This window comes from Pteropus alecto, unplaced genomic scaffold (genome assembly GCF_000325575.1).
Source record: "Pteropus alecto unplaced genomic scaffold, ASM32557v1 scaffold88, whole genome shotgun sequence".
NCBI lineage: Eukaryota > Metazoa > Chordata > Mammalia > Chiroptera > Pteropodidae > Pteropus > Pteropus alecto.
In genome coordinates this window covers 10,765,113-10,875,849 of record NW_006494611.1, presented here as the reverse complement: position 1 = coordinate 10,875,849, position 110,737 = coordinate 10,765,113, and the positions used below count along the sequence as shown (strand labels likewise).

Below are 110,737 nucleotides of genomic sequence, written 5' to 3'. Positions count from 1 at the left end.
TCACGCACCTTAGCCCACGCCCGTAGCTCAAGGCTCTTCCCAGAATGGCCCCAAATGATCCTCCAGCCCTCTGCCAGGCTGCAGGCAAGCAGCACTCCTCACTACTATTCTCCAAATCCACACTGCCCTCGCATGCCTCCCCGCTTTTGTCCAATGCTATTGCTCTGCCTGTAACGCCTTTCTCCCTCTTCTCTGCCAGGTGATCTGCTTAATGGCCCAGCTCAAATGTACCCTCCTCTGGGAAGCCCTCCCTGACCTCTCCAGGCAGAACTAATTATTTCCTCCTCCAGCCTCCCAGAGCAGGCATGCTACTGTTTTAACAATTACCGCACTATATTCCAGTTGATCGTAATCCCTTGTTTTTATCTGTCTCTCCTCATTACAGGGAGTTCTAGCAAGAAGGGAAGGAGGGTTGTATCTTGCTCCTCTTTGTATTTTCCACAGAAATAGGCAGAGTTCTTAATAAAAATGCCAACTAGCATGTACTGATGGCTCAGTCAACATTCAGAAGCTCCTTTCTATACATTATTTCCTATAATCTTCCAGGTTATTAAGCCAGTTTCATAGATAAGGAAACTGAGCTTTGGAGAAGAGAAGTGACCTGTCCAAGGACACATGGCTAGTATATGGCAGAGGAGGGATTAGAAACCAGGGTTGTCTGAACTCAATAAAGGTTTGTTGACTGACTGAATGAACCCCATCCACGCTGTTTCTGGTGCCAGCAGCCCCGTAGGTAGACTTGCAGAGGAGCCTGTGGAGTCGTCTAGCTTCTGAGCCAGGTCCCATTGGTCTATCTCCTTCCCCGTCTCTACGAGCTCAGGATTTCTCTGCCTCCAGGGCATCACACCACCTGCTCTGAAGTCCTTCGTCCATTTTCTCCGTGACAAGGTAAGGACCTAGAGAAAGGTCACTGTAACCTTCCCAGAACTAGCCCCTATCACTCAGCCACTCTCATTCTTCCCAAGTCAGCAGCCCCTTTGGGCATCCCCTCCCCAATCCCTTCTCTAATACCCTCCTAGTCCCCATCTTCAGCCCCTGCTATGCAGTCAGCATTTCAGCTTCTCTCTCCCAGCATCCCACTTCTGAGTGCTCTTCAGGCCTCTGGCTAAGCCCTGGAAAACCTACACGGCACAGTGTCCTTGTTTCTGCCTCCAGGTTTCAAATAAACTCTGGAGGAGGATAGAGCCCTGGGCAATTGTCACAGCTTCTTCCTTCACTGGGGAAATTCATGGGGTAGCTCCTCCTTCCCAAGCCCAGTTTTCAAGACCAATTTTGATTATACAGAAAGTAAGCTTTCTGAGAACAGTAGCTGAGTTGTTTTCATCTCTACAGGCCCCACAGTTCCTAGTCTAGACTGTGCCCCTAGGTGATGCCCAGTAAGTGGTGAATGAATGACTTCGTGAAAAACACAAAGAACATTTCATGAATACACCACGCTTCATCTTAGTATCAGCATATCCTATCCCTGCATCAATCTTCTTGTTGTTTCCTCTAGGTCTAAAAGGGATGGTATCTCTTCTCTCTAAACCTGACTGCTCCATTGCTGCTGTGCCCATGCCCGCAGGCAGCAACTCACCAGCTGCTAGAAGGCAGGCCAACAGCTCAGATGCCCTCCCTTCCATGTGCTTCTGGAGCTCTAGCGTACTAAATGAACCCTGCTTTAAAAGACAAACAGAATTAATCTCATTTCTATGTTCATTTAACAACAGTAACTGAACATCAACCATAAGCTAGGACCTTTGATAGGAAATGTGGTTCAGGGCCACTAGGGGGGTACAGTCCCTGGCCGGGCCAACCACATTGTTTTGTTCACTGTTGGTTTCCTAGTGCCTAGAACAATGCCTGGTACACAGTAGGCACTCGGTATTTGTTGAGTGAATAAGTGAATGAATGGCCATTGTGCTTACTGTACTTTCTATTCATTCCAGATATGTTTATGATATATCACTATCCTTCAACCTCTTTTATTCCTGGGACTTCTCTCCACTCTCCCCCTCAAGCAGCACTCATCTTATCATCACACAATGGCCCCAGTTCTGTAACACCCTCTGAGCACCAACGCTCCCGCTCATTCATTTCCCTTAACACAGCCCTTCATCTCCCTCCTGCACTTCCACCTGGCCTTCAGTTACTCCCCTCCTCCCAGTTTCCTTAGTCCCCTCATCTGTTCTGTCTTTGCTCACCTCCCTGCAAAGCCTGCGCCATCACGAGCCACTGCAGCAAAGAAGTTGGTCATCTCTTGGTGACCCCTGTCTCCTGACCCACCACCTTTGGCTCTGAATGTGCCTGGTTCTTATTTTTTTTTCTCTCTCTGCAAAGAGAGATTGCCCAGGAGCCCTGTAGATCAGCGTCATTACAAATGCATGCTGAGTTGCTTCAGCTGCTTGGCAACTCTTTAAAAAATGTGTATTTAAACCATTTTCTAAAGGAGGAAAAATTCTCTCTGCCTCCTCATACCAACTGTTTACGTAATTTAGTGACCTTTTATGAACCCTATCATTGTAAAAGCATCATTTTTCAGAGTAGAAATCAACTTATTCATCCTATTTCATACTCCACCTTGTTCACCTAACATTTTTCTGTATATACTTTTTCATGTATTGACAGAAAACTCATATTTATCATTTGAAATGGTTATATAATATTCCATCACATAAATGTTCCATAGTGTGCTTAACCATTCCCCAATTGTGGAGCATTTGGGTGGTTTCCAGGAATTTCCTATTATGAACAGGGCAGCAATAAACATCTTTTTATAAATAGCTTATATTTCCTTTTCAGTTATTTTCATGGTATGTATTTCCAGAAGAGAGATTATTGGGTCAAAGGCCAGAAACACTTTTATGGCTTTTGTTGCAAGGTGCCAGCCTGCTCTCCGGAAAGACTGTACTAAATTGTAGTTTGTAATTTCTATTCATGTTCTGTAGCTTCGTGATGAATTCCTCCAGAGGTTGTTGCAACTCTTCTGGGCCCACTTGGGCACCCACCTACCCTCACCCTCCAGAGGTTATTTTACTGAGAAAGTTACATACACGTGTCCCTGAGTTTCCTCAACTTCCTTCCACATTAACATGTCTATTTTCAGTCTGGCTCCCCTCCTAGGCGGCTCTCTGAGGAAGAGGCATCCAAGTCCCTTTACAAACAAGACTCTGCCTACGTTGTTGACTTCATTCTCTCCTGTCTTTTCGAACCCGAGCTGCATTAGTTAGTCCACTCTTCTCACATCATCCATCTCCCTCCGTTTCCCCTGCTCTTCCTCCACAGCCTGCAAATATCCTCGAGCCTTCCTTTTCCTAAAAGCAGTAGGCAATTTCCCCTTCTTCCTCTGAACTATTCTCTTCTTCCATCACATCTTTCTGAAAGAATAGTCTAAACATCACCCTCTCACCTTCAAGTTCCTTCTCGGTCTTTTGTTCTCTCATTGATAAAGCAGCCATCTCGAGGCCGCCAATAATTTTCTTAATCACCCCAACAAATGACATGTGTCAGTCATCATCTCCATCACCTCGTTGACTACTGTGTCCTCACTGAAACAGTCTCCCATCTGGGGTTCCGTGACAGTAAAATTCCCTTAGAGCTCCGTTCCTACCAATGGTGTCCCTCTCAAAGAATCTGTTCTTGGTCCTTGTAGTGAACTTTAAATGATCTCTACTCCTTGTCCTCACTGAAACAGTCTCCCATCTGGGGTTCCGCGACAGTAAAATTCCCTTAGAGCTCCGATCCTACCAATGGTGTACCTCTCAAAAATCTGTTCTTGGGCCTTGTAGTGAACTTTAAATGATCTTTACTCCCATTGTATAACAGACAGGAGAGTTAGGTGGGATCGTTCCTACCCCTAGTTCTAGTGTTAAGCTGTCACTGACCTAAGCCCATTAGTATGAACCTATTCCTCCTATCACAGTGATGGCTCAGGTAAAAGCAGACCAGAGCAATCAGCATGTGACATTTACATGTGACCTATGGTGATGCAATTAGAGCAAAACTCAAGACTTTTCGTAGTCGAGTGAAGCCAGTTCTTTCTCTCCTCTTGGGTATACATGGTAAAGCATATAAATCTTATTGCTCTTGGTCACCATCTTATAACCTTGAGGGAATCTAACATAAAGATGATGACAAAACACAGAATTTGGAGCAGTTTAGAGGACTGAGGCATAATGATCCAGATCCCTGACAGAACCATCCTGAAACCCACACCGTTGCATTTTTCAGTTATATGAATAATAGTAATAAAAAATCTTATATTATTTAAACCATAATGTGTAGGGCTTTCTATTGTTTGTAATTGAAACATTTAATCATTATAGCCCTCTTCATTGTTATCCCTTCATACTCTATATCTTATTGCTCTCACTCATTCCAGTAGCTTCCATGATCACATCTATGTAGATGATTCCTCTCAATGCCTAACACCTGTCTCCTCACCTCCAATTCCAGCACTGCTAGCTCTTTGTTGAGTGGCTGTATGTGGTCTATGAAGCTTTGATCTTAGCATTTAACACCAGAATTTTCACCGCCACCAAATCAACCTTACTTCCCTATTTCCCCATATGCGATTATTCAGTTGTCCAAGTTTGAAACTTGAGAGTCATCCACATACTTCTCTCTTTTACATCCTGCAGCCAGTCAGCCACCATGACTTCACACTTTTGCCTCTGGCTGCATTCTGACCTTCATTACTTCTCTCTCAAGTTGATTAGCTTCCCAGTTGGTCTTTCTTCCTCCTGGATATCCCAGCTTCTGTCCATCCTAAATGACACCTTTATCAGAAACATCTTTCTAAAACACCTAAGCAATCAAACATTACAATGATTTCTCAATACGTTTCAGATTTAATCCAAACATTTCATCTTAAATCTAAGTCCTCTGCTACATGATCTTTTCATTATCTTTCTAGTCTTATAATCTAATTACTCTCTCATTGTGCCCGAGCTACAACCAAACAGGGTTATTTACAATTTCTTCCACACCTTGCTGCCAATGGGTTCCACATGGACCACCTTCCCTTCATATTTCATCTATTGAAATTTTGCTCATCCTTTAAGACTCATCTCAAAAGACGTCTCAATAAAATATACTGACTCTGATTTTCCTGAATAGATAAGTATTTCCTTTTTTTGAACCCATTCAATGTGCCACTCTTGTGTCACTCATCGGAGTAGAAAAGCTGACTTTTATTTTTATGTCCGTTAAGTACAGAGCACAGGGCCTTGAAAATAGTAAGTGTTCAATAAATACTCATTAAATTATTCTGAATCAAGGGCAATCTTATGGGGACAAGGTGATACAAGAAAATGTCTAAGAGTCGTATCCTTTTACCTAAAGATTCACTAGAACCACTAGAACCTCTTTTCCCTTGTTTTTTTTTTTTTTTAATATTCCAGCTAGGGATTTACCAGGTTGACAAATATTTATTTAGTGTGAATTATGTGCAAGTTAAAACTGGAATTTGGAAGAAGCTAGCTTTGAAATCTTGTACCCTGGGATGACTCAGAGCTGTGGTTCTCAGAGTATGGTCCATATGGATATTCCTGGAAGCTGAGGGATGAACTACTTTCCTACAATATCATTATTTAGGGCAAACTCTGAGCTGTATAGTTATTAAGGCTAGTGAAGGAAAAGCAATGGGCTTAGAGTCCATAGACCCAAGTTCTGGGCCTGGATCTTTTACTAACTAGCTGTGAACTTGAACAAGTCTTTTAACCTCACTGAGACTCCATTGCTTCTTTACCTGTGAAACAATACAGTTAGACTGCAGTGTTTCTCAAAATGTGGTCCTCAGAATGCTTGCATCAGATTCACCTGAATTACTTTAAAAAATAAATGCAAATTCCTTGGACTCAAACTACTGCTATTGGAAATGAATCTTTGGGGATAAGACTAAGGGGCCTGCATTTGAGCAAGCTCCCCAGGTGATTCATATTCCCATTCAAGTTTAAAACCTTTAGAATTTAAATTACAAGGTTCCTTCTGTTCTAAGATATGGGGGTTACTGGATTATGTAACAATTTGAATTATTTTGCAGTGACAAGCAGGATGGATGAGTGAGTGATCCAGATGGCATCTTGCCCTAACAAAGTGTCCGTGGAGAGAGATGTTAGAGAACCCCTATTCCATGGCCTGCTACTGAGGCCACAGCCCAGGGCTACGCTTCAGTTGCTCACCTGTCTACTTACCTTCCTTCTTTTCCCTCCCTCCCGCTCTTTCTTTCTTTTCTCCTCTCCTTTTCTTTTCAGTCTTCCCATCCCTTTTTTCCTTTTCCACCTCCTATTTTCCTCCCTCCCTCATTTCTTTCTTCCTCCTTTTCTTTTCCATTCTTTCCAAAATCCCATTGGCACCTGGGTAAACACATCATTAGCAGTATATTCATTTGTACTTATCTAATATGTATATATTTTAAAATAAAGTCTTTCCGGCTCCCCCCATCAGATGTGAACATTTCCTGCTCTCACAGCACTTTGAACCTCTCGTGCCATTAATCATACTTTGCCATGTAATATTTCTAAGTCTACTCTATTGTATACCCCCGAGGAAAAGGCTATTTTATTCATTTTTATTTCCTCCCGTCTATAGTGCCTAGCATGACGCTTTGCTCATATTGATAATATTTTAAATTTATGTAGTATATACTGGTTTAATAAGTATTTTCACAGGCATTGGTAAATAGTAGACACTGAATAAGTATATGCTGAATGGATCAATGAATGAATGCCTCTATTTTTCTTATCTCATTCTTGAGCTTATCTTATCTTCTGTTCAAGAGGCAGGATGATACAGTGGCAAGGCCACTGACCTCTGAGTCTGAAACTTTATTCTACCTCTTAATAGCTGAGTAGTCTTGGGCAAACTGTTTAACCTCTCTGAACCGTTACTTTATGTATAAAGACATACATTAATACCTTATTTTCAGGATTGGTGCTGATTAACTGTAATTATTTGTGAAAACATCTGGCACATACCAGACAATTTAAAAATACTAGTTAAATGATATTCTTCCCTTCCCCCAACCCTTTACGTCCATTAGAATGTCTTTTAGGACAAACACTGGCTTTTCACATTCTTTCTCTCCAGATTTGCATGCTGTGTCTTGGTGCAGTGCATACAAAGGCATGCAGAATACATTTTGTGGACTCTTAAAAATAGTCAATGTCATAAGGTGAAACACATATGGAAAACACTCAAACTGAAATGAACGGACTGTATTTATCAGGATTCTTGGTTGTAAGGTCTGTAAACCCAATTCAAAAAAGCTTAAGGTGAGTGGGGAGAATTTGTTGATTCCTATAATTGGGACGTTCTAGAACGGGTCTGGCTTTAAGCACAGCTACATCCAGGGTTAAAATACTGACGTCGAGATGCTGTTATCTTTTTCTCTAGCTCTGGGTCCTGTCTCTATGGTTTCATTCTCAGGCAGGATCTCTCCAGTTAGTGGGAATGGTGGCTAATGGCTTGCAAGCCGAAAAGGAAGAGGCCCTTTTTATCTTTGAATGTGCATGCAAATCTCACAGCAGGATTTTCATGGACCTGGCTTGGGTCTTACGCCCAGATCTGGACATGTCAGCGCATCCAAAGGATGTAGTACTATGCCTGGGCCAGCCTGGGTCACATGCCCACCCCTGTAGCCCACAGGGAAGGAAGGACACAGTGGTTGACAGCCCTTCAGACCATAGGAATGAGGGAGAGGTAGCTCCTTCAAATGAAGGGGTGTTGGCAGAAAAAACCAACTTGTTCAGCGCACAAGTAGAAAGTACACCATTTCCCTAAAGATGCTTTACACTTAAAATTGCCTACTTTGTATTACTTAAAGTGCTCAGCTTCATTTACTCATTAATTTATTCATTCCCTGTTATAGGGAAAACAAAACCATTTAGGGTGTGTCCTAAGCCCCAGGCCGAGTGCCAAAGGTTGAGGTAAAGCAGTGACAAGGACGAACATGGGCTTCCTCTCATTGGGCTTCTAGTCCAACAAAAGCTCAAAATCTTCTCACGGCATGGACTGCTGCAGTTTCTAAATGGTCTCCGCTAAATATGACCCTTGGCTTCCAGGAAAGATTTCCAGAAGATTTCAGTTATGGTGTATTAACTGGGAGGGATATCATTTTATCCCATTATCACCCATTTAACACAACTTATTGGCTGAACTGGCCTCTCCTGGCAAAGATGAGAAGGTGAGATGGAAAGACATATAAGGCCAGCTCCCTTCAGAGGCTTGTGCTTGGTTCTCGAGGATGGCACAAGGAGATCAGGGAATTTTTTCATTTTTGTTTTTGAATTTGTAATTAAAATTTTTTTTTAATTGTGGTAAAATACACAAAACATAAAATTTACCATGTTAGCCATTTTTAAGTATATAGTTCAGTAGTGTTAAGTGCATTCACATTACATAACCAATCTGTGGAACTTTTTCATCTTGCAAAACTGGAACTATGTACCCATCAAACAATGCTCCATTCTCCCCTCCCCCTGCCGCTGGCAACCACCATTCTACTTTCTATGTCTATGAATTTGACTATTCTAGGTACCTCATACAATTGGACCTTTTGTGATTGGCTTATTTCACTTAACATAATGTTCTCTAGGTTTATCTACATTGTAGCATGTGTGTCAGAATGTCCTTCCTTTTTAAGGCTTATAATATTCCATTGTTTGTATATAACACATTTTATTCATCCATTTCTCTATCAGTGGACACTTGGGTTGCTTCCACTTTTTGGCTATTGTGAATAATGTTCCTACAAACATGGTGGAGGTCAGTTTTGCAAACAGAAGCCTGAGTGTTCTGAAACGGCAGAATTCACACAAGGTAGGGCCTAGTGGAACCCCGGACAAACCCTATGATGGAAAGGGCAGCATAAGAGCTCAGGGCGCGCTCTTCTGGAGTAGGCTGGGGTTAGAGGACTGGACAGTGTCTTAGGCCTGAGGAAGTGTGTCCACATTTCAGGAAAAGGATCTAGAAGGTAGGAAAACGCCAAACTCAACCTTCCTCACAATTTGTCCAGCTTTGGTCCTGATTTCACACTTTGTTGACCAATCTTTGGAATACTTGTCAGGTCATTAGAGGTGACTTATAAACTATAGCATTTACTAATTATGTTAGGAGAGATCTTTACTCAGTCTTCAAGACCTACCTTCCTCCCCTGCTAAACCCTCCATCAAAGCACTCCCAGCAGCTGCTGGCAACCCCAGCCCACTCCTCAGCAGTGTTTCTTTGCCATTACTCAGCCCCAATTTCACTTTTCTTTGCCGGAATTGCCTATATCAGAGTTGGTAATTTATCTGTTTATCTGTTGTCTACACCAGACTGAGGTTTGGAGTCAGCCTTATGCTGAGAGCCCTGCGCTATTCCTGGCACTGAAGTGGTAAATGTTCAATGCGGCTCTTTTTGAAGGTGGAAAAGGAAGGTTAGTTACACTGATTAAATGGGGGCTGCTCAGTGGTGCTCAGCATCAGTAGCCTGTTACCTAGAGGCTGAGCCAAATAGAAGTAGAGTGTCCAGGGGACTTTGAAATGGTTGCCGAAGACAAGAGAATTGCTTGTTGGAACTAGCAACCCAGGAGCAGGTTTCATGGTGCAGTGGATCAATATGGTTCCTTCTAAGGAAACAAACAGAATCAATGCCAGCTGCTCCAGGTCTCTAAGCAGATCTGAAGGCCACGGGGTCCATGGATGGACTTTCTATGCTGATTTTGCAGAATGGAGCAATGCCTCCCATTTGGGAGACTGGAAGAAACTTTATTGAATTGCATACCTGAAATTGTACCTGGGCCCCTGAAGGCCTGATAGACAAGCATATGGCAACAGAGGACCAAGCAATTGAAGGGTTGAAAGAGTCCTGAGATATTAAGGCAGGCATTCTTGCTGCCATTCCCTAGTCCTCTAGCCACAGCAGACATTGTCCATTGATATTCACACGCTTGCTTGCTGAGCAGAGCTGCAGCCTCAGAATGTTCTCACCAGTGTTTCAGGCAGCCACTGCCAAACATTTATGGCTGGGACTTAAAGTGAAAGCATTTGCCTCTCCTGTGCTAATACAATCTACCTTATTCCAGTAGGACTCCTTTCTATGGTTTTCTGGAGGGCAGCTCTAGAGGCTTTGTGAGCCTATGTCATTGTTGTATAGCTTGAATCATTAAACCTCCAGTTCAATTAAAACACTTTGTATTCCTACTGCAGAAAAGGCCAGGGCTAGGTGTTGAGAAGGCACTTCCTTAAGCAGGTCAGAAATCTGCCTCCTTGTTAATTTTTTCCCATTGGTCCTACACCTGCCTCTGGACAGTGCATGGTAAGATTCTCCCTGTGACCTATAACAGCCTTTTCACTGCCAGAAAATGCTGTTGTGCTTTCCATACCCCAGCCTCCCACCACAGTCTTCCTTTTTTCCAGAGGATTTCTTCTTAGTGTTTCCAGCCATTTCTTAATAGTATTTAGTTTTCAGACCCCTCAGCTCTCTGGTTAGCCTCCCGTGGTCATGCTCCAATCCGTCTATGTCCTCTTAAATTGTGGTTCCCAGTATGTACGCAGTACTTTATTTGCAATCTTACTAATTCAGAGTACAAGCCAACACAAAGGGACATTTAGGTGAGTCTTGGGAGGTTAAAAGGAGTTCAACAAGTTGGCAGGGTGCATCGAGGCATCTCTAGTCAGGGAGAACCTCTGTGAAAGTGTGACCATGACTTTTTGGGGTGGATAAAGCAAACTCTTATACAGACCAAGTTCTATTATTTTTTTATGACTTAACAATTATTCTTAGAATTATAAAAACTCAGAGTTCCAAAGATTCTTAAAAGGCACAAGCACCCATCTGATGATTAAATTGCCAGGCTACACCATTCCTTATAAAAGATTGGAGGTCTTGAGTATTTTTTCTAATGGGGAACTTTTTTTTTGAAGGCAGACCATTCAATTTTTGTACTCCTCTGTTCAATAGTTCCTCCTTTTCAGCTGAAATCTCCCTCATTGTGATGTTATTCATTTTTCAGAGTTATTGAGTGTTTCATTTGCTCAGCACTGTTCTAAGCATTGTGTGCGCATGGGTATGTGTGTGTCAGTGGACATGAGTGCACCACAGGGGCAATCAAGGTAGAGGGACAAGGACAAATACACTCAGATTTTTGTCTCCAAGGCAACGACACTCTAGTAGTGGTGGTGGGAGGGGGAGGACATAAAAAAGAGTAAAACGAATGCTATAATAAAGAATGGGCTAAATATTGTGGAATTACAGAGGGAAAGGTAGTTACTTACAATGAAGAAAACAGAGACGACTTGTTCTTGTATCTACACAGCAGCCAGAATTATCTCTCTAAAAACAAAATCTGATTACACAGCTTTCCTGCTTTAAACCCTACAAGACTTCTCATCACACTCAGAAGTGAATCCAAGATCCTTACAATGACCTATAGGACCCAATATGTCCTGGCACCTGGCCACCTCTCATTGCCTACATGAACTCTTGCATTTTTTTTGCTCTGGTCACCCAGACCTCCTTGCTGTTTTGAGCCTGCCAAGTTCCTATCTTAGGGCTTTTACACTGTGTGTATTCCCTCAGGTCTCCCCATGGCTCGCTTGCTTATTTCATTCAGTCTCTTCTCAATTGTCAGATGTACAGAGAGACCTAAAACCTACTCTTTCTCCTTCTCAATTTGTCACCTGCTGTCCTCTTACCCTGCCTTATTTAATAACATTTATCACTACCTGCAATTATCTTTATATGCATTTTTTAATTGACAGTCTCCCAGTAGAATGTAGAATGCTATATCCCCAGTGCCAAGAATATTGTGTGCTCCTGGCACACAATAAGTACCAAATAACTATTTGTGGAGTAAATAAACAAGATAATTTTTTGATAGCCTACTATAAAAATTGAACAGCAGTTGATGTTAACATCTAGTATACTTGACTATAGTGTCTAGAAACAAGTCCGATCCCTTTGAAAATGAGTCCAAATAGTTTCTCATTTGAAATCCTGTATCATTTCCTACTTTTCATTTCTCAGAGATTTCGACTATGGCTCTGAGATCTGCAAATTCTCTCAGCTGTCTGGGAGATTTTCCATCTAGGCCTAGGGACCTAGACAAATTGCATGCACAGAGGATTCATTCACATCTAGCATGAGGGTTACATTTTCCAGACAGCATAAAGTAACATCAAGCTAAAAGTGACATCTCATTGAAATTTTCCTCGATAGCCTTAACATGGCAACAAATCACTGATTCTTAGTTGCGTGCCCAAGGAATTGGTTTGTTTGTATCAGGAGCCCACAGTATGAAAAATATGGATCTCTGAACACCCAAATCACTCGTAGCTGGTTAGATGTTTTTCCTATAGGAGACATTTGGGAACTGAGTCTAGTGAGTACTAGAGCCAGACTGACTAATTTTGAATCTTGGCTCCACCACTTTTTTCTTGCTATCTGACTACAGGCAATTACTCAAACTGTATGCATCAGTTTTTTCGTCTGTAAAATCGGATAATAATAGTACCTGTCTCATAAGGTTATAATCGAAGACTAAATTCATTAATTCATGGAGGTCTAAGCTTAGACTAATTCCTGGCACATAATAAGTATTTCAATTACTATTAGCATTTATTTTTATCTCCCATCTCACGTTCACACTGGAGCATATACTCAGTGGGTGGAAAAGAAGGCAGAATGTTCTAGATTATTTAATTGTAATTGCTTGCTCGTTCTCTCTTGCTGTTTTTGTCTCTGTTTCTCTTTCCCCAAGTGCCAGTAGTTGAATGCGTATGATGTGACCTCGCTGCAAATCGCTTAGGCGCTTCCCTTCTGCTGGAATCCTATACCTTCTTATATTGGTTATCATACAGTTTCTAGTTTGAACACCTTGTAAAGACTGGAGTAGGTGAGAAAAAACAAATGTGGAAAGTGTGACCTCGTCTCTGTTACACACACACTGCCACACTTTCCGCAGAAAAGGGTTTAGCTTTTTCTTGATGTTCCCCTCCAAACATTGCAATCGAGTTCTTTTGGTTGCTTTTAGCTTTTCTGGGAACACTGGCCCCTTCTCTAGCTTCAGCTTTTTTGGACACTATTTTTATAGATTCATGCTTTTCCCTTTCTTTTAACATTGAGGAAGAAGAAAAGTCAGGAAGAAAGGCAACACTGCAGAAAATTCATGAAATATAGCCGGCCAGTCTTTTTAATTTTTTTTTTTTTTTTAATGTGAAGAACAGAAAAGAGAGAAGAGGCCTGAGGAAAAGGAGCATTTGCTGTTATATATGGCAGAAGAATCCTGTCCGAGGTGATGAATTTCCTGAGGCCAGAGCTGGAGGAGACATGCAGGGCTCTCTGGAGCTGTCTGCCTAGGATGCTAGCTAACTGTCGGGGCGGGTAAGCAAGTTTTGACCACATCTGGGAAGTTCAGTTATTACAGGTATTTGTTTTTCTTCCAAGCTCTGGAACAGAATTCCTTGGTTCTAGGCTGATGCTGAGAAAAGTGAGGGAAACCAAATAGAAAAGCTCAGGAAGTACTAGATATTATTATCAATATCATCCTTTGGCCCCATACTCGACATCCATTCATTAAACAAATATTTACTAAGCGCTTATGTTCCAGGCATGACACAAAACATTGAGGATAAAAAGATGAAGTAGACACAGTCTCTTCCTTTAAGTCACTTATGTCTAGTGAGAATGAGAGGCACAAACAGATAACTCTCATAAAGCAGGGTAAGTGTAGTGTCTTGGGTTAGGTGCCTTCGAAGTAGTCCCCAGGCAGTGATCCCAGGAAGTGCCAGGAGAGGAGTGAGAGGCTGAGACAGAGAAGGAAAAGAAGCCCAAGCAGAATGTGTTAATAAGCAGGTTACTGCTATGAGCAACTGGGTCTCAGTCCCACTGGGGATTTCTCAGAGCTAGTATAGAAGCTGTCTTGGTGCTGTCCCATCTGAGGGTAACAATCTGAAAGTTGCCCATTAACTCTCATCTTCTGGCCTACCCTGACTGCTGGTTGAGCACATGTGCGGTCATAAGCAATAGAAAGCCATGGGTATATAGGAAATGATTGTGCCAAGAGCATGCGAGCAGGGCACTGACAGTGTCTGTTACATGCCCTTATAGGAACAAACCCAGAGCATTACAGAAGCCTCAAAGAAGAGCTCTCATCTCAACGTGGCTGGGTCCAAGAAGTCTTCCTGGAAGAGGTGACAGTCGAGCAGTGTCCTAAGGGATGCCTTACCTCAGGGCTGTTCAGCGTCAGCACAGGGAGAGTCCCTAATGTCTGGCCACACTAAAGATTTTGAATTGAGAGTTCTGACTAGAGTTGAAAAATTTCTACTTAGTACCCTATGCAGGTGGTTTGAGAGGTTGAGAGCAGGATAAGAACTCAGATGGCTGATATTCTCACAGTGCTGTCTTCTGCAGAATTCAGGAATGAGAGAGAGAACAGCAAGCAATGAACTTGTATTTGCTCTTTCTAAAGGAAGTTCCATGACTTTTCTGGGTTCACCCGAAACCTACCTCAGGTTTCTGTCTATTTGTGGATTAGGGGCTTCCTCAAAGCATTCTTCCTCCCAGGGCTGTCATCCGCAGCCCTGCCCAGCCCCCAGATGATCGACACATTCACTCCTCCTTCATCAGCACCATCTCCCAATTAGACAAAGGATGTGGCAATCAGGCTGCCCAGAATTGCTCTCCCCACCTTCAGCTTGCCCTGAGCAGAGTTCAGATTGCACATTTCCCGACACTCAGAGAGACCCATTAATATTTAGCATGTTACATTTCCAAAGCACTTTGCTAACACGAATTGATCTTTCCGGCACCCCCTTGTGAGACAGCTCAGTACTGCTGGCCCTACCGGGGACATCAGGCTTTGGGAAAATAAGCTATTTAGGCAAGGACCACAGCTGTTGAGCTATGGATCCCGATTAGAACCAAAGGTCGATGACACCAGTTGTCTGAGCCACCAGACAGAACTCCAAAGTGGCCCCATCACCCCCTCCCTGCTAAGGATGTCCTGGAACAAACCCAGCCTTCTGAAGATTTAAAAAGAATGGATTTGTCATCTTTAAGATCGTACTACTTACAAACCAGCTACCATTATGGAATGCTTATTGTTTGCTTGGAGCTGGGCACTTTATATAAAATGTATCATTTAGTTCTCACAACCCTTGCCCACCTCTGTGATGTCGCTACTGTTATTATTTTATGCATCAGAAAACTGAGGCACAAAAAGATAAAGTAACTTCTTTAAAGTTGTACAGTTAGTTATTAGTAGAGCTAGGATTTAAACTCAAGCTATTCAGCTTCAGATCTTTAATTGTTATGAACCAACCGAAGGGTGGGTAGAGAGACCATTCAAGTGGAATTACTCTTTGTGAAGTTCTGGTAACACCCTGGTAATTCATCATAAGCTTTGCAAGATTATTTCTGCAGGTAAAGGAAGTGGCGGGTAGGGGGAACTGTCTGCAAATGTGTTCTTGAGGAATAAGCATGTAAACTAAAGTTATTGGCTATTTGATTTCCTCTGATCTTACACTCGGCCCCCCATCCTGGCCTCCCCTAAAAGGACAGAGAGAAGACTAGTTCATCAATAAATAAGTGTGGGTCCTGTGTACCATGCATTGTGCCTCATTACAGCACTCACTCTGGTAGAGTGCAGACACACATAACTATTGATGATTTGGTGGGAGCCCTATAACCAAGGATGATGAGAGCTCATTGAGAGGAGGAGGCAGAGATGACCTGTTAGTCTAGGAAAGTTAGGGGCGTTTTGTGGAGGTGGCATAAGTTGGATCCTGATGGAGGTGGAGGAAGGAGAAAAAGGACGTTCCAGGCAGAGAGGACAACATGTACGAAGGAATTAAGGTGTGAAATAACATGGCAGTTCAGAGGGAAATAAGTTCGGTCTGCCTTGAGCTGGGCTTTGTGAATTTCTTCAAATTAGTTGGGCTGATTTAGGGGCCCCTCTGCACTAGATAAGGAACTGGGTTATAAATTCGAGGGTGTCCTTGAAAATGGAATCTTTGTGACATGTCTAGCCAAATTCTTGATGTTCTATTGTTTGGTAGAGGAGACAATTGTTTAACAAACATTTTTCGATTTTCTACTATATGCAAGGCACTCTGCTAGGTGCTGTGGATAAGGGATCATGACTTTTTGAGTGCTACAGGGATGTGAGACAGAGTCTGGGACTCAGGGATTATGTACTGGGAAGGAAACTTTGAAGAAGGGTCACTGCCTCTACCACTCTCCTAAGGGAAAAAAGAATAAGCCTTGCGATTAAAAAAAAAAAAAAGTCTATTTGTTCTCTATTCATCTTTGTCCCTTATGAGCACAACTTTGTGCAATGCATATGCCCCTTTTCTGTGTTATCCCTTTACAATTTACCAAATTACATCTCATCCTTTAAATGACTTAATCCTCATGACTACCCAGTGAGGTAGGTGGCCTTGGTGGGTCTCCATTTTACAGATAAGGAATCCAAGGTTTAGTGGAGCATCCAAGGTTTTATGCTTTATAATAGTAGAAATTTTCTGGGTTCTGGTCTCGAGTTTGCTCTCTTGCATTTACCATCTTGCCTTCTAGGTTGGCACTCAGCACACAGCCAGAGGCCTCTGATGGCACCTTGGGGCGAGAGGTGTGGCTTTCTACACATCCTGAGGCAGGTGTTGAGGATGTTAAAATCAAGGGATAGATGATGCCATGTTGGAACACAAAAGCCCAGCTCTAAATATTTGGCTCAGTCGGAGCTGAGCTGTGAGATTATAAGTGGCAGAAGTTACTAGACTATTTCTCAGTTACCGCTCTGAGGAGTCAAGTTGTCCTCAGATCATGATGACTGTGAGCATATCACCAAGCCCTTCCCTTTAAGCAGGCATTGTGGCGTTGAATAGTTTAGCCGTACAAGCCTTGAGGTCATAGAGTAGCCTTGGTGTAGGAAAGCTAATTAAGGAGAGTATGTGTGTGCAGGTGGGGGTGTTGGCACAGCTCATAGCTGAAGAAGAGCATCATGTGCTGTGACCTCACAGCCCAGAGAGTCAACCAAAACAATAGTTGTGGCCATGCCCTCTTTAAGATAGCTTTAATTAGAGTTAGGAGAGTTTTCTGGGCCTCTAACTGAAGCTTGGGGGTCTGGAGTCATTGCCGCTTGTCAGAATTCTCTGTCCTGCTTTTCCTCGGGAGCTGTCTGTCCATTGATACCTTGCCCTCCTATTGTCTTAAAAATCTTATGTTTCCTCCAGTTAATGCCTAAGACATCTACAATTCTAGGCGGTAGCACTTTATGAAGTAAGAATCCAAGCACCTTAAAGTTCAATAAAATTCGTATCCTTCTGCGCTTGTTGGCTAAAAGTCACAAAGGAAAAGAAATCTCAAGTTAGAAGGGATTAATCAGGCCCCACATCTCCAAGAGGCAGGCTTGTTTAGTCCCTCCTTCTCGATAACATTTTTTTCTCCATATTCCATGCCATCCAGGTAACTATGGTATTATATCAAGAGGATATTAAAACTCTGAGGAAATTGTGAAATGTCCCCCAGCAGGGTTTTTCTCTTATATATGCCTTGTTCAAATGGTTTGGTTTGAAGCTAGGCTAGAGATGACCATGGCCCAATCACTGAGCAGACAGGTGACATGCAATCCCTAAGAGTCTAAGAACCAAATATCCTCTGTTAATTATCCTAGGACTCCAAAAGGTCACACTATTAAAACAGAGGACCTGGCATCAGGAATATCAAATGAGAGGCGGTATAACTTAGTGGCTGAGAGCTCAGATTCTGTAGAGCTAGACTGTCTTGGTTCAAATCTCAGGTTTGTCACTTATTAGCTGCATAGCCTTGGGCCTCAGCTTCCTCCAGTGTAAAATGATAGTAATGATAGATAGTACCTTGTAGAATTGTGCAAGGATTGACTCAGATAGGGCATGTAAAGGGCTTAGTGCAGCTCCTGGCACACAGTAAGCTCTTGTTAAATGTTAAATGCTATTGTTTATTAAAGGGAGACTCCTTTTCCACCTCTAGAGTGTTTCTTTCTCTTCTTTCTGTCCTTGACCCCCAACCTTGACCCTCTCCCTAGTTTACATTTCTGAAGCAAGCGGCTCCAATATCCCCCTCTCTTCTGGTAGGGGATGTGAAGGAAAAACAGCTTGCACAGGAGCATTCTTTTATTTTCCATATTGCTTATTGCATCACCTTAAACCAATATACCACAGTTCATTTTTTATCTAAGAGCTAAGGGCCCTTTAAACCAGCCATTCCTTATTTATACTGTTAAAAAAAAAAAAGAGAGAGAGAGAGAAGATCCTTTAGTTTCATGTTCCTTTATTGTATTTTGTAAGGGACTGAGCACATATTGGATACTGTGTAAATGTGAAACACTCTAACAATAGTAACTGAGACAGATGAGAAACTTAAGGAAGCAAAGTCACCATTTTGAATTTAGCTTTTTATTGACTGGCTGAGTGATTTGGGAGAGACAATGTGGCTCCACGGCTAAAGAGCCCACAGGGATTCAGAGGACAAAAGTTTGAATCTCAGTCACAGCAGCAGCTCCAGTGACCCCAGGCAGGCAGCTTCCTTTCCCTGGACCTCAAAATTTCCCCACACATACTAGGTTTAATGCCACAAAACCATCTCCCAGGGATGTTTAAGCCAGGCTGCTGTATGTATTTATACAGATTGTGCAATGCACGAGTGTGTCAGCTGAGAGGGTGAATGGGGGCTGAAACGTAGCCCATGTTCGTTCATCAATCTGCGCGCCCTGGTGATGGGCCATGTCCATCTGCAGGAAGAGGTACTTTTTCCTAATTTTCACAAAGGTACTACATGGGCTAGTGGAGGCCCTGTATGAATGAAGCAAGGTGACAGTGATAGGGCACAGAGCTTAGCACACAGAGTTTAGTGAATGGATACATTCACTAAATACAGTTATTGAACATCAGCTATGTGCCAGGCCCTATTCTAGGGGCTGAAGATATGGAGATGAATATAAACAATTTCTGCCCTTGCATCCTCTTTCCTTCACCAGACCATTCTCCCCTATATTCAATCATTAGCAAGTCCTGTTGACATAATCTGCGAAATATCTGTCAAATCTACCCACTTTGTTTCAGTGCTAACACTATGTTTCGTTATTTCTTACCTATACTGCTGCAACAAATGGGCTCCCACTTCTACTCTGGTCTTCCAAACAAAAGCAAGAGTGACTGGATGAAAAAGTGAATCAGATAACACCAACCCCTTGGTGGCTATAATTTAACCCAGGGTCCTCACCATGATGTTAAGGCTGTGTCCACCTGGCCTTAGTTACCTCATCATTCATCTGGATCACTTGGTTCACACTCTTGCCATCTGTATTAGGAGTCTCCAGAGAAACAGACCCATAGGATATATATATATATAATCTCCTACGTATGTGTGTGTGCATCCTACATATTTAAATCTAAACAGGATATATATTCTACGTATGTATATATGTTGGATATATTCTATATATGTGTATATACAAGATGTACATTCTATGTACGTATGTATGTATGTATGTATGTATGTATGTATTTTATGTATATATAAAAGGAGATTATTGTGAAGAATCTGTTCATGCAATTATGGAGGCTGAGAAGTCCCACAGTCTGCTATCTGCAAGCTAGAAGCCCAGGAAAGTCTGGTGTATTTCCAGTCTGAGTTTGAAGGCCTGAGAACCAGGTGAGCCAATGGAGTAAGTCCCAGTCCAAGGGCAAGAGATGAACAGACCAATGTCCCAGCTCATACAGACAAAAAAGAAGGGACTGACTCCTCCCTTCCCCTGATTTTTATTCTTCTCAGGCCCACAGAGAATTGAATGATGCCCACCTACAGCAGAGTGGGGAGCAATCTACAGTTGACCGTTGAACAACATGGGTTTGAACTGTGCGGGTCCATTTACGCATGATTTTTAAAAAATAAATATAGTCTGCCATCCTTATTTCTGGCTTTTGTGTCTGCAGATTCAAGCAACTACAGATCAAAATCAGCATTTTCAATCAGTGGTTGGGAATCTGCTTGGGGCTGACTATATGCACTGTTTATATAAGTGGCTTGAGCATGCATGGGTTTTGGTATCTGCAGGAGGTCCTGGAACCAATCCTTTGTGGATTCCAAGGGAGATGACTGTAGTTAAGTTTTTGGGAGGGCGTCAAAAGTTATATGTGGATTTTCCATTGCACGGGGGTGGGGGATTGGTGCCCCTAACCTCTGCATTGTTCAAGGGTAAACAGTAGTTTATTGAATCCACCAATCCAAATGTTAATCTCATCTGGAAACATCTTCAAAGACACCCCCAGAAATAATGTTTAATCTGGGCACTTGTGGCCTAGTTGAGCTGATACATAAAATTAATAATCATACCATCCTACCAAAACTGGCCATTCTGCCCTTCAAACGGCTTAGCTCTTTCTTTGTATAGTCTGATCCCTTTGGCTGGAATACTTTTTCCCTGGTTCTTCTCTTGAGTATCTCTCATCCTTTTGTGCTCAGTGGGAAGGTCACCTGGACCACCCTTTAAAGGGGTGTCCATCACCATCCATTGCCAGGTTGTTCTATCACAAAGCAGCCACATTCATTTTGTAAGTACAGAGTCTTTGTTTATTTTCTGTTGTATCTGTTAGATTGTAAGCTCCATAACAGTAGGGACAATGCTTTTTTGTATCTACTCTCTACACCTTCAGTATCATGCTAGTCTCTGGTGCATAGTAATAAATATCAATAAATATTTGCTAAATCAAGTCATTACAAGGAATTCATCTAATAGAAGCGTAATACCACAATGTGATGTAGAGATTGTAGTATGACAAAAGCAGTGGTACCCTGGTAAACTTACTCTCAAAAATAAAAAAATAAAATAAAATAAAAAAAAAATAAAATAAAATAAAAAAGGCCCTGATTTGTCATTTGCTGATTTCCATAGAGGTGTAAATATTCTCATCACAGTCGATTTTAAGCTACCAGTGGTTTAAGAACTGACTTGCAAAATTCCTGAGTGTTTAACAGTTGGTTCTTTAAAACTGGTATGGCTGGCTCTAGCATATCACTGGAAGAAAGGTCAGCATGGGTGCAGTGAGTACTCAGAAGAGAGGCAGTAGTTCATCTTGAGCAAAGGCTTCTTGGAGAAGGTGATACTTGATCTATTTTTAGAGGATGTGTATGTTGGCTCAGGTTCTATAGTGCTAAATTGGTTGACATAGCCCTGTTCTCAGTAGCCCACATTCAACTGTTCTTGGCTCCCCTACTCAGTTCATCTTTGCTTGGCTGGGAGTTATCACTTGACTCAGTGCAATCCTCAGAAAATCTTTCCAGGTGGCTGGTGTTTTACTAGGTTTGCTTTGAATCCAACAGAAGAGAATAACATAGGGTAGAAAGTTAGTCAAGGGAAAAAGGAGTTTTCCAGAGAGACAATGTGTTGTGTGCAAAAGTGAGAGAGTGAATGCAACACAAGAATTTGTTAAATCTATATGTATAAGGGAGGAAGTACAAGGAGATTAGCTCCTGACAGGCTGTATTTGATAGACTGAGAAGCATAAACTGGGCTGGGGCAGGTGGCAGAGGGGAAAGGAAAGAGACTGATTACTTTTCCTCTCTCATTCTTATCACGGCTGGTAACTGTGGGGGTTTTGTTGTTGTTTCTTGGTATGGAATCATTTGATTAATATGTCTCTTCCAAGAGACTGTAAACTCCACAAGGGCAAGGATTGTCTTGTTTACTATTATTTTCTCGGTTTCCAGCACAATGCCTGATACATGAAGTAGGCAACAAAATACAGCCTTGTTGAATGACAAATCACCTAGGGAACTTTAAAAAAAATGCCCATGCCCACATACCCCACAACAAGATCTGCTATAAATCTTTCTCTTAACCTCTCAACCATAATATGAGAGGTGGGAGGGGGATAATATTGGAGCTGGCTTCCAAATCTTGCAAAAGCCACCCAAAGGATTCATCTTCATTCCTCTTCCCAAACTCAGTCAAGTGGATCTTTTAAAGGATTTTACCAAAAGTGTGACATTTAATATTCCCTTTGCATAAATGGGCCTGTTGGTAGTATAGAGGATTCCATAGAGGTGCTAAGGTGCTGAGACCAGTAAGAAAGCCCATACTGTAATCAGGTAAGAAATGATGCAGGTCTGAGTAAAATCACTGGCAATGGATGTGAAGAGGGAACAGATTCAAGAGATACTTGGAAGATAGATTCTACAAGATTTGTTGATTATTTGGGCATGGGTGAAAGAGCAAATGAGAGAGAGGGAGGAATTTAGGTTGAAGATTGGAGTGATCATTAGTGAATACGAAGGAGGTAGTTCACTTTTCAAGTTGCTATATTTGAGGTGCCTATGGGACATGGGTGAGGAGGGGTTAGTCAATGAAGTTGGGAATACAAGGAGCTCAAGAGAGAAGGGGCGGGGGCTCCCCTCTCCCTATTCTAATCAAGAGCTCTAGAGAACATTAATATTAGAAAAATAATTCTTGAAAGAGACTGAGAAGAACGACCTGAGAGGAAGGAAAACCGGACTAGTGTCAGAAAATAAGTGATAAAGACTGTCCAATAGTGTAAAATGGTGCCTAAAGCTTAAGTTAGAGGACCTGAAAATATCTCCCAAGAGTTTGGCAACAAGGACACTGATGACAACAAGGATATTTTCCGTGGCGGCATAAGCAGCAGCACAGAGGACGAAAGAGGAAGTGGAGACAGCGAATGTAGACTACCTTTTCAAGAAACTTGGCTGTGAATCAGAGGGATGTTAAGATTGAATGGGACATGAAGAGATCAGAGTACGTTTCTAACTGAGCGTAAGAACGAAGGGTGGAGCAGACCTGAGCGTCACTTTACCAGCCCCCATCCTCCACGTGACCAGCAGACAACCCACACGGCCCTGGTATCGCGGAGACTACAGCCCCCAGAAGGCCCCGCGGCGCTGGGGGGCGGAGTCGAGGCCTGGCGCGCGCCCCAGCGGCGCGAGCGGAAGAGCAAGACCTTCGAGGACGCGGCGGAAACGGAGAGCGACGGCGCCCCCGGTAACTAGCATCCCCGCGTCCCTGCGCCTCCTTCGTTCCTTCCCTCTGTATCCCAAGTTTAGGGCCTGTCAAGTCCGCTTACCCCCTCACACTTGGGACAAGACTTAACTCTTTTGTTACTGGTATTTTTTTCTTTACGTGACGCGCAGGGCGGGCCCCCGCCTGAGGCTGAGGGTACTGGGAAGCTCCCGCCCTTCGACCCCCGCGGGCTCCGGGTTGCTGAGGACACTCCCGCGGCACCCTTGTTTTCCCAGGGGCTGTGTGCCCACTGTGGGCCCTCGCTCCAAATAATCCCTGCGGTGGGAACATCCCTTTCCCGGGTTTCAACAGGTACTGAGCGGATCCGTGATGACCTAGGGGTATGGGGCTGTGGGCCGCAGCGGCCGCCCCGAGACGACCACGGGGCTGTGGGCGATGTCCGGGCCGCGAGCCTCTCGAATGAGTCCGCTCCACTGCCCAGGATCCCGGGACTGGGCTGGTTGTGAGCAGTCTGTCCGGGAGGGTGGACTTCCTGGTTTTCTTGGGACGCCCTCGGAAAACCCCAACTCCGATTATTAAAGTTTTTCTTATCAATAAAGCCGCCTCTCAGAGTTGAATAAAGAAAGAATCTTAGGCTTTTAAGTCTGATGTCCTGTGGGGAAGTGTCTCGGGGCTTCCACTTGCTCAACCTGTGATCTTTTGTAGCCCGTGTACCGCAGCCTGGGGCTTCCCTTTATGAAAAATGGGGATAATAGCCTTTGGCCTGTCTTCCTTCCAATGTTGTGGTAATCAACTTCTTCCTTCAGTAGAAGTGATATATGTGAGAAAGCATGTTTCACATATAACCTGACTATTCTGTCTTAAGTCCAGGTCAGTTGAATTTTAAAACCACGTTTATGTCTTTGTAGACTTGATCATAAGCATGGTCATGATCTTTATGAGGATGGAATGAGTTGATAGACAGGAGGAAAGTGTCTTTGGAAACGAATATGGGCCATGCAGATGTTCTTATGCCATGTTCCTGATGAAGAGGCTGTATCAGGGCCCTGTCACCTGTGGAGTCAATATTAAACTTCATCTGGATTTTAAAGTGCACCAGAATTTGTACACTTCCCTTCTCCTGACACAGACACACCTGTCTTACCCTTGTTGCTTTGTTATAACCTTCTTTCTGCGCTCGCTACACAGGTACAAGTATCTCAGATGTGGTGCTAAACTAATGCTTGTCTCCAGTAGGTCTTGTGTCTTTTCTCCCCTTTCAGATACTACTGCTAAACCTAGCTCTGCTTCTAACACAATCCCATTAACGTAGTGTGCGTATTAGCTGAAATATTGTGGTTATTTTCACCTACCCTAGGTATATGCAAGGAGTCTGTTTTTCCTCAGAGTTAGAATTCAGAATATAAATAGCCAGTATTCAGTTTTCTTTTATGGCAATTAAGCTCTGAGACTCTAAGCAGGTGGCTTTTTGTCTTATTTTTCTTCCCCTTGTAGAGAATGGGGATTTTACAATCAATTTTTTTTATGGTTTGGAGGAGTAATAAATAGGTAATCAACTTGTATTTATTCTGAAATCATTGGTTGAAAGATACTTGAATGTGGTTAAGAAAACAAGATGGCAGTACAGTTGTTCAGATCCTGGTGATGTGACTTCTAGTTTATGACTTGGCTAAGTAGTTGATCTTTCTAAGACCTGTGCTAATTTCTAGAATGGAGATAATAGCATTTACCTCACAAAGTGTCTATAGAGATGAAATGAGATGTGACTATAAAGAGCTTAGTAGTGCCTGGAGTAAGTGCTCATTATTCTGTTGCTATTGTAATTGATGACTACGATAATGATAAAAAGATGATAATTTTAGGTAAAGTATTTTCTTGATATTACTTTTTTGTTTGTTTATAAAATGAAGGTAGTTATCCTTAACCCATAAACTTCAAATTTTATAAACAGAAGTTCTCAGATTTCAGGGTTTTTGTTATTTTTTAAGCTGTTGCATTTTATGTAAAGATTATATTATGCTGTTTTTCATTTTTAGAGATTTCTAAAATGCTTTTGTGAAGATTGTTGGGATGTGATGTTGGACTGGTGCTTCATTTAAAACCTGTAGTAAGAATGCAGTTTTCTGTCTGCACATTGTATCTCGTAGCAGAACAATTATCTGTGTTTATGATTTATATATTGATTAAATATTGTGGTTATTTTCACCTGTCCTAGGTATATGCAAGGAGTCTGTTTTTCCTCAGAGTTAGAATTCAGAATATAAATAGCCAGTATTCAGTTTTCTTTTATGGCAGTTAAGCTCTGAGACTCTAAGCAGGTGGCTTTTTGTCTTATTTTTCTACTGACAGAATTTTATAGAGTAGGGGTCCCCAACCCCCAGGCTGCTGACCAGTACCCATCTGTAGCCTGTTAGGAACAGGGCTGCACAGCAAGAGGTGAGCTGTGGGCGAGCAAAGGAAGCTTCATCTGTATTTGGAAGCTTCATCTGTATTTGCAGCCGCTCCCCAGTGCTAGCATCACTGCCTCAGCTCCATCTCAGATCATCAGGCATTAGATTCTCATTGAAGCACTGGTCCCTGATGCCAAAAAGGTTGGGGACTGCTGTTATAGAGCATTTTTTGTCCTTCTCTCCTACTCCCACCATTTTTTTTTTTTTACAGCCAGACTTTTCGACTCAAAGTTTAGTGCAAGGTCCAGAAGACTTGGTAAGTGCATATTTTGAAGGTAGAAACTCTTAGTGATTGGTGCTGATGGTGGGTGGCATTGGTATGTGTGTATCTATAGGGAGTGAGAGTTTAGAGAAATCAAGGACGAAAGCCTAATAGAGAAAACTGATTTGTTGATCAAAGCAGAGTTTTAAGGTTAAGAAATGAAATGTTTATTTTTGATTTCTTTAAATACCCTATTGACTACAAGATATTAGATTCAGATATTTTTTGATATTTCTGATATAGCTCTACTTTGTCAGTTTTAATTTTACCTTTAGTCATGAATCAGCAAGATAAATATTTTTTCACTACAGATTTGTTTATGAAATTATAACAATAGAGTCAGTTCCATTAAAATCTACTTTCTGTGCGATAATGTTATTTTTTCCTTTATGTTTTAAATACTTTTGTTCCTTGACTTTTTTTTTTTACTTAAAAGAAGTTTCTGGAAGGTAGACTCATTCTCATCTATAACATCTAAGTGTGCATAGTGAATGCTGTTAGTGATGACTGTGCTGCATAGTTCTGAATAAGAACATTTTGTTGATTGTCCTTTGTCCCTAAGGCATGCTCTGGAGAAACAGTATGGTATTGTGTAAATAACCTAAGCTTTGGAGTTAAGACAGCCCCAGGTTTGAACCCAGGCTTTGCTACTTACTAGTTTTGTGACTTTGGTTCATACAGTCATTCTGAGTTCACTTTTTCATCATCTGTAAAACAGGGATGATAATACCAACCCTCTGTGACTGAAAAGATTAGAGATTATTTGAACTAGATGCATACTAGCCAGGCTTAGTAAGAAAGATGTTGTTATTTTATTTTTTATTATATTTTTCTGATAGTCATGGATTTTGGTGCTACATCTATATTCATTCCCCCGGTGCTTCACATGATCAGTGTACTTTTCGTTAGCCAAGGTTAAGGTTGTTGATTTTGACCATGGAACCCTGAAACACAGCAAAGCTAATTGGCCAACATGTTTGAATCTTTGACCCTGTCCTTATTAGCTCCATAAGCTAACTATTCACAAAATATCTCATCAGAATAAATGATAAGAATGGTATGTTGTTGATTCAGCATTCGTGCATTCATTAGACATCACAGAAGTAAATGAACTAGTGCTGAATTAAAAGTATAGATTTTAAATTATGAAACTATAAATATAATATTGGCACTCACGCTTTGTTTAAAACTGGTGACCTGCAAGGTGATCTTTGACAAACACTAACCTGAACAGTAATTTAGACATTTATTTTAGTTGTTAAATTATATTTATTGCAGACTTATCACCCATAGGAGAAGTGAGAAGAAATGGAACTAGGCTAGTCATGTCTTCAAAGAGAACCCTACTTCTTTGCCACCCATCACAAAATGTGCTCTTAGCGGGTGGGGTGGGGAAGAGTTCTCCATTAGTGAGCCCAGCAGGATGGATGAAGCTTGTGAAACTCCAAAGAACTTACTGAATTGCAGCTTGAGATAGACAAGAAGTTATAGGATGCTGCTTAGCAGCAGTAAAAGCTGCATTTGGAGCTTCTCTCAATGCTCCCAGTTCGTGGTGTGTATTTTTCACTCTTACGCAAGCTTTTTGTATAGTTTTCTATTCTTTAAATTCAGTCTTCAGTTTATAAATATTTGTTGTCCCTCTTTTTTTTTTTTTTTTTTTTAAATGTCAAACATGGCTGGTTTTGGACTAGGAATAAAAATAGAGAAGCACTGTCAGAAACAGCAGGTTCTGGTGTCTGGTAAGGTTCCCAAATAGCATGGCTTAACCTGTGAATATGGTGGTATGGATTTCTGGAATAGTCAAGTGGTTGACAGTTCATAACCACTTAACTTGGTGCAGAGGCAAAAATATGGGCAAAAAGTATATGGCACTTAATATGGGATTTGCCTTTTAGAAAGGAATATCTGTGGTGTTAATATTGACTTGCAGTTGGACTGTTTCCAAGTTCTTTGCCATGGTATACCAGAAGGGTTTTAAAGAAAGAAAGAAAGCACTTAGATTTAAATCCTGACCGCTCAAATTTATACCAGTAGTCCTGTTTGTATTTGTTTTCATATCTGTAAAATAGAAATAACAGTACCAACCCTGCTTGTTTATAAAGATTAGAGAGAAAAGTTAACAAGAATGTCTCGGAAATGGGATGGGTTACTGGGGGAAAGAAAGAAGAACTCACATAAACAATAAGTAGAGAGTGAAGGTTAATCAAAGACAGAGGAGAAGTCTGACACTGAGAGGGACAAGTCAGACAAAGGCAGTTAAAAAGGTTTCAAAGGCAGTTAAAAAGGCTTAATCAGAGATGTAGAGGAAGGGCCGACTTAGAAATGACATAGACAGATGCAGAAGGGGAGACAGAAAGAACGTGAGAGAACAACCGGGGCATGACCAAGAGATGGAGAGCTTATTGAATTAATTTTTGTTTATTTGAAGAGAACTTGTAAATATTTGTAATTAGCTAGGAAAGGGAAGAAAAGCAAATATTAGTAGTAAATCAAGTAATATGTTTATGTGGTTTTTATTACACTATGATTTTTCCTTAAATACTAAATTTATTTTGCATATTCATCATGCATACACGAAGCCAGCTTTTGTGTTGCAGACCTGTTTACTACTTACTTGATCCCTTTCATAGTGTAAACATATTTTTAAAAAAATTAAATTATTTCTTTGGAATTTTTTTCTTAAAAATCTAATAAACGCTTACTATAGAAAACTTGAAAAATATAGGAAATTTTTGTAAGAATGACAAAACAACAAAAAACACTCATAATTTCACAATCTAAACAAGGCCTACAGTTTTCATGTTTTTTTTTGTTCTTTTTCCTAGGCATTTACTAACGCTCTTCTACTTTTCTAAAGGAATCAGAAAGCTGTTTATATGTCCAAAATGATTTTATAAATTAACTATTTGTGGTAGAGTTAATTTTACATTCCTATTTTGGCACTTAGTACTTCCACAAACTGTATACCTATTTTTATTCTTCTCTAGATTAGATTAATAGCTACAGACTATGTTATTCATCTTTGTGTCTTAGACATCTAGTAAAGTGTTTTACATGTAGGTACTCAGAATATATTTGAGATGAGTTCTTAAGTTCTCTAAGTAGAAACTGCCTTAATTTAAACAAGTCTGCCTAATTTCTTAGTGGTAGTTTGAACTTTTCCTTAAAGTTGAGAAAAGCTTGATTTTAGGGCGTGTGTGCATGTATGAGTTTAACATGAAGCTACTGAACTAAGAAAGGGTGCTTCTGTTTAGCTTTGTCTTGTAGCAGGCTACTCTGAAATTTAGTGATGTAAACTGTTTATTATGCAGGGGATTCTGTCTTAATTCAGATTGGGCAGTGTGGAGATGGTTTGTCTGAGCCTTAGCTGGAAAGACTTGAAAGCTGGTGCTGACTTGCATGCTGAGAGCAACAATCTGGAGGCTTCTTTACTCACATTGTCTCATGGTTGATGTTGGCCATCTCCCAGAACACTTACGTACCTAAGCTAATTTGAGCTTCTTCCTAGCATGGTGGGTGGCTAGTTTCTAAGAGTAAGCATCCCAAGAGAACCACGTAGAAGCTATGTTGCCTTTTGTGAACTAGCCTGGGAAGTCACTGACACAAGCTTGTCAAATTCAAGGAGAGCAGCAATTACACCGAACCCACTTCTCACAGGAGTGTCAGAGTCACACTGTAAGAAAAATGGGGTAGGGAATAGGTGCCATCTTTGGGAAAGACAGTCTGTTGCAAGCAGTTTCTGAACTGAGAAATAGTAAGTTAAAAAACAAGTTAATAAAACTATCACTTTTTGAATCCTGTTGAATATTAGTAATGCTAATGGTGTTTTTATTAATTTAGTTTAACAACTTACGCTAAATTTGTAAAAACTTTTAAACTCAAAACTATTTTAAATTATTTTCTTGGCTTTTAGGCTCTGAACAAGATGTTATTTCTCTCTCTTTTTTTTTTTTTTTTTTAACTAGGTTTGCAAGTTGGCCAGTTTCTATATTTGGCTTTATCCCACCCCTATTTATTTATTTATTTATTTAGCGAGGCAACCCTTGGTTGACCTCACCGAGTGCAAGGACTTTGTCAGCTTACAATCCCTTATTTTTTAATTTTTTACACCTGCTGCATCTGGTCTTCTTAGATGGTCTCCCATCCAAGTACTAACCAGTCCCGACCCTGCTTAGCTTCTGAGATCAGACAGGATCGGGCTTGTGCAGGGTAACATGGCCATCATAGACTATCCCACCCCCTTTTAAAATTCATCAGTCTTGTTTTGTAAATAATCTGATACATGTAAATAATATACTGCATAAAATTTTAAAAATCAAGAAAGAAATAAAATCCACCTATATATAATTTCACCTCTTAGGGGTAACCAATTTGAAGTCCATAACCATACTTCCTAAATTCAAAGTGTGAAAATTGGAAGTTTTAAAGAAGTTTGTGCCAACTTGGTTGGCAGCAAAAGTCAATATAAGGCTATTTGTAGTCTATCATACGTAGCATAATGATTAATACTTTTTCCCACAGAAATATTAATGTGTTTAATTATAGAACATTGCCCCAGACCTTGGTTGGAATATTTTGTACTATATAAGGTATGTACCATATTAACCTTTCTAAAATATGAAAAAAAAAAAAAATCTGAACTCTGCAGCCTGCCTGACCCCAGGACTTTTGGGTAAGAGATTATAGACCGGAATTAAAAACGCTAGTTCTAGGAAAAGATAAATTTATTAGCCTATCTTAGTGGTTCTAAACTTTTTTTTATCATATGACTCTTCCCAGAACTTTTGTGCTTTCATTTTACTTTTTCATTTTAGGAAAAGATTCAGAAGGAAAGGCAGTAGTCTTGATTGTTTATGTGATGGGTAATTCTCTTCAACCATCCCAAATAACTGTTTAAAATTCAGTGTGACTACCTTTCAGTACATTCAGAATTTCTAGTGATCTTTTAGACTTCTTGGCTCTTCCAGTGTTAGAACCAATGATTTATTAAGTACTGGAGTTGATAAGCCCCAGAAGATATGTAGCTCTTGGTTTTTGCCATCAGTGTGTTTAATGTGATATTGCTCCTTTTCCTTTTTGCCATAGTTTCTTTTCTGTATTGTGCTTCTCGTTTGTTTCCTTGAGTAGACTGAAACTTTTCTTTGCCTCTGATTCTTGACTTCAAGGTTGAGGAATTTATCTTTGATTTCATAATGTCACGTTTTAATTTCTGAAGTTTCTTATTTTTACTGTTACCATAAATTCAATATATGATTATTCTAGAGAATTTAGAAAATATAGCCAATTTTAACCACCTGAAAACTAGGGCAAGTTATAGGATATTTCTGGGCCTCCATTGTGTTAGCTGTCAAATCAACTTTCTAAGGTATTTGACACAACAGTCTGATGGAAGTGAACCCTCTCCTTAGAAAATCACTCTTAGACAAAAAAAGTCCTAGACTGGTCAGTCTTTGAGATTCTTTTAGTTCTGCTACTGGATTATCTCTTTTGAGATAATTAGCAATATCTATATGAGGTTACTTAGGCCTCATGGAAGAGGAGGATCTTGAAGTAAGTGATATAATGATAATTTGGAGAGAATAGAAGAAAATTCCACATAGAGTGATGAGAAGTTGGAAGCAAAAATGAGTACAGTATGTAAACTGAGTGAGACAAAAAGAGAATGTTAACAATATTGCACAAATGGAAGGTATGATTTTTACCGATGATTAGTCATTTGTTAGGTTTATGGGTGTGGGGATAATGAAAAAATTAGTAGAAGGCTTTGAAGGCTAGGTTGAAGAACTTAGGTTTGATTCTGTAGGTAATGGTACTTTTGAAAGTTATGTGAAAGTTTTAGGTGTTAGATAATTGAGTGGTAGTTTAAAATATCTGGTGCTTTAAAAATAAAGAATAGTGTAAATGAATGCTCTGCTTTTTTAAGTAATCCATTTACGAGACCATGCATTTATTCTAGCGAATAATCTTTGGAATTTGTCTTTTGGAACTGCTTTCAGAACCAGTAGAGCCATATAAGAAAACTAATCTCATTACTTGATGGTCATATCCTTAGTCCCCCAAAGAGTATTATCTTGCTTAATCACTCATCTTATTTACCATACTTGTTTATAAGTGATATTTAACAGTTTCTAAAAATTAATCTTCAGAGGCATAAAATTTATTACCATGGTAGATATTTAATGACTATCATGATTGCTGAGGACAATCTTAAAATTAAGTCTTTAGATGTGGTACATCCTCAGAATAAGGTCTGATTAAGAGAGAGTGGGTTCTAGAAAGCCTGGGTTTGAATGCTCTTTTTAGTACATTAGTTATGTGTCTTGAGAAAGTTATTTAACTTGTCTGGTTCTCAAGTTTTCCTCATTTTTAAAGTGGAGGTAGTGATAATACTCCCTACATAAACGATTGTCGTGAGGATTAGCTCATAGACTTAGGACAATGCCTGGCAAATATTAAGAGCTCAATAAATATTAGCTATTAATTACATCACAACAACTACTATTATTGCTACTATTACCACTTTGTCTATTTTGTTTGTTTTAAAAATCACTTGTTCCTGTTTAATAATATCTCATACAAGTGAAATGATAGGCAGTTGGAGATAAAATTAGAGCTCAAATAAAAGATCAAACATACAGAGATGTGGTTTTTTAGAGTGTTTGACCTAGAACTTAGTTAGAGGAGAGCAGAAAAGACCAACGATGGAATATTGGGGAACTACTAGAAAAGGAGCTGGCAAAAGAACTAGGGATAATTTAGAGAAAGAAAGAAAACCAGGAATGTATATTAGTATAGAGATTATAATAGGTTTAGATTTGATTGCAACAAAATAATAGACTTAAACATGATAGAAGTTTATTTTTCTAGATGTCAGGAATTCCAGTAGTAGTCTAGGATTGATATGGTTTATTATGGTGTCATGTTGTTGCTTCACTGTGCATTGGTTCTATATTTTTTGAAAATCTCCTTGTGGTCTAAGATAGCTATTGGAGTTCCAGCCATTTCATCCACATTCCAATCAGCAGAGAGGAGGAAGAGAAATATCTCTGTTTCTTTAAGCATCCTTCCTGAAAAATATATACTGTATCACTTTTTGCTCATATTCCTTTGGTGAAACGTAGTCATATAGCCAGCCACACTTTCCTGCTGGAGAGGTTGGGACATGTAAACTATTTTAAATGATTAATGTCTGGGAATAAAGAACAGGAATAATGAGGATAATTCAAAGATAGCTAGATGAAGAACATAGAGTAGATAACTGAGTTGTCTTCAGGACAGTTTAATTCATTATTGGTAATCCTTGATAGTTTCTATACTCATGAAACTATGAGTATAAAACTACTCTTGACAAATTACGTCAACAGTACTTCGTTTTTAGGATGTAATCCCTTGATGAATCCTTACTTAATTAGTATTATCAATCTCATAAAGAAAACAAGTTGTGTGTGTGTATGTGTGTGTGTGTGTGTGTGTGTGTGTCTCCTCATTTAACATATGTTGGCCAAAATTCATATGCCAACATAGTGTGGTGAAATTAATGGTAAATAAGCCTCCAATATCTCTATTTTGTTGTTTTAAGCCTATAATTTTACCTAGCCTTCCATTCACTCTCCAATTTGGTTGTTTTGGGCCAATGTTTTTAATTCATCTCTGTTCTTTTATATTACTACTTTTTCTCACTGCTGTTAATCATAGTTCCCAAAATAAATAAGCAAATTTAATTAAATGTGTTATTTGTACTCTCCTGGTCATTAATGAATTTGTAAGTAAGGTCAGACCTTACTTACTTACAATCTTCGTGGTATTACAATTACTGAATTCTCTCCACATCCTTGGTAGTTATTTGCTTAACATTTTTTTAAAATTATTTTGAAAGCTTCTGTTTTTTTATGTTTATGTTCTTTCAGTATCAGAAATATAAAGGTCTTTTAACAATTGAAATGTTTTATTTTTGTAGTTTTGAATGATGAATAATATATTTAAGATCGTATGTTGCTACTTATATTTTATCAACAAATGTAGTTTAATATAGACACAGTTTAAAAATTCAAATAGGAAAAAAAGTTTATAATGAAATATAGTTCTCCATTCACTTCTCTCTTGTGTTGAATATCCTGTTTTCCATGTCCCATGTCTTTTGATTTATTTTCTCATTTGGTGTCAAGGATGATGAGGCCATCACTCACTATCCAGAATATCTGACCAGGCACAATCTCCCTGAACAAAGCAGATTGTTAATTTTACACAGCGTTTTGGGGGAACATGGAGTTCAGGGATTAGAAGATTTTAAGGAACAGAAGTGTATTAACATCTGTAGATGCATGATTGCTCTGTTGACATTGTTGTTGACTGGTTGGCACTCAGGAGTGTATTTATTGGAATGAATCAGTCAGTGATTGGTTGGCTCGTAAAGAGTGCCTGCTGAGGTAAGTCGTCCTTATCAACTGCATTTAAATCTGGTTCTCCTAGCAACTTTTTACTGTGGCTACAGTCTTCTTCAATCCTCTAGTAATTTTCTAAGGAAGAGTATGTGGGAGGTAATTTTTTGAGCCTTTTCATATAGAAATGTCTTTTTTTTCTGTCCTCACATTTGGTTACTATAGTTTGGGTGAGTGTAAATTCTAGATTGGAAGTATTTTTCTTCAGAATATTGAGGCATAGTTTTTTTTTTTTCTCCTTGTCCTCTGTTGCTATTTAGAAGTCCCAGGCCAATATGAATCTTCTTTTGTTTGGACCTTCTCACTGGAAACTTGTTGGATATCTGCTTTGTCCCCAGGTATCCAAAATTTCACAGCGATGTGCCTTAGTGTGGGTCTATGTCTGTTATAATGCTGTGCCAAGTATTTGTAGGTACTGGGAGCTGGCGTGTGGAAATGGAGGTGAGGCAGTAGATCTCAGTGTTGAGTGTGCTCACATAACCACCTAGTTTGAAAGGCCTGTCGCTTCAGACCCCAGAGATCTTCTATTTTACATTCTACAGAGATAACCTCAAGTCTCCTCTCACGGATGAGGAGGGAATCTAAGGACCGAACTACTTCTCAAACAGCTTTCATCCATACGCCTTCCCCACTTCACTTCCAATTCCAGAGTTGGTGCCAGCAGGGCAGTTCTTGACCGTTGTGTGGATTTCTGGTGTAAACTGAAATTGAGCCTCAGTTTTCTCTACTGCTAGTTAGGGATTTGGCTCTCCAGGATCTGCTATACAGTTAGCGTTCATTTGTATATGTTCTAATTTCCAAAGTTTTGTTACTTTTTTCCATCCTCGTTGATTTATGCCTTAAAAAAAAACTTTACTATTATTTTAGTAGGATTTTGGCAAGAAGCAAAATTATTTGTATATGTCCATTCTATTCTCTTAACCCACAAGACTGGAATGATTTGATAAGAATAACTGGAATATTTTTATGTGAAATTACAATCTGTGAAAGGCAAAGTAATAGAATATGGTACTCAAATACAGTAACTAAATATAGGTCTGCTAAGAGGGCACTGTTATGGAAAAGGAAGGATATCTTTGAAAAAATACTTGAGACTTTATAAATACTGTTACTCCTTGAAGTTTTTTTCATTAATTTTAGTGTCCATTGGTAATTTCTTCCTGAATCATTTTCATGATGATTCCTAAGTGATGATTTTCCAATTCCATCATTCCTTCTATAATTATTTATAATAATACGTTATTTCCTTATCTTGATGCTGTCCCTGATTTGGTCAGTGGGAGCCCCTTTGAGTTGATTTCTGTCTCCTTTTGGCTTGCCCTTGTCATTCTTTGAGCACTTTTTCACTTTTTATCACAACAAGATGTTCTAGCTCATCTCGTACAGCCCAAACCCTGGAATGAGTTCTTTCTCCAAGAGCTCTGGTTCCTTTTAGTAGAGAATGGCTTTATAAGCCATGATCTGGACTCAACAAGTCCTCATTGCTGCTGCTGGGTGTCATTGCTTCTAGGCCCTCTCAGGAGGCATCTAGAAAATAGATACATGTGACATATGTGTGTTTCCACACACACTCATACACATTTTTGTCTACTGAAAGCAGTGAGTTTAAATTGTTACACTGATTGCAATCCAACACTAGAGGATTTATTCTATTCTTCATTCTCTATTTATAACCCCCTCTTCTAACAGTGAGAAACCTAGTCCTAGTGTTCACATTTTTACTTACTGACTCAATCCTAGAATATTAGAAAATAGTTTAAAAATTGCTAACTTATATCACTATTTAAAAGACATCAAGTAACAGAGTTCAATATTTGTTGATAGTTTTTTCCTTTAGCTTATGGGCATATAGTCTAAATTTCCACTGTCTACTAGGATAGCCAATAACTACATGAATTGAGATGTGTTGTAAGTATAAAATATATACTGAGTTTTGAAAACTTAGTATAAAATAAGGAACGTGAGATATCTCAATATTTTAATAATGTTTTTATGTTGATATGTTGAAATATTTTAGATATATTAGGCAAAATAAAATATATCAAAATTTTTACCTATTTTTATTTTAATGCAGCTACTAGAAAATATTAAATTACATATGTGGCTTTTATTATGTTTCTGTTGGACAGTGCTGATTTAATAACTATGTTCAAAAGTTACTTGAATTATTTTTCTCTCCCCAACATTCTTCCCCGTCCCTGCTGTGTAGTTATGTTAGTCATTTGAAATACAGTTCAATTCTATTCGTATTCTAAGTTTTCCTCTTCATCCTAATTGATCTGATTTATTTTTAGTACGTGAAACATTAACATGGTTCCAAAAGTTAGAATTGTGGTAAAAATATAGACTCAGAGCAGTGTTACCTATTTGTTTTATTTTTTCCTTTCCACCCTGTTTCCACCCACCTCTACAGGTAACCAATCTCATCATTCTCAGAATTACCCTTCCTGTATGGTTTTTCCCCAGGAATGAGAAGATACAGGTATATTTTCTTATTTCCTCTTCTTTCTTAAACAAAAGGTAGCATACTATAGATAGATACTCTTTTGTACTTTGCTTTTTTCACAGTCTATTTTGGAATACATTCCACAGTAATTTATAGAGCTTGCCTCCCTCCCTCCCTCTGTCTTATTTTCCTTCCTATAGTTGCATAGTACCCTATTATGAAGATGTTAACCTATTTCTTATGCTATTTCTAATATTTTGTGTTTACAAACAGTGCTGCAGTGACTAACCTTGTCCATATATATTTTCTATGTTGAAAGTATATGTTTGGGTGAATTCCTAAAATGAGATGGTTAGGTCAAAAGTTTAAAAGCATATATGGTTTTCTTAAATATTGCTAAATCCGTTTGGTGGGGATGGGTTTGTACAAGTTTGAATTTTTACCAGCAGTGTGTGAGGGAGTTAGTTTCTCTACAACCTCACCATCAGAGTATGTTGTTAATACTTTTTAATTTTTGCTGACCTTATAGGTAAGAAATAGTGTCTATATATAGTTTTGATATTCATTTTTCTTAGTAGTGAGGTTGAATATATGTCATTTTAATATCATGCGTGAGTTGTATTAATTTTTCTATCAGGTTTTTTGGTGTTTTCCTCTCAATTTTAATAATTTAAGAGTTTTTAAAAATATATTAGGGATATTAGCTCTTTATAAGTGATGTATGTTACAATTTGCTTGTTCTTTGATGTGTGTGTGTGTGTTTAGGCTTTTATATAGTCCAATTTTTTAGTCTTTTTTTGCATCTGAATTTTGAGTTATGATTAGAAAACCTTTCCCTTTACCCAGGGTAAAGAGGAATTTACACATTTTTTTCTCTAGCACTTGTATGATTTTAGTTGTTATGTTTGGATCCCTGATCAATTTGGATTTTTTTTTTTTTAGTGAAGATTATATGAGCTTAATAACCTTTTTTTCAAATGCTAATTAGTTATCCCAGTATATATTTTTTTAAAAAATACAGTTTGCTCTAGTGTTTTGAGATGCCACCTTTATCATATATTAAGTTTCCATCCAGTTTATTTCTGTACTTTCTGTTCTTTTGCGCCAGTCTGTCTATTCCTGTACCATTATCACAGTTTTAACTATATCAAAGACTACCTTTAAAAATTTTTACTGTTTTATTGGCTATTCTTACATGTTTATTTTTCTTTTGAACTTTAGTATCAGCTGTCAGTCTCCATAAAAAACTGCTGCTTGTACTGAAATATTTATTAAATTAATTTGTTAAATTAATTTAGGGAGAACTGACATCTCGATGATGTTGATTTGTTTTGAGTTTCCTATCCAAGAACAGGGAATATCTTTCCATTTGTTCAAATCTACTTTTGTATCCAGGAATTTTTTGAAGTTTTCTTTTTATTGGCTTTGTACACTTCTTGTTAAATTCTCCATTTTTAAAAAACTTATTAATATGTTTTCCAGATTTTTATATCAATATTTATAGAGCTATATCATTCTTTTTAATGTCTGTATTGTTTTCCATAATATAGATGTACCATAATTTATTTAATCTGGCCCATAAAAATGGACATTAAAGTTGTTTATAATGTTTCACCATTATAAATAAAGTATCCTTGTAGAAATACAGTTATTTCCTTATGATAAATTCTTTGAAAGAGATATATGTAAAAGATTAGAAGTATTTTTAAAATGCTTTTTATATTAATAAAATGTGTATCTCCACCAATGATGCGTGAGCATATTCAGTCTCTGTTTACCAAAAGAGGACCTTATTGCTCTTTTTTTAAATCTTTGCCAGTTTGTTGGGCAAATATATATATTTATTTTGTATTTCTTTGCTAACTGAAGTGATTTATTTTTTCTTTGGTAACTAATGAGGCTTATTTTTTTTATCATCCATCCAGCTATCTATTCAGCATACTCTTATTGAGCATCCACTCTGTGCCATCCTATAGTCATGACTAGAAGTTGAATATCTTTTTGTATTTTTGATCATTTGTATTTTGTTCCTATCTTTTTTCCCGATGGCAGTTAATAAGTGTTTCTTTCCCCAAAAACTAGTTTTAAGAAGACTGAAAATGAGAGGAGATGACATTTCTTTATTCTGTTTTGTTGATGAGCTTCTTTAAAGTATTTTTTATGTGTGTGTTTTCATTGTACAGTCTATGATAAGTCACTACGCAGTAACGAAATGAAATAATGAAAGTTAAGTTCACAGATAGTTGTCAAAGAAATGATAACTACATATTTTTATTAAAATAACTTTTATTATTATTATTTTCCAGATGAGGCTGCTGTGTCTATCAGAAGGGAACTTTTGTACCATTTGCCTTCAGACTGAGTCTATGTGTGTTCTAGTGTTTTAGTATTCAAAATAAATGTCGCTTACTTGGTAAGTCAGTTAACTATATTTTATAGAAATACTGTTCATTTACTCTAAATATTTGTTTGCTTGTATTTTGTTTCTTCACTGTCATTTTATTTTGTAACTCATGTAAGACAAGTTTGAAAGTGGCTATTCCTAAGAGACTGGCTGTTTTGAAAATTTTCTTGATTCTGTTCATTGTCTTTCTAAATTTTAGTGTTGTAAAGCAAAATGGGGCTGGTTAAATATTGGAGTTAGTTCTCAATTACTAGCTTTGCTTTCTTCAGTCTCTTTTCACTGTGAGAACTGAGAATTAACATCCTTCCTGTTAAGTTCTAGCTTCTTTATAGTTCATATAAAGATCAGCAAAGATGCATGTTATTGTGAGGCTTAAAGAATAGATCGTCAATTAAATCCTTAGTAAAACATAATAAAGTAGAATGAATAATACTATCAAAGAACTTGGAAATGAAAAATAGGTGTCAGTGAAACTGATTTCAGTTTTTAAAATATTACTCTATAAGTATTTATTTTCAATTAAAAATTTTTTTCAAGATAACTTAGTTGTTATGACCTGTTTTTTGTAAGAGATTTTTCTAACCCACATCCTCTGATGATCTTTTCAGTCTATTTCAGCTTTTAACTTTTCATATGCATCCAGAGGCAACTGGAAAACTGTTGTGTAGGGTGAAGGTTTAGTGGAAATGAGAGTCAGTCACAGCAGTTGTCAGAAGATAATTGAACTTGTGTGCTGCTGAAGCATGTGGCAAAAAGTTGGATGGAAACTAATGAATTGATACTGGTGATTTGCAGAATTTTCTTCTAAATGGTTTTGCAGAGCAAGTAAGAAGTAATTGTTGATGTTGAGAGCTGAGCTTAAAATATTCTCAAATAGAATCGAAGGATGAGGAGCTATAGTACAGAAAAAAGGTGAAAGAAGCTTCCCTTTTGATATGTTTTTTGGTAGTCTCTGCTTTTGTTAGTAGCATCAGAAAGCGGACTTCATATGTCCTGAATGTTGAGTAGAAGCATGGTATTTCATTGTGCATGACTCTGAAATGACCCAGATCTTAGAGCAAACTAAAGTGAGTTTTAATCTTGGTTATTTAAAATCTCCTTGTACCTGTCTTATTAGGAGTATTATTTTTTTAAGAGGAAACTAATTTGCAACTGGCTATTAAGAGTGACATTGTGTCTTGGAAAATGCTGTACTAACGCACTGTACTGTCCCACAAGAGTACTTCTCAAGTCCCCAAACACAGTGCTGACAATCTGTGACAGCCTGTGAATTGTTGGGCAGCAGTTGGGGGAAGATGGACGCAGAGTGAGCTGGTTGTTTGTAAGTTATAGAGGAGATGGGGGGAAGGGGAGAAATGAGAAGAGCAGAACAGCTCAGGTTCTGTGGGTAATTTGAATGGAAGCTGTTCATCTTAGTTCCAGTGTGTGTGTGTTTTGGTGGGGTAGAAATAGTGTTTCATTTTTCCTTTCAAGATGTTATTGTTTCATTTTGTCATCATAACTGTAAGATTAGGTGTTCTTTTGATGAGAATATGGATTGGGTAGATTTAAAAAATTTTTTTCTTATCCTCCCAATTAGGTAGAGACAACTTAAAGGGGAGGCTACATTATTCATGTTCAAACCATGTTATTACTTGTAGTCCTACTTTATAATGTCCACTGCCCCTAACATATCGCAGTACAGTAGGTACACTTAATATTGTTTGACTGCCAGAAATGCCGTTACCTATTGTTGTTAGCTTTTACCAGTCTTTAACATTTATCTTTATTTTTGTATCATAAGAATGATGGATTAAAATGCTGTTTAAGTACCCAAGCCATGTTTGTTCTGTTGATTATTATTCTTTGAAAGCCATCTGTAGTACTCTGTACAGATGTTCTGATCCTTAAAAGGAACATTGCTCTGAAGATATTGTATTGTAAGGTAATTATTCGTTATTCTTGAAACTCTAATAAGTAAACTTTTAATCTACATATAAGAGAAGCTCTTATTTATTATCTAATATTTTCTTTGCCTGCTTTAAAGTGAAACTTGCTTTAAAGTCTTTTGGTTTCTCAGTTTCTTACCAGCCACATTTGGCCTTCACACTTGGCTAGCATAGCTGCAAGGAGGAAGGAGATAGATATAGAGTTGAAACTATATCTCTAACATATAGAACTCCACCTTCTTTATAGTTATTCTCTTTTTTTGCTATTGCACTTTTGTGTTCTTTGTTTTTAACCTATTTTCTGTTGTGCTTTGTTTTACTCCATTTTTTAAAAGGCACGTGTCCTAGTCTACTATAGTGGTTAACTATAGGGATTTTGAAATCCTAACAAACACTAAAGCTGTAACTTAAGTTTCAGATCTCTTATCTGTAAAATTGAGATAATAATATCTTCCTCTTAGTATTTAGTTGGGATCAAATGAGTTTATGTATGTCAAGTTTGAGTCACAGCCCCCAAAGCCTTATCTATTTCAACTCTTTTATTGTCACTGTAGGATATCAGTGTAACCCAAGGTAGATCCAGGAGAGGAACTAATTTCAAATAAGTCTAGAAACACAAAGCAACCTCTAGATGTATAGTGAAGGAAAGAAGTTTTGGGGAGTTTTTTCTTCTCTTCCTGCCCCTCCCCCCAGGTATATATACAGAATAGGAAGTAGACTTTTCTACTTTTCTATTACATATTATATATTGCCATTGTTCAGTTATATTAAAGCTTTGATTTGATTGCCTTTTGAGATGGTCTGCTGTAGGTGCAGACATTAAACTTGGTGAACCATGGGGTTACCATGTCAATGGAGTGTGAAAGAGACTGAGCTTTGGAGTGTTTCCCAGCCTATAAAGCATGAAATCAGTTGGTGCTGATGCATGACGACCATGGCCAGTGAAGTATAAAATAAGTTGGGGACATGAATTGTGTTATGTTAGAAAAACCTTTTCATGCCATGGTTTATGTGTTTTGGGGTTCCCAAGATCCTACTGGAATCATGTATCTTGTCTTTCATTGTTTTGATTCTCAGATTTTTCATGAACTATTTCTTCTAGTTACATAAGCTATATTCTTTCTCCAGCTGCATGCAGAGGCAAAGGCTATAATGTCCAAGGCAGACTATATTAAAATACTATATTATATTTTGCTTAAGATTACGTCTGAAAAAACTATCTGCAGTAGGTATTTGATGCACAAGTTTTTTTCTGTTTTTATATTCAGATTTGAAAGTGCACTCTATATTCTGCTTTGAAGCTTCCTCCAGTCTAAGCACTGTTACTAATTTCACTGGTCATTGTTCCCATGTTCACATGCGCCTCTGGATAAAAGGAAGTATGTAGAGAAGGATAATGTTTTCAGATGGTTGGGGGAGTTAGTAGGAAGAAGTATAGAGATTATTCTTGTGGGGAATAAGGAGAGAGGGAGTTCCTTTCCTGACACCTGGTGAGTTTCTTCACCATATGGCTTTGAGGGTGAGGCAAGGTGAATGAGGAAGTTTCAGAGACAATAGTGAATTGTTATTGTCAGCACTTTTAATTCTAGAAGGTTACTGAGAATAAGCATACCATGAAAGCATTAAACTTCTTTCATTCTTATCCTAGTTGGTTTTCTTGTTTTACTGCAGCAGTCTTTGAACTCTCTTTGATTGCTTTGCGTTTATGCAGATTCTAAGCAAATTGTGAATATTTATGAAATTACTATATTATTGTGAGAGATCATCCTATCAGGCAGTCTTGTGTAGTAGTTAAGTGGAGGGACTTTGAAATCCTAACCAATACTTAGAAGCTGTGTGATCTTAAGTTACTTAAGCTTTAGATTTCTCATTGGTAAAATTTAGATAATAATAATGACCTCCTAGTTGTATAAAGGAATTAAATGAGATAATATATGTTAAACATTTAGCCCAGTCCCTGTCACATCGTAAGCAGCTATTAAATGGTAGCTTGTTATTTTTTTCTCTTTCTCTCCATCTGTTATTGCTATTGGTACTACTCTACCACTAATTCACTTTTGCTTGTATGGCCTAAACTTTAATGAAACAGAAAACATAATTAGACATGGTTCACAGCAGCAGATTTTGAAAAATATGTCATTGTTCTTTTAGGCATTGCTAAATAGATCTTTCTTAATCAAATTGAAACTATAAAAAGACTTTTTTTTTTTAATGAAAGGAAAGCATCTTTGTGTTGGCTTAAGATAGCCTTGCAAATGAGTAGAAAAACTCATTATTCTAAAATGTATTTGGCTAATGCAAATAAAACACCCTTTCTATGAACTTATTGAGTATATAGAAATAAGAGTTCAGAGAATTGCCATTCCTTATTATTCACCTAAAACCAGCAAATTTGGGGGGGGAAGTACTTCTTTTGGAATTCTTAGGAGAAATGTTTTAAGAATAATTGTAGAGTTTTTGTCCAGTGTATGAGGCACATTTTTGTGGGAATGGGATGGAAATGTCATCTTGATCACTTATACTAATGGAAATGAGCATTAGTGTGGACAGTATATTTAATTTTGAAGTGCATTAATGATTATTTTTGCAGCACAATTAACTTCCTGATTAAACTTTGCTCAGCTAGTATATCCTGGGCAAATAGTGGGTAGAAAACTGGTTAAAGCAGCTATGACGATGATAAAACTACTCATTTAGTTGATAAAAGATCAAGGTTCTGGTTTCAGTTCCCACTGAAATAGCTGTAAATCTTAGATAAATTCCTCCACTAAAGTGAGGAGGTTATATGACACGATTTTCAGAGGTCTTTTTCAGCTATAAGGTCATAAGATCAGATCAGTATGGATGTAGTTTGGCGATCAGGAAATGCAGCAATGATACGTTTTGGCCAGCAGAGGGTGAAGTCCCATCAGTCAACTTGTGTTCTGCATTTGACCAGAATGTGGCATCCTTGAAAATGAAGAGGACACATTGCACTTCTATCCATTTAATTTATCGAGTCTCTTGCTTTTCTGATTCTGCTTATATTAAATATCTTTCTGCTTTTTTCTTTTCAACCATCTAGATAGGATGAGGACAAATACATAAGAAAAGAAAAGAGAAGGGTTTCTAGTTGTCAGAGATTCATCTACTTTTGTTCTCTAAGGTAGTGACTCTCCGATGGGTAACTTTTGTAGCAAGCACAGTAGTATGGGTGACCAAATTTACTTATTTGTGGCCACCTTCCTCCCTCAAAACACACAGGCACACACACAACTGGTACTCAACCTTCATTACCTCCCACGCCCTCTGAAATCCCAAGTATGAAAATGATATGTCTGAGAAATAGAATGAGCACAGTGCTTGTAATTGAAATCTAGGTTCCAGTCTTGCTTTACCACTTAGTATCTATCCAACCACAGACATGACAATCTCAGATCCTCAGTTTCCTTGTTTGAAAAATTTAGTATGTTGAATTTTGACTTCATTAATGTAATTTTAAGATTCTTTAAAAATTCTTTTACGCTTATGTGAAGGGCGGCAGTGCTATTCTTGACACATTTTAATTAAGTAGTGTCTCGTATAAATAGCACATGATTTCTTTTTTTGCTGAGAACAGGGCTGTAGTTGTTGTTAAGGCATAAATATTAAAGTAAACTGTCATTACAGCAAGAAGAATGACAGTTGTCACTCCACTGAGACATTTTTCTGACTCCACAAACTTAATACAAACAAATCCTCTTTGAGCATTAGGCTCAAGGGTGGCAGCAAGTCAGTCAAGAGAGGGAGGACTAGGAGCCAAGCCAAGCTGAATTGGTTATAGTTGATAGTAAAGCATTTAGAGAAGTCATTTGGGGATATGTGAGCCTAGAAAAAGAGGGCATGTGGGTTGTAGGAATCTATATCACAAAGCTGGAGGTAGAGTCCATTTCTTCCAAACAAATGAGTGGAAATAACTTCGATACAGAGTCCGGTTGTAGGAGTCTGAATTGCTGTCTGAGAGCACAGGATAACATAGGAATAACAAAGAGGGCATGGAGTCCAGATCGACAAGCTGAGATGAGTGTCTAAAAGGTGACAGAACAAATGGATGCAGAAGTGTGCTTGTGAAAACAGGCAAGGATTAATACTTATGATTTGATATGTACACAAGAGAGTAGAAGCTAGCCAGGTAGACTAGATAGAAACAGCATTTTAGGATTATGTGCAAAAGACAGTCCCAGTTTTAATCACCCTCCTTGATGTTGGTAGGTCCATTTGGTATATCCAAGGATTCATACATTTGATTATATCACGGACAAACTCTATGTGATTTGTATGATGCTAATAGATCACACTCTACTGGATACACATATTCACAGATCTGCTCTCTACTGTTGCAGAGTTCATTTCACAGAACTGACTAGTAAAAAATTTGGCAGGCAAACTAGCTTTTCAAGCGCTCCTAGGAATGGAGCCCGGCTGTTCCCTTTGGGCTTTGAGACGTTTGAATTCATTGGGTTAGCATGTAGAAAGAATGAAACTGTAACATTTTCAGCCTAGTTCATGACAGCAAAGCAGAGGTGTTAGAATTTCTGTTTTAGAGGTTTATACTGCAAGTAACTTAACCTGATTGTGTGTCTTAATATTACTGGCTTCTGACTGCTGAAATATGGCTCGGATCGATGGTGGTTTGGAGAAAGTAGAAAGAGGGCTATCCATCATTTAGAGGCTTCATAGAAGCTGCCTGATAATGCTGCTTTCACCACGCAGCCATCTGTCCATCTATCCATCAGTAGGATGAAATGAGATTTAGCGGAACAGGCAGCCGTAACTCTGAGACACTTTCTAACCAACGATTGCAGCCCTGTCCTGTATCTGACCGCAAAGCACAGCACTGGGGTTTGGCGGGATATGGCAGCAAGTGCAGTCTCATTCCTGTCACTGCCACCCTAGAGGGTGTTCAATATGAGGCTGAAAAACAGCCTTATTTCCCATACAAAATTGACTAAACTTGGGGTGATGATCAAACAGTAATTCTCTTTCAAGTCCATACTGTTTTACAAGTTGAGAAGACCCTTTCTTTTCAATGGACAATTTTTTTTGTTTGACTTGGAGAAGAAATAGAATTAAAATGTGATTTCATTTCCCTGGAATCCCACCACACAGTTTAGCCTTTAACCCATATACTGGCATAATGCTTTGTAAATCCTAATGAATCAGGGAGACCACCTTTTCCTTAATTGAAGATGCTGTGGGTGCTTCTGGCAATTCCCGGTTTGTCATGGTAATGAGAGATAAAACTAAATTAAATTCAAGGATAATTCCGTGATTTTATTTTATACAAAGTCTTCTTTTTCCTCTTAAATAGAAATTTTTACCTAGGTTGTTAGCAGAAATTGAATTTTCTTTCTCTTCTCTCTTTATTAGTGGTGCCAATATGAAATGAAAGAAAATGTGGACAGGAAAATTGGTAAAAGATTAGAAGCAAGAAACTGGATTACCCCTAAAATGGATAATCAGACTCTGAGTACTGAATGTTAACTGTTATCTTCGTGGTTCCCCTGCTTTTTCAGGGCACTGAGCCTTCTGAGAGCCTCTTGGTCAGTATAGCTCAGTGCTCATGTTGCTATCCTGGTACTTACCCTAGTCATGGGCAGCTTCTTTGAATGTTTTCTTGCAGTGGTCACTTCAGACTTCAGCTCCTACTCTTTGTTCTGAAGTCTTGCTTTTCACTTTAGACTGGGGGAGGGGTCAAGGAAGCCTAATGTACCGGAGATGCCTCGGAAATGAGAGCCTTGGATGAATTCCTGGGCCTATTGATCCACCGGCAGTTTATGCATCCTGACATTCATAATCTCAGTAGGCTGCTGATGTTCCTGATTAATGGGCCCAGGGGCTGTCCATCCGTCACTTCACATTAATTACTGAAGAGGTGTTTTTCCAGTGATTTACCTGACAGCGGGCTGTGATAAATACCCCTAAGCAGAGTGGGCAGTGATTAATCACAGGGCCACACCCCTCCCCCACTTACCCTCCCCCCTAACCACAGGCCAGCACTGGGACCTGACCATAGAGTGCCCCCTCCCTATAAGCTATCTATCTTCATAATTGCTTGTGGATGCATATTTATCAGGGCATGTGACCTGGCAGATAGCATTCTAGAATTTGTGCCAAAGATGATGAAAAATAAATCTTCTCAGTAGGAAGAATAAATAGTATATTTTTACATAGGGCAGAGAAGAAGATATAAGCTGCTTTTATGTTACTTTTAAGAAATCTGATAGAAATATTGCCTACCTAGTATGCATAGACTCAACACTGCGATAGTTGCTCTGCGAGCTTTAGAGAGGAGAAAGCACAGTTTTTGTCTTTGTGATATTTGTAGTCTATTAAGGGGGAATCTGAACAAATATGAGAATTAGGGAACATATCAAGGCACTAATATAATCATGGGAGGATTGAGATAGAACTCCAGGATTCTGTTTCTTACTTTGTGGCCTTATAAACTGAAATTTAGTTCAATATTTAAATATATCAGGCACTGTATTCAACTTTGGAAATACAAAGATGAAAGTGATACAGTGGCAGATCTCAGGGAACAAAAGTCTAGTAGTGCCCCTGGCTTAAGTTTCTCAAGCTATAAATAAGCTTATCCAGGAAGTTGTCTAAATCCTTTAAGTGAATTTAAAATTAATTTAAAATTTAAAGTGATTCAGAATTAATTTTAAATTCCACATTAATTTTTTTTCTGAATATTTAGTGAATACCTCTTGTGTTCCTGGAGATACAAGAAGCATGTGAGAAACAGTATCTGCCCTTGAGAAACTATATTATAGAGTGTGAGATGACATTCATAAATGAAACATTTAAATAAGAATATGAGGTAGTATATGATGACAAATGAATACCATAGATAATGAATGCACAGAAGGATGAAATCAGTGTGTCTTCAAATAGTTAAAGGAAAATGCTGGATTTGAGATAAGCCTTTTGAATGAATAGTGACTAGGGTTGTATAAACCGGGATAATTCAATGAGGATATTTCAGAAGTTGGAATGAACAGACCATGAGGCCATCTGGTGCAGAATAGAGGATTTGCGTCTGAGAGTGGTAGAAATGAGATTGGAACACCAAATTGTGGAGAACCTTGAATACCAGGTAAACTTAGTTTATATCTTGTAGACTCTGGCAAGTCAACAAGGTTTTTGAGCAAGGAATTATGAAAAAGTGTGTTTTAGAAAAAAATTATTGTATATTGATGTACTTAATGTCATTTGGAATTGCCAGAGTATCTTAGACTATTCTCAGTGCCCTTTTTTGAGGTTGTTTGGAATAACACTATCCAGATTAAAAATACAGTTTTATATATCTCCCTGAATGCCATGCAAAGAATTTTGTAGTTTGGTTATATATGGAGTAGATAGATAATAGTGTTGACAGTCAAAGGCGACTAAGTTTTACAATCTTTGCTCATGCAAAATTGAATAAGTCATGGAAGTTTTAAGTAATGACTACAGAATTAAATTAGGAAAGACTATAACCTCAAGTTTTAAGAAAGTTTTAAATCTTACTAATGGAACTTCACTAAGGCTGCACTGATTATTCACTGGCTTCTTGGTGGGTATATTTTAAAGTCAAGGATCAGAAATTAAAGAGTCAGTGTTGTCAGCTGTATTTTAGTAAGAATTTCTAGGAGATATGGATTTTATTTTCATTTAAAGAATGAAGATACACTTTACATATAGTATGAAAATTCACCTTTTTTAGAGTACATTCTGTGAATTTTGACAAAAGCATGCAGTCATGTAGCTTCCATACAATTGAGATATAGAACAGTTCCGTCTATTCAAAAAATTCCTCTGTGCTGCTTTTAGACAACCCCTTACCTGAACTTAATCTTCCGTCAACTACTGATATATTTTCTGTTCTTAAAGTTTGCCTTTTCCAGAATTTTATATAAGTGGAGTTGTAGTTTTTAGTGATAAATGATATTAGCATTTTTTTGGTGTGCTTATTTGTCATCTTTATATCTTCTTTGATGAAGTATTGTTCAAATTGTTGTTTGTTTTCAGATATCAAGTTTTGAGAGTTTCATTATGTATTCTGGATAAAAGTCCTTTATCAGTTATGTGATTTCCAAATATTTTCTCCAATTTGTGGTTTGTTTTTCATTCTCTTAACAGTGTCTTTGAAGAGCAGAAGTTCTTAATATTGCTGAAGTCCAGTTTATTGATTTAAAAAATTAAAAAAAAATTTTAAGGATAATGCTTTTCATATCTAAGAAATCTTTGTCTAACACAAAGTCACAAAGATTTTCTCCTGTATTTTCTTCTAGCAGTGTTATAGTTTTAGGTTTTTTATATAGATCTGTGATTTATTTTGACTTAATTTTTGCATCTGGTGTGAGATATGGATAGAAGTTATCTTTTGTTGTTGTCACATAGGAATTTTTGTTTTAGCATCATTAATTGTAAAGACTTTTTTTTTCTGTTGAATTTCCTTGTACCTTTTTTGAAAATCAACTGATCATATATGTGTGAGTCAATTTCTGGACTCTTTTTTTTTTTTTGCCATTTCATTAATCTATAAATCTGTACTTTCTCCAGTACCGCACTGGCTTGATCACTGCACTTTACAGTAAGTTTGAAATCAGGTACTGAGTTCTCCAACTTTGTTCTTTTCAAAATTGTTTTTGCTATTGTGATTCCTTTGCCTCTATATCCATTTTAGAATCAGTTTGTTAATTTCTAATTGAAATCTAAAGATCACTTTGGGGAGGTCCATGGAGAAGATTCTATGAGTGGGTGAGAATTCTTGTTTCTGTGGTTGTCAAGTGTTCTGTATTCTCATGATAGCCCACATTTGGCCTTTAGCAATTTTGAAAACACTTTGAGTTCTTACTGGTTTGTATTGGTATCTGGCACTTACTACAGGTAAGGAAGTGCTCATGTTCCATCTCTCCTTTGAGGAGCCTGTCTTATTTCCTTTGACTTTGGGTTGCTTGTCCTGTGATCTTCTCTGATGAGCTCAAGAAAATTTGTGATTTTTGCACCTCATCCATCTTTTATTTTGTTTTAAGGGTAGGAATGGCATTTTCCAGCTTTCTATGTAATAAGCAGAATCCAGAAGTCCCACTTATTTATTTGAGGGTGTAATTTTGATATGGGATTTTTGCTGATCAGAATACCATTTAAATCTGTTTCTTTCAGTTTCCATCCCCAAATTGTTTTTGTTTTTTGTTTTTTTTGCTTGTTCTTTCATTCATTCATTCTACCAAAAAAAAAAAAAAAATGTGTGCTGTATGCACAGGCACTGTGGTAAGTGTTGGGGATATATTGATGAGCAAGAAGACATAATCCCTTTTCTAATAAGCATTTAGCATAGTGAGGGAAGACTAGATAATTAAAGAAGTAATTATAATAATATATAAGTGCTGTAATAGAAGTATATGGTAGAGGCACCTAATCTAGAATGATTAGCTAAGGCTCTCAGAGAAAGAGCTGTGATGGACACCTAAAGATTATATAGAAATTAGTTAGGTGAGGATGGTTAGGAGGCCTCAGGGGAGTAGACTAGTAAGAAGGAAGAGACTGTGTAGAGGCTAAGACGAAAAAAAATCCTACAAAACAAACTACATGGAGAGTTCAAGAATCTGAAAGAAGATCGATGTGGCTATATAGCATATAAGGACAGAAGTGATAAAAAGCTAAGAGAAATTGATTGGAGCCAGGTTAGGAAGAGTCTTGTAAGCCATGTTTAAAAAGTTGATTTTATCATAAGAATGATGGGAAGTCGTTGAAAGGTTTTAGGGGAGGGGTATGTCCAAGCAGCTAATTGTTTTAAAAGGGTCATTCTGGAAGCAAGATGAAGATGAATGGAAAAGAAGCAAAACAGACCAGTTAGATGGGCTTTTATAGTAATCTAAGCATTTGTGTGTGTTGGTTTAACCTGGAGTATCATTAGGGATAGGGAAAACTAGACAGATTAAAGAGATATTCAGGTGTAAAGATCAGTGGAACTTGTCAATTGAGTGAATATGGAGAGTGAGGGAGAGGGAAGACTCGAAGTGTATCCAGTAAAATAAAAGTCTTGGTATGCTTCTGCAGAACCTCCAGGTTTCCTTCCTTCTTTGAGAGAGATTAGAAGAAAAGATCCTTGGTTTACTTTAATAAATACCACCATTCATGGCCCATGATTCAAAATACATTGAGGTTTTGGGTGGAAGTAAGAAGAGAGGAAAAGGAAACAATATCTAATAGGTAAGTCATGGCAAATAAAGTTTTCTTACCTGATCATTTTTTGAGTATTGAAAAAAACAAGACAGTTTTATTCCTTCAATGTTGGTGTTTAGCCTGTTGGCATATAAACAAATAGAATCTGCAAACCAGCTTCCCTGCTCTAATAGAATACAATTGATCTTCTCAAAGAGCTGTTCCAAGCAGAGAGAAACTTATAATATTTAATCACATAATTTTCTTATTTTTCCCAGATTTTTTTAAACAACATTTGGTGTGGTGGATATTGCAGAAACTTTTAGACTTGCATTAGAGAGTTCAAGTCTTTTAGGACTCCAGAGTTCTTTAAGGCAGTGACCACCATCACTAATAGCTGTGATAGATTTTATACAGAATGCAGTGGTGGGTGCCAATAGAGTTTTCATGGTATTGGAAGGGCAAAGCCTAATTTTCAGAAAAGGGAAAGTTAGTGATAAATAGCCCTCATATGATTCAAGATTTCAGTGGTTAAGGTGGGAAGTTATGTATGGAGTTCATGAAGGTAAACAGTTTTCCTTTATTTTACTTATATGTCTCAAAATGATGAAGTTAATAAATATGGTATATTGTCACAATGTTAAAGTTAGGCAGTTGTGATTTAGAAACTTTAGAGTTGTTTTGTGGAGGATATACTATGGGATGCAGACTTGTGAGCAGTGAAAAGCTGGCGGATCAGGCAAAGCTGGGTTTCAATTCTGGCTCCTACACTTACTAGCTAGATTTGTGACCTTAAATCTTAGTTATCTTATCTTTAAAATGGTAGTTTTGTACACCTCAAGGACTTGTTATGATTGTTAAATGAGATAGTCTACATGAGCACTTAGCATAGTGCTTCTTCATTCATTGACTTCTTTAGGGCTGTACAAATTTAAATTATATTGCAATGTGTAATTATTTAAATCTAAAATGTTACAAGGTCTTTATAATCTCAAATTCATAGTCTCAGTGCTTTTCAGCATTTCCTTTAATTAGAACATGTCTGTATATTAGCAGTCTATAAAAATGGATAATACTTGAAAAATATACAGCCTCATTTCTTTGATATTTGCAGGGCATTTTGGTTTTCAAGAATGAACCAGGTATGGGGGACACGCCTTAAATCTTGCTGGTTTAATTTTGCTCTCACCACTAATTTGCATATAAGGCTTCTTTTGTAAATAGCTATGTATCATGTGTCACATAAACAAGTAAAAAAGAGTGTTCCTAGAAAAATAGCTGATGAATTGAATAAAAAAAACATGATAGAGAATTCTTAACTTTCATCAAGAATACACATGCCTTTCACCTATTCACAGTCTCCAGTTAAGGAGAAACATCTGGATTAATATTGCTTTGTGTTAAGAACATTTGTTTTATACTCTCTTGTTTACCAGTCATTTATTGAATGCCATCCATGTGCCAGGAATGGTGCTAGGCATTGAGGATGTAACAATGATAAAGCATTTCTTGCTTTCAAGGAGGTCAAGGTTACTTGAGTCGGGTAGGTTAATAGTTTGGTATGGCAGCAGGGAGCAGAAAATCTCTACCTCACATTTACTCAAGGAATAGTTATTGAAATCCACAACATGCAGTAGGTATTCAGAGATCATAGAGGGCTGCATCTCAGAAGGAACAATTCTAAACCATCCTTGGCAAGTAGATCGTCAAATGGCAGTGGAGAGTCTTGGGTTTGGATTCTTTGTAGGACAGGCACAATGTAATTGTAGACAAGGCTAGACTTCTAAAAACTTTTACTGATCAGCTTTGTTGACCCACAGGTATTCCTCTGGCTTTTCACTTCAGGACTGACTTATGTCTTTCGGAGCAGCTTTTGAAGATGTGAAAGGAAATAGGGCTTCTGACTAGACATAACTAATTGATGCAATTATTCCTGTTTTTCTTTCCCAGAGAATTGTCAAAGATATTAAAGTGGAGGGCACTACACATACTGGTCTGTTCATATTGCCATAAAGTAGTACAGCGTATTGCGATAAAGCAGGAGCATAAACACTGGAGTCTGATTATTGAGATTAGAATCAGCCATATTCTAGTTCATTGGCCTTTGGCATTTTATTTAATATCTCTGTGCCTCAGTTTTCTCATCTGTAAAATTCAAGCCATACAAAAAAAAATATCACTTAATGGGGTTGTTGGGAGTCTCAAATGAGGATGTTACTGTTATGAGTGTCACGAAGTAAGCAAATAACATCTGGCAAGGGGCCAAAATAGATATCACAAAGTTCATACATTAAAGTTTATACGTTTCGCTCAAATAAAAAGCATCTCAGATCCTTAGAAGGCTTTTTATTTTGTATATAATCTGAACACACTGAAATTAAACAATATTCATTAGGTTGAGAAAAATAAAATAGAGTGGCAAGAAGTGACAGGTGGTGAAGAGACAAACAATAAAAAGCAGATACTCTGCTGAAAAATAGTAATTTGGAGGTCATGATATGATTGTGTTATGTGGGTGAGAGAGAGCAGCCTTTCACAATGAATAAGGCCTTGACATGTCACTTTATACATGGCCAGTTTAGCAGTTTGAATAGAGCTGTTTCCTCATTCTGCTTCACATTAATGAATGTTTCCTGCATACCTTTGAATAAGGTCTGCATAAAGTCTTCTAAGTGTTTACCTGCTTTAAAACCTTTTTTTTCTCTTCAGTCCAGGTGTGTTAAAGAGTCTTAGAGTAATCGCTTCAATTTTAGACACTAATGTCACAAATTATTTTCTTTATTCTGTTAATTTAAATTAACATATATTTTATAAACCTGGTTTGAATAGAAGAATAAAGCTGCAGGTAGATGTAGGAATTATTTGACATTTTCAAGTGTGAAATGTATTAACTAGGGCAAGTTCATTTATGGAAGGATGCATTAAGAAAAACTACGGGAGAATCAGTTTGGTTCATTAGCAGATTTTATAGTTTTTAAAATATGAAGCTATTTTTCTGCTGTCCAAGTATAATTTTTCTTGTTATATTACACGTAAGTGCCTCTGTGTTGTGTTTGGATTAAGTATATTTTAAAGTGAAACTCCTTCATAGAAGGACATTTCTTGGTTATTTGCAGAAATGTGCTTGATATTGGGAGTAGGGGATCTTGAAACTGTGGAAAGATTAGATATATTCCTAATATTATTTTGATAAAGACTCTTGGTTGGGTGGTATAATATTTCTATTTTTTACTCATCTTTTACTTTCCCTTTTATCTTGTTCCACAACCAAAATTCCAAATCATTTAAAATAGAGAATGTTTTCTATTCCTGCTATGAAAGTTTCTGGCGTTGAATGTGCTGTTTAGTGTTTTACAAACAGCCAATTAAGTGAAACAACTTAGTGAGTAAATTGATGTTAAATTATAAGAATCTAAAATTTTTTTTAATTAAAATGAAATAGATTAAAAAAGGACAGTGCAAATAGTTAAGTATTTTATGGAACTGTTTTTAGTTACATATGTGTATAAATCTGTATCTACTGTGTCATCATGTGAAATGTTTTGAAATTGGAGTGCAAAAAAGTTTGAAAAAAACTGGCTTAGAAAGTCTTCCTATGAAGGATTCTGTACTCAGGGCAGAATAAGTCTTTTATTAACAGTAGACATATATACAGCAAAATGTAAATAGTGATTATCTCTTTGAAGTGAGAATACAGATTTAATAAAAAGGTTTATTGTATAAAGCTTTTGTATTAAGGAATATACAAAAATTTTACTTATTTTTGGTTAGCTTTACACTTTATTACATTTTTTCTTAAAAGTAGACTTCCTGTCTATTATAGACCTTTGAGCCATCTATTACTTTTTTAAAAAGTAACCTGTTTAGAGAAATCCTTTTTTTCTACTATGCAACGCTCATAGTGACCAAGAAAAAGAACTTTGTAATCTAGCTTTGTCATCTGAACACCGAGTACTTTATAAAAGTTTGTAAGTGAATTTAGCTGCTATCTTCGCAAGGTCACCCAGTACTCCAAAGGTACATACCGGCTATTGCTAAAGAAGCAGAATTTGTGTTGCTTAGACTGATTAAATAAAAATGACTGAAGAACTGATTTTATACAGGCTCTAATGAATCCCGAACTTCCCTAAGGCAAAAATGACTTTTAAGAAAGACGTTGAATATGTGAGCTTGATTTATGTGTAAATCCTGAGGCTCAAGGTGCCATAACTGTCCTGAGGTGAATAATTGAGCAATTCAGAATATCATATTCTGCTTAATACTCCCTTTGCATTTCTTATAAAGATATGACAAAGCAGGAATTGATAGAATTTTTACTTATAGTTGCTAATTTTTGTTCCGATATTTGAAGACTTGTAAATATGCCTTTTAATAAATAGTTAACCTCCCCATTCTCCATTTGCATCATCAGTTTCTCTCTTCCTATTTGTATCATTCTTTCTTACCTCATACTTGCTCCCTAACCCATTCCAGTGAGGTATTTATCTCCCAACCCCACTGAAACCAGACCAATGTCACCAACAACCTCTGTCCTACCAAATCCAGTATAAAAAGGTTCAGGCCTTCCTACTTGACCTTTCAACTGTTAATGCAAATGATTACTCTTGCCTTTTAAAAACTTTTTTTTCCATTTGGCTTCTGGGATGCTACATACTTCTGTTTTCTTTCTTAGTCTCCTTTGCCAGCCACATCTCCTTTTTGTGACCTTTAAGGGTTTTAGTTTCCCCATGGCTCATTCCCCTTGACCTTCTATTTTTGTCACTCTCTAGGTGTTCTTATTATGTTCCTTGGCTTGATTTTTTTTTATGGTGATGACCCCCCAATTTTTATCTCCAATATTTGCATCTTCCATTGAGCTTCCGACTTATAATATATCCAGTTGCTTCCTTAACAACTGTACAGGCTATTCAAAAGGCATTTCAAATTAAAAGGTCTAAATCAGAACTTTTGATTCCTTGTTTCCTATTTCATTCCTCAGTCTTCCCTATCTTAGTAAATGTAACTGTTGTCACGTGCTCGATCAGATCAGAACTCTCAAAGCGACTCATCTCTTCACATCCATACAGTTAGTCCACCAAAGTTTTGTTAGCTTTGCTTTCAGAATATGTCATTAATACAACCACTTGTGCCCTAGACATGCTCCACATTCATTAGTTTTTAGATTTCCTTACAGATTTTCCTCCTTCTACTCTTACCTCTTATATAGTCAGTTCCTCACATTTTTGCTAGGAAGATCTTCATTAAAGGTAATTCAGATCATGTCATTCTCTTGTTGAAACCTTCCAGTAATTTCCCAACACATTCAAAATCAAAGCTCTTGCCTTAGCCTGCAAGCCCATACTTGTTCTGGCCCTTAGCTATCTTACTGACTTCTGGGCCCTTTCTTGCTCTGTTGTTAACTACACCTGTTTTCTGATTATTTCCTTGAACATTTTAGACTTGTCCTTCCTTTTGCACTTGTTCTTATTTTTTCTCCTGGAATTCTCTTTTCCCCAGATAATTTGTGTGACTCGCTGACTCAATTCAAGTATTAGCTCAGGTGTTAACTCCTCATTGTGTTCTTCCCCACTTTACCATATGGTCTTCCCTTCTAAAATAGCCATATACCCCATCACTGGGCATCTCTGTCCCTGCTTCATTTTACTCCTTTGAATTTATCACTATCATGGTTTCGTAGGTATTGCTTTCCTCTCTGATGATTCTCAAGATATTCTGTTATGTATTGATGTTCCCAAGTGTCTACTATGTGTTAAAGTGTATGTTTAGTATTGTTTTTCTTTTAGGACAACATTATGCTTCTTGAATTTGAGTATTTTAGCAGAATCTTTTACCAGTTTTATTCTTTCAGGGCAATAGCTTCAGATTCATCTTCCACATGACCAGTTTTCCCTTCATTTTTGCCTATTTTTTTTGTCTCTATTATTGCCATGTAAGCTTTTTAAGGCCATACTATTTTGTTCATTGCTGTGTTCCCAGTGACTAGACGGGACTTGCCATGTAATAGTTATTCAGTAAATGTTTGTGGAATGAATGAATAAATGAATGGGGCCTCAAATCTTAATTGGAGGTTGGGAGCATCACCTTTTGACCATCACTTGCCATGATTTAACAGATATTTATTTAGTGCCAAGTGCAGTGTTATGGCATTGTAGATTAACAAAAAATAACCTTACACTGAAGAACTTACTATTTAGAAGCGAGCTGGACATGCAGACACATAACTGCAAAGTGACATAATTGATTTAACGAAGATATATGTAAGGGTATAGGGGGACGAAGTTATAGAGGAGGTAACCTCTAAGGTGAGAATTGAAGGACAGGTAGAGACTGTCAGGCAGGCATCTGACTGAGAAAATAGTATGCCTTATACCACAGAGATGTAAGAAGGCAGCTGGGCATGTTTCTAGTACTACCAGGAGCTGGAATTGATGGAATGAATATACAGTCTGAAACTAGGAGTGGCTGGAGATGAGACTGGACAGATAGGCAGTTCTAGGGGTGGCAGTGGAGTTAAGATCATGTAGGGTCAAATATGCTATTTAAGATACTTTAAAGTTGGTACATGATGAAGAGCCACTGAAGTATTTTGAGCAAGGAAATGGCCAAATCTAATTTGCACATTAGAAAATAATAGAATGAAGAGGGCTTGGCAATTGATTGAAATGTCAGGGATAATGACTTCTAGGTTTCTGGCTTGAACAACTGGGTTGTCAGTGATACCATTTACCAAACTATGAAATTGAGGAGAGAAGAACAGTGACTCTTTCTGAAGGAATGGCTAGAATTTAAAAGTATATAATCATCTTAGTGCTCAGAAATCTATTGGTTTACTTGTGCTACTTAATATAGTTTAGATACTACATTTAATTGTAAACATACTAAATTTACTTTATAGGTATTTTTATTCCTTTACATATATGCTGCTGAACTGCTGAAGGATGTTAGCATCTCTTAGTTCTGCCACTTTGTATGTAAATAGACCAATGAGAATAAGAATGATTTTGATAGTATAGTAAAACAAAGGAAGCTGTTTCATTAGAATGCCAAGAAATGATTCTTAATCTAGGGCCCTCCACAGTTTTAAATGTATATAAAAGCCCTCATTTTCAGTGAAAAAAAAGTTAAATTAGAAGAAATGGTCCTAAATTTGTTGAGGATAACTTATATCACATAGGAATGTTGTCTAATCAGTCTTATTTTTGATTTATGAAACATAAGTAAACTTCTTTTGATTCTTTTTTTTTTTGGATCATTATGAACATATGGAACATTAAAATGTGCAGAGATAAGCTTATCTATACATTCATATATTAGTTTATTTCTTGGTTTGGTATATATTTATATACCCTTGTTGCTGAAAGTGGAAAAATCGGAAACAGGCAAGGCAGAAGAGGAAGCACAGACTGTGTTTGTTCTTGTGACATTAAGGATATGACAAGATCTTAGACCAGTGGTATCCCATTAGAAATATACCACAGACCACAAATGTGGGCCACATAAGTAATTTTAAATTCTCAGGTAGCCATATTTAAAAATACAAAAATAAACTGATGAAATTAATTTTAATGTGTTTGATTTAACCCAATATATCACAAATAGTATTGTTTCAAGATACAATTAATACAAAAATAGAGACATTTTACTTTTTTGGTGGAGGAAGTATACTAAGTCTTTGAAATCCAGGGGTATTTTACATGCATAGAACATTTCTATTTAGACTAGACACTTAAGTGCTCAGTAGCTACATCTGGCTAGTAGCTACTGTATTGGACAGAGTAGTTCTAGATCATTCTTGGACCAAAAAGTAGAGGTTCCTTCAGCATTCTGCAACCCTTGAAGATATCTTTCCAACATCAGGTAATATCTGTGCTGTTTGTTTTATTATCCCATCAGATATATTAAAGAGGTTACTCTTTTCTTCATCATTTTCCTACTTAAGTAATTTTATCTAGTAAAGATCTGTTTATCAGTTTTCATTGCCTTTGCTTTCTCCTATACCAGTTTATAATAATGGCCTCTTTTACTAAAACAGTAGATCTTTAAATTTTAGTGATTTTAGTTTTAATTACAAAAATACTATATGTTAACAAATTTTAATAATACTGAGATACATGTATAAAAAGATAATAGTCCTTTATTTTTTCCCCCCTCTCATATTCTCCTCTCCCAGATCTAACCACTTGTTAACAGTTTAGAAAATAGCCTTTCTCCCTTAGGAATTTACATTTACGAGAAATTCTTGTTAAGTGAGAAAATTGGTACTTCAAAAATACCTCTTAGAGTAGACTTATTTAAAATGGAGACTAAAGTTTCGTAGTTATTAATGAAAAAAAGACTTGTTAGGGACAGTTTTCTGAAACGAAAACATTTATTTTATCACATAGTTAATGAAATTTATGTTGTCATTACAGTTGTGCTAATTCTCAGAATTAATAAAGTGATAAACTTTCTTGATATAATTTTTCCACTAAAATTGTGTACGTCTGATAGCATCCTTCACTTTGATTTTCTTAGGATTTATTGTATAAACTAGGCTAGTGCATTGGTTTTAACAAAACTATTGAGAGCTTTAGCAGTTTCTCAAGAGATTTTTCATTATCCTTTGACATTTTTCTTGTTTCCTATTCTGTCATTATCCTTGTGGGGTTTTCCCTTCTTCAGTTATTTACTGGTTTGATTCTGCCAGATCTTTATTCCCCAAGGCTTTCGTTGTGAGATGAGCTCTTCCTTCGGTGTCATTATTGACTTCATAAAATCCTGGTATTCTTTTCAAGTTTTGTGTTTTCACTTCACAATTAGGCTATATTGTGCTTATTTTATATTATTGGATGTTTGCAGCATTAGACTGTTAGAGATTGATGGTCAAAACCAGGATACATAGTTGAAGTAGATGTTAGTGTCAAGTAGAAATGGATTCTATAGGTAATCAAGGCACATTTTGAATATTATTGTTATTATAATGGCTTTTGATTCCCTATGTGAAACTTGGAACTTCGTGAACTCAATTGCCTATAGCTAACTTGTATTGAGACTTTTACCACGACTAGCAAATTTGTATACATGCATTATTTAATTTATTCAGTGTGCCTATAAAATAAATCTATTATAATGCTCATTTTATGCTTTGAGTAAACTAAGGCTTAGAGTGGTAATTTTTGCCATTCAATAAAGTAATTTGTCTGAGAGGTTAGGGCTAGTCAAGTATGGTGCTGGGGTTCTAACCCAGGAACCACAGCTGATATTTGACTGCACACTCATATACACGCACACATACTTTTGTGCAAAAAAAAAATGGATTGGACCATAATTTTCTTTTTTAACTTAGCATTACATTTTGGTTATTACTCTACTGTATGGATAGGCCATAATTTTAAGAAATTATTCCTGTTTAGATTGTTTACAGTTTTTATTTTACTAATGTTTCTATTCCTGGTAACTAAGAGGCTTAGCTTTTAATAGCCATATGTGAAATAGGAGTGGAGGCATTGGGCCTGGGAGAAGTGAGTTGGAAACTGCGTTCACTTCCTAAAGCCTTAAATCTCAAAGCACTGTAGCCTCACTTGAAGAGTAGACTAGAAAAGAAAATTCTCAGTTTTAGAAAGAAAATAAGGAAGCTTGTATGTTTTCACCTGGGTTCTGAGTGAAGAGGAAAAGTTTCCTGAGATTTTGTAGCTACAGTTTTACTCTCATGTGGGTTTGAGTTTCATATTTATACCTACTGCACGGTCCAGAAAACCTCGAACTTAAAAATTAATGCAGAACCACTCCGTAGAGTAACACTTGTAGTCTGGCTCTATGGAATTGCCACAGATAAAGCTCCATTGATATTGAGCTCACTACTCAAAGTTATAAAATTAAAAAAAATTGACAATGCCTTAAGCACAAGTTAGAGACCCAAGAGACAGCAGAAATAAATTTTCAAGAACTTCAGCAAGTAGAACTATTAAATAATAAATATTTAATATTAATTATAATCAAATTAAATTATAAAACTAAAAAGTAAATGCCATAATTATAACAAATATTAAATAATAAATATGTTAAAAATGATTAAAGGTAAAAGAAAACAAATATAAGGAGAACAACAAAACTATTAAAATATAAAAGACCAAGGAGATAGGGGGCAGGGCAGGGGATAAATAGGACTTCTATAATAAAACCTTAGTCATTAAAATTTAAAAACTGCTTGACTAGGATAAAATGCAGAATAGGCAAAAGTGAAGGGAAAACAGGTGATGTGGAAGATGAATCTGAAGCAATTGCCCTGAAAGAATAAAACTGGTAAAAGACTCTGCTAAAATACTCAAATTCAAGAAGCATAATGTTGTCCTAAAAGAAAAACATTACTAAACATACACTTTAACACATAGTAGACACTTGAGAACATCAGTACATAACAGAATATCTTGAGAATCATCAGAGAGGAAGGAAACACCTACAAAACCATGATAGACTGACACCAGAGTTTTAAAAAAAAAGAAATAAAAATCCATTAAAGGATGAGAGCAATGTAAAGATATTATTAGACAAAAACTAAGAGTACATATGGAAAGGATTATGAAATAAAAGTATTGTACAGTTATCTAGGAGTCAGGTACAAATAGTTACTAACTTTAGATATTTAGACAGACACTTACGTTAAAATGCTAAGAAAGTACTGTGATAAACTTTTATATCAATAAATTTGAAAACTTAGGTCAAAAGACAAATTTTCTAGAGAGATTTGTGAAACTGACTCAAGAAGAAAGAAACTTCCATAGATGTAACATTAAAGAAAATAATTTAAAACATCTTCGCCAAAACTCACCATTCCTAGGCAGTGCTACAGATGAGTTCTACCAAATATTTGAGGAGAAGTAAGCCCAGCCTTATACATAAATATTTAACTTATATAATGTCTTACAATAACCTCAGTGCAATCATGTAATTCCCAGTAGTAGGAAGGAAAATCGTAGACTGATCTTGCATAAATATGCACATAAAATCCTAAGTAAAATCTTGACCTGATCTTGGATATTCTGTAATTTTCCATTGATTTGAAGTGCCACATTTATTATAACATGAATTCTAATATAAATGTAGGTCCCCCCCCTTTTTTTTTTGGAGGGGAGGATATATTTGTGTGCCTCATCTATTATCTTGAACTGAAAATCTTACTGTTGAACCTACATTCAGGATATTTGCATTGGCATTTTAATATGCTTTACATAAATGTCTTTCTATTGCATAGTTTTGCAAGTCATTTGAAAGGGATGTCAGGGTGAGAACTCAATATAGTATATACCTCATTTGAGACATTTCATTCTAAAAAATATTCCATAGTTCAAACAAATGTTAAAAAATAGGAAATAAATATATTGTCTAGATATTTCCCACCAAAAAATATTTTCCTCTGATTCCTTCACATTTACATTTATTAATATATATTAATTGACTGCGCCTTGCCTCCTTCCCAAAGTATTTGAGATGGTTTTAAAAAGGAACAGAGAAATAAGTATTACCAGACATTTGGGATGGATTAATTATTGTGTTTGAACACTAATCTCGATTCTTTGTTTTCTGGAAAAGAGCAAAAAAGGGACACGTTATGCTGTCTATTTAAGGGCCCATTTTGAGAGACACGCTTTTTCCCTTTTTATAAATGGGACATTGGATAGATGATAGTTACTTTCAACTTTAATTTGCAGAAGTTAGAGGATGTTCTTGAGATACATCGACCAACTGAAAAACTAAGATTTTAACATCTTAGTCTTAACTTAGGGAATCTTAGCTTCTGTGGTGAGTTTTCAGATATGTAGTTTACTTTTAGTTTCAGAAAAATGCCATGGATTGATTGGTAAATGTGAACGAGTTGCAGAGTTTGAAGATCATCATTTTGCAACCATCAGAATGAAGATTGGATCAGATTAGAATCATTAATGGGTATAAAATCTAGGGGGACATTTTGATGAGGAGCAGGATATTTGCATGCATTCGAACTGTTACCCCACAAACTGCTTATTAGTTGCAAGCGAGAAAATACACAATTACTATATAGTAGAAAAATTAGACAAAACCTTGACCAGGTGGTCAAAGTTAAGATCACCATTGGAGGACAGATAGAAATCATGTGCATGCCTCCAGATGTGATGTCCTGAGGACACATGACTGACCATCTGTGTACTATTTGGTTGATAATATATAACCTCGGTCTAATCATTAGGAAATGTCATACAAGTCTTAAGTGAGGGATGTTCAATTAAAAAAGTGGGGGAGGGTAGCTAGTCTTCTAAAATGTCAGTGTCATAAAAGACGTGAAAGGCTGCAGAAATTTTCTAGAATGTAGGAGGCCAAAGAGACATGATAACTAAATGTATTACTTGATTCTAAACTGGATCCAGTCTTGGAGAAGAAAATACGCTATAAAGGACATTGCTGGGTTAACTGACAAAATTGGAATACACATGTTAGATTTAATAAAAGTATTAATGTTAAATTTGCTGACATTGATAGCTGTTGTAATAATGTAAGACAGTGGTCCCCAACCTTTTTGGCAGCAGATACTGGTACTCCTATGAGAATCTAGTGCCTGATGATCTGAGGTCGAGCTGAGGCGATGATGCTAGCGCTGAGGAGCGGCTGCAGATACAGATGAAGCTTCACTTGCTCGCCCTCTGGCCTGCCACTCACCTCCTGCTATGTGGCCCATTTCCTAACAAGCCATGGACCAATATGGTCCACAGGCTCAGGGGTTGGAGATCCCTGATGTAAGAGAACATACCTATTTATAGAAAATATAGTCTAAAGTATTTAGGGGTAAAGGGCCATGATATTTTTAATTTGTCCTCAAAAGGTTCAGGAATAAAAATTGATGGATGAGTGTAGAGAGAGAAGAGAGAAGGAACATGCATGATTGCAATGATCAAGCAAATGGAGTAAAATGTTAATAGTAGATATATATGAGTAAAAGTATACGGGTGCTCTTTGTAGTATTTTTACTTTTGTAACTTCTGTAAATTTGAAATTATTTCCGAATAAAAAGTTAAGACAAAATATATGATTTAGGTATGATGCATTCTAATGAGGTAACAAAGTGATAGAGCTTAGAGAATTTGTTCTGGAAGAATGTATATTTTATGTGCTCATTCGGCAGTTTCTCTCATGTCAGATGTCTCAAGTTTGCTTTGGTAAATACTGGATCAGATCAATTCGTGGTTGACTTATCCAGTGAGTGCCTTTAAGTGCCAGTTTCCTCTGTTTTAGATACCAAATGTAGACAAACAGCATTAACATTCTGTTATGAAAATGTAAAAGTCTTATTTGTTTTGTGCTAGTTCACTTACTGATGAAGATGGTTCAGAGAAGTACTTACAGGACGTTACTGACATTTTCTCTCAAGGAGAATTTTGAAACTATAGATGCAGTTGGACAAGTGGTCATGTATGATGTCAGTGGTCAGAAATATAGTTAGAAAAAATGATTTGGCCTACAGTATTTAAGGTGTGTGTTAGCAGTTAACTGTCCACCGTCATAAAGGAATCTGAACTTTTATCCTCTTTAGGAAATTGTTTACATCTAAATGATTGTTTAACATATTGAATTTCAAAGAGCTATGGGGACACAATTCTCCTTTAAATAACCCTCTCTAAATTTACTTCTACCCATTATCATTACTTTTTGTGGTGAGTCCACCTAATAGTTCTGTTAAGTAACTCATAAAATTACCATCTTATATACACAGAAGTTCATTATAATTATTTTGTCAGAGGCTTTGCTAACTGAGATCAAGATACACTATGTCTGTGGCATCCCTTCCAATGAAATATACTTTAGTACTTCTGTCTTTGAAAAGTAGGCATTTTTGAAAAATCTTTGTATGGCTAAATGTTAAAGTCATATTCTTCTACAAATGGAAAGATAGAAAATCCATGAAGAACGGTGGGCTAGATGACAATTAAGATATCCAAAGAGAAAAGGGACAAGAAGATCACTTAGGACATTTGATGATCAGGGCCATGGTATGTACTTGGACTGAAAATAAAATAATAGCCTGCGCCATGAGAGCAGAGCTTCACTGAGGAAATATCTTCGATCAGGTGACATTTTAGGGATCTGGAATAGAGCAAACAGAATTTGTTAGCCTTTTTGTCTTACTGTCTCTTCTTTTTGAACTGTGCGTGGTGAAATATTAATAATGGATGCTTCTGAGTGTGTGTGAGTATTTCTTTGCTTTGTACAGTACCTCCTTCTTCTCTTTGCTCTGGACAAACTAATATCTACTTCACTTATTTTGAAAATTAAAAGAATGACAATATGAAATTATCTCACACATTTCTCTATATGTTGTAGATAGTAGATAAAGGTTTATTTAACCTTTGTTAAAATTCCCCCCAACCCCCTTTTAAATTCTATTGAGCAACCATGGTGGAGATTGTCAGGAAATTACTAGTGTGAGTTGTCTCATCATGTTCTTTGGCCTTCACCCTCCTTCATCCTATTCAAGCCTATTTTATTGCTGCTGGAAGGAAGAAAATTTATAGTAAGTCACTTGATTAAATAGTATTAATAGAATAATAGCTTTCTCTTTCCCATTACCTCTTTCTTTCCAAAAAAAATCATGTTCAAAAGCAATGTCTTCTAGAAAGCAGTCCCTGATTAGTCATCTCATTTTCTAGCCCACATTCAAGTTATTACCATTCAAGTTACCCTTAAAATCATATTTATGGATATATATTTATGTTGAGTAAATGTGTTTTAGGGGTCCTCCTTGCATATATTCTTCAATATAAATTCTGAGCTCCTGGAATATGGAGACAGTTGTGTTTTTGCTAGCCAAGAATCACTTTTAATAATCTGTTTGAATTCAGCCTAAGATAAGGGTTACTTGTTTAAAAAGTAGAAAAGACTTTTTAGGGAGGTAGAGGTAAAGGATTTGGGAAATTTGAAGAAAGAGGACATATGGATAAACCCATGGGCTCATGAATTATTTTGGAATTTACTTTCATTAGTTGCTTACTTGATTGCATTAATTATTTTACGGTAGATTTTCTTTCTTTTAACTTGAGGGTTTCTATAGAATGGATTAGTAGGCCCTCTACTTGCTCTAAAAATTTTTTGGTTCAATACATTGTAATTAGTTTCTGGTAATTAAATTATTCTCTTTTTCTTACAGATTGAGGTGGTGCCATGCAGCAAGAAGCAGCAAGATGCAGAGTTCGAGCTAGGAGGCCTGATATGGCACTTTATGTACCTAAAGCTCGAAGGGGTGTAGTACTCAAGACAGGTGACAAGGAAAAAAGCTGTGGTCCACCTAACTCCGTGGTGAAAGAAGAACAAAGAGAAGATTGTCTCTCCCAAAAAGAGATCTTTAAAGACAAACCTGAGACTCAAAGACCAAGTATTAATCCTGATGAAAAGGAGCACAATCGTAGGGAAGGAAAGAAATCTTCAACAAAATTAAAGAAAGACACATGCCCTCAAGAAAGAAGTAAAGATAGGATTTGTACTAAGAGAGGAGCCACGGAATCCAAAGACATATTATCCCAGGAATATCAGCAAGGAGACCTAAATCCTGAGGTTATTCCTAGTGTATCTTTACAAAGACATTTTAAACCAAAGAAGGTAGAATGTTTGGAGGATGAAAGCACAGATGTGACAGGACGTGAAAGGTTACTTCTGACTCAGTCTTGTTCAGAAATCAGTAAGGCTCAGGTTCTAAACAAACCATTCCAAAATGTGGAACTCTATGATCTCACTAGGCACAAACTAATTGGGGAAACATTTGAAGGCGGAGATTTGGAAAGCAGAGTTGAAACTGATGCCAAGGTTGTAGAGGTACTATCCCAGTTTCCTAGAGATTTTAGTTCTGTTTTGAAACCTGAGTGTATGATTGCACCAGTAAAACTCAGCTCTGATTCTGGAATTGTGCAACAAGGCATGCAAATATCAGATGGAATGTTGAAGCTCAGCAGTGGAGGCATCACCACTATTCTTGTTCCTGGAAGTTCAGATGGTGTCACTGATCAAACTTGTGTAGACTTTGAAGCTGAGAATGTTGGTGATAGAGTCAGCAGTACTCATTTCATCTTGGGTCAGAAAGGTGTAGATTCCATTCCTGAGACAATGAGTCACATCTCTCATAGAATGACTGTAGTCAACAAATTAGAGAGCACAAATGGCATTTTTGATCCAATAGTGATGAGAGAATGTGAGGATAATGGCAGTGCTGCGGATGAGTTATGTGTAAAGTATGGACCTTCTGATACAGTTGTCCTTGTTCATGAAACAGATACAGATAATGAGTCTAAGAGTGTAGGTGACATTACAAATGAGGCATGTAAGATAGACAATACAGATGATCAAATAACTGTAGGCAGCCCTTGTGTAGTTGCAGTTAGAATAGCTGATGAGGCCTGTAGCAACACAAGTAGTTTCTCAAAATATTTAGGAATGGATGAAGGTACAGCTTCTCTTCATGTAGCTGGAAGTGGGAATGACACTGAAAATTTCAGCAACCTGACTGCTTGCTCAGATATTTCTGCTAAGCATGTTTCATCCAGTTTCACAGAGTCAACAGGGAAGTTGATAGAGAGCTTGTCAGATTATGCTTCCTCCTTACCTATAAAGAAGATCTCCTTACCTATAAAGAAGATTGCTGGTAGTAATTGTAACACTTTTTTGGACTCTGAACTCAGTATGCTAAATGGGACAAAAGTACTTTCAGATAGTGCCTTGGGCAATGATCTAGATTGTACTGGTGATATAACAGAAGCATTGCAGAAACTGAAAACTGCTGAAGAGTTCAAAACAAAAGAGGAAGATGACTCAGAGAATATAGAATTTGGTATATCTTTTCCTGATGTAGAACCAGTATCTATGGGGACATCCATGGAACCGAAAGCAACTGAAACTTCTCGCATTGAGGGAAGTGCTGTTACTGAGGAGAGCTGGGAGTCCATGTTTAATGATGACGGTGACTGCCTGGATCCACGTCTTCTTCAAGAGGTATGTTTAATGGAAATTGCTTGATGCTTAGATAATTTATAGATTCACAGAGCCTGGGATTTGGGTGCTAATTTTGATAGACATTTGTGTACATTCCTCATATTAGATCCATTGTAAAGGTTCCTTCAAAAAACTAATAGGATTGTAGATTGAGAAAAGAATGTATGGTAGGTAGATCCTTAAAAAATAAAATATACAGAATTAAGCTATATCTATAATAACTGAGGCCTGAGAGATTTTAGTGAATAAAGATAAATTTAATAGATTTTGGCTATCTGTTTAAGAAGTACAGAGGGAAACTTCTTCAAAAGGGCTTTTCTGTGTTGACAGGATATATTTTACATGGGCCTATTTGAGGATAGGAGAATAATTTATTCATTTTTATTTTTCTAGTAGATATTTGAATTTTGTTCGATATTGTAGAGGGAACGAGGTAGAGAAAGGAAGGGTAAAATAAAGGAAGGTATGGTTGTTTTTTAAGGAGTTTATGCTGAGTTGAAGAATAAATGATTGTTGAGTCTATATAGAAAATATAAATGAATAATGACATGCTGGCTTGTTAGAGTTCATGAATACAGAATGTTAGATTTTTAAGGCATCTTAGAAATTATTGAGTTCAATCTTTTAATTTTCTTAATTTAGACATTCCTCTCTATCCAACATTTAAATTCCTTACCATAAATAAGAATCATTGTTTTTTTTTTAATTTATTTTTTAATTTTTAAAATTTTTTAAATTAAGTTATTGGGGTAACATTGGTTAATACAATTATATAATTTTCAGGTGTACATTATAATTTGACATCTATTATTGTGTTTACCACCCAAAGTCAGTTCCTTCAGCAACCATATATTTGATCCCCTTTACCTACTTCATCCTCCCCCTGTTACCCTATATTTGACCTTCTTTACCCCATCTACCTCCCTCGTTCTCTTCCACCCCCTACTCTCTGGTAGTGGGTTCATATAACTTTTGCCTGGAAGAGATAAAAATGATTTCTTTATAAAATCGCCGGTTTTATAAATGAAGAAATTGAAGCTCACTGGTCATACCTTTAGGAAAGGCAGAATCAAGATTATAGCCTAATTCTGTCTTAATCCAGTGTTTATGTTCTTTCTACTAGACCACTTCCTCACTTGTAAAATAGTTTTATTCGATTGACTCCAAAGAGCCTTTTAAATACTAAGGAATGAGTCTTTTGTTTCTGAGAATTAAACCAGAAGTATAGAAAAATGATGACATGCATGTGAAAGAGGCACATGAGACTGAAGAGAGGCTAGTCCATGGGATAGAATGGACTTTCCAATACCAAGCAGTTCCTCCTCACTCTTAGGTGTTTGCAGGCACACCTGTACCACAGTTAGCACTTCTTATGGTCAAATCAGGAAACGCTATGTTCTGACCACTCCTTAGAAATATAGAGCGGAAAATATCTATGAATGGGTATCCATGAACTCTTTGAAATTCCATGAAAATTTTTATTTTTTTTATAGCTTTCATCAGATTCTCAAAGGTGATGGTTCCCATAGTATGGTCCCTGGACCAGCAGCATGAGCATCACCTGGGAACTTGTTAGAAATGTAAACTCTTTAGCCCAGCAGTGTGTGTATTTATAAGGTTTTCAAGTGATTCTGATGCACATAAAGTGAGAACCACTGCTCAGAGGTAATACACAAACTTAAATGTATATCAGAAAGTGAGTGTGGCAACTAGAAATGGCTGGCAGCCCATATTCAGAAAAACACTGTTCAGAGGTTTTAGACGCAAATTGGATTAAGAAATACTAATAATGGGGGAAGTGAGATGAATATAAAGAAGTTACTAAGGATCTAAGCATCGGAAGAAGGCCTTCATCTAAGAAAAGAAACAGTGTTCATAGGAGTTGGCAAAGGGGCTACTCAAGGCGATAGCACAGGTTGGAATAGCAGGGAAAGAACAGCTTCCTATAAAAGAAGAGCATAGCACAGCACACAGAGCGTTTTAACATGTGGTAGGACTCTGACTATTCATTGAATGCATGTAGGCTACAGAGCAGAACTGATACTTCCTTTTTAAGGTTGCCTCCAGGCACTTTTAAAACATCATTGTTGCTAGTACTTGAATTCTGTGTGGTAGTTTAGGGTTATGGCTTCTCTATTGAGGTGGGCAGGGGGTTCAGGTGGGCAACTCTTTCTCAGGTCTTTTTTTTTTTTTAACAGTTAAAACATTTTATTCAGACACTGTTGCCAGAGGAGGAAAGAGACCTCGGTATAGCATCAATTCAGGCTCAATTCAGAATCTTTTTCAGATATTAACACTGTTTAGAATAGGTGCGAAAGAATTTCGGCAACTACTTAATAATTTGAGGAGCATAGTGCTATAGCCAAAGAGGACACCAGCATAACCAAAAGCTGAGAACTGCAGGAAAGTGTGGAGTATGTATTGTTTTAAGCTGAAGACAGCCGGTGCCTGAGTGTTGTGTTTGTATCTTTTGTGCTTGGTAGAGAGTGGGTCTGTGTTAAGGGATAAGGATGAATGAGAGCAAGAAAGGAGATGGATTGAGAATACTGTGTTGTGGATCCAATTTTAAACTTTGGTCTCCTGCGCTTTGGGTTTTAGAAGATATAATGATAATATTAAAAGATGTCACGACCCAATAATATTAATAGTCCTTTGGTGACTATTACTCTTAATTTATTATTTATATTGCTCCAAACATACTTTATTAAAGGCTAGAGTGTCTGCTTACCTTGAAAACTTTCCAACCAAAGATTTTTGGCTCTCTTCCCAGCTGGCCTGTTTCTTTGTTGACAAAGGTTAGACATATGGAAGTATGTTTAATACTTCTAATAGGCATGGAGGTATGCTGTAGAGCAGGGTGTGGCAGTCATTGGCATGTGAAGCAGTTTCCTGTGACATTTGAACCTCTGAAACTGCCTAAAAAGGATTGAGAGCATAGCTAGGTCATTAATGAGCTCCCAGAACTGCAACTCCTGATGAGTCTCTAAGATCACACTTAATTTCCTAAAGTGATGATATGAAATGCTTAAATTGGTAATTGATAAGGAAAAGGATGTTGGCATGAATTTTTAACCCTGAGATCTTGGTACAAGTAAGTACACAGGAATTATTGTCTATATAACATTTCTAAAGCCGCTGTGCCTCTAATGATGAGCAAACTTATTGATAGGAAGGTTAGTAGGATACCAGCAATAGCACATTGATGTTGATAGACATTGGTATCTGGTCCTTTCACTAAAGCTATTTCTGGCCTTGATTTGAGTTTGAAGGTAAGAATAACTAATTAGGTAAAAGTTTCCTTTTGTTACAGAAGGCTTCTAACAATGTGCAGCCATGGAAAAGAGGAGTAAAGGAACACTATATTCCTCTAACTAACTCATGTCCATATGCTCTGTCTCCCTGTAGTTTTTTTGCAAAAACACTCTCTGTTTTTAAGTAGAAAACCCATAATTGAAAGGAAAAATACATAATCTAACTAGTAAAAACAAATTATATGAAGTGCAAAGAGAGGAAAGTCATTGATATTCCACCCCGAGGGACCTCATTAATAGTTGGTAACCCATAACTTTGCTGTTAAATAGAAAATATTGAGCATTTAGAGTTTGATACAGTATAAATTGTAAATAGCTGTGTATATACTATTATTATCACTAGTATGTTAAAGGCCTGCCTAGAACAAGATTGACTCATTTCTTAAACCAGTGGGTCTGGGTCTGCATTTTGAAGGTCAGAAGTACATATATATTGCCTGTTGCTGGAAGGGACAGATAGGCAAGGACTAACACTATATAAAGCAATAAACAAGGAACAATTTTGATGTGGGAGAACAAGCCTGGGTGTGATGCAGGATCTTGGGTAGCTAATGAGGTAACTAATGGGAGCATAAGAATTAGAGGGATCGGGGACTAGAGAAATCAAGCAAGAAGTAGAATGGCAGTAAATGCCAAGTTTGCAATTTTTCTTAGGTCCAGTGGACAGATGTTGTCACTGATTACTATAGCGGTACCTGAGTTAAGCTATCAAAGTTAGTTTGGGAAGCTTCAAACCTCTAGCATTCCCCATTTGACTTAGTTTTACTATTTTAGACTAGCCTAGACTTATCTTTCTACTTCATCAATGATATCTCTCCATCTAGTCTTTCCAATCATGCTGAGAAGAGGAGGAAATATAGATATGTCTCCCTGCCTTCTTAGTTTTCCTCTTGACTTTACATTTAATCTACTGCAATGTTTTCACTATTCAGTGGATGTATATAGCATCTTCCCAAGAATGCTGACATCAGTCTGCCATGTTAAACTTTCTGTCCTGTCTGAGTAGGAACGAGGTCCATGTTGGTTTAGGATATTCACTTGGTCCTTGCCCAGTCATGTACCATTACATTACCATTCATGATAGAGAACTAGATCTCTCTGGCTCTTCTCTGGCTCTGGATCAGTAAATGATCATTTGAACCAATTGTTAGAGCACTGTACATGTCTCATTATTATAGATTTTTCTCCTTATTTTGTCCTTTTCTACTTGCCTTTTCAATTTCTACTTTCCCTTCTCTTTTACTGTGCTTTAAGCCAAAGCTATGGCTATTGCTTTCTCACACTGATGAAAATCAGTATTGAGATGTTGCCGATAGCTATTCTAGAGAAATCTTTAGCTGGTACCTTCTATGGCATTCTACCCATCCAGTTTTACAAATATTTTGAAGCCGTTTGTTTCTGGCCTTGGTTTCTTAATAAGGTTAATGGAGACATAGCAGATATATATTAGATAATTTTATTTGCAGTTAGGGAATACCGTTATTAGAGATTATTTACTCTTACACTTAATGTATAAAATGTTAGCGTTTAAACATCTGAAAAGGACTTTTTTACTGCTGAAAAGGACTTAAAGGACTTAGGCCCAAAGCAATATGGAAGAGGGCTGAAAGCTATAATTTATGGTATATATTAAACACTATCATTATCTTTTTATTGAACTCTTTTTGAATGTTTTTGAACTTAGGACATGAGAAATTCGAAAAGACTTAAAGTACTTTTTATTTTTTAAATAAATAGTGTTATTTCCCATCTGCCAAAGATGGGAAGTTAAATGAGTAAAATATTTTAACTAGAATGCTTTTGCTTTATTCACATTACCATAGACCAACATGAAAAATTCTTGGCTGTTCTCAGTTTTCTGTGATATTGTAATACCTTAGAATAGAATCAAATCCAGATAATCTAAAAACCTTATTATTATTTTTTTTTTGTTTATAGCTTAAGCTGTTCTCCAACCAAATCTTTTAATTTATCAAGGTTATAGTAAATAATAAAATATTAAATTGATTTTCTTCAGTAGATAGTGAATTAATAAGCAGTGAATTAACCACAAGATAACAGTGGAAGAGCAATATAGAACCAAAGTACTTGAATAACCTAACCTATATAGTTGAGAATTGACTATATGGGTTAGTTCTGTAAATAATCACGTGTAAATAGACATGGTGACATTTGAAGCTGCTGCAGTAGTGTTATACCACCAGCTTATGAGCAGGTCTCTGTCGTCCTTGCCCCTTTAACCCCTCTTGCCCCCCATATTTAAATTTGTTATAGCCATAACTATAAAGTGGTTTGTTATATTTAATTATGTACCCACAAAAAAATGTTCTTCATACTTTTCAAGATCTGAGCTAGGATTATATCACAGCCCTTGAACTTTAAGGATTAGGAACTATAACTTGTTTAAGAGATAGAACTATACTTTTTAAAAAAAGTAGAATGTTAGTATTGAGAGGGATCTGTAACATAATGTAGTCTAGTCCTCTTCTTTTATAGGTAAGGTAACTAAGGCTCAGAAAAGTTGGTACTTACATAGCTAAGGTTAGTGCTGGAGTTGACACTAGAATCCAAGTGTTCTGGTTTCTTTGAATTGAAAATGCCATTGATAGTCAAATAAATACATCATTATTTTATGTATCACTAAGAAAGAATTTAAACTTCATACCGTGCTTACCCTTTAGAATTTTTATTTTATAAATATTGAAAGAACTCTTTTAGATTTATTAGACAAAATTTTTATCATATAACATTTCTTAAATAAGGAAAATGTAGGTGAAATAAATCGGTTAAGGTTTTTCTAAAACTTCATATTTATAGTCCAGCTCATTCTAATAACTTCTCGACTCAGTCATTGACCTTGATGTCTTTCCATTCTGTATTAACTTCTGTGTCATCAAGAACTTTGAAGATGCAGCATTTCTTAAAGATTAAAAAAAGCAAAAATCATTGTTGCTGTATTCTTAAGCTACCTTAGCACTTATATAGAGCTATTCTTATACCTGAGATTTTCTTCCACATTATTAACCATACTTTCTGCAAGTTTTGGTACCAGTACTTTATGCTCATGCATATGCAGGCAAGCAATGATAATATGCACTATTGTAAGATGCATCCTGATGTCAAAGATGTTAAAGTGTGAAAAAAATGTGCATCTTAGAATTGACAAAATATGATATATATCCAGCTGCTAAATGTTATGATATAGTAGTATATCATTTATATAGTAGTATATAGGAGGGAGAGACCAGCAAATTTGAGTAAATAGGGAAAGCTTCAAGAGGAGATAAAGATTGAAGGATCTTAAAGGAGAGGAAGGATCAAGAGCAGACAAAGCATTCCAGGTTGTAAGAACAGTTTGTAAAAAATACAGAATATTCCCAGATTTAGGTCCTGAATTTGTCATCAAATACTTAGGTGCCAGGCAGTATTCTAAGCACTTGCTGTATCATCTTATTTAACCATATATGTATCTATGAGTTGAAATTACTATTATTATTCTCATTCTTTTTATATATAAAACTGAAGCATAGTGGAGAAATGGAACTAGAGGCACAGCACTAAATATTTTTGTTGATTTTACTTAAATCACCTTTCCCCTTTTCTCCCTCCCAAATAAAATTCTTGAATCCATGTTTCACTTCTCCAAGGAAAAGTGATAAATCATTGGCATTGCAAGTTCTCATTTCCTCATTTGGTGGGAAAAGAAGCATAATATAAAACGGAATGCTTGATGGGATCTAGTTGGACTTTTGATTATCAGAGAGAAGACACTCTTGGGTGTGCAGGTTTTGGGTGGTCAGTACTAGCAACTAGGTTTTATAACAGGTAAATGACAAAATGACTCTCAGGGCTTTGCTGCCACTTTCTATTTTTCCATTTCCCTCTGCTTCCAATGTGAAATAGCCTTTAGTTTTTTCATAGGAGAGTAGAATTTTAAGTATTTTTCATTATTATTAACTTTTTTTACTAACCTGCTATGTAGGAATTCCTTTAGGTAGCTTTCATGCTAGGGATCTTTAATTACTTGTACCACTTAAATTTGTTTTAACAAATTCCTTTGTAAGCTATATTCAACAAAAGGTAGACTAACAAAGTATTTTCACTTTTAAAAATTGTGTTTTTGTTCACTTCCAAAAAAAGAAACTATGAGATGAGTCTGATCAATAAGCTCAATAAAACAAATGTTATTAATTCATCTCTTCATCTGTTTTCTGAAATTCATTTTCCAAGATGTGCCATTCGTAACTCACCACATTAATCATTTTACTTTTTCTCACACACTGGTTGATAGATGCAAGTTGAGTTTCATGTGCTGACTGTTTTTGTTAGAATTTCAGTACCTTTTCAAGTATTCCACATGTATAATATAAACTGGCTGATAGAACCGTGGTCATTGTTGTATTTATGAACAACGTTAATGCAATGCTAAAGGTCAAGGAATGGGAATATAGAGACGAGGAAAATTGTTTATATAAGGGAGGATGTTTTATAATGCTGTGGCTTGATGTAACAGTCACTTTTATGCTTCTTCCTCCTCCTCAGTTATCAGGGAATATGAAGAATAGAAAAAGCATCCAAGAACCTAGATTTGATTATTACAACAATGAAGTTCCTGATATTGACCTCAGTGATTGTGAATTCCCACATGTCATTGAAATTTATGACTTCCCCCAAGAATTTCGTACTGAAGACCTTCTACGAGTTTTCTGCAGTTATCAGTAAGTATTTGCAAATCATTGGGGATATTAGAGAAGGTGGAATGAAATTTTCTTAAAATGTTTTCTGAAAAGTCATCTCTTTTGCTTTATATTCCCTGTCGTTTAGCATCAAGTTTGTTTATTATCTGTTCCAGGTCCATTAGAAATGGACTGTATTAAACAAACCACTCTTCTAAGTTCCTTAAAAATGCCAAATAGCCTTTGTAGACCCCATTTTAGCATTTAGAAAGAACAATATCAATGATTTCTAAATCTACCTTCATTGTGCATTTATTCCATTTATAATTATTGTAATTATTAATACACAGTTGACTCTTGAATAAGGTAGGAGTTAGTGGTGCTGACCAACCCACACAGTCAAAAATCTACGTATAACTTTTGACTCTCCAAAAACTTTAATAGTCTTCTGTTGACAGGAAGCCTTACCTATAACATAAACAGTTGATTAACACATATTTTGTATGTTATATGTATTATATGCTGTATTATTAAAAAAATAAGCTAGAGAAAAGAAAATGTTATTAAAATCATAAGGAGACAATACAAATACAGTACTGTACTGTATCAACACTGTAAATTAAAAAAAATCACATATAAGTGGACCTGCACATTTCAAACCTGTGTTTTTCAAGGGTCAACTGTATTTGGATATATACCTTCCATCTTTTTTTGTGTGTTTACTTGTTCCATCTTTTTCTCTTCTTTCTTGCCTTCTTTTGGATTGATGAGGTATTTTTTTCTCATTCCATTTTTTGGGGAAACGATACTCTGTTTCTAGTCTTTGGTAGTTACTCTGGAAATTACAAAATGCATGCTTAATTTTGTCAGTGGCTAAAGTTAATATTTTTACACTTTTTCAAACACTATTAGGGCTTTTAGCTCCATTCCCCAGTTTCGTTCTTCACCTCTTCTCCACCCCAATTTATATGCTGTTGTGATTGAGCATTTTGATCCTTTTAAATTTTTTCATTTTTTCTTTTAAACCCCATTTGATGTTTTTGTTTTATATATTCAGCATTTAGGTTTACCCATTTTCTGTGTTTTCATTTATCTCTTCTTGCCTCTCATATGTTCCATCTGAAATATTTTTCCTCCTGGATGAAACGTATTATTTAGCATTTCATTCAGTAACTGTTTGCTGGTATGGTAACAAACTCAGTTGGTTTTTTGTGTGTTGTTGTTTTTTAATGGCTTTATTTCAACTTCATTCTTTAAAAATATTTTTGCTGGATAATAAAATTTTAGATTGGCAGTTATTTTTCTCTCAGAAACTTGAAGTTGTTATTCTGTCTTCTGCCTTTCTCAATGGAGGATGAGAAGTCAACTGCAAGTCTAACAACTATCACTTCTGAATGTAATCTCTCTTTTCTCTTTGGATGCTCTTCAGATTTTCTCTTTTCTTTGGTATTCTGCATTTTCAGTATGATGTGACTTTGTGTTTCTTTTTACTTATTCTTATTGAGATTATTTGGGCTTCTTAAATCAATGAATTAATGTATTTCATTGGTTTTGGAGAACATGCAGACATTATCTTTTTAAATATTACCTGTACCAGTTTCTCTTTTACCTTCTCTAAGATGCCAATTAAATATATATTAGACCTCTCACTTAATTCTCATGTCACCTCTCTTTCATATTTTCCATTTCTTTGTCAGTTACATTCTGAATAATTTCTTTACCTCTGAATTCCAGTTCACTAATTTTTTTATTCAGTTATGTTTAATTTGCTGTTAAATCTGACCTTTGAATTTTTAAATTTGATTTTACTATGTTTTTCATTTTTCAAAGTTCTCTATCTTTTCCAAATCTGCATGGCCATTTTTTAGTTTCTTGTTTTCTCCAAATATTTTCAAGATTTAAAAAATTTCTTTAAGTATATTAAACATAGACCTCCTATAGTTTATGTCTGGTAATTCCTCTATCTGAAGTCCTTTTAGTTCTATTTCTGCAGATTCTTACTCCTAGTGCCTTGCTTTTTGGGAAGTTTAGTTTTCATGTTTGTTCGTTTGTTTGTTTTTACTGTGAGCCACCCATTTTCCTTGGAAGTTTATATATGGGAATTGAGATTTTTCCTGAAAAGATTTGTTTTTTTCTGCCAAGCACCAATGGCACTAACAGTCCAAGAACACTGTAAATGAAATTATTGATTTGAGGTCAGAATAACCTCAGAAATAATCAAGTGGAGAATGATAAAAAATAATTGTTATGTGTCTCAACTAGTTTATTTTAACAACACTTATAAATGTCCACTTAGTTGCCAGTCTTTGATGTGGTGCCAGGACTTTTTTTTTTTTTTTTTTTTTTTAAGTTATTGGTAGGTTGATAGAAGAGTTCTTGTATGTCACCATCATAATATATTACTATGACTTCCAGTTTCATTTTTTTAGAGTAAGAACTTTAACGTACCTTCAGAGTCATCTGAGTGCATATTGCTTATAGGGTTTACTTTTATCCATATTGCTTTTGGCTGTTTTGCCCTAACATAATTGATAATAGTTCTTTGAGTTTTTTAGTGACTTCACCTTTCTCTGGTCTTCCAAAGCATTCAACTTAGTTTTTATAGACACAACAATGCTTCTGTTTCCTACTCGTTTCATTGATTTAATTTTATTCATTTATGTAGTGAATGTAAATTGAAATTGATATAAGTGGTTTTGAAAACAATTGCACTGACTCTTTGTATGCATATCATTCCTAAAAGCATAGGTAAAGATAAAAGAGTCAGAAGTATACCTCCATATCTCTAGTTTATAAGATAAAAACAAACTTCAGGAATAAAGAAATAATCTAGAAAGAAAGTTATTAAAAGATTTTCAGGGTCTGAAAAGAGGTCAATACCAAGAAGAATTATACTTAAATGCTGTAATCTTGATATTAAAATTTTTAATTGAAAATTAATTCATGTAACTCTTGAATTTGTACGATTTTATATCATTTGGGGATAGCGTCCAACTTTTTCTTAAAGGGCCAGATTATAAATATTTTAGGCAACTCTGTTATCGTTGCACAAAAGCAGCTATAGACCATATGTAAACAAATGAGTGTGGCCGTATTCAGTAAAACTTTATGTGCAAAATCAAGTGTTCTATTTTTCTATAAAGTTCTAGAACAGGCAAACTAGCTAGCAGCAATATACATCACTTATATTTGGTTGTGGGTGCTGGGCATCAGTTCTATAAAAGAAAGAAGGGGTGACTGAATCCTGGAGGACAGTTAGTCTCTCTCATAGACCTTCTAAATATATAGTGTAGGTGGTCAGTCAAATTTATTAGTTATGTAAGACCCACTATTAGAGCCTGTTTCATACAAAATGCATTGTAGATTTTTAAAAGCAGTCGATGAGATTAAATCACAAATTAAAACTACCTTAGATTGTTATTAAAGGATCTAGACTTTCCTGAAGATTAGTTAATTCTTATGAATTGTTAACTTCCCATTGATTTGTTTTTTCCTGATCTTAACCTGTAAGACCATTTAAAAAAATAAATCCAAAAACATCCTCAAAAGAAAAGCATTTGAAAGGATTTTAAATTCCAAAGTCTAAAAGACCCTCCAGAACCCATCTAGGTCTTTTTCTGTCCTTTTTGTAAACTATCTTACGCTGTAGATTTCTACTATTGAATTTTTTCTGTCTCTAACTCCTGTGGTCATTTTATGTTATGGTCAAACTTACCCTTACATTCAGGAAATTTTCTTAACTACCTACAAAGCCTTCTTTATTTCTTTTTCCCTCAAAGGAATTTTTTTCTTAACTGATTGTTAAAGAAGAAAAATATTTTAGGAGTTGTCATTTTTTTTTCATTTTAGTGCTTTATAAAAATAAAGAAGAGGTCAAAAGAGTACAAAAGCCTATAATATCTGAGCCAAATACTAGTCAGCTTCATGTTTTAATCACCATTTTCATCAATATTAATAATCTTCCTGATGAGTATCGCTATTAATAATAAAAAATAATGAGCACCATTCATTTACTAAATGTCCACTGAGTGCTCAGCACCGTGTTCTTTGCCTTGTCATGGATGATCTCATTTCCATTTTTACAACAACTCTGAGAAGTACTATGCCTATTTCTGCAGAAGAGCAGAACTAGCTCAAGAGAGTTTAAACCTGCCCAAGGATTCAAAGTGTGGCAGAACCCAAGTCCGTTTATATCTCTGACCCTCAAACACTCGAGTTCTTTCCACAGTACTATATTGAATCCATGAGCAGTTTTAAGCTTCTAACTGAAAAAAATAACTGTTGTCATCCTGATAGTCCTTGAGCTCACTATATAACTCTGCTCTAAAATGATGGTGTTTTTTTAGTACTTCATTGGTCATTCTTTTGATTCTAACTTAATTGATATTTCTCTTTATCTTGATTGCTTTTATCCTGATTTTTTCTGGCTTTGCCACATTTCTTTCCTATTTTCTCTTTCTACTTCCCTTCTACAACAAGTAAGAAAGAATAGATCAACCTTTCTGATTATAGTTGTCCTTTCTCTCCATTACTTGACTTTTTTTTTTTCCTTTGAATGACCTGTCTCCCACTGCCTTTCTGTCTCTATCTCTATCTCTGTTCTTGAGCCTACATATACATTAAATCCAGGTGACCTTCCCCGTCTACCTCCTCCTCTAGTATTCTTCTATCCCTCCTCTGAACTCCCTTTCTACCTCTTATTTTGTGCCCATTTCCCCATAGAACATCTCTTGTAAATAGTGCGTAAAAAAAAAATAACTCCCCAAGGGACTTGTGAGGATTAATTAGTTGATGTCTGTAAAATGGCTGGGAACGTAAAATACTCCCAGGTAGTTCTTTATGATGGTATTATTGCTTTTAAAAATCAGTGGCTTCTTCTGTTCTCCAAGCTGTTTTTTATGTCATTATCCCCATTCCACCTGTGCTCTTGTTGAGTGTTTCTTATGCAATGCTTTATGGGACTTTATTTGAAAGGTGTTTCATGGATGTAAATTTTAAGAAAGAAAATTGTGGGGTTTTTTTTGTTGCAGGAAGAAAGGATTTGATATTAAATGGGTGGATGATACACATGCCCTAGGAGTATTCTCCAGTCCGATTACAGGTAATTTACCAATGGATTTTAGTGTTCTTTTCTTATTGCACATTTTCTTCTGCTACTTGTCCTTTTTTTCTCTTCAGTTCCAGCCAACTGGGATTTTATTTAGCCAGTATAGGTACTTGGCAGATAAAGGTTTTTTAGGCATGGTATTGGTTACCCATGTGCTTCCCTTCTCCCTTTTTATGTTAATCTGAATGTATTTGGAGAAATAGTCAGCTCCTTTCGAGGTTGTTTGTTACATAACTGTGTTACGCTAGTACATAAACAGATTATAGGTAGAGATTTAAGATACTTGTGTGACTAAATCTTACAGTACTTATGATTTTTCCCCCCAGACAAATGAATTTGCAGTAGCCTTTTAACCTATCCAGTGAGAGATTGTAATATCTGCTTTCTGAATATATGATTGGGCCTTTTCACATATATCATTGGCCTCATGTTACATCTGATGCAGAAGTATTCAGAGAAATTAGAGATTTTGGTTCTTGTCTGAACCACCTAGAAGAGAGGTCTGCAAACTTTTTCTGTAAAGGGCCAGATAGTAAATATTTTAGGGCATATGGTCTTTGTTACTACTTAACTCTGCTGTTGTAGCAAGAAAGCAGCCACAGACAGGATGCAAACAAATGGGCATGGCTGTTTGAGTAAAACTTTATTTACAAAAACATATAGTTGGCTGGAAATAATCACAGAGCCATAGTTTGCTGATCCCTGATCTGAAAATAATCGCTGTTAAGTTGTTCCTTAGGGATTTTCTAGAGCTTACCATCCCCCTTTGCTTGCCATGAAAAAAAAAAGCATAACATCTAGGAAATACTTTCTAAGAATTAGTCTTAATTTTCCTTTGCATCACTCTTCTTCATGTCTTTTCCTCCTTATATTTATTTCTCTTTGTAGCTCGTGATGCTCTGGGTAGCAAACATGCCATGGTGAAGATCCGGCCCTTGTCACAGGCCACAAGAGCAGCCAAGGCCAAAGCTAGGGCTTATGCTGGTGAGTCTATAGTCTTGGTTTTTTTCTTGATGTTAGTGTTATTGTTTTTTGCAGCACTTGAACAGCATCCAGAGTTCTAAAGACATAACACTTTTATTATTAGTGTTAAAGAAAGTGTGTTTTTAAGGAAAAATAGAAAAGATAAATGGCTATGTTGGAAATGTGGCATCTGAACAGCCACTTGGAGAGAATGGGAGATGCTAACTGCAAACAATGCAGCAACCATTTTCTGATGACATCCTTACCTAGTTTACCTCTGTGTTTAGCTGTTTCATAAGAGTCACTATAAGAAATTGTGTTAATAGAGATAATGAAGCAAGGGTTGTTTGTGCTTTGCCATGTTAATTTCCTCTGATCTTCATCTTTCAGGCTTGTATTAATTACTACTGATGCAGCCCTTATTAGTCTATTTTGTATGTTAATTACTGAGTTAAATCACTTAGAGCTATAGTGTTTTACGGTACTCCCTCTTACACCCTCTCTTTCTCCCATTGAGAATTCCTCCACCCAGCAAAAGAGCGTCCTGAGACTTCAGCAGCCCTAGCCAGAAGGCTGGTCATCAGTGCCCTTGGGGTTCGAAGTAAACAGAGCAAAACTGAACGGGAAGCCGAACTCAAGAAACTGCAAGAAGCCCGAGGTGAGTTGAAGTGATGGCGTTCTTCTCTAATCCCTTTAGAGCTCACTATAAGATATGTATTAAAAAACAAAATGAAGCTTATTCCATTTTGTCATTACTGTTTCCTAGAAGCCTCCCAGGTGTATTGAAATAGTTTTCATGCCTTACATTTAGGAGGAATACATTTCAGGATTTGTCTGCATGTTTTACACACCAAGGCATTTTAATCCATTCTCTTACTGTTGTTTTCCGAGATAGGTTCGGTTTTCTCAGCTCATCCATGGCTTTTTCTATAGTTCTTGCTCCAAACGCTGAGAAAATTTTTTCTGTGAAAACACAATAATCTCTGAGGCAGAAAACATTATTTGCTATGGTTTTACTGGGCCACGATTGCCATGGTATTATCAAATGGTTTAGATCTTAAGTGAAGACAAATTAAAGAAAAGCCAGCAGCTGACATTGATAACTGAAGGAGGTATTTTTTTTTTTCTGTTTAGACAGTCCTGAGTAATCGGTGTCATGAGATTTTCAGGTTTATCCAAAGGGGTCATGAGTTTTAAAAGGTTGCAAAGCACAGCAGCAGTGAGATAGATTGGTTTCTGAAGAAAAGTGATTTCCCTATAGTTTTGAGGTTAAAATCTCTCTCTCCACTTTATAGGCTGTTGATTTGTCTGTAAAGGTTTGAGATTCCAGCTTTGTACTTAAGTACTTTTTATCAACCTTCAGGCTGTAGACAGTCTCATTGCCTTAAGCTCACGATCTGTGGAATCTGTGAAGGCAATTTATTCTTAAAATTCCACTTACTGAAAAGTAACTTCATTTTTTCATTAAACGAATTGAAGTTTCAAACTCCTTGTTTATTGCCAGTCTAACAAGGCCATTAATACTTCCTGTCCACTCTGCTTTGGTGATGGCAGGCAGCTTCTGGACTCTCAGCTGCACTGGCCAGATAACTAGTGACAGAGTATATTTTTGCAGGTGCTAGAGTTTCAGAACAGAACCCAACTAATGTTTTGAAACTTTAATGATTATAATAAGGCAGTCTTGATTTTTCCATTGCATTGTTCACTCAAAGGCCTCTTACAGTCTATAGAAATGAGAGGATTCCTCTAGTTTTTATCAGTGGCAGTAACAGAATTAAAGGAGAATGCAGTGTCCTTAACTCTTTATTAATTGGTTGTCTCTGAAGAAAATGATTTCTCTGTGATAACCACAGTTATCTCAGAAGATCAATAGAGGGTAATAACAATGGTATCTATAAAAAGAGTAGTGACTTTTTGCAGTGTATCATGCTTTCCTGTGTATCTCTACAGGTATCCAGCAACAGTTTTACATGGATATCAACTTGAGTATTCTCTACTTCTCTGTAGGCACATCAGCATGCAGCTCCACCTGAAGTATTTGTGTTCAGTACCCAGCTATACAAAGGACAGTTCAGTGATGCAGTTACAAATGAGACTGTTGGCTAAGTGGGTACCTTATTACTAACTTTTTTAAAGGAGGCCTTTAGTTGTGAATAGAGACTCATTGTGATAAGTTTCTACTATCTATTGGTGCCGAGGCTGTACATATTATAGAGGACTTTTCCTTTAATAAACTTCAGAGCTTTCTCATTCTTTATGTCTGAGAAGATGCATGTGGAAGATTCCTGATTTATCTCTTTCTGGCTTCTTTATACATTGAGCAGATACTCTTGGATCTGCCTGCATGGACCCCAGAGTTTCTCACTTAGCAAGATTATTTTTCTGTGGAAAATAAAAGTACTATTTAGGTATTAAGCAGAGTAGATATTTTTGTTCTAGACCTTTTTCCACTAGAAGGAGAGGGATCAACATAGCATAGTGGATAACATTATAGACTTTGGAATAAGACTGCCTGGGTCACACCTTAGCTCTGCCATTTATTGTCTCTGTGACCTTGGACAGATCTTTTACTCTCTGGAAGCCTATTTCCTCATCCATAAAAGGGAAATCAAGTGAGATAATCTACAAAAGAGACTTCATTTTCAAAAACCGTAGGAATGCCCTCGCTTCTGATTATATAGCCTATAGTGTGTGATAAATTTAGCTGCAGCTGTTTTTATTAGTAATAGGAGCAGTATCATTATATGGTGAGTCCAGCACAGACTCCAGTGCATGTTTTTTTATCATTACTCTTTTTATTTTACATTTCCTATACTACTCTCAGCTACATTCAGCTTTCGCTGAGAACCCGCCCTGTGCAATGCATTGTGTTCTCTATTTAGGAGAATTAGAGAGTTGGCAAGATTTGGTCCTTTTAAGTGGGGATATCTGCCTTGAATAAGGAAGAAAATATGAACCTTGTTTCTCTTCTCACTTTAGTTTGGAAGATTGTAAGATTAAAAGCCATGGGTTTTTTGTTAATTAAAAGTATTAGAAGGAGACTCCAGGTAATGTAACATGTTATGATAACTCTGTGATGGATGGTATTATCTCCAGTTTAGAGCTGGCCCAGAGAAGTTACATAACTGTCCTAAGGTAACCTAGCTGGTAAATTGAGGCGGCATTTGAACCTAGATCCCTCTAATTAAAACCCATGCTCCTTCTATAATACTTGTGATCTCTCTTGAAGGATTTGGGGGCAATTAACATTTTTTCCCAGAAAAAAATATTTAAAATGTTTTCGGGTCTTCAGAAAATAAAATATGACAGGCTTCTTTTTAGTTACTTATTCCAATGGTTAGCTGCTTCCACTGTCAGAAAATTCTTCGTTAGGTTTAACTTAAATCTGTATGATAGTTTAAACCAATTTCTTCTTCTTTTTTTCTTAGTAGAGAAATAGGAAACATCTGGACACCATTCTGTTCTAACAACCTTTAACTATAAAGATCAAGGGTAGATCATTTACAAATGAGGAAATCTGGGCTGTAATAGAGTTTTTGCCATTAACTAGTTGTGTGGCTCTGGGCGAGTCTCTGTGCCCGTTTCCAATGAAGTGAAAGTAATGTCTGACGTAACCTAATCTAATATGTGTAAAAATATTTAGAAAAGTGCTTTACAAATTCAGAATACTATTATTTGTGTGATTCTTAGGAAATTAGTGTTCATTATAATATGAGCCAGCAATGACAAACACATACTGTGTACTGCTGTTCCCCACCCATTTCCCATAGCAGTGCTCATCAGTCATGACATTCTTGGTGAGTTTTGACTCAGTGACCATTGCCAGTTGATCAGAATTAGAATGGGAATTGAGATCTGTGTGCCTTCTTAATATTAATAATACTATAATCTCCTTTTTCCCACTTGAAGAATTCTGTCTGGCACAGTGTCTGGTTTATAAAAAGATACTCAATATATATGCATGTTCATTGACTGAATATGTGAATGATTTGATTACTTTAATTTTTCTTCACAAATCTTATTTCATTCATAACAGTACTCTGAACCTTGTCAAGTCCTCCATGTGTTTCTTTATAAAATCCAGAGTTGAACAGTGCATCTGAGACCCTTCTAATTAATGAATTTGGAATTCGTGATTCTGAGATTTAAATACTTTCCTACTAAGTTCCTCCACCCTACTTTGATCTTTTTACCTTTTTAGTGAGAGGTCTATGTCTTAGTCCTTAAAAAGGAAAGAGTTGAGAAAAGGGAAGTATCCAATTCATTTTAAGCAAATCATACTATATATATATATCTGGAGGATAAGAGTGTTATTTCCTAAGCCTTTGAACATGTGGAAAGTATATTTTTCAGTCCAGATGAGTACATAACAGATTAGAACTTCACTGAGAGTGGGAAATGAAAGCATAGATCATCCTTTAGTGCTTTATGTATGTTTTTTTTTTTCAATTTTGTTTTTTATTTTTCAATTATAGTTGACATACAATATTATATTAGTTTCAGGTATGCAACATAGTGATTAGACATTTTAATAATTTTTGAGATTACCCAATAAGTCTAGTACCCATCCGACACCATACATAGTTATTACATTATTGTTGACTCTATTCCCTGTGCTGTACTTTATATCCTTGTGATTTTTTGTAACTGGCAATTTGCATATCTTAATCCTGTCCCCCTTTTCACACCCCCAAAATCCATCCCATATAGCAGCCATCAAAATATTCTCTGTACATCCTTCTAGGCTTTGTATTTGATTTAATCACATTTAATCCACTAATACACTAAATGATAAAACTTTAAAGACCAAACTAAGGAATATGTGTAAAATTTACTCACATTCTACTTACCAAACTACTTGATTCTCACCTGAAATTGGAGATAGTTAGCATTACTTCTCAGAATAAGTTTCCTTCTCATTTTCAAAGCCTGTTATAATTTTACTTCATAATTTATTTCCATTTTACTCTTGATGATAGGTGATTAATTGGTGGTCCTAAAAGGCCGTTCTTTGAGTTATAGGCCTGAAAGAGTAAACAATAATTTGATCTCCTAGTTTTGATGAGTTAAATCACTAAGAACTTAAAATCATCTCTATAGGATAGTCAACTATAATGAAAAAATTAATCATAGTTGCTACCTTCTGAAGTCCCTTTTCAGGCATTCCATTTTTTTGCCTGCAAGAGTGGTACTGCATTGCCGACTCAAAAATCTAGGTCTTGGGGCATTTTCTTGATATCTTTTCTCTTCTGATAAGAAGTTCCCTTAATTTCTAACCACATTTTTCATTTTAATGTGGTCTTTTTCTCTGAAATGCAGTATTTCTCCATATTTTTGGTGTCACCTGCTGTTTAATAAACTTACATCCTGGCCTAGATCAGAGAGGAACATGTTGATCCTAGGACTAACTGAACATTTCACCAACTCTTGCTAAGTAAATAGCATGTAATTCTTTGTGTTGATACTTAATTCATTGATAATCAAATCTACTCTCCAGAGTTATATGCCACTTTTTAACACTTAGGTAATCCAGACTATATTTTCCTGGCCTATTAATGATTATATAAATACTTGGTAAGCCTAAAATCTAAAACCTTCCTAAAATTAAGAGATTATTTATATTACTTCTCCTTGATCTTCCAGGTCTGTCAAACCATAAAAGAAGGCAATTAGATTATTAGTTTAACCAGACTTGTACTGCAAGTCTTCATGTTGATTATTACTCTGTAGGTGACTACAGGTAGATTTTGTGATGATTTTCTCCATTTTCTTAGGTGTAGAAGTACATTTTTAAAGTTGCAATTTATATCTTTTTTTATTTTTTTCAAACATGACACCAAACTGGCCCTTTTTTAATCTTTAGCACTTTCTGTTCCCTCAGCGAGAAGTGATTTTAGTCAGCTCATTTAATATAATCATTTTTGCCTATTTATTTATTATGCTGGGAATGAAAAGCTTTTAGGGCCAGTTATGTGAATGCTTTAGGTTAATCATTTCATACTAATTCTTCTATTCTTCCTTACTTCTTTGCCATTATGGCTACTGTGGGGCTTTCTCTTTACTTACTGTTGTTAATTGTTGGAGGTAAAGTCAATAAGAGCTTTTTCACGCAGTCTGCTTTCCTTTTCCTTTAATAAAGGGACAGCATGTTTCTTTAACTTTGTCAATACATTTTTTTCCCACATTTTTTCTTTTTCTTTGTAGATATTTTCAGATATCAGGATAGTGGAATGTATGCTATTTGAAGTATTAAGGACCTGGGTTCTAGCTTCAATTTTTCACTGTTTAACCTTAAGCAAGTCATTTAACCCCCTTCCAAGCTTCCATTTACTCTTTAAAATGAAGATTATATTTTTAAGTCTCATCATAATCTATATTTCTCTATTCATGTTTATGTTTCTAAATTTATACCTCACATTTTTATTATTTCTTTGTACTTCTCATATGGTTTTCTCATGGCTTATAATCAGAATTTCCTCTTATATTTACATATTTTTGGTAATAGAAATCAACAATTAGAAAGCATTAGGGTAGAGAATGTTTCAGAATTTAAAATTTTTCCAATTTTAGAAAGTAAACATGGTTATTTTAATATTTGTTTCATAGCACTAAAATCAAACACATTAACATTAATATTTCTGCAGAACAGTGTATGACTAAGTCATCCTAAATGGCTTAAGTAAAGATTATAAACAGCCTCATATCCCTCAGGTTAATTTATCACCAAATTAATTTTGGTCCAAACTTTATAAAATAAAACAAAACTTTGTTTTCAGAACTGCTTTCATTTTGGAATGTGGATTATGGGACAGTCATTATATTTTTCTACTGCACCTGGATTTCTTTTCTTATAACTTCCCATATTGCTTATTGAAAACTTTGAGTTCTAATAATTCACTTTTCTGGTTTCTTCACTTTTTTCTTGTAATCCAGAACCAGTTTTTGATTGTTTTTTTCTAAGGTTACCTTCGATCCCCTCCTGACTTTCCTGTTTGTGAGAGTCAGAACCATACAGTGCTTTCCTAAGAAATGTGCTGTTTCCTAGAGAGTCCTAGCCCAATTCAAGCCTGTCTTAAAGCCAGATCACAGGATATTGAATTAGTGAGCCTTCAGTTTGGAATTCGCTACCCCCATTTTCTGCCTCTTGTAACTTGCTGCTATATTCTGATTGTGCCACAAGATGGTGCCCAAATAGCAGTGAATTTCTCTTTCTTAGATTTACAAGTGCCAGTCAGCTTCCTGACCAAGTTCTTTGCCCTTAAAGTACAGTCAGTTATAGTAAAGGAATTTTATAAGAGATTCTGCTGATTTGGAAAGATATGTCAAAATAGCAAGTATTAACTCTAAACTCACCGTGATTTTGATTTCTGTAATCCCTCTGGTTCATGACTTGCAAAATCTTGTACAGACATCTGAAATAATAATAGCCTGTAGAAGGAAGCACTTAGGCTTATCACCTACATTTTATGGTGTCAAGATAAATGACAAGCCATGGAATTAGAACGGGTATTGTGGCACCTAATGAAGTGCATATGCCATCAAACCATGTATGGTCTGTATTGTCTCAGGTCTTGGTGAAAGTGTTAATTGGAAATGAAGCTTCTGTGCTAAAAATTGAAGATGGATAACCCAGATTTGTGCATTAAAAAAAAAAAAAAAGTCTTTAGTTTTCCCTCAGTTATATGTGGTCATTATTTCCTGCTAGAATTGAGTATTTTAGAAGATTTCTGGTTCCTGAAAGTGTTCTGAAAATACTAAAATTCAGTTTGCCTCTGAAATATTTTTTCTAAGATTATAATAGATAGATATGGCTAAAGCCAGTAGCTACCATTTGAGCAGGAAGTTAGAAGAAGAATATTGAAACATTCTTGATCACTTGAAATATTTGAAAAGATAAGTAAACTGTGAATAATGGGCAATTATATTTAAGCACTCAACAAAATTGAGAAATAGAATTCTAATAAATATATTATCAGCAAGACTAGAATCTAGATCCTGCTAGATTCTGACTTAATCTGTATACTTTATATTCCTATTAGCCCCCTATATATTTTTTTTATGTCATAATAGTAAATTTCCATTTAACAAAGCACTTGGAAAGTTAAAGATATTAACTCTTGGAATCAGCTAAGAGAAAATTAGGAAATCCAGCTTTTGTTTAATAAAGTTTGCCTTGTAATTTGGATTAAGGGAAAGTCACTGGTTATATGAAGTACACTACCACCTTTAACACTGCCCTGATTTGCAGAGAGAAAACGATTGGAAGCCAAGCAACGAGAAGACATCTGGGAAGGTAGAGACCAGTCTGCAGTGTGAACATCACCCAATGAGAGGGATAATTCCTTGAATTCAGAAAATATTTCCACAGTCTTCAGATAAGAGGATCCTTCCAGAGCTCTGTGCACATGCAGATATGTGTGTCAAAGAAAGAAAGAAAGAGATAAAGCAATCAAGACAAGGACTGACTGGCATAGAAAGAAGACAGACTCCCGTTTGTCTTCATTCTTAAATGCAATTCTTTGGAATCGTCTTATTGTGTTGGGCTTCAGAGAGAGCCATCAGCCAGGAAGAAACTTGGAAAATGTGACTGCCAGGAGTCCTCTGGACAGGGCAAGTCACATTAGCATGGGTCACACATCAGAGATGTTTTAAGCAAAAACAAAACAGAACTCAAACCTGCAATGATGGGAGATTTAGGCCCTGCAAAACCAGAGTGTTCCTTAGTACCTCACAATGCTAAGAACAGCAATATTGAGGGAAGGAACGGAGCAGCTAGTACGAAGAGACAGAACAGCGTCTGGTGTACTTAGTATTCACAGAATCTACACTGCCAGTTCCAGAACTCCAAAATTGGTGAACTGCAGCAGATGTGAGTATTTGGACTCCAGAATTTGTACTGAGTTAAGTGCTTGGGGCTGCTCCAGCTGCACAGCAGCCAGGGGCATGTCAGCTCCATTCCTCATAGGAAGCCAGTCTTGGGAACTGTATGCCAGTTCCAGTTTAAGCAGTACTATCATGTTGTAAGAGGGAGACATTAAAGCCCATTTTATGACATAGATCACTCTGGTATTTGTCAGTTTTGTCATTCCCACAAAGGAATTGGAGAGCAGCTCTCCTCTTATCTTCATCCCTGTAATGCTGTGCGTGGGTTCAGTGGATGTGTTGATTTTGCTGAACCCCACGAAGTAAAGAGCTAATCATCTCTCTGTCCCAGACTACATAAAGGTGGCTCTCCTGAATTTGGTATGTGGCAGCTCCTCTTCCCTCCCTGCCCTCTTTGGACACCTGCACCCCAACTGCTAGTCTTTTCCCATTTCTGTCAAATCTGACATCCTGCAGAAAGCATCTGGCACACAGCATGTTCTTGGTATGATCTTCTCAGTCTGTGCCAGAGGCACTTGGCAAGCAGCCCCAGACCATCCATTACAATGAAGAATAAAACAAACACCTCTGGGCAGTGAGAGATTTCCTCCTAAAGGACATGGACAAGTCAGAGCCGTCACCTCAGGCTTTATCCATTTCATATCTGCATTCTCAGTGTTTTTGGAAAGTAGTTCTGTACTGAAGAAATGGTAGTGCTAGACCTTAAGATGCTGAGGTAGAAAGAAGTACTGTTTCATTGTGCTTTCAACTAGGGCAGTAGCCTCATTTTTTTAATGATTTAGTGCCTGTGACAATGATGGATTTTTAGCATTGCCTAGAACGTGGTGGAGTGGGGCTCTTTTGAGATGTTCCTCAAATGTCACTGGCCTTGAGTCTTAGTCCTGACACAACTATCCCTGCCTCTTTGCTGGTCTTAAGAGCCCTGTCACGGTTCTTCAGCATTGTTTTTCTCAGTCTTGGTCAGTTCTGTTAGTGTCCCTTGTTTATGTTCAATACTGTCATTCCAAGTTTGGGGGTTTAAGTAAGTCTTGACCCTAGTTCTAGTACTTAGACCAGTGCCCCTGTCGTTGGCTTGTAGCTGTAGAGCCTGTGCTTTCTGTCTTCACAGAACAGACTTCTCTGAGACAGGCAGGTCTATTTGAACAATATGGCTGCATTTGAAAAGAAATGCAGAGAATTGTAGCCAGGCTTAAAACCAAATGATAGACCGTTGCTGTGTTTTGATTCTTCAAGGCCGAGAGTGACCTTGGGCAGTAAAAAGATGATTGCCTCTGAGGGTACTTCCCTTTTTGGCAGCATTTTAGCTTTTAAGAGCATTGTTAATATTAACATACAGTCTCTTGTTTATTACCAGTTTTCTTGAGGTCCTTATAATTCCTAAAAGTTACTTTTGTAGCTAGCAACTTACATTTTATTTTCAGCTAACAATCGGCCACCTCTAACTTTCAGATTTTTTCTTATAACCAGACTTAGAGGATTTTTTTTTTAAAGCCAGTACTGAACACTGTAGAGTGCTGCTGCTTCTCCCATTAGTAGAGAAGGTGCTTTTAAGTTTTATTTTTCTAGTAGTTGGGATCGATGTATCCTGGCTGGACGTAAGAGGGCCTGCATGGCCCAGCACAGACTACATTGAATTTGTACAGATGGGTATCAAATCTTTGACCGTATCTAAACCATGCCTTCATAAGCTGAGCTAATTGGTGAGCACCCTGTAACTGCCACTGGCTCCTTTGTTAGATATTTGAGAAGACAGCTAATGCACTCTACTTTGCAAGTATGTTGCTTCATATATGTTGAACGTCTGAATCCAGGATCACCTGGAATTAATAATAGAAAGGTACTGCATTCCCCTTGGGTTCTGATACATTCCCCGTAGAGTGAAAGCCTTTGTGGAATAGAAATAAATTGGGCTTCTGAAGAGTAAGCTGAGGTTCTTAGCACTTTAGTTTCTCTGAGACTAAAGTATGCTGAGGTGAAAATCTTCTGACATTTTTGGTTCTGTCTGGAATTCGGTGGTTGGTATTCTGTTAACATTCCTCATCTAGTTACAAGTCATGCCAGCCACCAATCTTCTCATGCCCTTCCCTTTCAACTCAGAGGTGTAACAGCACAACCTTTGTATAGGTTTTTCCAAGAACTAGAACTAGCTGCACCTATCAAACGTGTGATGTGGGCAGCAAGACTGAGACCAGAGCTGGTGGCTGGCTGCCAGGCCTGCTTTTTCTGGCCTTCTTGGACACTGGATCCAGCAAGAAGCTGTGGGTAACCTCCCTGCCTGAATCTAGTCATCAGTCACCACATGCTTCCTCGCTAGTTGCACATTCCTTCACAGACCATTAGCTGCATGTGCGAGTATAATGTTGTTACTGTTTGGGAGATGTTTGCTGGCTCCAACAGGAAATCAGTCCTTCCCTTGTTTACCTAAACTGCCATGCCAAAATATAATGCTCCCTCTGCCTAATGAAGGAAATGAGGGAGTTGAAAAGAGAGAAGGTAAAGGAGAAGGAAGAAAGTACTTTTTCATATTCATAGAGCATACCCCAGAGCATGTCCTTTTTTACTGTCTAAGGAGGGGATAGCTCTCGTGATGTGAGGAGGGAAACACTATTGTAAACCTGGCCCATTTGCTAACATTCATTTTGGCTTTGCAGCCTTGGTTATAAAAGTTTACAATCATTGAACTTTACCTCCTTGTCTCCTATCTTTAATCCCTTAACCTTTCCAACTCATGTTTCAGAACTGAGCCTGTGGTGGGAATTGGGAAGCAGATGGTAGGCTAATAGCAGAGAAATGTAGTGAGGCTGTTGTGAGTAGTGTGCATCCTAGTCACCAGCTCAGTGGGAGTGAAAAGAGGTAAAGTTAGTGTACTAGGAACTGCAGTGAATCACAGCCGATCTTGTCTTTAAAGCAGTCCATAGTGAGCAACCTTTATTGGCATTAGAATGTCAGATCTGTAAGGATCATCTCTTAAGTTTGTCTAAGTAGAGAAGAGATTAAGAATTATGTCCAGGAAGACCATGGGGTTTTATACTACTTGAGCAAGACCATATCACAGCCACGTCAAGTAGGGATGGTGACTTTTCCTAGGTTTTGTCCTTAATTAAATGTTCCCCTATAGTCGCCTGGCCACCCAGTCTACCAGACCTGTTCTTCCTACAGAGATGAGTGGCTTATTTGACCCAATTTTCTTTCCATTGCAAAAATTTATTCAATGCAAAGTTCACTTCAGAAACTTGGTTGAGATCTGAAATTTAAGCCAGTCCTGAGATACACAGTGATCTTGAGGGAGATTGGATATGGCACATAGGTTTTCCTTGGTGGAGGCCCTGACTGGGACTAGGGTCCATATTATCCATATTATCTCAGCAGTCTTTTTGCTTGACCTTCTCTTGCTGCCCTGTCTGGCCACTTCTGCAAATGTTGCCCCTTCTCAAGCAGTCAGTAACTGTTGGCCCATCAGAAGATAAGGAGATGCCTGAAGCCTAAGCTTCCAGGCATATTAGAAACACCCATATGTGCAGTAGGATAAAGGTAATGGCACTAAAGAACAGACTCTTAGAGAATATGACAGGTGAGTTCTAAATGAGAGATCAAGCAGGGGAATGAATTCACAAACTTCTCTGCCATTTGTGTTGCTTTGATCTCCTTGCAGAGGGCTACTCCCACCTCCTGTGTATTTTGGTCCTCTGTCTTCTACTCCAAGACATTTGCAAAGCACCATTTAGATGGGGGACTGGGCCATAGTCCATCCCTAAGGAACTGATTGCTCCTGAACCAGGAACTCTGGGGCAAAATCCAGGAAAGATTGGGTCTCCTTATGGAAGGGGAACTCAGCTGAACAAAGTCTGGCGGTCATAGTCCATAGACCAAAGGTCCTTAGGGGACAGGCCCAGAGCCATCCAAAGGGAGCAGTACCATCCTGGTTTGGTGATCTTGCCCTCAAAAGGCTTCCTGAGCAGTTCTTGGTGCCCCTTGGCACTGGCCCTCTTCTCTCTGAGTTAGGGTTCTGTGAAGGGCATGGCTCCAATAAGCTGAGGTATCTGGTGTGGGCAGCAGCTGGGAGTGTGCAGTGATGGCTTCAGATGAGGTTGTTCCTGAGACGCTGCTCCTGCTCCAGGGAGAGCTCTGCATTGGCTCGATATGAATCCCCTGTGGGCCAAAGGAAAACAGGTAAGTAGCCAACCCTATCACAGGTTCATCCTTTCCTTGACAATGTCACAAACAGACATTCTGTCGAGCTATTCCTTTATACCATGTCAGTCACGGGCCAGACCCCAATTCATTCTATAGAAACAGACTCTTGACAGGTGTGTAGTTTGAGGGACATCGGGAAGAACAGGCTATTGAGTGGAAAGGGTTGTGCTGTTACTCTCCTTTGCCGCCTCTCCTTTGTTCTCTCTGTGCCCTGGAGAATTGACCCCTAGAGATTGCCTCACCCTGGCTCTCATCCTCTGGTTTCTGGTTGATTTAGGTCAGTGGGAAGCAACAGCAGGAGATCAGAGGGAAGAAGGGGAGAGAAGTTGAGATATTTCTTCCCCTGTTCTGGCAGTAGTGGTTGATTATGACTCCAGGCCAGGCTTTCCTTCCTCCACAGCTTTAGCTTTCATCGGCTCCAGGACACTCTCTGCCCCTTCAAGCCTAAAGGTGAAAATAGTTTTCCACCCTTGCTTATCCCTGGATGTCTCAACACCCCTGTTTCCTTAGTCTTACACTTCTATAAATAGTCCATTAAATAACTTCAGACTGTTATCCAAGTGTGCTCTTTTCTGCAATGACCCTGATGAGTCAGAATTTCATTGTTTTTCTTTCCTCCTCACTGCCCTGGATCCCTCCCTTACAATCTGCTGCTAGCATTATGGAGGATCTGCTGTCTCCATATGCACAGTGTCAGATTGCAATTCCTGGTTCCTCTCATATTCTGATTTAATGGCCATACAATCTATCCATTCACACATATTCAAACCTTAGACTGTCTCTTCTTCCTCTTCTCGTTGTCTTTCCATCTGTTGCTAGAGTTATCTTTTGAAACAATCTGATCTTTTTGCCCCCTTTGAAATTTGTCAGTGGTTCCCAGAAGCCTACAGGTTCCTTTAGCAAGAACCAGCTTTAATGCTCCCTGCAAAGAACCTTAGTGAGTTTGAAGTACAATAGAGGAAACTTCTGAGGTTGGGATTTCTTCACTATCTTACAGCTAGAAAGAGGTTGGAGTTGGATCTGGAACCTAGTGATGAGTTCTGAAGCCAAATCCTATGCTCTTTCTCCTTCTCTCTTTCTAACTTCTGCCCCTCTCCTTTGAAAACCAGCTCATATTACTTCCTGCTTTCTCAATATTTAGTTCATACCTGTTTGGGATACTCGGTAGTATTGGGGTTATCCATTTGCATATCTGTTTACACTACTTGATACTGAACTCAGCATCTTACTCCTATTTACATCGTAGTGCCTGGCCCAGTGTTCAGCACAGAAGTAGGTCTTAATAAATGTTTGTTGCCTGAATGGACAAGGCTGCCCTACCCCACATATGCAAGTGTGGATATGAATACACAGCCCATAGCAAATACAAGCGTTTTTGAACTTGAAGATTGAGGAATTGCTACTTTTCCTTATAGGAGCTAAAGCAACCACCTCCTTACTATGCCCCCACTGGATCACCTGATACTGCCAGTCCTGCAAGTGCCCTGAGCCCTGTTTTCCATGGTCTCCTTGCAAGCAGTGATCACAGCTGAAGATACCAGCACAGATCTGCGGGGGCTTCTACTTTTTCCCTGTGAGTCAAGGATGGAGGCCCTTCACAGGACCCTAACTCAGACCCAGGCCGCATACCAGCTCTGCCACTTGCTGTGTAACTTGTTGCAGAGGTTCTGTGACCATATGTAAGGGAGGAGAAAAAACGGGAACGGGTAAGGGGAAATTCTGACATGGCTTGAAGTAACAGAGTAGGACAGATGGGAAACAGTTTATAATCCAAACAGTCTGAAGGACAAAGGGATGTAGAAATAGCGATTGGATGAAGCTTGATGGTCTGATCAGTTCTAGAAATCTTCCTGTGAAGATGTCAAAAGAAATTCAACTGTTCCATGCCTAGCCTTTTAAACACACCTTGAGGTCACACACGTGGGTACATTTAGAACCTTCCAGCACCCCTGAGCTGTGGGTCCCACAGTGGCTTGCAGTTACCTGTGTGGCAGTTGTGCAGCCAGACCCGGTGCCCGTCATACTTGCAGCGGCACTGCATCATGTTGTTGGAGAAATCTGACTCTGCCACTTCGTATTTGGGATTTACAACCACCTAGAGTGAGAGGAAGGGACAACTGAAAACCGGTGATTTGGCTTCTGAGTGAGTTGATAGTGACTGTAATAATCCTTTTTTTCTCATGTAGTCCTACAAAGCATGTTTCTATATTCCTTGTTTCACTAATCCTTAGTTACCCCAGGAGGTAGGCATTAATGTCCCTGTTTTATAGATGGGGACTAAGAAGTCACAACTGAAAAACTATGACTTGCTCATTGTCCATGGAATCAGGACTGAAACTCAGGTCCTTCGGATCCTGACTCAGTGTTTTTTCCCCCTTAGCATACCTAGCTCCTTCAAGTGCCCGACCTGGTTGGAGACCCTGTTTATGATACTCTTCCTTCATTTGACCCCAGTGAAGCTTTTGGAACATCTGGAGGAAATGGAGTCCCTGCGGGGAATCCCCACCAGCCCCCTTACCTGAAAGATATAATCCCCAGGGCCCACATCTGTGATATCCACCCACTGGCAATCAATGTCATGTCGGTAGGTGTCCCAGCAGCCAACGGTCACTCCCTGTTCCCCAAAGTTGGCACATGCATAGCGCCGCTGCAGTCCTGTAAGGAAGGGTATTACTTGAGGTGATGGATAGGTACTCAGGACCAAGCACCCTGCTAGGTCTTCCACGTACTTTATCTTTTTACCTCACATCAGCCTTACCAATCAGATTAGAGACCCAGTGTTCATTTAAATAACTTGTCTGAATATCAGAGTCAGAATTCCTACTAACCATGAATCCAACACTGTGACAAACCCTCCTCTGATGAGAGACTATTCCTGTGGGTGCTCTAGTGGAAATCTTTGTTGGCTTAGGAAATGTACTTGGAAGATTCCAGCTACTGTGCTAATACATTTGTCCATCCATCGGACACTCTGAATAGCCAGCGTTTACCATTCCTAAGGGGTAGGAACTATGGGCATGTAAATAGGAATCAGATGATCCCTCAAAGAACTTAGCAGAGATGAGATAGATCTGCAACTATTATCCCAAAATAGGAAGTGTTAAGCATCTTAAAACTGGTTGCAAAATGGTTGGGAATGCAGAGGAAGTAGAGATCTTCCACCTAAAATTTCAGAAGGTAAGAAATTGATCTTTTTGAATTGCCTTGAGAGTTGACAGTTGCCAAGCCAGAGTCTCTAGGTACCTGGGGCTACTGAAGAGAGCAGAGGGGAATCTTACCCCAAAGTGGGTACAGAATATAACACAAAGAAGGTATGCTGACAGGAAACCACATACCTGTGGGGCAGTTTGTGTCCTCTAGACAGAAGCTGGCCTTGTGTCCCTCAGCCACCTTGGAGCCATTGAGAGTGAGTAGGTCATAGTGGGTGAAGACCTCAATGCTGTGGTAGTGCCTGCAGAAGGGTCAGAGCTGTCAGTGTGGCAGCAACAGGAGAGGGTCCTCTCTGGAGGAGTTGGCAGGGAAGACTGAGGCCCTGGGCCCCATCATTACCCAGAGAACAACGTTATAATAGCAGGGCAGTGCCCTTCTCCTTTCTAAACCCTAGATTAGTGTGACCCATGGCCTACTTTCCTGGCTCTCCTGCCTGACAGCAAGGCACAGCTGTCCCTATTACCTAAGGTGTCAACTCAGGTGAGGAGAGATGAAAGCTCTACAGAAGGCTGGCACCTGGCTTCAAGGCCTGATCTAGAGGTAGAAGGAAGGGGTGCTTATAGGAACCAGCCTAGGAGTTGGCTTTTGAGGAGGATGCTTACTCTGCTCCCTCTCCGCCTGGGACCAAATTGCTACCATTGTTTTCAATCCAGTTCTAATGACAACTCTGTTCGTGCTAGAGGGCAAGGTGCTTATTATCTCAGCAAGGCCAAGTCCCAGAGTCCTTGCCCAGTCCTCTCAGCTTTCCCCACCCTTGACTGTGTCCTGAAGAGAAAAACACTTTCCATTCTGCCTTTGTCACAGGCTTTGTCTCTCCTGTCTGGGCTGGAGACTCCTGATAGGAAAGAATGCTCATTATCTCTTCTGAGTACCAGTATTCATGCTCTTCTTTGGGGACCTTGCTTTGCTGCTGCAGAAACCAGCAAGCTGTTCCTGCAGAGCCAGCATCCTGGATGAGATGTCTATTTTGGGTCTCCAGGTTTCTAGGAGTCCCCACTTTACCTGGCTTTTAAAGAAAAGACCTAAGCTCTAACATAGAAAAATTGTCTGATATTCTAACAGAGACCAGCTCTACCAGCAGTAATTGCTGTTGGACATTCCTGGGGAAAATGGACCCCATGAACACCATCGACATGGCTACATCCAGGACCGGTGATAGAGCATGGAGAGGGCAGGCCGATGTTACTGGGATTCTCTATTGCCTCCTGGAAGCAAGGCTAGTAAGGCATCTAGGAAGGAAGGCTCTTATCTAGAGTGCACACCCCTCCCAGGAAAGTGCCTAAGGCCAGGGAAAAACCAGACTGGTTTGCCCCCTGGAACCCGCTTTTTGTCCCTAGAGCCATGGCATGGGCAGGTACTAACCTGTGGCACTGGTGCCAAATCCAGCTGTGGCGTCCTGTCTTGGGACGGAAGTCAGCCCGGCCCAGGTTGTAGATCTGTGAGGAGAAGCGCAACAGGCGCCGATGTCCGTAGGGCCAGTCCATGTGGTCAGCAGACTGAGAGAGGCAGTTCTCTTCGTGGGCACAGTAGAGCTGGCTGAGCGGGCGGTCCTCCAAGTAGGCCGTCTCCTGCACTAGTTGGGCATTCATCACGAGGTCTGGAGCACCTGGGCCACAGAAAGCACGGTGGGGATACAGAGGTAGGAAGGCAACTGTGTTTGCTTTCTGGCATGGGGGACCCCAGAAGAGTAGGGTAGTTTGGGAGTCAGGAGATGTGAGATCTAGTAACAAAGGAATGATCTTTCATTGCCTTAACCTGGGAAGTGGCTGGTGTCACAGTTAAGCGTGCTGGCTTTGGTGCTGGGCTGCCTGGGTTCGTGTCTTGGCTTCATTTCTGGCTATACCATTAACTAGCTCTGTGACTTGCTTAACCTTTTTGTCTCTCATTTTCCTCAAATGTAAGATGGGGATAACAATAATAATATTAATGTGATAATACCTGTAACGTGTTTAGATCATTGGCCCATGGTAAGCATGCAATTGATGTAAGCTTATATTTCTTTTGTAAAATGCTTCTCAGCCTGTAAGTGCCTTTGTGTAGCTTAGCTCTTACAACTTCAGTAAGCGCTACTGGTATCTAACTTGGTGACCTTAGCTTAGTCTCTTCCTCTGGGCTTCAGTTCTTTCAGTGAAAAGGGTGGGGAGGGGATGAGTTGGAAGGCGTGGTTAGGAGAGTTAATCTCCAAGCCAGCTCCTTAGCTCAGCCATTCTAGTCCATTCTGCTGCAGTTTCTAGGACTGTGCTTTCTCCAAGGTTCCCTTTCTAATCTGATTGCTATAGTGGGTATTCCTACCAGGGCATCCTGTGCATTCCCCTCTGAGGCATCATGGCCATTTCTAGTGCTTCTCTATGCATAAAAATCCAACATGCTAGAGCATGTGTCTTTGATAAACTGCTCAGCGCTTCTCCCGTTCCCTTCCTGTCATGGGCTCTTACCCTCCCCAGAGGCCACACGCCCCCTCTACCATTGCTCTCCCTCATGTATGTCAGTACAGAAATGTGGAGATCCACGGCTGTTGCCATGTAACATCAAGAGAGAAAAGTTGCCTATTCTCAATACTTATCTATGCAGAAACGGTTACAGTTCAGATTTTTGTCAGAGGCATCATATGGGTGAGCCGCAGCGCTGACTATGGTGAGGTGGGAACTGTGGTTTACTTCAGTGGATGGGGATTGAGGGTGGGAGTGGGGGTATGGCTGGTTTGCTATATGGTGCCTGTACCATCACAAAAATGCGCTTGACATTCTTGTGGTATATTTTGGAGAGAACCAGGGTGTACCCACTGACAAACCCTAGAGTTCCTGAGGGAAAGAAGGAGAGCTTTCATAGAGGAGACTGAGAGAGAGTAAAGAAAAGAAAGAAATGAGAAAAATCATAGAAGACAAATAGGAATGGCAACAGAGGCAGCAGGTCAGCTGTGCTAAGCCATTGTGAAGCATCAAATGCGTTCAGGAACAGATCGGCCACTCCAGGCGAAGGCCCACTCCCGTGCCCCATCACCCTGCGGGGAAAGGTGAGCTGTAAAGTCCAGTGTTCTTCCAAAGTGCACTGGACGGAGAAAGCCCTAAAGCTTACTGACAAAGGTTAAGGACGTCTTGGCATTGGAGCTTGGTTGGGAAGAAGATTGAGGAGCCACTTGGGTTGGTGCCAGCCTGCATCTTTGGACTGGATATACGTAGTTACCCTGGAATGGACCTGATTGGCAGGTTTCAGAGAGAGGTGCTGCTGCCCCAGGAATCTGAGTGTGTGGGGTAGACCGATGCCTGAAAATGGCGTTGGCCTAAAGCCCTTTGTGCATATTCCACAGCTCAGAAGGAGAGCACACAGGGAGCTTTAGGCTCGTGTGTCCTCACATTTATATACCTTCTTATATTGCAGTTTTCAGACTTTTTTCTTACTACAAACTACAGTAAGAAATATATTTTATGTTGTGACTTAATACACACATACATAATTCCAAGAAAAAAAATACCCTTACTAAATGGTACACATTCTATTATTTTCTATTCTGTTTATTTTTTAACTATAGGTCATGACATGAAAATTGAAAAACATTGTATATTCTTATATTTCACATATTCTCTGTTTTAATTCTCACAATAACTCCATGAAATGGGCAGAGCAGAGTTTGTATCCCCACGCAGCTGTCACTTGGCCACACACAACTGGTAAATGGCAGAATTAGTGCTCCAAGTCCAGCCCTCCTTCCACTCCCCTACCCTGCTGGCCTTGAGCTGGGACCAACACTTGGGGCCCTTCCCGTGGGAGGGAGGTATAGGCTTGCTTATGGGGGAGCCCAGGCCTGCATATCCCACGGCCCTGTGGGCCTTCCTTGTTACTCACTGTCTGTGCAAGAGACTCCAGCTGAAAAGCGTCCCGTGCCATGGGAGCAGTGCACCGGCCCATGCCTTTGACACTGCTGCAGAGCTAGCTCAGTGCCTGAGCAGCGCACGCCGCTCATCACCACTTCTCCAGCCCCTGGCGTCCCCTGCCAGTACCAGGTATCCTGAGAAAACAGCCAGCACCACCCAGTCAGGGCAGAGAGATGCCTTTGGAATCATCACTGACTCCCATCCGAGGCTCAGACCCCATCCAACTGCCCCCACCATGCTGTGCCCAGCTTCAGCCTGAAAATATTTAGTGATGGAACAGTCCGTGACACTTTGGACCCCTCCAATAGTGGACATTTTTTGTGTGTATTGAGGCAAAAATCCACTGCCTTGGCTTCCACAACTGGCCCTGTTCCTATCCCTCTCCAACATGACAGCCCTCAGCTATTTGAAGAGGATGGTCCTGTTCCCTTCCTGCCCACCCAGGCAGCCTGTCCCATCTCCCAGCCCCTGATGGTAGGTTGTGCTCAGGGTTGGGCCCAGTTCTCCAGGTAAGGTGTGCCTGGCATTGTCTGGCAGGCCAGTGAGGGTGTAGTTAGTGAAGAGGTTTGTCTACCGCAGCCATTCCCAAATCCTCTTGACTTTGTTTTCTTGGTATCTTTTGACTCTATCCACTTATTTTTCCCAGGACTGCCACTAGCTTGGTCCCAGCCAGCATCATTTCTCATCTGGGCTACTGCGACAGGGTTGTTTCTTGAGTGTATTTTCCTGTATTCATGTTAGTCTACACCCTGTTTGTCAAATAGCGAGGCAGAAATCTTTTCAAAATCTGCACTGCAGGCCTCAAATGGTCTTGGTCCTGCCTCCTTCTCCACCCTCACACTTCCTAACACTCCAGGCCTAGTCCCTGACTGCCTTTACTGAGTCGAGCTTCCTCTGGCCACAGGTCTTTGCACGGGCTGTTTATCCCTCCCCTCCTCATCTGCCTAACTTCTGTTCATCTTTCCTGTGGACACAACCATGTGCCTGTTGTGTGAACGTTTTATTAATGACTGCTTCCCTCCCTTAGCTGACTGCTACGTGAGGCAGGAACTGTGTCTTCTTCATCCCAGTATCCCCAGCACCCAGCATTATATTGGCCCAGAGTAATTGTTGAATGAGTGAATGAATGAATGAATGAAGGGTTAGCAGCTTTAGCACAGGAAGTTTGGGAGCAAAATGAACCTACCTTAATGGCATGGCTGGCAAAACCCAGGCCAAGCTGTCGGCAGGCCACCATGGCTTCAGTGAGTCCCCAGTGGTCACTGCACACAGCCCCCCAGCGTCGGACCCCGTTCACCTCCACCTGCACCTCCACCACACCCTCCTCGGGGCTGCGCCCGCCAGCCAAGCGCACCTGCAATGGTCAGAGGTGTGTGAGGATCAGGGCGGCCTTAGGAGGGGAGAGCTCAGGACCTCCCGGCCAGCTCACTGTGTGGTCCTGGACACCACACACCCCTTCTCTGGGTTTGTCTCCTCTGTAACATGAGGACATTTCTTCCAGGTATTGAAGCAAAAATCATTACTAGATAGTCCTTAATGTCCCTGCCCACTCGAGAAATCTGACTCCAAGTGCCTGGTCCTATGGCTCCTACTCCAGTACTTGCCCCTCTCCTACTTGAAATCCTACCATTAATGACAATTTACCAATTGCAAAGGACTTCATCTCTATCGTCCCATTCACAGTGACCACGTGAGACACTTAACCCCATTTTACAGAAGAGAGAACCAAGATCAGAGACGTGAGAGACTTGCCCGCCGTACACATTGGCCTGACACTTGGGTTCTCGCCATCCCAGCAGCCTCTCCAGTGCCACTCCCAGCTGACAGCCCATTGGCCCTCTGCCCTAGGCACCTTCTTTCTCAGCTTTACAGGGATTCTGAGAGGGTATGATGGGAGAGCACATCCACCTGAAGGGTCTCGCTGCGCTGAGGGGATGTGGGCCAGGCTAGGGGAGACTCAGAGAGGAGAGGGCTTTCCAGGCTGCCACAAGGGAAGGCCGACTGAGGCCCAATGCAGAAGCACTAGCTGCCTCTTGTGAACTCCTCCCCACTGGCTCCGTGCGGTGTCCTGGGGCTATCTCCGGGCTTCCCCAGTCCTCAAGCCTGAGGCGATGCCTAGACTGAGCTCACCTGATTCTGGAAGCCCGTATTTGGGACATGACACCTGACGGCAGCATCATTTTCATGTTGACAACCATTCTGGGACCCTTCCAGGGAGGGGCATTCACTGAGGGTCCGCTCATATCCCTTGCAGCGCACCTCACTCAGGTGTATGGGCCCCAGCCCTACAGAGGGAGGGAGGGAAATGCCATGTGAGGCTCCATGTCCGTAGCCAACCAGCTGTGGCTCCCCCACCACAGAGGGGGAGAGCTGTCCTGGACCCTGGAACTACCTGGGCCACCAAGGGATAGACCAGTGGCACATTCAGGCCCACCCACCCCGCTCCAGGCCTCCTCACTCACCTTGGCCCAGCTGGGCCCCAAACAGGGCCTCCCGAGCAGAGCCAAAGCCAAGCTGACGACACACAATGCTGGCAGAGATGAGGTTCCACCCGTGGTCACAAACCGTACCCCACTGGCGATTCATGAGTACTTCCACCCGGCCCTCGCCCGCCTGGGCCCCAGAGCGGAGGCGCACCCTTGGCTCCTGCTGGGAGAAAAACAGCTTCAGGGAGGGCCGAGGAGTAGGGTCAGGGGTTGACCCACCGTGGGAGCCCTGGCGGGGCCCCTTCAGGCTGGCCAGAGCCACCTATAGGAGTTCCAGTCCCTCCTCTGACTGCCTGAAGCTATTACCTCAAATAAGCTCTTTTTCTCAACCTCCTTTTCTTCAGTGACGAAGAGCCACCGCAATAATGATAGTAAGGACAAATTCCAGTTCTAACAAAAGAGCCTTAGGAGTGGGGTCCCTGGGCTTCAAAACCCTGCCACCTAGTCCCTAGACAGTTCCTCTTGCCCAGCCTCTGCTTCTTTGTCTTGTGGCGTTGAACTAGATCAACACTTCCCAAAGGGATCTGTGAAATGATTTTAAAGACATGTAGGGACATGGCGTTAATTAAACTCACTTACATAGTGGGGAAGCTATATCCATTTTAACTCTTCCCCCACTCCTTCCTATTTCATGGAGGAGACCATCTCATCAGGTGCTGCCCTGTCTGTAACACCTCACCAGCGCTTGCTCATTGCTTTTTATAACAAAGGGCCAGGCTCAGGTTCAACATGGGATGTAGCTACAGTGTAATTACTGTTTTTATGGTTACCTTCTATTCATGGCAGGTGATGTCAGCTTTCCATTTGTGGTAGATGGGTTACCAGTCCTTTTTAAATAAATTCCAAGATTCTACCATTCTGTGCTTCACTCTCCTCCTCCCAGTTGCACTTATGCCTCCTTGATGGGCTGCTGTCCCTCCTCTCCTGCCTGTCCTAGAGCTCCTCCCCACCCATCCTTCCCCAAAAGACTGGGTCCTGCTAAGAGGGGCCTGTGCCTTCCTGCCTGGGTGCAGGCCCAGAGGACCCACCTCTGCCCGGGACTCCTTGCGCCCAGGCTTTGCCTTTGGAGGGCGGAAACGGGGCCCTGCCACACAGCTGACCACAGTGTGCATGCCACCTGGGCAGGCTGGCTGCCGCTTGCCCCGTGCTGGCGCCACCTGCACCTGGCAGTTGGCAATGTGGGGCTCCTTCCCCAGGCAGTTGACCCGATGGATCCAGAAGGAATTCTTCTGGGTCAAGCTCTTCAGCCTAGAAGACAAGGGACATTGTGGGTGGGGGAGGGGTTGAGGGAAGCTCAGGACTCAGGGAGGCCAAGGCATTGGGGAGGGGAGAGTGGGGCAGGGAGGCCCTTTATGCCACACCCCTTTACATCCTTCCCCAAGGGTATACTCCTCACCTAGACTTGGCATCCTTCATCTTCAAATCCCAGACTTTCCTGGGTAAGAGAAAACAGGTGGGGAGTGGAGTACATGCAGAAACCCTATCCTGTTACCCTGGCTCGTCACAGTTGTCCTTGAGTTTGTGCCAGACTTCACAGTTTGTAAACTCTGTTCATAGATCTTATTTCAGTGCTGAGCATCACAGCAGCCCCGAAAGGATGGCCACCTCACAGATTTCCTTCCTGTTTTATAGGGAATGAAAGCAGGGCCTGGGAAGCCCCCTTGAATAATCCCCAAGTCAGGTCTCTGTTGTACTGGGCTGCCTTTGGGGCAGGCAGCTCCCAACTCACCCTCTCCACAGTCCAGAAGAAGGGGCACTTTAGGGAGGATCCCAAGAGAAGGGACGCAGGAGAGAGGTCCTCTGGGAACAGGTGGCAGTTGAAGGCCTTGCTGGTGGGGGCTGCCCGCCCATAGGCTATAATCAGGGTTTCCCTCCTAATGGGTGGTAGGTGTTGGCCAGGCCCAGGTGTGCAATTACCAGGCAGTGGGGAGTCAGGAGCCCCCATCCCAGTCATCTCCAAAGATGGAGCTATGTGTCTGGTCTTTAGGACCAGGGTTATCTAAATCAGAGACACAGGACAGAGTGACTAAAACTGATTGGGGTCAGAGAGGGTAGACAACGCAGATGTACTATGGGAGATTTTTCCCTTGATGAGAACATAGTCTCCACTGACAGAACTGGTAGAGCTGTGACTGGCCATTATTCACAGGCTAATGCAATCTCGTGACTATTCTGTCACATTTCTGACAGACTATTTTATGTCTCCTCTCCCAAATGCCACCCCACCCCATACCTCGCTCACACATAACCCAGTCAAGGCCTGGCTTGGATGAGAGTTGAGGAAATTCTCTGGGGCAAAGTTGAGATAATTCCCTGCGGACTGGATAATTGAGGCTCAGATGCCCTGCTGAGGCCCCACAGCTAGTTAGTGGCAGAGCTGAGACCAGAACTCGAGTTGTCTAATCCTTATGGGCAGCATTGTAAGTTATCTTCAGGAAAGTCTACTTTTTAAATCAGGAACACAATTTTACGTTCAATTGTTTTCATTTAGGGAGTATTGTATATTATAATCAATTCTTTTTATCGATTGGCAAGTACAATATTTATTTTCTGACCATTTCTAGGCATCTCCCAAGGTCTCAAAGTTCATATTCACTCTCCTCTTAATTATTCTGAGGGTTCCAGAACCCAGGAAATCCAGGCACATTCCTCATTTGGGCCTGTTTTCCTCCCAATCCCAATCCCCACTGAATGTCCTGCCATAGACACCTACCCCTTCCAAGCTCACTGACCTCTGCAAGGTCCCATACGTGTCACACACACTCACACATGCGCACATAGCCAGTGCCCCTCAACCCTGCCTTCTTGGCACCTTCTACCCAGCCATCCTCCTACCTGTAGTAGTGGTTGTCGACGGGCGCCTCGCTGGGGAAGCCCAGCATTCCGCACACCACCCTGCTGTTGTTCCTGGTCCAGCCCTGGTCACACACCTGCCGCCAGTGACCCTCGTACCTCACTTCCACAGCTCCCTCAGTCACCGGGCTCTGCCGCTTGGCACTGGCAAGGATGGGCTTGAGCCGCACCTCCTCCAGCTGCCGGCCCTGCAAGGTGCACGGTCACCATGGGCCCTGGGATTCTTGCCCCTGCCAAGCCCACTGCGGGTTCTCTCATGGTAGAATTGGGGCTCATAGTGATTAGAGATGACCTCCCCGCCACGGCCTCCCGATTGGATGGGCTGGTAACTGAGGCCCAGACAGGGGAAATATTCGTCCCAAGGCCACAGGGTGAGGACAAGGCAGAACTTTGGTTTGTTTAGGGTCCTTTCCTCAACTCCAGAGAGAGCCAGGCAGATCTGCCTTCCCTGGGGTCAGGATGGGAGCCCTTGGAATTTGGGAGGCTTCCACTAGGCACAAGGGGCCTTCCTCCTGCCACCCTAGGGAGAGCTGAGGATGAGGACAACTGCTAAGACCACCAATACGATCCTTTGGCCCATGAAACCCCCACTTTACCCCTGAGGTGACTTAGACCATCCAAGCCTACAGTGCTTGGTGGGCCAGGGCCAGCTCTCCTCAGGCTGAGGGTGTCTGGCAGTGGACGGTGGGAGCCAGGACCTGCCCTGCCTGCTCCTGTTGTTTGGCTTGGGCTGTTTTTAGCTTGGGGTTGTTTGTGCCGGGAAGAGGCAGCAATTGTGGCTGGGCCTTGTGGGTGAGGCAGCCCCTTCCCCCTCTACTGTCTCCCTTACAGAGAGCAACTTCAGTGATTCTTAGCAGGCCCAGCCTCACGCTGGGGCCCTCTGTTCAGGTACCTGTTGTAGGCCATCAACAGGAATCAGGGCCCAGGGATGCTTCTTAGCCCATGCTCTGTTCCCTTTCCCCTCTCTCCTCCAGATTCATCACCCAGGAGGCTCTCTGTCCCCTGACCAAATACTTGGCTCAAGCCAAGGCCTGAAAAGCCTCCTCACCTGGGGCCCAAGGGCATTGGAGACCCTCTCAGAAAGATAGCCACGCTGGCGCTGGGGATGGCACACCACGCCGACATCCTCTGAGTGGCTGCAGTCACTGACACCCCAGCCATTAGACCCGCACTGGTCCAGGGAGCTTTCTGTGCCCACACAGCGCACATTGTCCAGCCAGATGGGTCCTGCATGGGAGAGGACGGCTGATGCTCAGGTCCCACATGTGTCATACACACACACTCACACATGTGTGGATACAGAAAGGCAGGTCATGGGCTCTGCCTCATGGGTAGGACCCTACAGTTATCGACTTTCCTCTTAAACCCTGCATAGAAAGTGTGAGGTGGTGGGAGTGGAGAGGGGAGAGGAGTTGGTTCTCCTTGGATCTTGGTGTCTTGTACAACCCTGCCTACTGCCTCCTCTTGTCATCAGGTCCTGTAGAATCTGTTTTTGGGAAAAGCCAGGTAGGCTTAGGAATTAGTCCAACCTGTTCACGCATTCATCCATCCATTTGTTCGTTCAGCAACATTTGCTAAATACCCACCATGTGCTCAAGGAAGTTAGAGCTGAGTGATAGTGGTAATGGTGGTGGCCTCATTACAAGTGCAAATGGGAGGGTCAGAGCGGGGGTCATCTGCAGCTGGGGCACTCGGGTAATGCCTCATGGAGGAGGTCATTTAAGCTGGGTCTTAAAGGACAGGAAGGAGTCTGATGTGTTCTGTTGAAGCCCTGGTGCGCTCGGCCCCTGAGAGAAGCCTCTACCATTTCCTTGTCATCCTGCTGGGCAGTACCAGTCACTCACCCTCCCCTGGGCCATACTTGGCACTGTGGGCCCAGGTCAGGGCTGCCTCGAAGCCTAGCTGGCGGCAGACTACTGTGGCCTCCTGGAGTGCAAAGCTGTCATCACACACGGTGCCCCACTGGCCTTGGTACAACACTTCCAGGCGGCCCTCTTCGGGCCTGCTTCCTGGGCCTACCAGCCGCAGTTTTGTGCTGCCCAGTGACTGTGGCCTGCTGGGAGGGGCTTGGCCCAGCAGCAGGAGTAGCAGGAGCAGGGAGAGGGTGGCTGGTGGGAACCACATCATGGTGACTTCAAGGGCAGCTGAGGCCAAGGCACCTGGAGAATAAGTAAACGTGACAGTGATCACCACCTCTACCCCCGACCTCAGGCCTCTTCTGCTGACAGAGGAAAAGCATGGAAGGGCCCTTCCACGTGTGTGTTCAGCGGCACTGATTGAGCCTGGGTTCTGAGATTATTCAGTTTTATTCAAACTCACCATTCATTGGCCATGTGACCTTGAGGAAGTTTAAATTTAACCTTAGCGAGTATCAGTCTCCTCACCTGCAAAGTGGGAGGTAATAATTCCTGTCTTACAGTGTTGTTGTGACTGTTAAATAAAGTACTGTATGTAAAATGTGTAGTACAAGCCTACCACAGGGTAAGTGTTCAATAGCTATTCTTGATACAGTCTTATATGTAGATAGAAGAGGTAGCCTACCCTGTGAGTCATGGGGGAGCCCCCCTGGGGCTCAGAATATCTACCCCACCTGCTCAGAATATCTGTCCTCACCTACCTTTCGATGTTCCCAGCATCCCAGCCACCCTCACCATAGAAGGCACATGGAAGGCTGAGTGGAAACAGTCATTTGAAGGAGGCCTAGACCTTTACCACTTATTCGTGGTGTGGCTTTAGCAAGTCTCTGAAACTCTCTAGGCTTAATTCCTTATTTCTAAAGTGAGGAGGATGAACCAAATATTGTCTCATCTCTCCTCCAGCTCACATAGTCTATGATATCCTCAAGCCTTAGCTCTAGGTCCATCTAGGTGCATGATTCATACATTGATTTAACAAACATTTTTGGGATACTTGCATCAGGCCAATTATTAGGCCAGGTGGTGGGACAAAGAAGTGAAGACATCACACACTACTCCTTGCTTTCATGGAGCTCAGAGAAGAGGAATCGGGGAAGGCTTTCAGAGAAGGGACATTTAACCTGGGCCTTGTTGGATGAATAAGAGTACTCCTGGGTGGGAAAAGGGGCATACCAGGTAAGAGAACCAGAATGGAGAAAGGAGGGAAGAG

General features: G+C 38.9%; 2 protein-coding genes across 13 annotated transcripts in view; one reads left to right on the top strand and one right to left on the bottom strand.

Moving 5' to 3' along the window:
- Nucleotides 1-22,891: 22,891 nt before the first annotated feature.
- On the top strand, nucleotides 22,892-91,171 carry R3HCC1L (R3H domain and coiled-coil containing 1 like). 11 transcript variants are annotated; one of them, XR_001518157.2, is made up of 10 exons: nucleotides 22,892-22,993; nucleotides 36,536-36,604; nucleotides 38,875-38,981; nucleotides 66,225-68,056; nucleotides 75,910-76,085; nucleotides 81,074-81,144; nucleotides 82,039-82,134; nucleotides 82,631-82,771; nucleotides 84,121-84,219; nucleotides 90,362-91,171. XR_001518157.2 is itself a non-coding variant. In XM_006925900.3 (10 exons), the coding sequence occupies exons 5-10, from the start codon at nucleotides 66,239-66,241 to the stop codon at nucleotides 90,427-90,429; spliced, it is 2,370 nt and encodes a 789-aa protein (XP_006925962.1). In that variant the 5' UTR covers nucleotides 22,892-22,993; nucleotides 36,536-36,604; nucleotides 38,875-38,981; nucleotides 50,969-51,121; nucleotides 66,225-66,238; the 3' UTR covers nucleotides 90,430-91,171. The 11 variants fall into 11 exon arrangements, 10 of the variants coding, with proteins under 10 accessions (XP_006925962.1, XP_024898020.1, XP_015455486.1 ...); XM_006925900.3 differs by lacking the exon at nucleotides 84,121-84,219 and adding an exon at nucleotides 50,969-51,121; XM_015600001.2 differs by lacking the exon at nucleotides 84,121-84,219 and adding an exon at nucleotides 25,634-25,678 and having other exon boundaries at nucleotides 22,923-22,993.
- Nucleotides 91,172-93,892: 2,721 nt separating this feature from the next.
- Nucleotides 93,893-110,737, bottom strand: part of LOXL4 (lysyl oxidase like 4) — a 20,350-nt gene continuing 3,505 nt past the window's right edge. The window contains exons 2-15 of one of the 2 annotated variants that reach the window (XM_025042253.1): nucleotides 109,456-109,770; nucleotides 108,660-108,838; nucleotides 107,594-107,799; nucleotides 106,155-106,193; nucleotides 105,787-106,006; nucleotides 104,735-104,921; nucleotides 104,403-104,557; nucleotides 103,459-103,626; nucleotides 102,244-102,406; nucleotides 99,763-100,006; nucleotides 98,526-98,641; nucleotides 97,709-97,845; nucleotides 97,174-97,285; nucleotides 93,893-95,145 (exon numbers count right to left, since the gene is read on the bottom strand). In XM_025042253.1, the coding sequence (XP_024898021.1) occupies nucleotides 95,075-95,145; nucleotides 97,174-97,285; nucleotides 97,709-97,845; nucleotides 98,526-98,641; nucleotides 99,763-100,006; nucleotides 102,244-102,406; nucleotides 103,459-103,626; nucleotides 104,403-104,557; nucleotides 104,735-104,921; nucleotides 105,787-106,006; nucleotides 106,155-106,193; nucleotides 107,594-107,799; nucleotides 108,660-108,838; nucleotides 109,456-109,738 (2,280 nt within the window). In that variant the 5' untranslated portion in view covers nucleotides 109,739-109,770 and the 3' untranslated portion in view covers nucleotides 93,893-95,074. The remainder of the gene's footprint in view (nucleotides 95,146-97,173; nucleotides 97,286-97,708; nucleotides 97,846-98,525; nucleotides 98,642-99,762; nucleotides 100,007-102,243; nucleotides 102,407-103,458; nucleotides 103,627-104,402; nucleotides 104,558-104,734; nucleotides 104,922-105,786; nucleotides 106,007-106,154; nucleotides 106,194-107,593; nucleotides 107,800-108,659; nucleotides 108,839-109,455; nucleotides 109,771-110,737) is intronic. The other variant, XM_015600033.2, reaches the window with a different exon arrangement.

Coding starts and splice junctions, on each gene's coding strand:
- R3HCC1L (XM_015600000.2), top strand. CDS start 66,239: ATGCAGCAAGAAGCAGCAAGATGCAGAGTTCGAGCTAGGAGGCCTGAT. Junction 68,057..75,909: donor ATCCACGTCTTCTTCAAGAG/GTATGTTTAATG, acceptor CCTCCTCCTCAG/TTATCAGGGAATATGAAGAA. Junction 76,086..81,073: donor CGAGTTTTCTGCAGTTATCA/GTAAGTATTTGC, acceptor TTTTTGTTGCAG/GAAGAAAGGATTTGATATTA.